Source organism: Vipera ursinii, assembly GCF_947247035.1.
Source record: "Vipera ursinii genome assembly, chromosome: 4".
Lineage (NCBI taxonomy): Eukaryota > Metazoa > Chordata > Lepidosauria > Squamata > Viperidae > Vipera > Vipera ursinii.
In genome coordinates this window covers 34,573,021-34,717,199 of record NC_139514.1, presented here as the reverse complement: position 1 = coordinate 34,717,199, position 144,179 = coordinate 34,573,021, and the positions used below count along the sequence as shown (strand labels likewise).

The window sequence follows — 144,179 nt, the reverse complement described above, 5'->3', positions numbered from 1 at the left end:
TAGATGGTTCAAGACAAAGCAGATAATAATAATAATAATAATAATAATAATAATAATAATAATAATAATAATAATAATAATAATAATAATAATAATAATAATAAGAAGAAGAAGAAGAAGAAGAAGAAGAAGTAGTTGGAAGGGATCTTGGAGGTCATCTAGTCCAACCCCCTGCTAAGGCAGGAAACCCTATACCATTTCAGGCAAATGGCTGTCCAGTCTCTTCTTAAAAACTTCCAGTGTTGCCTTCTCAATTCCTGCCAAATAGATGGGGAAGAAATGGAGGTAGTGACAGATTTTATTTTCCTGGGCTCCAAGATCACCACAGATGGGGACTGCAGCCAAGAAATTAAAAGATACTTGCTCCTGGGGAGGAAAGCTATGGCAAATCTAGACAGCATACTAAAAAGCAGAGACATCACCCTGCCAACAAAAATGCATATAGTCAAGGCTATGGTTTTCCCAGTTGCAATGTATGGCTGTGAAAGTTGGACCATAAGAAAGGCTGAGCGCCAAAGAATTGAGGCCTTTGAACTATGGTGGTGGAGAAGACTCCTACGAGTCCCTTGGACTGCAAGGCGATCAAACCGGTCAGTCCTAGAGGAGATCAACCCTGACTGCTCTTTAGAAGGCCAGATCCTGAAGTTGAAATTCAAATACTTTGGCCACCTAATGAGAAGGAAGGACTCAGTGGAGAAGAGCCTAATGCTGGGAAAGATTGAGGGCAATAGAAGAATGGGACGACAGAGAATGAGGTGGCTGGATGGAGTCACTGAAGCAGTAGGTGTGAGCTTAAATGGACTCCAGAAGATGGTAGAGGACAGGAAGGCCTCGAGGAACGTTGTCCATGGGGTCGTGATGGGTTGGGCATGACTTCGCAACTAACAACATCACATTAAAATCAGGTAGTGATCTTGATGGTGTCATTTAGGATTAAATTTGTTCCACAATCATTTTAAATCCCATTACTGGGGGAAAGAAATGACCATTTCCAAGTGAATGGAAGTGAGCAATTCAAATATTGCTGGTATGAATGATATTTGGTATCAATAAAATCTACATGTGTAAGATGAGCAATCGGGTCTTGTAAATAGTGACTATAAGAAAGAAACATGGTAGTGCTATATACTTAATCTATAAAATCTAATCAAATTATTATTATTATTATCATACATTATTATTTATTTATTTAGATCTTTCATTATCAGGTAGGGTTTTCCAGATGTTAACCATGTTACCTGTTTATAGTATGTTATTAAACTACTTGGCAACAAGTGGGTATATACCAGTCAGATATTTCAACCAAGAAAATTATCACCACTTGGTGCTGACTAATTCTTGATCTTCCTTGCCCCTTTCTCTACTATTTTGGCTGTAATACAAGTTATTTCATTTCAGCTTCTTTTTTATAGTTATCTACCTACTTTATCCAATCTCCATTCTTGCATTTCTTTGGGTTTTCCCAGAACTGCACTTTTTTTTCTTTGTCAGGTGTTGATTGGTTAATTGCAGTATCTGATTCAACTGAAATTGAAGATTCTGCTTCTTTGAGCTTCATATCTGCTGATCTTCTTGCCTATAGGTATAATTTGTTGCTTTATTATTTCTAGTGCTTCCTTGATCCTGCTTGTTTCTAGGTAATATTGTTGATCAGGTATTCTTTGGTCTTCTTGTTTTTCAGCTTCTTTCTTTCAACTGTTCTAGCTTTCTTGCATCTGATCTTAGCATGCTGATTGTATTTTTTTCAGCCTGATCTTCCATTTTGGTGGTGTACTGTTTGGCTTTTTTTTCCTTGTTTGTTGATTTTGCATGCAAGATATTCAATTATAACTGCAGCCATGCTTTATATTAGTTGGTTGTTTCTTGTAGTGAACTGCTGCTTATATTTGATTTTACAATATTGGCATCATTTAATAATGCTAGCTGTTTCTTTGGAACAAGCTTCAATGTGGGCAACTTTATTCTGTTGTTTCTATGCTGTTCTACATGTTCAATTATTCTTTGTTTCAATTCCAGTATGGGAGAAGTAGTGAGGCAGCAGCAATGTGTAGAAGGAAAAGTCGGGCACTGGAAGACCTCCTACACAAGGATCAGCCAGCTAGTGTTGCCTTCTTTGCATAGATGAGAACCTCAAGAAGCAGGAGAATGACAGTGCCTTTAATCTGAGCACAAACCTGGCATCATTATAAACTCTCCACAGTCTGGTCTGGAATTTTTAAAGTCACTTTCCAGAAAGCTAGAAGCAGCATGGGAGAGAATCAGCATAGCTAGTGGCATGGAATTGCCTCCAAACTGACAGCACTGTAAAAGCTTTTGAAGGGGCTGTGAGAGGAACAACCAATGCTTTTAGGGGAGGGAGGCAGCAATTGGTCATAAAGGCTCAGCTTACGCACTGCCCATAAATTACATAAATCATGTGGAGGTTCAATAGTCAGCAGGTTATTGTTGAGTTTAGAGAAACAGAAAATAAAAAAAATTAAACAAAAACAGCAAAATGATTCCACATAACCAAACTAAAGCAAAACAAAGCACAAATGACCCAAGACATAAAATCCATCATGCAATCTGATAGTATTTGCATGTAATGTTATAAAAGCTTATCTAATGAACTAAATTTGTTGGTTCGTCAGGCAAAAAGACTACGCAGTAAGAAAAAGTCATTTGTTAATTCTGTGCTTCTTTCCCTTTAAAAATATTGTTTAAAACATGACAATTGGCAAACATACTGAAATCATTTCCTGTTAAAATTCATTCTTGTGGAATGGGATGCTTTGTTGATTTGGAAGTTACTCAGCTACTAAAAAATATTTGATTCAGAAAAAGAACAATTTTTGATTATAAGTAAATAGAAAACAGCTTTATTAATTTTCTTATTTTTAGGAATAAATTCAGACTTTCAAAAATCTTGTTAAATGAACTCTTGCTAAGTAATTTAACAAGGAGTTAGAGAACAATTACATTTAAATTAATATTATTTATATCACATAATATGTATCCTGAGAAAACTATATTGGATTGGTAGGATATATAGTTTTCACACTGAAGGAAATCAGATTCAGTCCATAGAATCTTCATTTATTTAATGAATCAAGTAACATAGTTAATGGAATATAACTTTGTTTAAAAACAACAAAGTAGAAAAATCTGTAGTTTCATGCAATGTTTATTATCCATGACTTATATATATAGTCCACCTTAGGAAACTCAAGGCAGAATGCATGATTTATTTTATCTCCGCACCAAGCCTGATCTTGTTATGTAGATATGATTTCAAGATTGAGACGAGCTGACAGTCACCCAGTAAGGTGAAGGTAGAGTTCAATGAAGGTAGAGTTTTCCCATTCTTAATCAAATGCTATTACCATCACAACTGATTCTCTTGGTGATAAAGATATACTGTATGCACTTGAATTGGCTAAGCTAATTAAATGTATACAGTATATTTATTAATGTTATTTGACCTGCCTTCTTGTCATCAGTTATTTGCAATAGTGTGCAAAAGCCAAAGTGAACTTCTACAAGAGCAACATTCTTCTGAGCATTGACAATATATACTGATTTTTCATATGCAAGTTTTTAACATGGAATGATATGGATTTTTCTTGCATCAGAGCATGAATTTGCAGTTATAAAAAGAGGCCCTTTATTATGTGCATTTCACTTACATTTCAGTCCAGCTCTAGCAACTCTAGAAAGTTGTGCCAGAATGTTGATAAGATCAATTATTTAAACATAGAGTAGAAAGTGTATGTTTTTGAAACAAATGGACTATAGTTAGCTGACATCTGTGTTTGTATAACCATTAATTTATGGTGATGGTTTCTGATCCAGAAAATAATAGACATGTAGAAACTTGCCTGAAAAAGTGGTTTGCCTTAGTTGAATTGTGGCAGTAATGGATAAGATTATTGATGGAACAATGGCTTATGTTATTATTAACTCACTGATTCTACTCAGAATTTTAAAATCTAGATATTTCCTGCTTGGCATAGGCACCAATCATTTCTGTAAACTAACTTGGAGGAGGAGAAAATAGGAACACTCAGTTTTATTCCTCTATTTGGGTGAATCATGCCAAACATTCTCAAACATTATCATCAATTAAACATCATGCCAAAGGGAGCTGGAGGAGGGAGAGGAGAGAAAGAACACACCAAGTAACTAAGGCAACATTTTTTTAAAAAGTCAGAAACAAGCACTTTTAAATACAAAAAAAGAAGAGTTTGAGAGAATTGACTAGGCACAGGGAAAATTCATAATGAATCTGTGTTTGCCTAAATAAATATGACTAAGCATGCAAATGAGGCCAAGACAATATTTTATATTTATTTTAAAAATTACAACTAACTTAAACATGAAATGACAACAGAGCAGTTAATTTTAATCTATAGTAATTTATAATTTATTGCTGTTGTCATGTCAGGAGGAGTGAAGAAAAAAAATCCGGCGTGCTCATGGTGTGCTCATGGTGTGCTCATAGTGAAGAAGAAGAAACATCAGTGACAGCCGGAGCTACTTCACTGAATAGTACTGCTCCACCTGACTTTTAAATATTTCTAGATATTGTTTTTAATTAAAAGCATTACTTATTCTCAAGGATGCCCCTGGGCCTGATGTTTACAACTGGAGATAATTGCTTCTAAGTTTTTGTATGGAAGCCCATTTAATTAGGAAAAAAGGCCAAGATTAACTAGAGAGTTTCTCCATTTCTTTTCTTGTAAAATGATGATGAGTCACATCCAGCATGGCAGTCAACTTGTTAGAGTGCCCAAAAGATGCTTTTGAATTTTCTCATATACCCATTGACCATTAAATTGCAAAACTTCCAATTACCCACAGTATGTTCTAAAGACACCTAGCCGATCACACCAGAGAAGCAGAAGTTCACAGGAGAAAATATATGATGTATGTTTTAGTCATTGGGCAGTGAAAATGAAAAACTATCTAGCTAAGCAGACCAGGCTAGAACTAATAGTTTTGCAAAATGTCTAGGTACCAAATCTATCATTTTTCACAGTATGCCTCACAGGATTCAAAGGAATGCCGATTAATGTTCAAGAACTTAACGAAGCACTTCTTTTTGCCAAGTTAAAGGACCATGTTGTTTCCAAGGCTTGTAGAGCTGCCCTGAAGTTTGTTCCCAACTTTCTCTGTACGTATTTGCACCCCTGATCCTGTGATACCCTTTTCTCCTAGAACAGGGGTAGGCAACCTCGGCTCTTTTATGACTCATGGACTTCAACTCCCAGAATTCCTGAGTCTGACTCAGGAATTCTAGGAGTTGAAATCCATGAGTCATAAAAGAGCCGAGGTTGCCTACCCCTGTCCTAGAAAGTAAATTTGAGTATAGTTCAATTTAACAAGAAAGACTGATATGCCACACATATGATTTTTGGTAATATCGAGTAAACATAAAGGTTTCTAAATAACATTATCACTATAATCTGTACCGTTCAGAATACCTGCATATAATTCTGGACATGCTACTTCCTTTCTATTCACCTACTCCAAGTTTCTAACAAGAACATCAGTATGAGAAACTGGAGCTCTTGCAAAGAAAGGAAAATGAGAACTAAAAACTAAAACTTATGAGAGGACACTTAGAAAAGATTACTGAAAAGGGATATGATGGTGTTTTCAAATATTTGAAATATGTTTCACTGAAGACCGAGACCTGTTCTTTATTGGTGTCTCAATATTGGTGTCTCACTTTACTGGTGTCTCAAACACCAGTATTAATGGCCTCATGTTACAGAAAGGCAGATTATGTTGGGAAAAGTCTTCTAATAGTAAGAACAGTTCCATACTGCAGTCAGTTACTAAGGGGAATAGTGAGCTTCTCTTTTCTACATGTCTTCAGGCAGCTGCCTACCAGCAATGCCTTAATTTGGATTCCCTCACTGAGAAGGCTCAACAGTTTAAATGGCAAGTTCCTTGATGCTGCGATTCAGAACAGCTCAGGCATGCTAGATCTCTGTTCATGTTTTTTTTTAAAAAAAGTTTTATTGATTTTCTGATTTTACATTTGAATATTTAAAAAGCAACGTGGTGGCTGAGTTAATCGATAATTCAGTAACATACAAGTATCTTTGGTACAAGTCTCAAACTACTATATTAAATATTCCTTCTCTTTTCCCCTTAATATTTACTGTCTCATGTTAACTAATACAATTCTTATTATATCAATTAAACAAAAATAACATTTTTACATTTATCAATAATTTTTAGCTTATACATATCCTGGTTATTTTAACATTCAGTTTTTATAAACAATCAATGTCCTAATTAGTTTTTCCCAATTTTAGTTTCCCATTAATATTTATATTTAACATGTAATATGTATAATTTCCAAATTTTAAGTAACCAAAGTTCCCTTCATCACAAAATCTAATGTTCTTATCTGTTTGAATATATTCTATTTCTCACCATCTTACATCAACTAATTAATAATACAATATAACATTCTTATTTTCTATTTATTTCCAAATGTCTTAAGTTCAGTTACCAAAATTTCTCGTTTCAACATTAAATACTTGATCTCTTTTACATATTTATTATATTTATCAATACATTTTAGCTTATATATATATATATATATATATATATATATATATATATATATATATATATATATATATATATATATAATTACTTTTACATTCAACCTTTATAAACAAATCAATATTAAATTTAACTTTTAATATTTATACTTCCAAGTTTTAAATGACCAGTTTTCTTTTTCTCAGCTCATAACAAAATCTAATATTCAGAGTACACATCTTATCTATTTGAGTATGTTCTATTCTAATTCTCACTAATGTCAAAACCCCAATTTTCTTCAGCCTTATTCTAGCTTTCTTTCTTTGCCAACTCACCTTACATATCTGTGCTTTTAAATCATCAAATAGATCTCCCCCTGTTATTATATATATTATTTGAAGTAGAAAAGGCCATCTGGTCACCATTTTTTTGGAAGGGCTAACAAATCGCCTCTCTATTTTTCCATCTTGGCGTAGTTGTCCTGAAATGTTTATCTTCCTTTCAATCTGTTCTTCTTTTTGATCCTCAGTTTCTTCTGGTTTATATAGAAAGTCTTTTCCATTTTTGTTGTCAGTCCCTTTTCTGGGTTTTCCATTAATTGTGTTTGTAGATCAGTTGAATCTTCTATCATAGTATTTAATTGTTCCAATTCTTCTATTGTACTCTGTGTAGTTGATTCTTTAGTTGTAATCAAAGTTTTGGTTTGTATATCTAGGGCAGGTGTGTCAAACTGCCAGCCCGCAGGCCAGATGCATCACGATGAAACCGCGCCCTCCCCATTGCCAGCAATGGGGAAAAAGTCACGATACGTCGCGCGACATCATGTGACGTTGCGAGTTTGACATGCCTCATCTAGGGTGACATCTTGTTCTTTTCTGTAGCTTCTTATTTCATCAGTGGCTGTAAGAATAGTTTCATGGATTGCTTTCAACATAAAGAGAATCTGTTCCTGATCTTCATCCATGTTCTCTTAATAGTGTGTTAGATTAAAAGCTTTAAAAAGGTATAGGTACAAGTTCCCCCGCACATGCGTGCTAGTCGCTTCCGACTCTAGGGGCCGGTGCTCATTTTACAATCAGAGAATAAAAATAGTTTTGTCACTGAGTATACAACACAGCTGGGCTTCTCACAACTGATATCCGTCAAGGTTGCAAAAGACTTATCTATAGTCTAGGCTGCAAGCCAAGTCTCTTTTAGGCAATAACTGGTTGTAATATCAGGTTTAGCCACAAGATGTCACCCATACTATTTTAGGATTTTTTTTAAGTCCAAGATTTTTATAATCCTTTTTCTAATTTTACTTCTTTTTTGTAAGTAAAAACCCAAATCTTCAGTAAGTCCTCAAATTTTAGAAAGATAGAGATCCAGTTTAAATCAAGTTATTCTTTCAACATTTTAAACTCTCCTGGATAGTCAGTCACCGATAGTTTTAGAGGGTGGGATAGAATTTCCCTTTCCCCTCTCCACAGGGGGAAAAATACTTTGGGCAGCTTATACAGGTGGAAAAAATAGTTAGGATTAAAGAGAAGTTCAGATCTCACCCAGTCTCATCCGTGCTGCTTTTAGGTGCCTGGTAGTAAATTTGACTTTGGCTGTCTGCAGCCTTGTGATGAGCCATATTTCTATGGCCGGTCTTTCATCTGCCAGTAAGAAGGGCTGCTCCGGATCGCGAAGAATGGCTATTGCCCTCCCACAATCAAACGGGGATCCCCTCCTTGCTGGTTGCCCCTACAGGGTGACTTTCGACCCTTTCCAGGGTCCCTCAGCAGTGTGAAATCAGACGTGGAAGACGGAGCTGGTTTTTTAGCAGCTGCAGCAGCGGCAAACTGGAAGCCCCTCTGTTCATGTATTTTTATGCCATTTATATTCCCTGTACATTTTCCCAATGCCTTTGCTCAAAATATTTGTTTTGATTTGTCAAAGGTTAGGTAAGCTAACCTGAGGTAAGTAACAAGGGCCATACAGAATCGGGGCTGAAATTATTAATGTTGCTTCTCTTCTGATTAGGTTGGGAATGCTACCTAGATAATTCTGATTGGTTTTCAGGAACTGGTTGTTAAATGTCTTCTGCTCTTTTCTGCTAAGCTTCTGCTGGAGAGGGATCACATTGGGTCCTGGTACTGAGCCTTTGCATATTATCCAGCCAGTCCAAGGGCTGTCTTCTAGGCTTCTTCTGCTTATTGCAGGAGGAAGGCCCTTCATGATGGGAAGTCACATGTGATGTGCCTTAGAATAATTATCTTTTTACTAGGCTGTTGAAGAGTTTTCGATCTCTTTATACTTGTGTGGTTTAGACAGGGAAAAGAATAAGTACCGTATATACTTGAGTATAAGCCGAATTTTTCAGCCCACTTTTTGGGCTGAAAAAATTCACTTCGGCTTATACTCCAGTCAACAAAAAAAAAGAACTGTCCCTTCGTTCGGAACAGGCTGCTGAGAGAAGGGAGGGCTGGGCTCCGCACGGCTGCCTCAGCAGTTGGCGCGGCCGCGGGTCCGGCGTTCGCCCGCCGAACAGCTGATGGGCGTGGGCGTGGCCGGGCTGTCCCCAGAGCCGGGCGGGTTCTACCGGTGTTCAGCGTTCGCCCGCCGAACAGCTGATGGGCGCGGGCGTGGCCGGGCTGTCCCCAGAGCCGGGTGGGTTCCACTGGCGTTCGGCGTTTGCCCGCCGAACACCTGATGGGCACGGGCGTGGCCGGGCTGTCTCCGGAGCCGGGCGGGTTCCACCGGCTGGGCTCCCCACGGCTGCCTCAGCAGTTGGCGTGCCCGCGGGTCCGGCGTTCGCCCGCCGAACAGCTGATGGGCGCGGGCATGGCCGGGCTGTCCCCAGAGCCGGGCGGGTTCCACCGGAATTCAGCGTTCGCCCGCCGAACAGCTGATGGGCGCGGGCGTGGCCGGGCTGTCCCCAGAGCCGGGCGGATTCCACCAGCGTTCGGCGTTCGCCTGTTGAACAGCTGATAGGCGTGGGCGTGGCCAGGCTGTCCCCAGAGCCGGGCGGGTTCCACCGGCGTTCAGCGTTTGCCCGCCGAACAGCTGATGGGCGCAGGTGTGGCCGGGCTGTCCCCAGAGCCGGGCGGGTTCTACCGGCGTTCAGCGTTCGCCCGCCGAACAGCTGATGGGCGCGGGCGTGGCCGGGCTGTCCCCAGAGCCAGGCGGATTCCACCGGCGTTCGGCGTTCGCCCACCGAACAGCTGATGGGCGCGGGCGTGGCCAGGCTGTCCCCAGAGCCGGGCGGATTCCACCGGCGTTCGGCGTTCGCCCACCGAACAGCTGATGGGCGTGGGCGTGGCCAGGCTGTCCCCAGAGCCGGGCGGGTTCCACCGGCGTTCAGCGTTTGCCCGCCGAACAGCTGATGGGCGCAGGTGTGGCCGGGCTGTCCCCAGAGCCGGGCGGGTTCTACCGGCGTTCAGCGTTCGCCCGCCGAACAGCTGATGGGCGCGGGCGTGGCTGGGCTGTCTCCGGAGCCGGGCGGGTTCCACCGGCTGGGCTCCCCACGGCTGCCTCAGCAGTTGGCGCGCCCGCGGGTCCGGCGTTCGCCCGCCGAACAGCTGATGGGCGCGGGCATGGCCGGGCTGTCCCCAGAGCCGGGCGGGTTCCACCGGAATTCAGCGTTCGCCCGCCGAACAGCTGATGGGCGGGGGTGCAGCTGGGCCTTCTCTGATGCTGGGTAGTTGCCACCGGTCGTGCTCCCCCGATCCCCACTGTGTTGTCGAGCCCGTAGGGCTTGACACCTGGCAGCACATCCCGCAGGGAAGGTCTGCTAGGGAGGCGGCAGTCAAGCGTTGTTTCCCTCCTCGTGCGTGTGTGTGTGTGTGTGTGTGTGTGTGTGTGTGTCAGACCCGCGTGAATGGCTGGCAAGGAAGCGGCGTCCCCCCCACCTGTGTGCCGGGTCCACGGGGCTTGACACCAGAGAAACGCAAATGCCGGACTGCCGCCACCTTTACTAGCCATTCCTGTGGGTCTGACACACACACACGCACGAGGGGGAGAAACAACGCTGGACTGCCGCCACCTCTGCCAGCCCTGCAAGCCTCTGCCGCTTCTCCAACGTGGAGATTTCCAGAGGTATTGGACTTCCAAGGAGATGCAGACTGCAGGGCAAGTCGGCCGAGTGCCTTGGCGACATTCCGGCAAGGCAAAAGGCACAAAGGGGGCAGGGGTCCCTCAGGCCGGCTGAGGAGGGGGAAAGCGCGTGCTCTCGGCTGGCTTAACCCAGTTCCATTTTGCAAGGCAAAAAGGAGCCGGGAGAGGGAAGCAGGGAGGAGCTCTCCGCCCACCCTCTCTCCCGCCTTTCATTCCCCGCGTTGAACAGCGCGAGTACACACGCTACGTGACTGGAGACGCATCCCTCCCTCCGGCCAGCTTGTTCTGCTCTCGCTCCGTCCGTACAAAACAACTGTTATCCAGCTTTATTTACTCCTGCCCGAGCCAGCAGGGCTTACGTTCTCCTCTTCTCCCCCTCCCCCTCACTGGAGCGCTGCCTGCCGCCTTTATTCCCCCCCCTGCCCCCTCCGCAGAACAAAGGAATGCGAGGAGCCGAGGCAGCGCCCTCCAGCCAGCCCCTTCCAGCGCGCGCGCTTCTCGCCCAGTCATAACAACCAACGCCTTAAGGACTGCTGCGAGTCCTCCGGCTCCCTTCTCCGGTCGCCGTGGCCGCCGTCGCCCTCCGCCCCGGCAGAGGCTTGCAGGGCTGGCAGAGGTAGCGGCAGTCCAGCGTTGTTTCTCCCCCTCGTGTGTGTGTGTGTGTGTGTGTGTGTGTGTGTGTGTGTGTCAGACCCGCAGGAATGGCTAGTAAAGGTGGCGGCAGTCCGGCATTTGCGTTTCTCTGTGTGTCCAGCCCCGTGGGCCCAACACACAGGAGGGGGGGATGCCGCTTCCTTGCCAGCCATTCCCACGGGTCTGACACACACACACACACACACAGACACACGCACGAGGAGGGAAACAACGCTTGACTGCCGCCTCCCTAGCAGACCTTCCCTGCGGGATGTGCTGCCAGGTGTCCAGCCCTATGGGCTTGACAACACAGTGGGGATCGGGGGAGCACGACCGGTGGCAACTACCCAGCATCAGAGAAGGCCCAGCTGCGCCCGCGCCCATCAGCTGTTCGGTGGGCGAACGCCGGACCCGCGGCCGCGCCAACTGCTGAGGCAGCCGTGGGGAGCCCAGCCGGTGGAACCCGCCCGGCTCCGGAGACAGCCCGGCCACACCCGCGCCCATCAGCTGTTCGGCGGGCGAACGCCGAACGCCGGTGGAACCCGCCCGGCTCTGGGGACAGCCCGGCCACGCCCGCGCCCATCAGCTGTTCAGCGGGCGAACGCCGGACCCGCGGCCGCGCCAACTGCTGAGGCAGCCGTGGGGAGCCCAGCCGGTGGAACCCGCCCGGCTCCGGAGACAGCCCGGCCACACCCGCGCCCATCAGCTGTTCGGCGGGCGAACGCCGAACGCCGGTGGAACCCGCCCGGCTCTGGGGACAGCCCGGCCACACCCACGCCCATCAGCTGTTCAGCGGGCAAACGCCGGACCCGCGGCCGCGCCAACTGCTGAGGCAGCCGTGGGGAGCCCAGCCAGTGGAACCCACCCGGCTCCGGAGACAGCCCGGCCACGCCCGCGCCCATCAGCTGTTCGGCGGGTGAACGCCGAACGCCGGTGGAACCCGCCCGGCTCTGGGGACAGCCCGGCCACGCCCGCGCCCATCAGCTGTTCGGCGGGTGAACGCCGGACCCACGGCCGCGCCAACTGCTGAGGCAGCCGTGGGGAGCTCAGCCGGTGGAACCCGCTCGGCTCTGGGGACAGCCCAGCCACGCCCGCGCCCATCAGCTGTTCGGCGGGCGAACGCCGATGGAACCCGCCCGGCTCTGGGGACAGCCCGGCCACGCCCGCACCCATCAGCTGTTCGGCGGGCAAACGCCAAACGCCGGTGGAATCCGCCCGGCTCTGGGGACAGCCCGGCCACGCCCGCACCCATCAGCTGTTCGGCGGGCGAACGCTGAACGCCGGTGGAACCCACCCGGCTCTGGGGACAGCCCGGCCACGCCCGCGCCCATCAGCTGTTCGGCGGGCAAACGCCAAACGCCGGTGGAACCCGCCCGGCTCTGGGGACAGCCCGGTCACGCCCGCGCCCATCAGCTGGTCGGCGGGCAAACGCCAGACCTGCGGCCGCACCCACGGTCGGGGGGCGAACAGGGGCGGCCATGAACGGCCACAGAGCACACGTGCCGGCAGGGATGGCTGGGAGAAGGCTGGAGACGGCTGCCGGTGGTTGCGCAGCTCCATCAGCTGAGAGGCGGCAAGAAACAGCCGCCGGCGGAGTCAACGAGCAGCTCGTCGTGGCACAGAATATAGATATGTTGCTAAGAAGGGGCCAAGCTTATACTTATACTCGGCTTATACTCGAGTCAATAACTTTTTCCAGTTTTTGGGGTAAAATTAGGGGTCTCGGCTTATACTCGAGTCGGCTTATACTCAAGTACTAGAATCTTTTTTCTGTCTTGGGGGTGGGGCAAAAAAACAGAACAGGGATGAACTGGCTTTGTTTAATAACCATGTGCCTGGGTGCTAAGGCAAAATAATTACTTCAGTTGCAAACAAGAGCTGGAGAGAAATGGAAGAAAAGAACCTGGAACCGATTGTTGCCTAATTGAGATAAGACCCCTGACTAAGAAGCAATAACATATTTGATAGTTCATTGTAGGTGCATAGACGTATGATTCTAAGATTAGCTATCTTCTCATTTCTGTTTTCTAAATGTTATTTTCACTTCTTTGTTCAACTCCCAGATTCTTTTAGGATTGGATTGTTTTTAAAATAATTAACCAAAAAACCCCCAAATATGTTAATTAAATTAATAAATTAAATCCCAACAATTACCAAATATATCCTATTATTCCTAACCAATAAACCAACAAATCCATATTATACTTGAAGATAATGGCCTGTATCACACAGCGTACTGAATCACAATTAACCATATTTATTTTAATCTAATGTGTTAAGCAAACCCAACTATTAAGAATATTTAACTGATTCTAAAGCCTAGTTCTGTGTGTACCAGCTATCTTAGTACTTTTGCTCAGTGAGAACTATTTGAGTTGTAAGTTAATATCCAAAGGCTGTGGTGGTCAAAGAAGACATTCAGAGGACCTAGGACACTGCTGTCTAAGACTTTGAATGAAATGTAATCATTTAATTACATCTTAATTGAATGTGTAGCATTCTGTTTAGTAATTTGGTTTTTAAAAAAACTAAAGCAGTTGAAGCTTGAAATTATAGAATTTAAACATTAAAGTATGCTATTTGGCTCACAAAAAGTTGGACATTTTAGGTTTCACACTGTTCAGCAAGTGTTTACTGGACCATAGACATGGTTCTTGATGCCATTATTATGACTAAGCTTGCTCAACACAGAAGGCTAAAATGTGGTAATATAGTTTGTGACTCAGTATGTGGTAAAAACCTAGCAAGTATAATTAATTTATGGTTCAGTACACAAAGTTAGGCAATTGGGTTAATTTTTTGAAAAAAATGGTTCAATAAGCCACACATTAACATATCAGGACAAACAAAAATATCACTTTCAGTTCCTGACACAGTTTACATGTTGAACACCTTCTGGATTAAACTTTTGTCTGATGTGTGTGTGCGTATATGTATGTGTGAGGCAAGATAGAACAATGTGCTTGCAATAAGGGCCACACACAGCTATTGTTATTGTTGCTAATCCTAGCATTGTTCCCAGAGTTCTTGCACACAGCTGTCTTCTATCATTCCAAAGTATTGCATGAGCCAGGATAAGCAAGTCTCTTAATAACTTTAAGCCTTACAGCAGCAGCTTAATGTTTTATTTTCCTTTGCTTTTGATTACTGTACCAGCATTTCTTTTCTTCCTTTGCCTAGCACATTTCTGTTCAGAGCTTTCTCATGCTACACAAGAAGGAGCTTTTGTCATTGTTTAAGGCCCATTTGGCCTGTCAAGCTGATAAGGTTTCTCTCCTCTTTACAGATGGACAAGCTTCCCAGGGCAGGGACAGTACTATTGGAGTGCTGATATTTTTGAATGCAAATAAAGGGAAAGTTGTTTTGCTTTACAATGAGTTCTTTGGCAAGAGAAATGCTACTAGCATTTGAAATGCTTCTTCCAGCTGAGCATGTCTTTGCTCACTGTGAGAGCGAGTGAGCAGGGAAATAGTCCAAAATAGTTCTTCTTTAACATTATGCGTACCTTAGCATGACAAAAAGAGGTGGACTGTTTTAATTCTGTGGATCTATGCAGAATTTATGGTAAAACTCTCTCTCTCTCTCTCTCTCTCTCTCTCTCTCTCTCTCTCACACACACACACACACACACACACACACACACACACACACACACACAGAGAGAGACTCCTCTCACAAGCAGCTGCATGCCTCTTGTATATGGAATACTTAGGGCTGTGCATACTAAGAAATTCATCCATGCAGTCATTTACAATTGCATGCATGACTACAAAATGTTGGACAGAGAAGAAAACAGCTGGAGGACATTTTGTGGTTAGAGATGCCAACATTCATTAAGAGAAAAATAAAGAGTTTTGAATCAGCAAATCTTCCCTTAGCTGTACCTAGGCAAACATGAATTCGCATACACCCTTCACAGGCCTGATCCTTCTATCTGTTTCATGCAGGCTCTATATCTAGAATGTCAGAATGTCTCATAGTCTTCAGGGTGCCCACTGTGCAGCATCTTTCTGTAGAACCAGGATCTGAAGATGGACAATCACAAGCAACATAGATGTAAGAGGGTCGTCCTGTTGGCAAGATTGACTCTTCCAATACAGTAACTATAAGTGTCCTTTAGAATTTAAATTGTTGTAGAATGCCTACACATTGTGTGAATACAGTATTTATTACACTATTCACCTCTACTCTGGGATACACTTAGCTGACTGTTTCAAAAACAAGTGGTTCAGAAGTAGCATGAAAAAGTGAAAGATGTGCAATGTTTATAATTGCGAGATATTTATTTTCTTTTTGACAGAAGCTACATAGGGAAGTAATAACTGGAAAACGCTAAAATGCAGCTGTCTTTTGACTCACTTCTTCAGTGAGGCATTTGCAAAGCAGGCAAGCTGGCAGAAGACAAGAGCGGTAGAATGTTTATCTCCCTCATTTTCTTTCAGCAGACTATCACCCAATTAAAATAATCTCAGACTGTTATAATTTGATGGAGCCTGGCTGCTGATTTCTTAGATTTTTGAAACCACACTTTCATACAACAAACTACTTTAGTTTCTTTGAAATCTCAGCTTAGACACAGGAATGTGCCTTTAAATTATTGCAGAGAGTGGAAGACAGTAGAGAGAAATTGCTAAGGAACAAAACTGTATATAAAAGGACCCAATATATTGTGATAGGAATATAAATTTTAGGAAATAATGCTTACCTGGAAAAAAAAGTAATCATCAGGTTACAGTCATCCAGTGAAGCTGGCAATAAATTAAGAAATAAGAATATAAATCAATCCTGCATATAAAGCTTTCTGATTGATGCTATCTACTGCCAAAAAGTGTAGTGATTTCCCCCCCTTCATCCAGTTTAAGATTACCTTAAAAAGAGAAGTATATCAATAACTATTAATTAACTGATCTATGTACCGATGGTGTGGTAACCTGATCCAGCATGACTTTGCTGTAGCCTTAACAACTAGTCCTTTTCTTCTACCAAAAACAATATTTTAAAAATGTAATTTTTTCTTCAGCTACTAAAACTGCTAATCTAATATTCAATTCTACCTGAGTGACTGGGGGCATTTTCAGTATTATTATTTTTTTTAAAAAAATCAAGAACCTGTTTCACTATCTGTTGTTGTCTGTCAATTGCTAAGGCCCATTCTCAGGTGCTTTTATGTTGTGAAGTATATCTTGATTTCATGATTATATCGGTATCTTCTCATCAATTTATGTCCTCCTCAAGAGAAAATCTTGTATGACACAGATCTGTTCCATCACCTTTAACTTCTCTCTTCCTTTTTATGGTATTATCTTAGTTTCTGAGCATTCAGGGTTATTGTTTAAAACGTAGTCACCCACACTTCTTCACCTATAGCTGAATAAACTATCAATATCATTTACGTTCTTCCTTGGATAATGGCATTTAAGAAACCTTGTTGAGACACATCCTGAATCTTTCTAGCCCAGTATTGTTTTATCACAGGGGCCAAACCAGTGGGAAGTTCAAAAGTATGTTAAGATAGCATGCTCCCACTCATATTCCCTAATAAATAGTATTGGGAGCCAGTCTTCTATATCAGAAGCAGTATTTAGTCATCATAATTAGTAGGTATTAGTATTTTCCTCCTTGAATTTGGCTAATTTCTTTTTGGAGCCATCCAACCTGATGGCTAGTAGATACTTTGCAGTTGCAAAATTTAAATGTTAATTATGTGTTAGGTGAAAAGGTACTCTTCTAGAAATTAGTATCACTGGATGATTCTGGATTGTAATAATCTGTCTGTGTATGTGAGGGGGAGGGAGGGAGGGGGGAGAGACAGGGAGGGAGAGGGAGGGAGAGGGAGAGAGAGAGAGAGAGAGAGAGAGAGAGAGAGAGAAGGCTCTTTCACTAGGGTACTATGGTAGTGAACCTAATACAAAATAAAACAAAGAAAGAAAAAGAAAAAGAGTCAAGTACAGAAAAAAAGATAAAAATAGACAAGATTTCTGATTTACTTTGCAGCAAATATAACTGCAAAAAAGCTCACTATCTTCTTAGCCAATTTTTCCCCCAATCATCAAATGTGCAAATCTTATGTGCATTTTTTCTCTTTCATGCAAAAGTTAATGCAATATGGGATTTCTAATCAGCCATTATTGTTTTTTTTCTCTAACCAAGAAAGTCAATTTAGCCATCTCTGCAAGTTTCATCATCCTCACCAACCTTTTTTCTATTGTGGATAGTGTTGAATTTTTCTACTTCTGAGCATGCTACCAATACTCTCATGTTCTGACTGTGTTATGGCTTTTCAGGTAGAAAGTATATTTTGTGTAGGGTCAAGGTGCAGGAGGATTCAAAGCACATACCAGATGGGAACAGTGAATAGAATATTCCTTCAACAGATACATACATACACATACACACACACACACACACACACACACACACTCACACACTTTACACCATCAAACTGTATGCTTAGCCCTGTTATATTGAAAATGAGTTCTAACAGATCAGGCTGGGCTCAGCCCTGAAACTAGTCTTTATTTCTAGAACAAAGAAGTCCTTTTAAGTAGATGAAATATTCTATTCTCTCATTGAACATAGTCAATCTTGCTTCCTTAGAAATTAATTGTTGCTTTTAGAAAGTTTTTTTTACAAGCTAACAGCTATAGTTTTATCATATTTTAATATATTCTTTTATGCACATCTTTGCTGGAATATATTTACATTGATTTCACTTAGGTACACTTCTATACATCAGCAAGTTCCACTGGACTTAATTTTCAGTCACAAGACATAGACCACTTTTGTAAATGTGCCAGGCTGCCGGCAGAACTCAAACACTTATGTGAATATTCCCACTTAACCTTCTTCAAGCAGAAAAACAATGAAATGGTACTTATTTTATCATTTCCAAACGTAATGGTTTGTTTTGGCAATAATTAAAAATGGCAGCTTATAGACAAAATATTTTGTGGCATAAGCTTTTGTAAATACTGTTCACTTCAACAAATACATGATTATCCTTATCTAGAGAAAACTGCTTTTCGTAGACTATTCAGTAGACTATTGGTCACAAAAGTTTGGTGTATTAAAAAAAACATACAGAAGTAGTCACATATTTTTGTCTGAAGCTACAGATTTATTTACACAAAATTTACCCAGCCTAACTTATTGGGGAAGAAAATTAAGTCAACATTTTTGGTCAGGTGTTTTAACAAAGATTTTTTTAATTTTAATTAGAAATCAGCAAATTGCTAATGGATACGAACACACAGGTTCTTCAATTTGACAAACTCCTCCTAAGTTAAAATATTTGATGCTGTAGTTAGGATTTATTTAGCAAATTTACTATCCTTAATTATATTGTGTTCTGTCTTATCAATGTACACACCTTACTTCTGTCATCTTCAATTCACCTTGTTCTGCCTTATGTAACACAGCACATTTTTTTTAATTCAGAAGCATCCTGTGAAATAATAAAAGAAACCAAGGCTTTGAATGCAGTCATTCATGTCTTTTGTTATCTCCTGTTTAGATTATTGGAAATTGCTCTACATGGGGCTGCCCTTGAAGATCAATTAGAACCTTCAGCTGGCCAGAACACTCTAGTCCACATACTCACTAGCTAGTACTGTTATCTATATTGTCATATCACTGCTGCAGGAGCTGCACTAGTTGCCAGGATGTTTACAAGTCCAGTTGAAGGTGCTGGTTGCTACTTTTAAAGGCCTATATGCTCGGGACCAGGGTATCTAAGAGATATTAGATATTTCAAGAATATTTCCAAGCTAGAAAAGCTCTGGAAGGAAGAGTAGAGGAAATAATTCCTAAAACAAAAATAGGCTGTTATTTGCCTACAGGAATGCTCAGAAGATGTTATTTTCTGGCAAAGGCGTTAGTTTACTAAGTCATGACTGAAGGAATATCCAAAAACATGCACAACAGTCATTTTTTAAACAAAGACAGAATTTGTTACATCTCTTGTGATGCTGTCTATTAAATTTGAGCTTCTCCAACACCAAAAGAAGCTTCTATATATGATTTCCAATATATATACCTGGTGTTCTCTAAACAAAAAGATTTTTTTAAAAATCCAGGATATTTTGGGTTAAAAAAAAGATAAGATTGCCTCTAGATTCTGTTGAAACCAGATTATTTAATTTGCATTTATTTATATGCTAGGATTTCAACATGCAGTTGCTGAAAAATCCTTGGCTTATTAACAACATTGCCAGTAATAATCGGTCTTGATGAAGGAAACTTCTACTGTCTGAAAGATGGCCAATTCTCTCCACATGTCTGAGTGTAAGTCCTAAGATGTTGACAGCATGGTATTTATTATATAGCAGCATATTGAAAAGGCTGTAGAAAGGCCACATTTATCTCAGTTACTCTAAATTAATTTACTTGTGATACTATCTAGCGTGATTTATAGTTGAATTTAAAACGCCAGCTCTTAGAATGACTATATGTGTTTAACTTCAAATGTCCCTAAAACATGATGCATTTATACTTGATGAAAAATGGTAGGCACCAGCACAGCGAGGGTAAGGGAAACGAAAATACATAAACAAAAATCTCTAATCCAAATTCCCCGGTGTAGAAACCTCAGATCAGACCAGGGAAGGAATACATCTCTTATTTATACCTAATGCTTCTCCTGCAGCTGTGTGTGTGTTTAAAGGCTCAAGAACCCTTACTTCGCAACGCCCTCGTATTATTATAAGGCTGAGCGGAAACCCCTCATGGAAGAGCGCGCTAAAGATTTCACGAGGAGTTTTGGCTTCGCCGGAGCCTAACGGCCAGTCTGCTGCGCCATCTCAGACTGCACATGCTGTACAGTACATAAGATGGGCGAAGACTTCTCTTTGGCGGCGTCGGCGTCGGCTTTCCCTGACGATGGCAAGCTTCAGTGTGACGCAGAGTTCCTCCTTTGTCACGCCAAGAGCCCGGCGTTCATTTCCAAGTCTGCGCAATTCCTGCGTCGCTAGAAAACCCGCGAGCAGCCGAAAACGTTGCCTCGCCGGGCTCGAAACTTTCGGGGGACGATTTCAAGGTCTCTAAAAAGGGTGACGCGATTCTCGAGGATCGCCGAAGCTCCTCCCTGGGTTTGCCCCGTACGAAGCTGGAAAGCACCTGGAGGTCTTCTTCGGCTCTTCGTGACAGAAAGCCCACCTGCTTCCAAGTTGTAGCGTTCCGGATCTAGTATCGCCCCCCACGACCACCACTATCTTTCGCTTGGCCCGTGGGAGAATCTCGCTGCATAAAGTGGATTGCCCTCCCTTGCTCCAGCCTGGACACGTGGATGCTATGCGTGTGGTGGGTGCTGCTGGGCACGCTGGGTGCCGGTGAGTATTGGTTCTCTCTTCTTTTGTTGCGCTCGTCTTCGGTGGCGCTATTCCCACTCCGACTGCTGGATCTCTCTGTAATGTATTGGGCTTTGTCTTGCTTTTGAATCATCATGTGGGTTAATTGCTGGAAAATTGTTTAAGCAAGGAAGCTGGCTAACGGCTGCCAGCTCCTCAGACACCCCTTTCTCCAGCGCTGCCATTGGCTGCCTCTAGGGCGGCAATAGGTTGCTTTAAACCTATTGGCTGCCACCTAGAGGCCAGGGTATAAACTGCTGCAAGCGCAGCCCTGTTGTTCAGTTCAGTTCCTGCAAGCAATAAAGAATGATCTTTGCTGAACTCACTCGCCTCATCTCGTCATTGAAGCAACGAACTCAGTATCTAATACTGGCAATGAAGGTGGGATCCTGCTCCTCTAACTAAGCTGAAGTCACTTGGGGAAAGGCCAAACACGCCTGGTGGGAAAAGCAAATTTTTTCTTCCCCCCTTCTCCGGTTGGCCTAGCTTAGCCACGCTAGTGACCACATGCTCAGAGGACCAGTTAACTGCTAGAGCAGGAAAGAAGACAACAATCTCCAACCACGAAGACCTGCAGAATGGCCAAGGTCTGAAAGTTGGAAGAATTCAACATAGCTCACCCGGAAAGATGATCTTAATATCTATCCAGGGTTGAGAACTATCTTCAAACAAACCAAGTTGCTGAGGATGGCCTGAAATCTGCTACGTTCCTGTTTGTGTGGGGCCCAGCCATGTTCGACATTGTGGAGAACTTGTTTGCGCCAACGCCATTGGAATCCGTAACTTTCACGGACTTGAAGCTCAGAGATCACTTGCAGCCCAAGCTGTCGGTAATCGCTTGGCGCCATGCTTTTGAGCAGAGAGTTCAGCAATCCGGCGAGTCAGCGTCCGAATTCATCACGGCCTTGAGGCAGGCTGCACGCCTCTGCCAGTTCTCTGATGTGGAGGAGAGGCTATGAGACCGGCTTGTCTGCAGCCTCTGGAATCGAGAATTGCAGCAAAAACTTTTTGCCAAAGAGATGCTGTCGTTTGCAAACGCACTGAGATTATGGTGGACGAAGCCGCTGCCGGGGCTGTTTGAGCCATGCGGCCTGCCAAAACAGCACAGCATGAGGAAGCCGTTCACCACAAGGACACCAAGCACACTTCAAAATGGAGTTGGACACGGGCTCTGCAGTTTCTATCATTTCGCTTGAGACTTTTAATTTCGTTTGCAACCGCAGCAAGGGATGACCAAGCTGAGGCCATCTGACATTATATTAACTGATTTTCAGAATGCCAGAGTTGCAGTCAAGGGTGAAGCCACACTAGCAGTTAAATTTAAGGGGTTTTCTGGGCACCTGGACGTTGTCGTAGTAGGGGGTCAGCGAACGAGCCTGATTGGGCTCGACTGATTTGATGCACTAGGCATCCAAGTAACCGGAATCAACCAGATGCAAGGCGCGAGTCTAGCAACAGTATGCGAGGAATTCGTAGATGTTTTGACTCAGCTCTGGGAATGTACACGGGTCTACCAATATCATTTAAACTAGATCAGACATGTCAAACACAAGGCCCGGGGGCCGGATCCGGCCCGCAAAGTGGTTTCATGTGGCCCGCGAAGCCATCCTGGAAACAGTGAGGGAACGCCCCCCACTGCCTTGGCCCTGGCCCAGAGACCCTCCTCCTGCCAGAGACCCTCAGATCTGTCCCACTCCTGCCCAGGCCCCCATAGGCACTCTTGATGCGAACGATGTAGAGCTGGCCACGCCCACCCAGTAGGCCATATGCACTCTAGCCACGCCCACCCAGTAGGCCACGTCCACCCTGGCCACACCCACCTGGCCCCTTGAGGGCAACCGCAATGCTGATGCGGCCCTCAATGAAATTGAGTTTGACACCCCTGAACTAGATCCTACTGTAGTATCAATCAGGATTAAACCTCATAGAGTGCCATTTGCCCTTAAACACAAGATAGACGCTGAACTAGATAAACTTGTAGAACAGGGAGTACTGCAGCCAGTAGATGGGGGTGAATGGGAGACCCCAATCTTAACCCCACTTCAACAGGGAGGTTAGAATCTGTGCCGACTACAAATGTACAATCAATCGTGCACTCAAACAGCACACTTACCCAGTACCTGTAGTAAGCCACATACTGGCGTCCTTGCAAAGCAGTACAGTCTTTGCAAAATTAGATTTGGCTCAGGCCTATCAACAGCTTCCAGTTGACGAGGCAACAGCTGTGGCACAGACAATTGTAACCCATAGAGGGGCGTTTAAAAAACCTGCAATTCAGGGTCAGCGTAGCCCCCAGTTTATTTCAGGGCATTATGGAATGGACACTGAAGGGTATTCTGGGCGTCTGCCCCTATTTTGATGACATGCTAATTGCCAGCGGGTCCACTGAGGTACTAGCAAAGAGGCTTAGAGCCATCTTCCAAAGGCTGCGGGAAGCAGGCCTCAAGCTTAAAAAAAAGTGTAGTATTGGAGTCCCCTGGATAGAATTTTTGGGTTTTTGTATAGATGCGGAAGGCATATACCCTGCTGAGTCTAAGGTTAAGGTCATTCAAATGGCACCCAGCCCCATAAATAAAGGAGAGCTACAGGCATTCCTAGGCCTCCTAAACTTCTACACTTTCATTCCTAATAAAGCTGCAGTGGCAGAGCTGTTACACCGGCTCTTGGACAAAAATGCTGTGTGGAAGTGGACTACTGTTCATGAAAGAAGCTTTCAGGAATTGAAGGCTCTTCTGTTGGTCAGTTTGATGATCACTCATTTCAAGGAATTGATGCCCGTATGCCTAACGTGCGATGCATCCCCATACGGGGTGGGGGCTGTCCTAAGTCATTTAGAAAGCGATGGAACTCAAGTTCCGATTGCTTTGTATTCTAGAACACTGTCCTCTGCTGAGCATAACTACGTACAAATTGAAAAGGAGGCACTGGCCATTGTAGCTGGGGTAAAAAAATTTCACGACTACCTATACGGCAGGGACTTCATAGTCTTCACAGACCACAAACCGCTATTGGGGTTATACACTACAGACAGACAAACACCCCACATCTTATTGCCTAGAATGCTAAGGTGGTCCATTTTTTATCAGTTTGCAGCTTTAAGCTAATTCACAAACACGGCAAAGATATGGGTCATGCAGATGGCCTGAGCAGACTTCCACTGCCTCATATTGAACCAGATCTGGCCCCAGCGGCCCACGTTTTGTCCATTCAGGACTTGCCGGAGTTTCCCCTCCACGCAGGGGTCATAGCCGCAGAAACGGCAGGGGTGCTATCGTGGGTACACACGGGCTGGCAAGAGAAAAGCCCAGGTCCTGAGTTTCAGAGCTATTTCACAAGGAGACATGAGCTATCAGCTCATAAGGGTTGTATTCTTTGGGGAAACAGGGTCATTGTTCCCGCTTCATTAAGAGACAGCCTATCCACCTATGACCCTTCTTCTGATCCCCAGGGCCTCATATGCACGTATATTCTTTCACCTGATCCTTCAAATGATATCCAGGAACAGGAGATCACAGGGTGTTTTTTTTAATAGAAAACATGGGTCAGCACTGTTGATACATCAGATTGCAGCCAGCTGTCTTTAACTAAGAAAGCTATTCCCTTGTGTGGCAAGGGGTCTCATTGAGCATATTCCCTCTGCTCTTTGCTCTGCTTGCCAAGTCCAAGGGAGTGGAGGACATGCCTCATCATCACACTGTTCCAGCTTTTTTGATGGTGTTTGTGTTTAGACAGCCAAAGTTGATTCCTGGCTTGATGTCTCCTGGGGCTGACATTTCACTAGTTCAGCTGGAGCAGCTTTTTTATACTCTTGAGTCCTGGCCCATGAAAATGTGTAATGTAAATGCATAGATGAACCATGAAGGAAGCTTGGAACTTGAATTCTAAATGTGTACAGTGCCAGGACACAGTTACAGCCTTAGTAGCTTGAAAAACTAATTATTATATTGGTGAGTTTTTGTGTCTGAATTGAGAAGTTGTTAATTTGGTGATTCCTTGAAGTGAAGAACTGGAATAAAATCCCTAGAAAGTAAATTTATTTTTGGACACGAGTGTCTTGGTCTTATGCCTGGTGCTTTAACATTTGAACTTTAAAGTCACCTTCTACCTGACAGTGACTTCCTCTCTTTACTAGGATCCTTCATTGTTAGCCTGGCCTGTTATAGCTGTCACCAGACAGTTTCACCAGCATTCATTAAAACAAGGACCCACTGACCCAAATAGTTTAATGTATTGTTAAGTGCAATTTTAGAATTTCTGACCTATTCAAAGTACTCTTGACCTGCATTCCAAAATCATCATTGTTGTCATCCTCATCCTCATCTCCTCTCAGGAATGTTTTCGATGCAAGGAACATACCCCAAATTACTAATCAAACCACCCAAAACTTGACAATGTTGAACTGAATAATTTAATAATTTCTGCTCATATCATTTAAAATATGAGCGGGATTGATGCTTATGTCGCATGATTCTCACTCTTTCAGTTATTGCTTTAGATCTTGACAATATATCAGTACATGTGTAGGGAATTAACCTTTTTTTTAAACTGCATTGAATATCCTCTTATATGTTTGATAAAACCTGAGGGTTATTAAGGAATTAGCCCTAAAGAGCAAGTTAATCTAGCATTAAAAAAATTATAAAACCTTTAAAACTATCTGTAATTGTATAGTAATGTAACTAGAAAGACTACAATGTGATGTAAACATCATCTAAGTCTTATTAATGCATAAATATATTCTGATTAACACAAATGACATTCAAAGCAATGTACTGTGCCATCTTTGTATTAAAACTGAGCCAACTTTCACTATGTTATTATTAGAAGAGATATGTAGAGTAGGAGTGTCAAACTGGCGGCCTGCGGGCCGGATGCATCATGCACAGACCACACCCACACTGGTTCCACAAAGGCAACAAAGTTATGATACGTCATATGTCATGTGACGCAATCGAGTTTGACAGCCATGCCCTATAATAATCAACAGGAGATCATTTGAGATAGAGCTAGTCCTTGACTTGTGGCTGGTCATTTAGTGACCCTTTGCAATTATGATGGATCCAGAAAAAATTACTTATGACCCAGGTATGAAATTCCAACAGGTTAACTGCCCACCCCCACTTCCTGCGGTCACATACTGCATTTTGAGCATTTGTTAACTGACCCATATTTACAACTCTTTGCAGCATCCTGCAATCATGTTACAATGATTTCCAATGTTGGTTTCCACCATTGTAATCACAACACAGGTTTCTCAATGTATACTTCTATCCAGGGCTTTTTTTCTCATAGAACACTCAGAATGGCGTTCCGGCACCTTTTTTTTGCAAAAACAACAACAACCCAGCTCCCTTATTGGTTTTCCTAAGCCTATTGCAGGGCTAGCAATCTTGGCTCTTTTTTTATGACTCATGGGCTTCAACTCCCAGAAATCCCAAGCCAGCCATGATGAGGGGAAAGGGAGAGGTTTCCAAGCTGAGCCATGCTGGCTCAGGAATTCTGGGAATTGAAGTCCTTGAGTCATAAAAGAGCCAGCACTAGAGGAGGACATTAAAATTATTTACAGGATTACTTCTTTAGGAACTAAAGTTTTAGAATCTAAAACAGCTAATTCAGAAAAGCCAACAGGAAAGAACCTCACATTTTTCATCTGCTTCTGTCTTTTGGAAGGTAAAATTAGATAACAAAATAATCTATTTCTTATGTTAACATCTCTGCAATGAAATCAAAGGTAACAGGAAAGAAATGAGAAACATTTTTCTCAATGTAATATGTCTAGTTTAGCTGATTCTAGAAAAAATAGTATCTTTTGTACACTCTTGAAAACTATTTTGAATCTAAAAAATTCTTAAGAATAAAATATTCTTAATTTGGACTTTACTTTTACTGTTTGGACTGTTGTGTGTTTTGAAAAATAGATTATTTAGAATCTAGTTATGTTGCACTTCAGTCTTTAAATAATTAACCTAGTATATACATAACAATATATGATGTTTTCCCTGGTGAGCTAAACATCAATAACATTTATTAAAAAGGCTAAAATATTTTCTGGTGGTATTATCTGTATATTAAAATTTTAGACAAGCAGTGATCATGTATCCTAGGAAAAGATGTTACATATGTGCATAAGTGTAGTCAGTAGCATATGCCTTTTTAAAAATATCAAACATGCAAAGAAACAAAAATAAGTCCAAAATATCTATATTACATCCAGAAATGCCAACTTCGCAACCAATATTTCTCATCCATAACTATGGCACCCTAAGGATATGTATGCAGGATACATGCAAATGCTTCTCTGGGATCAGTAACGCAGCAGGGATTGCTTTTTCCTTCCAGTAACATATACCTAAAACCAGTTTATTGCATTTGGCAATTGTACTAAAAAAATCAACTCATTGTCAACCAATATAATACATTTAATTTGAAATCAAGTAAAAATTGATTTAAATTATTTTATTAAAACAAATTAATGGCAATTCTTTTATAAGAAGTTGCCTGAAACAAAATGAGTTTGACATGCCAGCTCTAGATAGTCGAATGCTCCAAAATAAATTCTAGACCAGGCCTGTACAAGCAGCCTACCAAGCACCCTTGGACAGAGCACAGACTTTAAAAAAAAGTAATAAAATCACCACTGCCCTGAAAGTCATGTTGCCTAGTGCCTCCATGGCTTACCATGACCACGAACTCCAACACTGTATATACTCCTCTAGTCACCAAATAATTGATTAGCCCACCAGCATTCCTTTGCAGACCACAAAGATTTTTAATTTATCAGTGTGGGCCTTTCCCTTCTACAAGTTGCACAGATCTCTTCTAGATTTTCCTTTTGCCTTTCCGAGTTAACTCCTTGGTCTGTCATTGAGCAATAATTGACTTTGTAGGGAAGCATGTTATCATTTGATGTATATTTAACATATGTTCTAACTTTATTTACCGATTATATAATATTTGTATGCAATCCAGATGGCGAGGTTTGGGGCAATTTACAATAGAAAAAATATATATTTAAAATCATAAGATTAAAACATAAAAGCAGGGCTTTTTTTCCTCATAGAACGCTCAGAATGGCGTTCTGGCACCTTTTTTGCACACACAAAAAAAGCTTTTGCACAAGCTATGCTACTCCTTGTATTGGCTTTCCAAAGCCTATTGGCTTTCCAAAGCCTATTGGCTTTCCAAAGCCAATAGGAATTGCTGCTAAGTGCACCAAAAGACCTGGCTAGCAAACGTTGCACTGGCTAGTTGTCTGCAGTGAAAGCGAGTAGGCAGGAACTTGGCATCCCTCCCTGCTGCCCAACTACACCATCTCAACTAGGTAAGTAAGATAGCTCTAATTGGGGTCCCAGTTTGTTTTTACTATTGTTTTTCACTATTGTTCAATCTGTATACCTACCTTACTCTGTACACCGCCCCGGGTCCCTCGGGAGAAGGGCGGTTTATAAAAACAAATAAATAAATAAATAAAATAAACAAATAAGTAAGAGAGCACAAGGAGTGGGAGATGGGTTCTGCGGAGTCCATGTGCACTCCATCCTTGTACTCACCCATGTCAGCCAGGCTGGTGGCCTACCTGGTGCTGGACCTGCAGCACTGTTGCCTCGCCCTGCGTGCCTAAGTGACCGCCCTGCATCGCCTGGCCTGCACCGCCTCTGCTGCCCACCCCACACAGCCCCACCATATAGAGCAGGCCCTGCTGCTCCCACAGCACCAGCCATGCCAGCTCTGGCCCCGGGGGGAGCCCACTGGCAACTGTCAAGGTAAAAATCACCTTTGTAGAGGGCGAAGGACCGTGCTTCAGAGAATGCATGATGTGCATGCAGGAAGGCAATAAAAACACGACGCATAATCTTACTAAATACCTTTTAATTACAAAAATATATAAAAACTAAATATATATTATAAAGAGAGCTAGCTCACTACATCCTAACGTAACAGACAGTAGCAGCAAAGTGAATAAAACAATAAAGATAAACACTGGGAACTTTTTCTAGACATGCGCACTAAACAGACTGAAACCATAACATAGCTAGTCATATGGGATTCACTATGGTTACCAGATAAGTTATCACAACAGGTGCAGAGAGCAGGGGAAAATGTACAGTTAGAAATGAACTTTCTGACGAACAAAAAAAACGTGCAGTGACACCAACACCCCTCACACCCGTGACCACAGCAGTGCTACCCCAACCCACCCACCCTGCCTCCTGCGCCCGCCAAGATGAGAGGTCCAGCACCTTTTTTTTTAGAAAAAAAGCACTGCTATCAAAAATAATTCATGCCCCAATCAAAAATATTTCTGTGGATCTCAGAAAAAAGAGTTGCTGATGTTCAGTTGGCTGAAAAAATCCACAAAATCATTGCCAAAGAAAATGCTCTATCAGCTAATAATCAGAAAGTGTACAAATGGAGAAACGTGGCAGCACTGTTACTCTTTCCAGGATTGTTTGTCTAAGAAACTTGCCTTAGGCATTCAATACAATGTTGAATTTTTCACGCCACAAACATTTACAAACTGTCTCTCATAACTGTAAGTATACAGAACAATATGGCAGAAGATTAACAAACAAGGAGGACAGTTGTTGGGCCTGAGAGTTTAGTTGTGTACTATATATTGCAGACAAAAAAAACTGAATTTCAATATTTCTGCCAAATTGATTTATTTTTTTTAATTTAAGATGTGTACATCCAGCTATTCAGTTTGGAACTAATGGTTTAAAACTTAATATTATGAGTGAACATAATCATTAGGACTCTTAGCCAACAAATGAACATCTAAAACTACTTTATCACAATATAAGAATCCCAGTGAAAGAAAGTACTAGGAAAGTGATGGACGAGGAAAGTGATCTGGAGATTTAAAGATGAATCTGCTTCCTACCTATTCATAAATACTAAGATAAAACCACAGACCTATCACCCTGACCTCAATATCTGGGAAGATTCTGGAAAAGATAATCAAACAACATATCAGCGAGCACCTTGATGCAAACAAAGTCATCACTAAAAGTCAACATGGGTTTGTCAAAAACAGATCATGCTAGACAAATCTTATTGCATTCTTTGACCAAGTGACACAACTAGTGGAGCAGAGGAATGCTGTAGATATAGTTTACTTGGACTTCAGTAAGGCATTTGATAAAGTAGATCACAACCTATTACTTGATAAGATAGAAAAATGTGGGTTAGATAGCATCACCACCAGATGGATTCGTAGCTAGCTGACAGGCCGTACTCAGCGTGTGGTCCTCAAAGGAACTGCATCTACATGGAAGGAAGTGTATAGTGGGGTGCCCCAGGGCTCTGTTCTGGGCCCAGTGCTCTTCAACATCTTCATCAATGATTTGAATGAGGGGATAGATGGGGAACTCATCAAATTTGCAGGCGACACCAAGCTGGCAGGAATAGCCAATACTCCAGAAGATAGGCTTAAAATACAGGAGGATCTGGACAGACTCAAACACTGGGCGCTATCTAACAAAATGAAATTCAATGGTGAAAAAAGTAAGTTTCTACATTTAGGCAGGAAAAATCAAATGCACAGGTATAGTATAGGTGGTACCTTGCTCAATAGTAGCAACTGTGAGGGTGGACCTCTGGGTGGCAAGGCTCCGTTGATGGCGGCTGTTTCGGCCATCAGCCCCGCTGCTTTCTGTAGAGTGAGTAAAAACAGTGACGATCAGCTGTTTGGCGGCTCGGAAACCCGCTCCTCAGGAGAAGAGGGGGGTGAGCGCTTAGGTAGGGGTAGAGCTCCCCTAGACCACCAGAGTTTAAACTCTGGTGGTTGAAGGGTGTGAGCCCCCCCAAAGCCTGAGTTTGCTCCAGACTCCGGGATGCCTCTGCTCCAAGGCTTTGGAGCAGAGCAGGACGCTGCAACCATCCCTGCTATCGATAATAAATTGTGGATTACTTGGATGCAGGCAGAGCTGTGCAGGAGAATGCTGTAATAGCAAGTATTTGAACTTTAACTCTGAATACTTTGAGAGAAAAAGTTGCAAGCGGTGCGGAAAGTGAAAGTGCGTAATAGAAATTAACTGGTGTTAAGATGGCTTCTAAATCAACCAAAGTTCCTAGAAGTGCTGGTGCTTCGCCAGTTCAGCATTCTTCATTACAGGCTTTGATGCCTCCTCCTGTAGCACCTGCACCCACACCAGCATTAACAATAAAAGATTTGCAAGATGCTTTACAAGATGCTTTGAAAACACAATCCCAACAAATAGCTGAACTTATTGAGGAGAAGAATACTTAAATAAGAGCAGACATTTTGGCTGCATTTCAAGGGCTTGCAGTTTGTATTGAGTGTCTGGATGAGCGTGTGGAAGAGCTCAGTCAAAACAATATGAGATTAGATGCTAAAATGCTGGATGCTGAAAATGTGATGAAAAAGATTGATGATGATGTAGTAATGTTACAATATAGGAACATGGAATTTGCTGTGAGGATCAGAGGTTTGAAAGAAGATCCTAAGGAAGATTTGAAAGAATTACTGGCACAGGCCCTTGAACCGGTTTTGGAGCGCCCAGCAGAACATATTATGGGGGATATAGATAAAATATTTCGTGTTAACTCTTGGATTGCAAGACAAAGAAAGTTACCTAGAGATGTGGTGGTTTATTTTACAAAGAGAGCAATTAGAAATGTGGTTATCCAAGCCTTCTATAACAATATACAGTTGCTGAGCAAGAAGTTTTAATTCTGAAAGAGATTCCTCCAAGAATTTTCAGGAGAAGAAAAGAATTTGCTTTTTTGGCAGATGAATAAAGGAAATGAAAGATTAAGTTTAGATGGGAGATTCCAGCAGGCATGGCGGTGATGTACGCAGGCACAAGATATCGTCTCAATACAGCTTTGCAGGCACGAGATTTTTATTCTAATATTTTGAAGGCAGAATTTAAAGGAAGGAATGGTGAAGGAGAGAGTCAGTCGCGAATGGAGAGTATACAAGGAGCTACTTTGCAGAAGGATAAAGAATCCCAGCAAACTACAGGAGTGGATCAGACCCAGGTGCCAACAGAAGAGGTTAGAGAACAAAGAATGACACAGGCTTCAATTAGACGAATGAGACAAGAACAAGAACAACAGAAAGCTGCAATTATATCTCAAAAACCTACTTACAGTGAAGCAGTGGGAGAAGCAAAACCGAAGAGAGTGCAGGTGGTTTTGGAAGAGGCGCTCCGAAAGCTTCAGGTCGCAAAAGATGGCGACAAAGTTTCTAACTTGGAATGTTAATGGATTAAACTCCCCGCAGAAGAGAAAGAAAGTATTTCAGTATTTAAAACAATTTAGAAATGATGTTATTTGTCTACAGGAAACGCATATTCGAGCAGCTGATCAAAAATATTTGATAAATTTTAGGCTGGGTACACAGTTTATTGCGTCTGCTCCTGACAAGAAAAATGGAGTAGTTATTTATGTTAAGAATAACTTAACAGCTAATTTAATTGAAACAGATACACAAGGAAGATATGTTATAATTGAACTATTAATAGAAGGCAAGAAAATAGTTTTGGTTGGATTATACACTCCTAATCAACAGCAAGGAGAATTTAAGAAAAAGATAAGGTTTTCTCCACAGTTGTTTTTGTTGGGTATTATTACAGATTTTACTGTTATAGATACTAAATTGATGTTGAATTTTATTACGGCAGCAAGACTTTTAGTAGTGCAATATTGGAAGAAGGAGGAACTGCCTACTATAGAAGAGTGGACTTTGAAAGTTTCTAACTTGGCGGAGATGGCAAAGATTTCAGCATATTTGAAAGAACAGTTGCAACAGAGATATATTGTGGAATGGAGAAGATGGATTGAATATATTCAGAATAAATATGGGACTAAAAAGTTTCATTTAGCATTTGAATAAGTATTGGTTTTATATGATGTATTATTAGTTATTAGTTATTTGTTAGTAATATAGTTATGTTTAAGGGGAGTTAAAGTGCGATAGAATTTAATGTTTTATTTTTGCTTGTTAGCATATTTTAGCTTAGGTTTGTAAAGTTTATACCCTTTATACCCTTCCCATTCAGCTCTGGGAAGTCGGGGGGGAGGGGAGGGTAAGGGAGGGTTAGGGGGAGGGGAGGGGGAGGGAGGGAGTTTTTCTTTTTAAAAATGTACTGTAAAACTTTTCAATAAAAAAAGTAGTAACTGTGAGAAGGATCTCAGAGTCCTAGTAGACAATCACTTAAATATGAGCCAGCAGTGTGCTGCAGTTGCCAAAAAAGCCAACACAGTGCTAGGCTGCATTAACAGGGATAGAATCAAGATCAAGTGAAGTACTAATACCACTTTACAATGCCTTGGTAAGGCCACACCTGGAATACTGCATCCAGTTTTGGTCACCACGATGTAAAAAAGATGTTGAGACTATAGAAAGGGTACAGAGAAGAGCAACAAAGATGATTGGGGGACTGGAGGATAAAACATATAGGGAATGGTTGCTTGAATTGGGTATGTGTAGTTTAACGAATAGAAGGGTGAGGGGTGACATGATAGTAGTGTTCCAATATCTCAGGGGCTGCCACAAAGAAGAGGGAGTCAAGCTATTCTCCAAAGCACCTGAAAGCAGGAAAAGAAGCAATGGATGGAAACTAGTCAAGGAGAGAAGCAACCTAGAACTAAGGAGAAACTTCCTGACAGTTAGAACAATTAACCAGTGGAACAACCTTTCTCCAGAAGTGGTGAATGCTCCAACACTGGAAGTTTTTAAGAAGAGACTGGACAGCCATTTCCCTGAAATGGTATAGAGCAGGGGTGTCAAACTGCCGGCTGTGGGCCAGACGTGTCACGACGAAACCGCGCCCACCGCATTGCCAGCAATGGGGAAAAAGCTCCAATATGTCGCGCAACGTCACATGACATTGCAAGTTTGACATGCCTGGTATAGGGTTTCCTTCCTGAGCAGGGGGTTGGACTAGATGACCTCCAAGGTCCCTTCCAACATCATCATCATCATCATCATCATCATCATTATTATTATTATTATTATTATTGAAAGGGAAGCTTCTTCAGTCAAATTGGAATCTCTTATGTTTTATAGTTGATCTGAAAGAGACAAAAACTCTCCCAGCATCTCCTCTTCCTTTTAAAACTCTTAAACTGCAAGTCATTTTCTATTTGACAATTTCCCTTTCTAATTGAGATATATTATGGAATGGAGGAGATGGATTGATTATATCCAGAACAAATATGGGACTAAAAAGTTTCATTTAGCATTTGAATAAGTAGTGGAGCTATATGATCTATAATTAGTTAGTAGTTATTTTGTTATTATTCTGACGATGGAGAGTTAAAGTGCGATAGACTTTAATGTTTTATTGTTGTTAGCATATTTTAGATTATGTTTGTTTGTATTTTTATACCCTGTATTCAGCTCTGGGAAGTCAGGGAGGGGGAGGGGAGGGGGGGAGGAGGGGTTTTTTTCTTCTTTTTTTTGTATTCAAAAATGTATTTTAAAACCTTTCAATAAAAAAAAGCTATGCTGGGATAAAGTAAAGATTCAAGCTTTGAGAATGGTCTCTTCTGGTAAAAGACTTTTTGGCTCATCTTGGGCTGAGATTAAATGCATGTACTCCTGCATTAGCCACATTTTCTTCTTAAAACACAAATATTAATATTTTTTATTTCTTTTTCTTTTAGGTTCAGCCCAGCTGTCCTTTGTAAGTACCCCATTTCTTGAAATAAAGCACCGTAATGGACCCAAAATCATCCTCCCTTGTGTGGTAACTAATCTGAAAGAGAATAACAGAATGTCAATGTTTGTGAAATGGCTATTTCAAGGAAATAATTTTTTCCTTTATGATGGATTTACTGATAAAGTTGTCAAAAACAATAGTTTCAATACTGCAACTTTTCTGAATCGCTCGCTGATACCTTATGGCATTGTTTCACTTGTTATATCAACAAAGCAGGCTCTTCTCGGAAAATATACTTGTGATGTAACAGAACGAAATAGAGAAGGAAGAACAACATTTGAACTGAGGAGGAGTTCAGGTAAGTTACTTGTTTAGATTTTCTGTGAAATCCATTGAAACTTTGATTTTAAAATCTATCCATACAGTAAACTATTCATATCTTGGAGAAGATAATGTGATCATCAGAAGAATACAGATGTCAGGTTTGGCTTAATATAAAAGGTAAAGGTTCCCCCGCACATGCGTGCTAGTCGTTTCCGACTCTAGGGGCCAGTGCTCATCTCCGTCTCAAAGCAGAAGAGCCAGCGTTTGTCCGAGGACGTCTCCATGGTCATGTGGCCGGCATGACTAGACGCCAAAGGCGCATGGAACGCTGTTACCTTCCCACCGTAGTGGTCCCTGTTTTTCTACTTGCATTTTTTTTACGTACTTTCAAACTGCTAGGTTGGCAAAAGCTGGGATGAGTAACAGGTGCTCACTCTGTTACGCGGCATTCGGGATTTGACCCACCAAACTGCCGACCTTCTGATCGACAAGCTCAGCGTCCTAACCCACTGAGCCACCGTGTCCCTTGGCTTAATATAGCTAGTTATAATTTGGGTTTATCAATCATAATATGCCTTTCCCTGAAGCCTGTTTGTATAAAATAATATGAGTATATAAACTAGGCAGAGTAAAGTGACTTACAATTTCCACCACTCCATATCCATGAGTAGGACAGGGAAGTAAAGTGTGAATAAGAGAATCTAAAATGTTCCATTTGGGCAAGTTTGGTAGTTTCACCGTGGAATGAAATTTAATTTTCAGGTGGTGATTGAGAAATAGTTTTCATAGTCCTCTAGTACAGACATGTCAAACACAAGGCCCGGGGGCCGGATCCGGCCCGCAAAGTGGTTTCATGTGGCCCGCGAAGCCATCCTGGAAACAGTGAGGGAACGGCCCCCACTGCCTTGGCCCTGGCCCAGAGACCCTCCTCCTGTCAGAGACCCTCAGATCTGTCCCACTCCTGCCCGGGGCCCCCATAGGCACCCTTGATGTGAACGATGTAGAGCTGGTCACGCCCACCCAGTAGGCCATACACACTCTAGCCATGCCCACGCAGTAGGCCACGCCCACCCAGTAGGCAACGCCCACCCTGGCCATACCCACCAGGCCCCTTGAGGGCAACCGCAATGCTGATGCGGCCCTCACTGAAATTGAGTTTGACACCCCTGCTCTAGTATGTGTTCCTAAGACTCTGAGAGAGGGCAAGGAGGTGGTAGTCAGAGAATCTGTTGAAATGTAAGATTTCTTGTTTTCCTTGTAGCACCAAATAATTTTGCCACAGGAAGGACTTTTAGCTTTTTTGCTGTAAAGCAGCCAGGAAGGATATGCAGCCAGGTTTGTTCATATGCACTGTCTTTATCCTGTCCTTTCAGAGGACACCACTACTGACTTTGCAGGCTTAATCTGCTACTTTCTCAGGCCTGAGTCATGATGTCTAATAATAGATGGATGGAATGAAGATTTGCATTCAGTATAAAGAGGTAAATTAACAGTGATGATTTTAAAGATATTGTAAGTTGCCCCAAACCTTGCCATGTGGATTTGCTGCAAATATAATGTAATCAGTAAATAAAGGTAGAACATATGTTAAATATACATCAAATGATATATGCTTCCCTACAAAGTCAATTCTTGCTTAATGACAGAGCAAGGAGTTAACTCAGAAAGACAAGAGGAAAATCTAGAAGAAATCTGTGCAACTTGTAGAAGGGAAAGGCCCACACTGGTAAATTAAAAATCTTTGTGGTCTGCAAAGGAATGCTGGTGGGCTAATCAATGATTTGGTGACTAGAGGATCATCTACAGTGTTGGAGTTCATGGTCATGGTAAGCCATGGAGGCACTAGGCAACATGACTTTCAGGGCAGTGGTGGTGATTTTATTACTTTTTTTTTAAAGTCTGTGCTCTGTCCAAGGGTGCTTGGTAAGCTGCTTGTACAGGCCTGGTCTAGAATTTTTTTTGAGCATTCAACTATCTAGAGCAGGCATGTCAAACTCATTTTGTTTGAGGCGACTTCTTATAAAAGAATTGCCATTAATTTGTTTTAATAAAATAATTTAAATCAATTTTTTTTACTTGATTTCAAATTAAATGAATTATATTGGTTGACAATGAGATATTTTTTAGTACAATTGCCAAATGTAATAAACTGGTTTTAGGTATATGTGTGCACTAATTATTTCAACACCAATACATTTTAACAACATATTCTATTTGTAAATGAATGCAAATGCAAATTGTACAATTTTTTGTGCAAAAATAAAACAAAATAACAGATTTAAGAGCTGTTATCATTAGTTATCCTTAGATAAAAAATAATTCCATCATCCAAAACTTTGTTATACTGTGGCAGAGATATTAACATAGGAAATAGATTATTTTGTTATCTAATTTTACCTTCCAAAAGACAGAAGCAGATGAAAAATGTGAGGTTCTTTCCTGTTGGCTTTTTTGAATTAGCTGTTTTAGATTCTAAAAGTTTAGTTCCTAAAGTAGTAATCCTGTAAATAATTTTAATGTTCTCTTCTAGTGCAGGCTCTTTTACGACTCAAGGACTTCAACTCCCAGAATTCCTGAGCCAGCATGGCTCAGCTTGGAAACCTCTCCATTTCCTCTCAGCATGGCTGGCTCAGGATTTCTGGGAGTTGAAGTCCACGAGTCATAAAAAAGGGGCAAGATTGCCTAGCAATAGGCTTTCAGAGGGAGCTTTATTTTTTTGCAAAAAAAAAGGTGCCAGAACGCCATTCTGAGCGTTCTATGAGAAAAAAAGCCCTGCCTATAGCTGAATAAACTATCAATATCATTTACGTTCTTCCTTGGATAATGGCATTTAAGAAACCTTGTTGAGACACATCCTGAATCTTTCTAGCCCAGTATTGTTTTATCACAGGGGCCAAACCAGTGGGAAGTTCAAAAGTATGTTAAGATAGCATGCTCCCACTCATATTCCCTAATAAATAGTATTGGGAGCCAGTCTTCTATATCAGAAGCAGTATTTAGTCATCATAATTAGTAGGTGTTAGTATTTTCCTCCTTGTATTTGGCTAATTTCTTTTTGGAGCCATCCAACCTGATGGCTAGTAGATACTTTGCAGTTGCAAAATTTAAATGTTAATTATGTGTTAGGTGAAAAGGTATTCTTCCAGAAATTAGTATCACTGGATGATTCTGGATTGTAATAATCTGTCTGTGTATGTGAGGGGGAGGGAGGGAGGGGGGAGAAACAGGGAGAGAGAGGGAGAGAGAGAGAGAGAGAGAGAGAGAGAGAGAGAGAGAGAGAGAGAGAGAGAGAGAGAGAAGGCTCTTTCACTACGGTACTATGGTAGTGAACCTAATACAAAATAAAACAAAGAAAGAAAAAGAAAAAAGTCAAAAGTCAAAAGTACAGGAAAAAAAAGATAAAAATAGACAAAATTTCTGATTTCCTTTGCAGCAAATATAACTGCAAAAAAGCTCACTGCCTTCTTAGCCAATTTTCCCCCAATCATCAAATGTGCAAATCTTATGTGCATTTTTTCTCTTTCATGCAAAGGTTTATGCAATATGGGATTTCTAATCAGCCATTATTGTAGATATTGTTTTTTTCTCTAACCAAGAAAGTCAATTTAGCCATCTCTGCAAGTTTCATCATCCTCACCTACCTTTCTTCTATTGTGGATAGTGTTGAATTTTTCTACTTCTGAGCATGCTACCAATACTCTCATGGATATGTGAATGTATGATCTGCAGTAATGCATACAGAGGAAATGACCAAAGATAGGTTTTTCATGCCATATTTGTTGATGCCTTATGTATGCAAAGTTCTATCGTGTTAAAAACTGATTCCTGAATATGTAGTATATTTAGCATGACCTATCACTCGCCATCGTGCACAGTGATTCCTTATTTTTTTCCAGCTATCTTTGCCAACATGATCTATCACACACTGATTGATATTGCCCTAGGTGTAAAGGGAGTTTTAGACATGTATGTGCACTTGTCCAAAGCTAGTGATGGGTGTAATTATCAGATGCTGTGATTATGCATTCCTTTTAATTTTAGATTTATATTCATTGTATTGACTGAGCTGTGTTCGTTTCACACACAAACAACCAGATGGAAATCAGTAACCAACTTCAGTATTAAACAGAACAAGTGCTGCTGCTAATACCATCTTTCCATAGTAGCTGTCACAATACAGCTTCACCCCTCCCTCCTTTTGCAGAGAACTCAGCATGTCTGTTACACATCTGCTTTCCTACGCAGCACCCCCCCCCCTTTGAGAGGCAGCATCAGTAACTGGTTGTGTGTACGTGCCATGGAGGCTTCTAGCAGAGTGTGGGTGTACTAGGCAGCCGGGAGTGGGTGTGCTTGGAGAGCTCCCTTGGCAGCCAAAAGATGAGTGGGTGTGCTGCAGCGATCTGGACTCAGCAGCGCAGAGGTAGCATTGCACAGTCACTGCACATTCAGACACTGTGCACCTGAATGCAAGGCCAGTATTGCCAGAAAAAGGCAGCCTGTGTTTCGGTCTATTCAATTAGTATCTAGAGAACTGAATCAAGAATTTCTCCCTTTGTATATTCCCTGAGCTTCAGTTAGTTTTTTGTTGGCTATAAATGAGTGCCTTCTGACTCCCTCTGCAGAGAGGAGACTAGCTGGGTATTGTATCTGCCTCCACCCCTCTGAAACCTTTATCCTTTCTATCTGATTTCTTTTCCACAGGCAGCTAGATTGAAATGCTATAGGAAATGTTGATTACTGGCAAATTTCTGACTGTGTTATGGCTTTTCAGGTAGAAAGTATATTTTGTCTAGGGTCAAGGTGCAGGAGGATTCAAAGCGCCTACCCAATGGGAACAGTGAATAGAATATTCCTTCAACAGATACATACACACACACACAAACACAAAGTTTACACCCATCAAATTGTATGCTTAGCCCTGTTATATTGAAAATGAGTTCTAACAGATCAGGCTGGGCTCAGCCCTGAAACTAGTCTTTATTTCTAGAACAAAGAAGTCCTTTTAAGTAGATGAAATATTCTATTCTCTCATTGAACATAGTCAATCTTGCTTCCTTAGGAATTAATTGTTGCTTTCAGAAAGTTTTTTTTTACAAACTAACAGCTATGGTTTTATCATATTTTAATACATTCTTTTATGCACATCTTTGCTGGAATATATTTACATTGCTGGAATATATTTACATTGATTTCACTTAGGTACACTTCTATACATCAGCAAGTTCCACTGGACTTAATTTTCAGTCACAACACAAATGTGCCAGGCTGCCAGCAGAACTCAAACACTTATGTGAATATTCCCACTTCTTCAAGCAGAAAAACAATGCAATGGTACTTATTTTATCATTTCCAAACGTAATGGTTTGTTTTGGCAATAATTAAAAATGGCAGCTTATAGACAAAATATTTTGTGGCATAAGCTTTTGTAAATACTGTTGACTTCAACAAATACATGATTATCCTTATCTAGAGAAAACTGCTTTTCGTAGACTATTCAGTAGACTATTGGTCACAAAAGTTTGGTGTATTAAAAAAACCATACAGAAGTAGTCACATATTTTTGTCTGAAGCTACAGATTTATTTACACAAAATTTACCCAGCCTAACCTATTGGGGAAGAAAATTAAGTCAACATTTTTGGTCAGGTGTTTTAACAAAGATTTTTTTATTTTAATTAGAAATCAGCAAATTGCTAATGGATACGAACACACAGGTTCTTCAATTTGACAAACTCCTCCTAAGTTAAAATATTTGATGCTGTAGTTAGGATTTATTTAGCAAATTTACTATCCTTAATTATATTGTGTTCTGTCTTATCAATGTACACACCTTACTTCTGTCATCTTCAACTCACCTTGCTCTGCCTTATGTAACACAGCACATTTTTTTTAATTCAGAAGCATCCTGTGAAATAATAAAAGAAACCAAGGCTTTGAATGCAGTCATTCATGTCTTTTGTTATCTCCTGTTTAGATTATTGGAAATTGCTCTACATGGGGCTGCCCTTGAAGATCAATTAGAACCTTCAGCTGGCCAGAACACTCTAGTGCACATACTCACTAGCTAGTACTGTTATCTATATTGTCATATCACTGCTGCAGTAGCTGCACTAGTTGCCAGGATGTTTACAAGTCCAGTTGAAAGTGCTTTTAAAGGCCTATATGGCTCGGGACCAGGGTATCTAAGAGATTGCCTTCATGAAATAGTTTCAGAACTATTGAACCCAGATGGCCCAATAGCCTCTACTACGAGTTTCCATCTATTAGAAGAGGTGGCGGGAGAAGATGACAGTATTGGGTGTTCTCAAGGGCAGATTTCTTCCAATGAAAAAGCTTGCCCCTTAGGTGACTGTCAACCTCCATCCTTATGGCATTCAGGCAGCTTGTAAAAACCAGCTTTTCTAGAATGCCTTTGGGAACTGACTATAAAGCTACAGTTCATTGTTTGTGTGCAAATGAGTGCATGCATACATGAATCTTTATTATTTCTTGTTATAAATTATTATTGAAAAATTTAAATGTATTTTATTATTATTTTAATATCTGCAAACTGCCTAAAGTCCATAAAGATTAAGGCAGTAGCTAAATTGCATGAATAAATAGATTGTGCCCAGGTGTAAAAAAAAAATCCATCTAGTATAAAGAAGTTATTTACAAGACAACATAGCATTATTTCAACATAAAAATAGATCGGATCTAGTTCATTTACAAATTCATACTCCATTTTGAGAATGTTAAGAGGAAGAAAAATACACGTTAATATGAGTTACTAGAAAAAAGTATAAGACATGAATGCCATTAATAAACTTTCTGTCATGTTAGGCATCAGTTTTCAATCAAATAGTTCAGTTTTCTACTATTTGCGCCGGACCCAAGATAAGACAATTAAATTCTAAAATTAGGGAAGAGTCTCACAGTCAGTGAAAGAAAAGTGAAGCTGAAAGGAGACTGGATATTTCAGCAAGACAATGATTTAAAACGGGTACCCAACCCCCGCTCCAGGGACTGGTACCAGGCTGCGGCATGCCAGCAACTGGGCTGCAAAACAAGGAAAGCCCCATCTGCGGGAAGCAGGCAGCACACAAAACCACACCCCCTCCGGTCCGCAGAAAAACCTCTCTCCACTTAACCGGTCCCTGATGCCCAAAAGGTTGGGGACCTCTGATCTAAAACTTATCTCCAATTTAACCGTGAAGTAATTTCATGAAGGAAATATGGGGTTCTGGAATGACATTCATAATCCCCAGACTTGGATAGTACTGAAAATCTGTGTGGAGTTGTGAAACATAAAGTGTATGCAAAGACACATAAGAATATTTCCAAGCTAGAAAGTTCTGGAAGGAAGAGTAGAGGAAATAAATCCTAAAACAAAAATAGGCTATTTGCCTACAGGAATGCTCAGATGTTATTTTCTGGCAAAGGAGTTAGTTTACTAAGTCATCCAAACACATGCACAACATTTTTTTAAACAAAGGCAGAATTTGGTACACCTCTGTGATGTTGCCTATTAAATTTGAGCTTCTCCAACACCACCAAAAGAATATTCCAGTCAGCAGCATTTAGAGAACAAATGATTTCCCATATATACAGTCAGTGCTTTTTTTGTAAAAGAAAAAGGTGCCGGAACTCACACATGTCATACAACACGCCTTGCCTACCCTACAAGGTTCTATCCAAAAAAGGTGCCGGAACTCCGTTCTGAGCGTTCTATGAGAAAAAAAGCCCTGTATACATTATACCTGGGGTACTCCAAACAAATCCTTGGCTTATTATAAACATTGCCAGTAATAATCGTCCTTGATTAAGGAAACATCTACTGTCTGAAAGATGGCCAATTCTCTCCACATGTCTGAGTGTAAGTCCTAAGATGTTGACAACATGGTATTTATTATATAGCAGCATATTGAAAAGGCTGTAGAAAGGCCACATTTATCTCAGTTATTCTAAATTAATTTACTTGTGATGCTCTCTAGCGTGATTTATAGTTGAATTTAAAACGCCAGCTCTTAGAATGACTATGTGTGTTTAACTTCAAATGTCCCTAAAACATGATGCATTTATACTTGATGTAAAATGGTAGGCACCAGCATAGCGAGGGTAAGGGAAACGAAAATACATAAACAAAAATCTCTAATCTAAATTCCCCGGTGTAGAAACCTCAGATGAGACCAGGGAACGAATACATCTCTTATTTATAGCTAATGCTTCTCCTGCAGCTGTGTGTGTGTTTAAAGGCTCAAGAACCCTTACTTCGCAACGCCCTCGTATTATTATAAGGCTGAGCGGAAACCCCTCATGGAAGAGCGCGCTAAAGATTTCACGAGGAGTTTTGGCTTCGCCGGAGCCTAACGGCCAGTCTGCTGCGCCATCTCAGACTGCACATGCTGTACAGTACATAAGATGGGCGAAGACTTCTCTTTGGCGGCGTCGGCGTCGGCTTTCCCTGACGATGGCAAGCTTCAGTGTGACGCAGAGTTCCTCCTTTGTCACGCCAAGAGCCCGGCGTTCATTTCCAAGTCTGCGCAATTCCTGCGTCGCTAGAAGACCCGCGAGCAGCCGAAAACGTCGCCTCGCCGGGCTCGAAACTTTCGGGGCACGATTTCAAGGTCTCTAAAAAGGGCGACGCGATTCTCGAGGATCGCCGAAGCTCCTCCCTGGGTTTGCCCCGTACGAAGCTGGAAAGCACCCGGAGGTCTTCTTCGGCTCTTCGTGACAGAAAGCCCACCTGCTTCCCAAGTTGTAGCGCGCAGCGTCAGTCCGACAGTAGGCTACGGAGGGGGCTGTTCTTCTGCCACCTACGCCTTCGTCTCCCCTCCTGCGGCGGAGAGCGAAAGCGAAAGCCGGGTGTGGCTCCGCCCCGCTTGCTGCGGCTGGAGGGAACCGTCGAAGCTTGGCAGGCTGCGGGCTTGGGCGGCTCCTGATCCGCGTTCCGGATCTAGCATCGCCCCCCCCCCCAGACACACACACACACACACACACACACACTATCTTTCGCTTGGCCTGTGGGAGAATCGTCGCGGCAGAAAGCGGATTGCCCTTCCTTGCGCCAGCCTGGACATGTGGATGCTCTGCGTGTGGTGGGTGCTGCTGGGCACGCTGGGGGCCGGTGAGTATTGGTTCTCTCTTCTTTTGCTGCGCTCGCCCTCGGCGGCGCTGTTCCCTCTCCGACTGCTGGATCTCCTCTCACTTTCCTCTCGTAGCCTTTCGCCTCCCTTTCGAGTCGAAAAGCTTAGCTGGTGAACCCTGCGTTCTTCGGTCCGCGGCGATTCTGGAGTAGTTGCGCAGTTACTATTCCCTTTTTTTCCTGCTTGCCCGTGTCCTGAAGCCCCCGGGGGAGCTGGGTTGTCTTTGGGGCTCCAAGGACGGTAGAGTAACGGCTCTTCAAAAATAGCGGAAGGGAGAGAAGCTGCCCACACCCTCCCCCCACCACCACCACCACCAGCTCCCCGGGCTGGTGAGACTTTTAGCTTTCCGTCCTATCCGTTGACTGCGCCATGGCAGATAAAGGCTTGGTTTGTTTGGCTGGAGTGTACCGCTGCCTTGCACCACACGTCCTCTCCCCTCCCTCCCCGTTCCCCCGAGCGAACCCAATTACTTCGACAGGCGTAGGGGTGCTGCGCTCTGGGATTGGCTATCTCTTTTAACGCCTGATGCTTCCCATACGCTTCGCTTCGGGAGTCCTGCTGCTCCGAATGTGCCGTGGCAGAAGTGACAGCAGGCAGGCAGGCAGGCAGGCAGGCAGGCAGGCAGGCGGGCGGGTGGGGGTTGTTGAATGTGACTCCGAGGTTCGCCGCCGCGCTTTGGAATATGCAGAAGACGACATTTCGGTGTGTCGCTTTCTGACACCTTCTGGTTGGTTTGCGAGACATTTCTGGTTTTTTTTTCCCTTTCTTCTGGTTAATGGTCACCGTTGATGGCTGCTGCCTTTGGAAGAACTCAGCTAAGCGGTTGTGACGGCGTATAAGCCACCTCTTCTTTTTGACGTTAAAACTTCGGAGCACGTGTGCACAGCAACTTCACACACACACACACACACACAGACACAGACACACACACACACACACGCTCCAAATTATATGTAGTAAAATGAAGGTGAAAGTAACCGTTTTCTTTTCCCTGGGCCACTTCCCTATCTCTCTGGGAAAGAGAGCAGATAGGACTGAGTAATCTAGTTCAGGCTTGCAGTATTGCATGTACAAAACGTATTTCCCAGCAACACAGGGTGCGACTAATAGAATCCCCAATCATGGACAGATTTCGAGATAAAATGAATCAACGTTACCCTGGTATACTTTTAATCAGACTCTTAATGAAGAATTTTGTGGCAAGCAAATTGTTGAATTATATGGGGATTATGAAAGCTCAAAATTATGCACTTCACACAGCTGTTCTGTAGAAATGGATGTAATAAATTATCTTTTGGCACCTTCCAGCTTTTTGAGAACAACTAAAATTGGTAAGAGTTCTGTGATGCTTTTAACATTTACCTTTAAAGATTTATTGACAAGTTGGTTTCATTTAGTGGACAATAGTTTTCAGATTCCCAATGCAAACTCTAAAAGTCTTATTTCGGTGATTTGGAAATGCCGTTTGGCTTTTTTTTTATTTCTAATGAAAGTCTACCACCAGTGTCAACTTAGGAATTGACCTCCTGAGCTAAGAATAGTTTGACCCCAGAACCAGTAAACCAGTATGGTGATGATCTCTACTGGATATATTCAGGCAGACTCTAGGAGTTATTTCTCTGGGTCGCTTTAATCTGAGTTTCTGGTCTGAACATAATAGAATAGAATAACAGAGTTGGAAGGCACATTGTAGGTCATCTAGTCCAACCCCCCCTTGCCCAAGCAGGAGTCACTACACCATTTCTGACAGATGGCAGATGCTTAGATCAGGGCTTTTCAACCAGTGGTATGGGTATCACCTGTGGTACATTGGCACCTGGCAGGTGGTATGCGAACATCCTAGAAAAGTGGTAGCGGGGGAGGGGAATGAGCTGAACCGGTGGCAGCACCGCACAAACCTGAGCAAGAGACAGCTGGAGCTGCAGGGCTATCTGGGCTCAGCAGAAGCACCAGGATTAGCACTTCTTCAGGGATGTCAGGGCTCAGCGGAAGCAGCAGGATCAGCGCCAGACTCCAGCTGGAGCTCGGCGCTGATCCTGGCACTTCTGAGCCCAGAAGAAGCGCTGATCAGCTGGAATGTTGCAGCATCTTGTGATTTACATTCACATACTTGGCAACTGATTCATATTTATGATGGTCACAGTGGCCCAGGGTCATGTGAAGTGACCAAAACCTGCTGCAACCACCCAGCAGATGGGGGGAATAAAAACCAAACACTCCCCACCTCACCCCCGCTGCCAATTCTCAACAGAAATGCTCACAACAATGAAAACCTCAGACAAGAGGAAGAGCACCACCGGGCGGGCAGGCAGGTGTCTTGCTCGGCTGTGGCTTGGGGGGCACTTTTCCAGTGCCATTGTAACTTTGAACAGTCACTAAGTGAACTGTTGTAAGTCGAGGATTACCTGTACTTCATCACTTTTTTCCTTTTTTTTTTTTGGTCATCAAGTGTTTGACACCTTGCTAGACGACTGGTGGTACTCGGATGTTGCCATATCCTAAAAGTGGTACAATGGGTGAAAAGGTTGAAAAGCCCTGGCTTAGATGGGTATATAGGTTGTATACACTTTGTTTCCACCAATGTATAACCACACTTGAGCCCAAAATTTCCATTGCTAAGCAAGACAGGTGTAAAGTGACTTTTGCCCCATTTTATTTATTTTATTTATTTATTATTTATTAATTTAATTTATATACCGCCCTTCTCCCGGAGGACTCAGGGCGGTGAACTGGGCAATACATAAAAACTAGATACAAAAATTAAAAATTATTAAAACGTGATTAAACAATGCCCATAATAAATTAATACAGATTAAAAATTGAAGTCCATTTATAAAAATCCCACCCCGTCCCATCAGGCCAGGCCAGCTTGTTTAAAGAGATGGGTTTTAAGATCGCGCCGGAAGGAGCGGAGATCGGGCGCCATCCGGAGCTTGACCGGAAGATGGTTCCATAAATCCGGTGCACCCACAGAGAATGCCCTCCCCCTGGGGGCCACCAGTCGGCATTCTTTGACCGGTGGCACCCTGAGGAGGCCCTCTCTGTGGGAGCGTACTGGGCGGAGGGAAGTTGACGCCAGCTGCAGACCTTTCTGGCCTCGGTTGTTAAGTGAATTGCTGCAGTTAAGATAGTAACACAGTTGTTAAGTGAATCTGGTGACTTATCTTGTCAGGAGGTAGCAAAAGGCAATCACTTGACTCCATGAATACATGCCAGTCACCAAGCATCTGAATTGTGATCATGAGGATGCAGCAACAATGGTCATAAGTGTGAAAGTGATCATAAGCCACTTTTTTTTACTGCCGAATGGTCACTAAACAAATGGTTGTAAGTCAAGGACTACACATACCAATTCTAGAACTTTACAGTTTCCAAAGTCTCCAGACAAAACTAATTGTCAAGATAAGTCACCAGATTCACTTAACAACTGTGTTACTAACTTAACTGCAGCAATTCACTTAACAACCAAGGCCAAAAGGTCATAAAATGGGGCAAAATTCACTTTACACCTGTCTTGCTTAGCAATGGAAATTTTGGGCTCAAGTGTGGTCATAAGTCAGTGGAAACAAACTGTATACTACCTATATACCCATCTAAGCATCTGCCATCTGTCAGAAATGGTGTAGTGACTCCTGCTTGGGCAGGCGGGGGTTGGACTAGATGACCTACAAGGTGCCTTCCAACTCTGTTATTCTATTATGTTCAGACCAGAAACTCAGATTAAGGCAACCCAGAGAAATAACTCACTAGACTCTGCTAGAATATATCCAGTAGAGATCATCACCATACTGGTTTACTGGTTCCAGGGTCAAACTATTGTTAGCTGTGTGTTCAACACAAAGCTCAGGAGTTAGCCAAATCAGTGGTTATTTGCCTCTTCCAAGAGCAGAGAAATTTCTTAGCTAGGATAAACAGAGCTAAAAAACATGTTTGTAGACTTATTTTAGTCAATAGTTTCTCATTCTGCCTTTACCGAGGCACAGTTTAACTGTAGTTGGAGAAATGTATTATTATTAATAACAACAACAACAACAATAATAATTTGGAAGGGACCTTGGAGGTCATCTAGTCCAACCCCCTGCTCAGGCAGGAAACCTTATATCATTTCAGGCAAATGGCTGTCCAGTCTCTTCTTAAAAACCTCCAGTGCTGGAGCATTCACCACCTCTGGAGGCAGGTTGTTCCACTGGTTAATTGTTCTAACTGTCAGGAAGTTTCTCCTTAGTTCTAGGTTGCTTCTCTCCTTGACTAGTTTCCATCCGTTGCTTCTTGTCCTGCTTTCAGGTGCTCTGGAGAATAGCTTGACTCCCTCTTCTTTGTGGTAGCCCCTGAGATATTGGAACACTGCTATCATGTCACCCCTCACTCTTCTCTTCGTTAAACTACACATACCCAATTCCAGCAACCGTTCCCTCTATGTTTTAGCCTCCAGCCCCCTAATCATCTTTGTTGCTCTTCTCTGTACCCTTTCTATAGTCTCGACATCTTTTTTACATCATGGTGACCAAAACTAATCATTATGGGGAAAGCATGAGACATGGTTCTCTTGTATTCCAGTCGAACAGATTCCAATGTGGATTGTGTGTGCTGTTTCAGGCACAGTTGTTAATGAAAATAGCAGTTTACTCAGGCTGAGTAGCTAAGCAATAAGGATTTTAAATAAAAACAGGGTCTTTTGGAAAGAAGGGCTGCCTGAGCATTTTAGTTTTGAACAGGAACTCACAGAAAAATCAAAATCCAAGCCAAAGTTCCAACAGCCAAGTCAGTTTATCAGCCAGTACAAAGGTCAGTATTTCAAGCACTTTTTACAAGAAAGCGTTGTTCCCAAAACTGGATCTTAGCTTGGTGTTGAAGCCAATCACACCAAAGCTGAGGTACGGAAAAACAGACTTTTATTTTGGTACCAAGGAATAAAAGTGATCTCGGCTTTGAAAGCTACCAAGGCGCCGTTTACAGTTTTACAGCAGTTTTTATAATCAAAGCTTCTAGTATCCTGTGCCAGCTATGTGCTTTTAGCATTTCTTATAAATGAAGCTCAGCATCCTGGCTAGGTGGTTGAACCTGTGAAAGTGTCTGCACACACACCCCGCACACACCCCACAGCCCCCCTCGCATTGCTCAACTGTTAGCAAGCTTGTCTGCAAAGCTCTCAGTGAACAGAAAAGAAAAGAAGCTATTAAAGAAAAAGTTGTTTAAGAGTAATTGTTTCCTCTCAGAATTCATCTTCCTCACTCCCATGCCCATCACAACCACACCTGGGTCCTATCTCCACCTATGACCATTCTTCTGATCCCCAGGGCCTCATCTGCACGTATATTCTTTCATCTGATCCTTCAAATGATATCCAGGAACAGGAGATCACAGGGTGTTTTTTTTAATAGAAAACATGGGTCAGCACTGTTGATACATGAGATTGCAGCCAGCTATCTTTAACTAAGAAAGCTATTCCCTTGTGTGGCAAGGGGTCTCATTGAGCATATTCCCTCTGCTCTTTACTCTGCTTGCCAAGTCCAAGGGAGTGGAGGACATGCCTCATCATCACACTGTTCCAGCTTTTTTGATGGTGTTTGTGTTTAGACAGCCAAAGATGATTCCTGGCTTGATGTCTCTTGGGACTGACATTTCACTAGTTCAGCTGGAGCAGCTTTTTTATACTCTTGAGTCTGGCCCATGACACTGTAAATGCATAGATGAACTATGAAAGAAGCTTGGAACTTGAATTCTAAATGTGTACAGTTCCAGGACACAGTTACAACCTTAGTAGCTTGAAAAACTAATTATTATATTGGTGAGTTTTTGTGTCTGAATTGAGAAGTTGTTAATTTGATGATTCCTTGAAGTGAAGAACTGGAATAAAATCCCTAGAAAGTAAATTTATTTTTGGACACGAGTGTCTTGGTCTTATGCCTGGTGGTTTAACATTTGAACTTTAAAGTCACCTTCCACCTGACAGTGACTTCCTCTCTTTACTAGGATCCTTCATTTTTAGCCTGGCCTGTTATAGCCGTCACCAGACAGTTTCACCAGCATTCATTAAAACAAGGACCCACTGACCCAAATAGTTTAATGAATCGTTAAGTGCAATTTTAGAATTTCTGACCTATTCAAAGTACTCTTGACCTGCATTCCAAAATCATCATTGTTGTCATCCTCATCCTCATCTCCTCTCAGGAATGTTTTCGATGCAAGGAACATACCCCAAATTACTGATCAAAAATTAACCTTTTTTTAAACTGCATTGAATTAAAAAGGTACTTTTCCTCTTATATTTTTGATAAAACCTGAGGGTTATTAAGGAATTAGCCCTAAAGAGCAAGTTAATATAGCATTAAAAATTATAAAACCTTTGAAACTATCTGTAATTGTGTTGTATTGTGACCTACAATGTGATGCAAACATCATCTAAGTCTTATTAATGCATAATAAGTATCAGCTTCCCATCGTCCTATGCGCGCCCACAGGGAGGGCCTCCTTAGGGTTCTGCCGGTTAGAGATTGCCGGCGGGTGATTCCCAGGGGGAGGACATTCTCTGTGGGCGCGCCCGCCCTTTGGAACAAACTGCTGATGGAACTTCGGACTGCCCCCGACCTTCGCTCGTTTTGCCGGGACTTAAAAACCTGGTTGTTTGAATTGTCTGGCCTGGACTGAGGGATTTTAAATTAAATTAATTTAAAATTTCAATTTTAACATTATCTTAATTTTGTGGGCTTGTATTAGTTTAATTCTATTTTATTCTCTCTTTTTGTATTGTTTTTACCTTGCCCTGTGAACCACCCTGAGTCCTTCGGGAATAGGGTGGTATATAAATTCAATAAATAAATAAATAAATATATTCTGATTAAAGCAAATGACATCCGAAGCAATGTACTGTGCCATCTTTGTATTGAAACTGAGCCAACTTTCACTATGTTATTATTAGAAGAGATATGTAGAGTAAGAGTGTCAAACTGGCGGCCTGTGGGTCGGATGCATCATGCACAGACCACACCCACCCTGGTTTCACAAAGGCAAAAAAGTTACCGTACGTCATGATGCATCACGTGACACGATCGAGTTTGACACCCGTGCCCTATGATAATCAACAGGAGATCATTTGAGATACAGGTAGTCCTTGACTTATGGCTGGTCACTTAGTGACTCTTTGCAATTATGATGGATCCATAAAAAATTACTTATGACCCAGGTATGAAATTCCGACAGATGACCTGCCCACCCCACCCCCTGCAGTCACATACCGCATTTTGAGCATTTGTTAACTGACCCATATTTACAACTCTTTGCAGCATCCTCCAATCATGTTACCATGATTTCCAATGTTTTTGCTGGAAACCGGAATTTACTTTTGGTTTCTGGCAAAAGATGCCCATAGCAAACTTTGGGTTTGCTTAACAGTATCCAACGTTTGCTGAATAACAGCTGCATTTTCTTAATGACTGCTGCAAAAAGGTAAAATCAGGCACAGTTATGTGGCGGTCCACTTAACCATCACCTCTTACAATTATAATTGTGCAAATGTTACTATGGTCATAAGTTCAGGACTCTTAATAGATGTCCTGATCAGCTTTATTTATTTATTAAATAAAATACAACATATTGGTTTCCACCATTGCAATCTACAATTCACAAAACAGTTTTCTGAATGTATACTTCTATCAAAAATAATTCATGCCCCAATCAAAAATATTTCTGTGGATCTCAGAAAAAAGAGTTGCTGATGTTCAATTGGCTGAAAAAATCCACAAAATCATTGCCAAAGAAAATGCTCTATCAGCTAATAATCAGAGAGTGTACAAATAGAGAAACGTGGCAGCACTGTTACTCTTTCCAGGATTGTTTGTCTAACAAACTTGCCTTAGGCATTCAATACAATGTTGAATTTTTCAGGCCACAAACATTTACAAACTGTCTCTCATCATTGTAAGTTTACAGAACAATATGGCAGAAGATTAACAAACAAGGAGGACGGTTGTTGGGCCTGAGAGTTTAGTTGTGTACTATATATTGCAGACAAAAAAAACTGAATTTCAATATTTCTGCCAAACTGATTTTTTTTAGTTTAAGATGTGTACATCCAGCTATTCAGTTTGGAACTAATGGTTTAAAACTTAATATTATGAGGGAGCATAATCATTATGACTCTTAGCCAACAAATGAACATCTAAAACTACTTTATGACGATATAAGAATCCCAGTGAAAGAAAGTACTAGGAAAAGGATGGACGAGGAAAGTGATCTGGAGATTTAAAGATGAATCTGCTTCCTACCTATTCATAAATATTAAGAAAAAAACCCAGGCAACAAAAAATATTCCAATTCAGCTCAAACAAACAAAAGATATAGTTGTATGCAAAAGTTTAGACATGCTTATTCCAGTCAATCCTTAAATGTATAGAAGCTGACATAACCTCTATATGGCATAAGGTTAAACATAACGTTTTTGTGCAAATATGAATATATACTTCCTATCTATGTGCAGTTGTTTGCAGATAAGAAAGCGTAAAATGGCAGGTGCAGAATATTGGACAGTTACTAAATTCCAACTCTTCATAGTACAATTAAAAGATTTCATACAATATCTGTAGTCAGAAAAGAATCTTTCTATTCTTGCTTTTAAGGTTTTTTCCCCCCATTCTTCCTAGGAGAACTTTCCAGTTCAGAAATATTCTTCTGTTTGATTATTCTATATGTTTGATATTTCTCTCCAGATTTTCAATAGTATTCAACTGTGAAGGGCATCCAAAAATCTTTTATCTCTCCTTCCTATTTCACAATTGATTTGGAGATGTGTTTCCCATTTTTATCTTGTTGAAATAGTTAACCTTTTTTCAGCTTCAATATCTTCCCTGCTTGCAGGACTTCTAGGATATACAGCTAATTAGACAAATATATTCTTCCTTTTACCAGCACATTTCCTAGATGTCACACAACCCCAAAGCATAACAGAACTTCTGTTGAGTCCCTGATGCTTTCTGAGCTGGGTTGTATGCTTGCAGATTACCTAACTAGGCAATACCATCAGTGCTATTGAGGGTAGGGTTTGCTTCCTATTTATATACAGTAGCTTGGCCTGCCAGTGTTGAGGAGGTTCTCCTTGGTAGTTCTTTCAATTGGCAAGATGGTCTTTTCTTCAGACTTATTTAATTGTGGCCAGACATTTCAGTTTGTATTTAATCAGATGAAAATCATTTCAGACTTACTGATATTTTATTTTGTGTATTTTAAACAACTTCTGCAATGAGGTCAGACAAAAGAGAGAGAGAGAGAGAAAAATTTTCGGACAATTCTCTTGTACAGATCATTGTATATAAGCAGTGTTGTACTGTGGATGCATAGAGATATACTACGATGCCACTATACCTTTGAGAGGTTGTTAAAGTGATCTGTGGATTCTGCTTCTACTAGATTTCAGGTAGCTTTAGAAAAGATTTTTCTTGATGTTTCAGGTCTTGTCTTGATTTCAACAGTTCAGTATAACCTCCATTTCTTAACTCTGTTTGTCACAGCTGAAATTGCTAGCCAGAAGTCTTTAGAAAATTGTTTATAGCCTCACTATGCTTTGTAAGAGTGAATTATCTTCATTTTGTATTATGTAGGGGTTGTGTCAGCTTCTATTCACTTAAGGATTCATTGAAGTGTACAGTTTGACCAGGGGTGCCTAAACCTTTGCATCTAACTGTAAGCCTGACAGTCATACTGTTGAACAGTCCCTGTTTTGACAAATCTGGCTGTCCCTGAGGGCGTTTTATTCAATCCATCTTTAGGCAGAATTATTCCTGTTCTGTTTTTTCTTGGCTCTTCCATCCAAGTGACACTTTCTTGTTTGAACTCCCAGTATTTTTCTTTTATGAAATATTCTCTCCCTTTTTCATGTAGAAGAATATGACATTAGCTTGTTAGCAACTGTACGCAACATGTATAATACATAATTTGATACCTATCCCTCTTATACTAATCAATTTGGAGCCTGAATAGGGCAATAGAATACTTAATCTTATGTAGCCCCAAAAGTTCAAATAAGCATACTGTAAGCCTTCTTTAGTTAAAGCCAAAATAACTTCTCAATATAAATACTCCTCACCTTACAACCACAATTGAGCCTAAAATTTCTGCTGCTAAGTGAGACATTTGTTAAGTGAGTTTTGCCCTATTTTACAATTTTTTTTGCCACAGTTGTTAAGTTAGAAACGTGGTTGTTAAGTGAATGTAGCTTCCCCATTGACCTTGCTTATCAGAAGGTCACAAAAGATGATCATATGACCCCGGGACACTGCAACCGTTATAAATACAAGTCAGTTGCCAAGTGTTTGAATTTTGATCAGGTGACCATGGGGATGCTGCAATGGTTGTAAGTGTGAAAAATGGTCATGTCACTTTTTTCACTGCTTCTGTAACTGAACAGTCACTAAACGAATTGTAAGTTGAGGACTACCTGTAACTTTATGAATTCACTCACTCCTGTTTTCTTGGCAACAGTACTGAAGTGGATTGTCACTGTCTTCTTTCAGGCTACTCTCCTGATAGTATAGATATAGGATAGGTTTTTTGGCAGTTCTCTGATAAAGTTGTTCTATAAATACTCTTGATCTCAAACAAAACTATTTTTCTGTAAGACAAGAGTAATCCATTATTTCATTTCTTGACTTTATGTCCTTTCTATCTCTGGTTATTTTTTTTTAAATGTGTTTATTTTATTTTCCAAAATTTCCACTTTGATTTGGCTCTGCACCCAATTGACCTGCAGATTTTTCAAAATTATTTTTCATCCCTTCTTTTATATCTTGATTTGTATCTCTTTTGAATTGTGTATTCACAGAAGATTTATGGATGCTGTTATTGTAACTTTCCCAACTCTTCAAAAATCTCTCTCTCTCTGTCTTTTTGCCTTTCTTTAAGTATTTGTTATCTTCTGGAAGTTTGTAATTCTGTGATAACATGGTCTACCTCAAGTATTCTTTATCTCTTTATTTTGCAAAATCCATTAATCATGTCTTCAGTAAAACTCTATAAACAATTTGTTTGCATTCCCATGAAGGCATTGTTTGATCTATTTAATTGTTTCAAAAACACCCTAACAAAAATGATAATGTTTCAGATTTAACTGTTCCCTTAGTCCATTTTAAGCTTTCTTAAGTTAAACTCTAATCCAAACTTTTTGCCTGGTAAAATTCTTTGACTTTTTATATTACTCTTTTCTTTAATCTATAGTGTCAGAATCCATTTATATCACATTCATAAATGTATGTTTAAAACATTATCCCCCCCATATGGATTCTGCCATCTCCTTAGGAAGGAGGAGCATATGTGGATTCAGCCTGCCTTAGGTTATTTCAAAGACCAAGGGAACCTTTTGAACTGGGGGGATCAAAAGGGAGAGTTAGAGAAGAAGGTATCTGGCTTGTGTTTTCTTTTAATTCTGGAGAGGAAGAAGGCAATAACCATAAAGATTCAGAGTTCCTTTTTCCCCCCCAGGAAAGGGATGACACGAAGTAGAAGGTTGGGGGCTGACCAAATGGGGTTGAGGGAAGGGGGGTTGAACCGGGTACCCTTTATAAAATTTCAATTTGTAAAGCAATACTAAGTCCTGTCTTGTATTCCCACAACCAAGCATGTCCTAGTAAAGATTCCTTTTGGACTAGAACTGACTGACTCCAAGAGTTTTTGTCTTCCTAAGACATGGTTTGGGGTAGGTCCTGACATATAGTCTTTTCTTTAATCTTTGATCTAGAATAAAGAGTGTCTTTCTTTTTCCACTGTTCCAGAAATTTCTGTTAGCTGTAAAATAGCTATAATCCAAACACATTTAAGAAAGTGAGGTTTTAGGGGACCTAGTTTTCTTACGGACTCCACTGTAGGTGTGAGGTTATTGACTTTTCTGTGACTCCCAACTCTCAGACTCTGGGTTCCAAGGAGAAGCTGTCTGAAACATAAGTGGGTGATCTCTTGTTCTTTCCTTGTGCGGAGAGGCAGTTTTTGCTTGGACCTCTCATCCAGCCATTGGTCTCTGCTGCAGTATCATCACCGTCTTTCATAAATGTCTTAGTCTGCCATTGCCTGACCCATAAATAATTTACTTAAGCATATTTTTGACTGAAGGCCAGATTAAACATATTATAAAATAAATAGCATAACATGTACTGATTTATTCTTAATCTTGTCTGTCTAATATACTTGTATAGAACACTCTTCTTTCTCTGTTACAGATACTTCATCAGAAATGGGTAAGAGGTAGAAGTACACTATTAAAATTTGATAGGCTGAGGTTTTTTTCTTTTGTTTAATAAAACAGATTAAGAACAGGCATATGTCAGGTGCCTTACATTTTGCTTTAAGATTTAAAGAAAAAAACCAAAAAAATTCACATTTGGTAACATTGCTGTGCCCAATATAACCCTCCAAAGCCTTAAATAGTGGAACCACTTTGGGGGGCTCAACTTAGGCTCAGGTTATATGTGGGCACTTTTTTCTTTCCCCAATCACTCCGCTTCTTAAGGTGCTAAGAAGTGGTGACTATCAACTTTGTGCTGTCAAGGAACTAATGATCTTCTGGACTCTGATTGAAAGCTATCATTTTCAAGCCCTCTGGATAAGTCTTTGCCACCAAGGGACTGGTAGTCTTCTACCCTCTAACTGGAGATTGTCAGTTTCTCCCTTTTGGGTATTACTGTCACAGTGAAGTACTGATTATCTTCTGCCTATTGTATGGGCATACAGTTTCTTTCCCTTGAAGACTATTACTTATTCAGATATTCACAAAACTATACCTATACACAATACATTTCATCACTCTGGCCATCCAATTTGTATACATCTAGCTTATATTCCCCTTTGTTCTTTTTCAAGAACCAAACCAGGATTCATCTTTTGTTTTTTTCTGAAGCTCAAAAATGTCTTACATATGTACAGTGAATCATTACTATCTCTGCCTGAAGGTCAGCTAATGGTTATTAATTCTTCTATACCAATCAATGGGAAAGGACAGGAAAGAGAAGACAGCATAGGAAAGGGAGAAGAAATGCAAAGAGGTGGGGGGAATCACAGACTCATAGGATCGGGAGAGAACTTGAAGGGAGAAGGCCTTATTCCATTCTGGGCAAATGGTTGTTCAATCTTTTTTTTGAAAACCTCTAGTAATGGAACACCACAACTCTGTGGGGCACGCTGTTTCATTGATTAATTGTTCTCACTGTTAAGAAATTCCTCCTTAAAAAAAAAGCTTAAGAAGGAAGCTTAAGGAAAGCTTCCCTTAAGAGAAAGGGAAGCTTCTTCAGTCAAACTGGAATCTCTTATGGTTTATAGTTGATCTGAAAGAGACAAAAACTCTCCCTTTCCAGCATCTTCTCTTTCTTTTAAAACTCTTAAACTGCAAAAAAAATTCTATTTGACAATTTCCCTTTCTAATTGATTCCTTCACCAAAGTGGGGGGAGGGGGGTGAGCAAATCTTTGAGCTCTCAAAAGCTATGCTGGGGTAAAGTAAAGATTCAAGCTTTGAGAATGGTCTCTTCTGGTAAAAGACTTTTTGGCTCATCTTGGGCTGAGATTAAATGCATGTACTCCTGCATTAGCCACATTTTCTTCTTAAAACACAAATATTAATATTTTTTCTTTTTTTTCTTTTAGGTTCAGCCCAGCTGTCCTTTGAAAGTATCCCATTTCTTGAAAAAAAGCACTGTAATGGAGCCGAAATCATCCTCCCTTGTGTGGTAACTAATCTGAAAGAGAATAACAGTATATCAATGTTTGTGAAATGGCAATTTCAAGGAAATCAATTTTTCCTTTATGATGGATATACTGATAACATTACCAAAAACAATAGTTTCAATACTGCAACTTTTCTGAACCGCTCGCTGCTACCTTACGGCATTGTTTCACTTGTTATATCAACAAAGCAGGCTGTTATTGGAAATTATACTTGTGATGTAACAGAATCAAATAGAGAAGGAAGAACAACATTTGAACTGAGGAAGAGTTCAGGTAAGTTACTTGTTTAGATTTTCTGTGAAATCCATTGAAACTTTGATTTCAAAATCTATCCATACAGTAAACTATTCATATCTTGGAGAAAATAATGTGATCATCAGAAGAATATAGATGTCAGGTTTGGCTTAATACAGCTAGTTAAAATTTGGGTTTATCAATCATAATATCCCTTTCCCTGAAGTCTGTTTGTATAAAATAATATGAGTATATAAACTAGGCAGAATAAAGTGACTTACAATTTCCACCACTCCATATCCATGAGTAGGACAGGGAAGTAAAGTGTGAATAAGAGAATCTAAAACGTTCCATTTTGGGCAAGTTTGGTAGTTTCACCATGGAATGAAATTTAATTTTCAGGTGGTGACTGAAAAATAGTTTTCGTAGTCCTCTAGTATGTGTTCCTAAGACTTTGAGAGAGGGCAAGGAGGAGGTATCCAGAGAATCTGTTGAAATGTAAAACTTATTGTTTTCCTTGTAGCACCAAATAATTTTGCCACAGGAAGGACTTTTAGCTTTTTTGCTGTAAAGCAGCCAGGAAGAATATGCACACAGTTTTGTGCATATGCACTGTCTTTGTCCTGTCCTTTCAGAGGACACCACTACTGACTTTGCAGGCTTAATCTGTTACTTTCTCAGGCCTGAGTCATGATGTCTAATAATAGATGGATGGAATGAAGATTTGCATTCAGTATAAAGAGGTAAATTAACAGTGATGAAATTTGGACAAAAACTCTAATCCAAAAATACGCACTGGTTGATTCTGAAATGATTTTCTCTTCTTGAAGGTTTGATCACTATGGAAAGTTGACTGGAAATATATCATTAGCAAATCATTTGGAAATAATTGATATCAAAGTGTTCTCATATAAGGTTTTTCCACTTCTGCCTCTTCAAATATTTGGATTGCCAAACTTTAGTTGTCCTAGGTCCCATTGCAACTGTAAAGAACCATGAATTTTTTTATTGAAAAGTTTTAAAATACATTTTTTAATAACATAAACTCCGTCCCTCCCCCTCCCCCTTGCCCTCCCTAACCCTCCCCCCCCGACTTCCCAGAGCTGAATACAGGGTACAAACTTTACAAACTTAAGCTAAAATATGCTACCTAACTAAAAAAACATATTAAATTCTATCGTGCTTTAACTCCCCTTAAACATAATTAAATTACTAACCAATAATGAATAACTGATAATACACCATGTAAAACTAATACTTATTCAAATACTAAATGAAACTTTTTAGTCCCATATTTATTCTGAATATATTCAATCCATCTTCTCCATTCCACAATATATCTCTGTTGCGATTGTTCTTTCAGATATGCTGAAATCTTTGCCATCTCCGCCAAGTTAGAAACTTTCAAAGTCCACTCTTCTATAGTAGGCAGTTCCTCCTTCTTCCAATATTGCGCTACTAAAAGTCTTGCTGCCGTAATTAAATTCAACATCAATTTAATATCTATGACAGTACAATCCCAGATTGTTGGGGGCAATAAGCTGACTTTGTAATAATGCCACTTGGGGTGTGTGTGAAAGCCCTAATAAGCAGGCATATACATAGAATGAAGGCTACTGCTAAGCTTGTAAGCCGCCCTGAGTCTTCGGAGAAGGGCGGGATATAAATGGAATTAAAATAATAAATAATAAATAATAATAATACCAACAGAAATAACTGTGGAGAAAACCTTATCCTTTTGTTAAATATCTTTTGCATATTCCACCAAACTTTAATCCAAAAAGCTTTAACTTTTTTACAAGTCCACCATATATGATAATACGTTGCATCCTCACTACCACACCTCCAACATTTGGGCTGGCAGTTCGGATACATACTTGCTAATTTTTTAGGATCTAAATGCCATCTATAAAACATTTTATAAAAATTCTCTCTTAAGTTTTGAGCCTGTGTAAATTTTACATTTCTGACCCAAATCTTTTCCCAAGTATCCGTTGTTATAACCTCCTGAAAGTTCTGGGCCCACTTTTATCATACAATCTTTAACAAGTTCTGTTTCTGAGTCAATTACTATCAGTGCATTATATATCCTTGTTATATGTGCTTGACCTTGATCTCAAATTTGTTTTACCAAATTTCCATCAGTTATCAAAATACCAACTTTCTGTTCTTCTTTCCATCTTGCTTGTAACTGCCCATACTGGAACCAAGTTTGTACTATCTTTCCTTCTTTTAAAATATTATATGGCTTTAATTGCCATACATTCCTTTCTATCCTTAGAATTTCTTTGTATGTAATCATATCATGTTTAAATCCCACATTTATATTTTCTATTGCATGTTTAGGTATTGCCCAAATTGGTGTTTTATAATTTAACTTATGTCGATATTTTTTCCAAACTCGCAACAGAGCATACCTTAATATATGTGTCTTAAAAATATTATCCACCTTCTTATCTTACAATAAATATGCATGCCAACCAAATAACAAATCATAACCCTCAATATTCAATAATCTCCCTTGTGTTAAATTAAACCAATCACTAATTGATGATAAAGCAGCAGCCTCATAATATAATTTAAAATTGGGTATTTTAAGACCACCTCTTTCACGTACATCTTGCATTATCTTAAATTTAACTCTTGGTCTTTTCCCTGCCCAAACAAATTTATTAATACCTTTCTGCCATTCCTCCAAATTTGAATCTTTTTTAAGTATAGGTATCATTTGAAACAAAAATAAAAATTTTGGCAAAACATTCATTTTTACTGCTGCAATTCTTCCCAATAAGGATAATTGTAATATTTTCCAACTATCTAACTCTTTTTGTATTTTTAACCATAACAATTCATAATTATTTTTGTATAATTTTACATTTGAAGCTGAAAGATATACCCCCAAATATTTAATCTTTTCAACTATTTCAAATCCCCTTAGCTCTTCTAAAACAACCTTTTGTTCTATGGTCATATTTTTAGACAATATTTTAGTTTTTTGCGTATTTATTTTAAATCCAGAAACTTTTCCATATGACATTATTATCTCCATCAATTCTACAACTGAGTAAGTCGGTTGACTTAATGTAATAACCAAGTCATCTGCAAACGCTCTCAATCTATAATCTTGATCTCTTATTTTAATTCCCTTAATTTTATTTGAGTCTCGTATCTTAATAATATTTCCAATGTTAAAACAAACAACAAAGGTGACAAAGGACACCCCTGTCTTGTACCCTTTTCAATATTACATATTTCTGTCAAACTACCATTGACTATTATTTGAGCTGTTTGCTTCTGATATATTGCCCTAATAGGTTGTAAAAAATTATCCCCAAACTCCATTTTCTCCAGTACCTTAAATAAAAATTGCCAGTCCAATTGATCAAAAGCTTTTTCAGCATCCAAAAAAATCAGCGCTGCGGAGACCTGGTTATTTCTTTCCAAAAATTCCAATAAATCTACAATATGTCTCACATTATTGTTCATTTGTCTACCACTTATAAATCCTGTTTGGTCACTATGAATCATTTGCTGCATTACCTTCATTAATCTATTTGCTAAATTTTTTGTAAATATCTTATAATCAGTATTTAAAAGCGACATTGGCTTATAATTTTTGGTTTGGGAAAGATCTTGATCTTCCTTCGGAATCAGCAATATAAAGGCTGTTTTCCACGATTGAATTGTTCTAAATAATTCTTTTAAAGGTTCCACCATTTCTAACTGTAAATCTTTATAGTAAACAGCAGTCAAGCCATCTGTTCCTGGTGCTTTCCCCACCTTTGTTTAATTGCTAAAATAATTTCTTCATCATTTATCAGTTGATTCATCCCTTCCCTTTGCTTTTGTGTAAGAACAGGGATATTAACTTCTTGTAAATATCTATCTATATCTACATCTTGAATCTTATCCTTAATGTATAACTTAGATTAAAATTCAACAAAAGCCTTTTTAATAAGATTCTGCTGAAACACCTCTTTACCCTTGTAATCTATTCTATCTATATTACGTGACCTTTGTTTCTTCCTTAACAAGTAAGATAACCACCTACCCGGCTTATTAGCATTACAAAAGGTATTATGTTTAACATACTGTAAATTGGTTGCCACTTGATCTGCTATCAACATATTAAACTGACCTCTTAACAAAGTAATTACCTCTTTAATCTTCTTATCAGATGGATTCAAAATTAGAGCCTTCTCTTTCCTCTTAATTTCCTCCTCTAATTCTTTTCGCTTATATTCCAGTTTACACCTATGTTAATTATTCAAATATATTAACACTCTCATATAAGCTTTACTTGCATCCCAAACCATTTCAATAGAAGTACCCTTATGCATATTTATATTAAAAAAATTCTTTCATCTGTTTTTTACATTCTTCCACATTTTCTTGATATCTAAACAAATTTTCATTCATTCTCCAAGACCGCCTGTCTCCACTCTCTTTTTCCAGTTCCAACCATACTGGACTATGATCTGATAGAGTTCTTGGACATATCTTAATCTTCTTAATCCTAGAAAAAAAATCATTAGTAGTTAATACAAAATCAATCCTAGAAAAGGATTGGTGTCTATCGGGAAAAAAGGTAAAATCTTTTTCCTGCAAATTTCTTTCTCTCCAAATATCTCTCAATTCCAGGTCATCTTTCATCTCAAAAAAAAAAAAAAGATTTAGGCAATCAAGCATGATTTGGTATACTTCTGAAAAGACCTTTTTTGTCCTTTTGTGCATCCAGGACACCATTCCAATCTCCCATCAAAATACACGATTTATAATCCCATTGAATTATCTTACTGTGTAAAAGTTTATAAAATTCTCCTTGCTGTTGATTAGGAGCATATAATCCAATGAAAAGTATTTTCTTGCCTTCTATTAACAATTCAATTATAACATATCTTCCTTGTTTGTCTGTTTCAATTAAATTAGCTGTTAAATTCTTCTTGATGTAAATGACTACTCCATTTTTCTTATCTGGAGCAGATGCACTAAACTGTGTACCCAATCTAAAGTTTATCAAATATTTTTGATCAGCTGCTCGAATGTGCGTTTCCTGTAAACAAATAACATCATTTCTAAATTGTTTCAAATACTGAAATACTTTCCTTCTCTTGTGCGGGGAATTTAATCCATTAACATTCCAGGTTAGAAACTTTGTCGCCATCTTTTGCAACCTGAAGCTTACGGAGCGCCTCTTGCAAAACCACCTGCACTCTCTTCGGTTTCGCTCCTCCCACTGCTTCACTGTAAGTAGGTTCTTGAGATATTATTGTAGCTTTCTGTTGTTCTTGTTCTTGTCTCATTCGTCTAATTGCAGCCCATGTCATTCTTTGTTCTCTAACCTCTTCTAATGGCATCTGGGACTGCTCCACTTCTGAAATTTGCTGAGATTCTTTATCCTTCTGCAAAGTAGCTCCTTGTATACTCTCCATTCGCGACTGACTCTCTCCTTCACCATACCTTCCTTTAAATTCTGCCTTCAAAATATTAGAATAAAAATTTCGTGCCTGCAAAGCTGTATTGAGATGATATCTCGTGCCTGCGTATATCACCGCCATGCCTGCTGGAATCTCCCATCTAAACTGAATCTGCCATTTCCTTAATTCATCTGCCAAAAAAGCAAATTCTTTTCTTCTCAACACCCAATGTCCCAACTCACCCGGGAACATGCAGTGTCTTTAGGGAAACACCAAAAAGGAACATTTTTAGCTATTTCTGACCTTAGATGGGTCATTGATACTTATGAAAGCAGAGACTATGACTATTTAAAAGGTTTTCAAGATGTTACTGTTTTCTGACTCCAATGTGTGGCATTCAGGGGTCCCCAGCTGGTCTATTAATGCAGTTCCAGTAGAAGTAGTCTTGCATCCTGATGCGCTGCCCGTCTCCATTTGTCAGTATCCGATTAGCCTGGAAACTTCACAGGGTTTAGATTTTCTTGCTTATGGGCTTCTCAGAGAGACAGTCCTTATAATACAATGATCCAGCCCGTCAAAAAAGCCAGACAGCTCTATCCGTTTGTGCCAGGACTTAAAAGCCATTAATCAGATCACTGTGACACTGCATCAAACCCTATACTCTGATTTCTCAACTAGGTCTTCATCTTACCTGGTACACAAAAGATGTTTTCTTTTGTGTCCACTCTTTGCTTTTCAGTGGCAGCATAGGCAACTTTGCTGGACTATTTTACCCCAAGGATTCAAAAATAGCCCTACTATCTTTGGCAACTTCCTGGACACTGATCTAGCCACATGGCAACCTGTGGAGAACACCACTGGTGTGGTATTACAATATGTCGATGACTTGCTGGTAGCTGCCTCCACTGAAGGCAATTTTATCTTGAATTCTGTTTCCTTGTTAAATTCCCTTTGTTACGGGGGCTATAACGTTTCTTGTACTATAGCCCAGCTCGTCCGACAAGAGGTTCGGTATTTAGGTTACATTCTGTCACAAGGAACTAGAAAATTATCCCAGGAGAGGATCCAGGCTATATGCCTACTTAAACCACCTGGCATTCGGTGCCAGCTCAGGGGTTTCTTGGGAATGGATTCTGCCATATCTGGATTCCAAACTTTGCTCTCATGTTTCAGGCCACCACAGGCTCAGACAAAAAAAAAATCCTTTGAATGGACCAAGGATTGTCAGGTGGCATTTGATAACATTAAAACTGCTTTATTATATGCTGAGGCCCTTGGCATTCCTGATGTCACTAAACTGTTCACCTTGTTTGTGGCAGAAAGCAAAGCGGTAGCTGCTGGAGTTCTTACTTAGACTCTTGGTACTTGGTGTCACCCAGTAGCCCATTTTTCCAAACAACTTGATCCTGTTGCTCAAGGATGGCTGGCATGCTTTTGGGCTGCAGCAGCTGCTGTTCTCCTATTGGAGGCTGCTGAACAGTTAACTTTTGGGGCTCCTATCACAGTGGAAACACATCATTCCATTCAAGACTTGTTAGCATCCAACGGGGGCCATTGGCTTACAGCCTCCCATCTGGAGTGGTATCAAATAGCACTCCTTGACAACCCCCAAGTTCAAATCAAGCACAGGGGCAGGTTCAATCCAGCAACCTTTCTTCCCTAACTGGAACAGGATGATGATCATGTTTATGTGCAAACTATTACAGAAGTGTTTTCTGGCTGGCCAGATTTAACTGACCAACCGCTAGAGAATGTGGACAGGGACCTGGGTACAGACAGCAGCAGTTTTGTGAGACAGGGAAAAAGGCTAGCTGGCTATGGTCTGGTCACATTGGATCAGGTACTAGAAGCAGCAGCTCTCCCTGCAGGTACCTCTGCTCAAAAAGCTGACCTCACTGCCTTGACAAGAGCCTTGGAATTGTCAGATGGTGCTGTTGTTAATATATTTACAGACAGTAAATTCGCTTTTAGTGTTATACCTATACATGGGGCCTTGTGGAATGAGCGTGGTTTGCTCACCATTGAAGGGACCCTCATTAGGACATTTTAAGGCTGCTGGATGCTGTTTTGCTCTCATGCAAGGTGGCTGTCATACATGTGAGAGCCCATGGCAAGGATGATACTAAACATGGAAAGGGAAATGCCTTGGCTGACTGTACAGAAAAGTCTGCCACTTCAGGTCCCCTGTCCCCTTGGTATGTTGGTGCACTTGTACTTTCACATTTGCCTGTGCCGGCTCTGACATACACGTCGCAGGATAGGCATAGAGCTTATAAAATGGATGCTGTTTATCACAGACATTGGCTGGAGAAGGACGGGAAATGCCTTCTCCCAGAACAATTCTCCCAGAACAATTCTCCCTCTTAAGAGAATTGCATGCCAGCTCTCATTGGGATTACAAGGCCATAGCTGAATTTGTTATAACAAACTACATTTGTCCTGGAATCTGTGACAAGGCCCTCGTAACGATCAAGGAATGTGTGATTTGTCAATGCAATAATCCTATGAAAGCTATTAAGTTCTCCTTGGGGAGACTTAGGTCTGGCCGTACTCCTGCTAGTTTTTGGGAAGTTGATTTTACTGAGTTGCCAAGCAAGCAGGGTTTTTGTGGATGCTTTTTCTGGATGGATTGAGGCCTTTCCCTGCCATACTAACAAGGCATGTGAGGTGGTCAAGGCCCTCCTGAAGGAAATTATTCCTTCCCATACCAAGTCATTGGCTCTGATAATGGATCCCACTTATTCTGTAGTGGGTTCTGGACCGCATGGCAGACAGCAGGCAGATGAGTACAGCATCAGCTCTTTATTGTGGGTAGGACTGTACTGAACAAAGGGGGTTACCTGTACCCCTTATATACCTTGCCAGGTACACTCTCGGCCAATCCGTTCGTCTGAATCTCCAGCCGAAAGCTAACCAGCCAATACGGTAACGGTACAGGGCTACCTGGTGGTATTTGCCAAGCTGTTGCTTAAACCCCATACTTAACACCCTTTATCTCTAACATTACCCAGCAGGTGGCTCAGGCCCTAGGTATTGATTGGCAGCTTCATTCAGCCTATCGGCCCCAATTTTTGGCACGCATGGAGAAGGCCAATGGCTGATGACTCTTACATTTTTGATGTGAGGGATTGTTTATTCTAGGGATCTTTCTTCCTAATCCCAGTTTCCTGACTCCAGTCTTTCTGACAAGATTATCATATCTGCGATTCTACAGACTTGTTTTCTGTTTGGGACAGAGAGACTTGGGTTGGTTTCTGCTTTTAAAATCCTTTAGAGAAATTTATTCTGCCTTTTAAATATTTCCAAGAATATTTCTTTCTCTGGCGGGGGGGGGCTGACTTCCCACACTGGGATTTGTACATGGATTCATCACACCTGCCTTCGCTGTTTTTCCCTACCACCTGACACTAAGACCCCCGAGTTTCTTGGATTGTAGACCCTGGTGCTGAGGATCACCTTGGGCTGAAGCTTTTGTTTCAAGAACGACGTTGACCTGTATGCCAAGATGTTTTAGTCACTCTGATACCTGTGCTCACCGGGCTTCCTCTTGAGCAGTTTTCTCTCACTGGCTCCCTGCCTACTTACACCATAGACGTCACTCTTTTCTGCCTTGATTGCCATCTTGTTCTTTATTTGGATTGTTCATTTCTTCTTTTCTGTTACTCTGTTGTTTTTCTTTTCATACTCCATTGACAGAGTTTAACCATCCCATACAGGCATTTACACAACTCAATAAGAAACAAGGAGAAATAAGTGAAATAGTGTTACAGATTTGCCAAGCATTAGATATGGTACTGGCAGCAAAAGGTGGGGTGTGTGCTTTAGTCCACTCACATTGCTGCACTTTTATCACTGATTATCAAGTTAATATTAGTAAAATCATCCATCTCATGGCAGAAGAAATCAGGAATTGCTCTAAGGATCTGGAGATTTCCACTGATGCTGTATGAAGAGTCTTCAGTGATATATTCTCATTCCTTATCAGTTGGCTCTTGGGATGGGGATGGTTTAAGGAACTATTCATTGGTCTCCTCATTGTGGTGTTCCTTGTTATCTTTCTCTGTTGTATCATTCATTGCTTGCCCCTAATCACTTCTGCCTGTCCTCAATATTGTGGTCCATATACTGCAGAAGCTTGTTCTGTATCTATCCAGTTTGCACACTGCTCAAAGTATGAAATGGGGGATTATGTTGACCCAGAATAACGGGAAAGCATAGAAAGCATAAATTGTGAATATGTGCAGATGGCCTCACTATCTTTGGGTACTTGCAGAGTCTTGGATGCAGGGTCATGGAAGGTCAGCAAGGAAAATACCCAATGTCCCAACTCACCCGAGAACATGCAGTGTCTTTAGTGAAACACCCAAAAAGAAGATTTTTAGCTATTTCTGCTTTCACCCTTCTTATCTATGGTGGGCCAGCCTTTCTGGATGAAGTCTTTATCTTATTTGTGTCAGCTTTGCTTGGTGGATTGCTTATGTAATGAAAAAGTATAAATATAGGGATTTCCTATCATTCAGGGCTTCTCTGTTTTAGAGGGACCCGTCTTTGTTCAGCTGAATAAAAACGTAAAGTTTAAAGGCAACTTCTGGTTTCCTGTATTTCTTTATCAATCATCATCTCAGATCCTGCACAACAGAGCTGAAGATCAAATCCTTTTGAGGCACAACATTCTTCAGATATTGTTTTGTTACTCTGAACCTAAAGGTGAAATGATTATAGAAGGAGGGATGCACATAATGGAAGGGATGTTCAGTTCTTTCTTGGTAAAAGTAAGATGAAATGATACTAGGAAGTATAGTGAGTTGGAGATACAGGATGAATGTATATCTTAAAATTGAAAGGAGAAGAACTGAATTGAATGAAAAATTTAGGTTTGAAAACACCATTTTGAATGAATTTTCCCAAGCAAATCAATATTTTTGAGAGTAACAAAGTCAGATGTTTTAAAAATAGGTATTACTATGAAGAAAATATGTAGAAATGTGTATTTTTCTTAAACCATTAGAATATGTGGTCAATACAATGAATGGATAGAGAAGGATCAGAATGAAGGAAATGACAACTAATGATAATTATGTGATTAAATGCAGTTCTGCACAATAGTATTATCATTGGAAGTGAAAATGGATAGGCTAACTTTTGAGAGAACCAGTCTGCTGATTATTATTAATAATCATAAGAAATAAAAGCTCTTCATAAATTTGCTTTTTATATAATTATCCATTTATTCCCTTTAGTCTTTCCATCTTTTAGCTAACTTTTGACTCTTTGTCATTATATGATTTTAGCATAATGTTGGAATATTATCTAATTTACATGCAGTACAATCTGTTAAGGAACTCCTTAAATGATTCTTAATGTTAGAATCTAATCCTAACTCTATATAAGACCAGAAATAAATGATATACAGTTGGACGCTTCTTAAAAACATTTCTAATATTTTAAGAGTGCACTTGTGATGTATTGGTGTGCATGTCTGAGTAAAGAAAACCTGTAAAAAATCAAACAGTTTTTGTAATAGTATGCCAGAAAGGTGTATCCTAATGCACTTGGATCAAAAGCTACTGGTGCAAAGGTTTTCTGTCTGTGTGAACCCTTATACTGCTACTGTTCCTCTGGCTGTTCTTCGACTAGATGATAGACCAACAAGCTTGCTTGGTACAAATTAATTTTATATTATAGAAATATTAGTAAAAAACATAAAAGCCAGTTTTTCAGATTATAATTGTGCAGTATTGAATGATCTTTCCCTAATTTAGTCTTTTGAGTCTTTCAGTGGTGCGCCTAGTATAAGGGTAGGCAACCTTAGCTCTTTTATGACTCATGGACTTCAACTCCCAGAATTTCTGAGCCAGCATAGGCTCAGGAATTCTGGAAGTTGAGGTCCACGAGTCATAAAAGAGCCAAGGTTGCCTACCATGGCCTAGTAGTACTGCAACAGAGTCTATCCAACTTGCGTCTGGTCAGCCTCTTCTTGTCTTTCTTCCATCTTTCTCAGCATTCGTAGAGAATTAGGTCCTTCATAATGTGTCCAAAGTAGGATAATTTGAGTCTTGTCCTTTGTGTCTCAAGTGAGAACTCTGGGTTGATTTATATGATGATTATTTGTGTTTTTCCTTAGCTGTCTATGTAATTCTTAGGGGTTTTTTCCCCAACATCAAAGTTCCGAACATCACTATTCTTCCTATACTGGTTTTTTAAAGTCCAATTTTATCTTCCATAGAGTGTCACAAGGAATACTATTGTTCCAGGTAGTCCTCAACTTACAACAGTTCATTTAGTGACTGTTCAAAGTTACAATGTCACTGAAAAAAGTGAGTTATGAATTTTTCACATGACCATTGCAGCATCCCCTTGGTCACATAATCAAAATTCAGACAGTTGGCAACTGACTCATATTTATGATGGCTGCAGTGTCCTGGGATCATGTGATCATCTTTTGCAACCTTCTGACAAGAAATGTCAATGGGGAAGCCAGACTCTCTTAACAACCTTGTTACTAAGTTAACAACTGCAATGATTCACTTAAGAACTGCAGCAAGAAAGGTTGTAAAATTGGGCAAAATTCACTTAACAAATGTCTTGCTTAGCAATTTTGGGCTCACTTGTGATCGTATATCGAGGACTACCTGTATTTTGATTTTTGCAGATAGATACATTATGGCACTGAAATATCTTTTCAAAAAACTGTAATGCCATTAAGCAAATGTCCTGTTGCAATTAATTTGGATACTGCAAAGAACTGTAGTTAGTAAGCACAACTTTAGTAAAGTAAGTTGTTCTTACTAGGCAACTGATAAGGATGCCTTTTGAGGTTAATAAACTGCATACAGTATATTCTTTAGAAGGTTCAGGCATAAGGTTTCCTTTGTCTGCTCTTGGATAATAGCATTCACAGGCTGAAGGTTACCAACAAAAATACAAATGGTATTATGTAGAAGTGATAGTATATTCCTCCAGCCCTGAGAAATGATTCTCTTAAGGATGGTGACTGCAGATTACAATATAAGGGGTACAAGAAAGCAAAACTTCCTGTTCTCTCAATTCCCATTCTGGTTCTTTTTCAGATAACAGCCAACAAGATTGTTTCCATCTCCTTTCATTGTATTAAGTTTTAATTAACCAACTCTAGTTGAAATTTGAGGCTTAGAGCAGGTGTCAGCACCTAGTGTAGATGACTTTGACTAGTTTCGGAATTTTAAGAGGGGTCAAACCTGCTTATTGTTTTGGTGAAGGATTACCATTAATTCTTGGGCTATAGGAATAGAATCTAAAGAGTACAAAACATCCTATTGAAAGGAGCCAAAACACAGTACTTCAGAATATTTGCCCCCCCCAAAAAAATTACACGAATGGTTTCATGTTGTCACTAAGAGTCTACTTTAAATCAAGCCAGGCTCTACCCTTACCTTCATTGGAAAGAAGCAGGTAATTATCTTGCAGCCAGGAGCAACTTAAAGTATGTTTCATCTTTGGTTTTTAGGGATATTTAAGTGAATTTGAAATAAAATGCTCAATTCTCTCTCTCTTTCCTTGCACATTTTCTAAAACTGAAAAATGTGATTTTGTGGAGTTTGAAGCAATAAAGCAAGTCTCTCAGCAGCTGCTGGCTGTTTATTCCAGTTTATTTTAAAAGTCCTTTTATATTTCTGTGAAGCTTGAACTTCCCCAAGTCTTTTGAGATTTTAATGCATGCTGTGTTGCATCCTTTTGCCTATCTGAAAATCAGGACACACACAGACACAAAATAAGTTTTCAGGATGAGTTAATTGATAAGAGCAAAACTTAGATTCTTGACTTTCTTTCACTTATTCAAACTATTGTATCTGGATTATTAGATTAAAATGTGAAGTCTTATAAAATTACATGACTGTAAACATCTTTATGATAATATACTGCATATTATTTATTTTTGTTTGATTTTGCACCAAATGTAGCATTTTAGAAATATGAATGCCTAATTACAAAAATGATATCTAGTACCATTTTAATAATTCTGGACATTAGATAATGTAGGTTTTGTAGGTAAAAAAATATTTTCTGTGGTGCGAACTTGCAGATGGGAAGAAATCTGAATTTTATAAAATATAGTAATAGTAATTTGCAAAACTAGTTCATATTATGAGAATATGGAGTTCATGTTTATGAATATAGCACTCAAAACCAGTACTAAAAATATACTTAAATAATATGCTAACTTTTTCAGTCATAGGATATCTGGAATCTGCTAGCTAAAACATGCATAGAATAGGTACAAAAATGTAGGGTGATGTGAAAATAACTTTAACTTGGATTCCAGAATCAGGTGGTAGGACAAAATATTATTTTATTTAGCATATGGCATACACTGTCACGGAAATCTACAAATACTGGACACAATGGAGTCCTGACAGCCTTAATTGCTAGTTCATCCCCAATAGTATAACTCTGGCAGCTCAAGGTAGAGATGTATAAAGATGTATAACTGAGTATCTTCAATGTATTGATGATAATTAACATTATTACGGTGAATGTCAAGAAATACCTTCTGACATGGCTTCCAGAGAAGCAGTGGCTGACTGAAGACAACTATGTTTTTAGTGGACCCAATGATGGTAGAAGAAAGTGGAGTCAATGAAAGTGTTGGCTCCCTGAATCTTTTAAGGATAAAGGGGAGGACTTGAGAGTTCCCAACAGACATTCCCTGTGATGAAACAGTGGTCTCCAGCTGGTTTTAGAGCTCTGGGAGTTGAGTCACCTTTGCCCAAGTCTTTAAAAGAATATTGGGTTCACTTGCTTCCTTTCTTAACCATCCTTACTGGAAATGGCTTGCCTATTGTTTTTTAGATATTAGGAACCTTCAGAAGGACAAGTTTCATTATGGAAGGTATTTTTCCTTCAACCTCCAGCAAAAAAACCTTTACGCAAGCTTTAAAGAGTAAAGAAAAACTTTTTTAAATTTAGAAATGTATAGCAAAAAGATAATTAGAATGTTGATTTTGGAAACCTTTTAAATGGACTAAGAAGCCAGATTTATTGGAAATTAGATTCTAAACTATTTACAAGACTATTTCCTGTAATGTGTTTAAATCTTATTAAAAATATATAAAGATTTTGAACTTAAATGTTAAAAAAATTCCTCTGGGAAAAAATGCTGGATGATTTAAAAAAATGTGATAAGAGGAGGCCTTAAAAGCTGGTTACTAGAGGTTACCAGAAAGAATTAAAGATTATAATCAAAGGAGAAGACCCCCTAATATAGCACAGATAAAACTATTTTAACTCTGGAAGAATTCAAGGATGTTTGGCAACAATGTACCCAGAACTTTCTATTTAGACTGTTTTACATCATAAAAATGGGCTTAAAAGAAGAGATAGAAAAACATATCATTGAAAATCAGACTATTTAGGATATGGTTTTAAAATTGATAGGATACAACAATGATATTGACAAATGAAACAGGCTGAGGTTTTAATAATTAAAAGGGACACACAAATAATAAGCCAGAAGAGTGACTTGGACAATTTTCTTACTTTGGATTTACAAAACAGACATATTTATGAAAAAATTCTTGAGAAAAGTTAAAGAGAGAAAGAAAAGAAACCAGTTTTTGGGACATTCCTTAAAAGAACTAAACATAAAGATCTTTAAAAGAAAAAAAATGTAGGTTTGCAAAGTTGACTTATTCAATCAAAGTTAAAATGTATATAATTTTTTCCCCTAACAATTTTAATTAAGTTTTCTTGACTAGGAGTGAATGATGAAGCTTTAAAGATTACCGTAGTTTATCGATAACAAATGGGAAGAAAAGAGTTTTCATTACCTTTTTAGTAAAAGTGATAAGTTATGGTATTAAAATTGAGAGAAGATAAAGACAAAATGATAAGAAATTAATTTGAGACATCCTTTGAAGGGATTAAAGATTATAATTTTAAATATGCTGTTGTTTCTGATAGCTCCTAATGGAATTTTTATTAAGTTTGAATTATGAGTTTTAAAATATTTGTTTATAGATATAAGACATGGGAAGAATAGTTTTTCTCCCTTGGCATCTTTAATGAAAATGACAGAGTATTACCTAAAAGAAAGAAATATGTTTGTTTTACTTGTTTAAAGTTCTGGTAGTTCTTAATGTACCTCTGCTAAATTTATATGACAAGTCTCTATTATTTGCTAAAAGACAAAAGATAAAATATGGGATAAAGAGATTTTGGGTTGAAATATTAGACAAGGTGGATTGACTTAATGAAAAGAGAAGTAATTTTTCTATAGTTTCCTTTTTCCTTTTTATGTATTATTTTCCCTTTTCCCCTTTCCCTTCCCTTTTTCCTTTCTGCACTTTGTAATTTTTCTTTTTTATAGTTCTTTTAATTCGTTAGTCTTTTATCTTTATATTTTTAAACTTCAATAAAAACATTGTTTAAAATAACTTATGACACTTAATTTAAGTTTCATAATTTCAAACTTAAATTCTTACCACTCCATAGTCAGAAAGGACACAATATATCCAAATAGTAGCAAATGATAACTTTTTGACTTAAAAGTTATTTCAGCAGGTATTTTCATTAATGAATGTAATTTATTTTATTTTTTATTTTAATTCCATTTATATCCCGCCCTTCTCCGAAGACTCAGGGTGGCTTACAAGCTTAGCAGTAGCCTTCATTCTATATATATGCCTGCTTATTAGGGCTTTCACACACACACACCCCAAGCGGCATTATTACAAAGTCAGCTTAATTGCCCCCAACAATCTGGGTCCTCATTTTACCTACCTCGGAAGGATGGAAGGCTGAGTCAACCTTGAGCCTGGTGGGATGCGAACCTGCACTAATTGCAGGCAGCTGGTGTTACTTAAGGAGGCATTAGCCCACTGCTCCACCAAGGCTCTAATGAATATTGATCATAGATGATTCAATTAGAATTAAATATTGGGAATCCAGATAATTAGAAAGGAGTGATGTGCATATTTTAACATGTTTGTAGTGGTAATAGAAACAATCATATCTCTATAATATATAAAGAAAATTAATTTAAATGTTTAATATCTACCATTTTTCCTGAAATGATTTAGCTTTATAAAATGTGCTCACAAAGGAAACACAGCACATTTTGTGGTAAAAGAGAAGTGATAATGTTATTCTTTATGCCATAATTTGTTCCATTTGAAGAATAATCAAATAATGATAACTTGGAATTAATTCAGAAAAACTCTAATTTCTGGGAAGAAAGCAATTTATAAATGTAGCAAATGTAGTGATGTATTTAATTTTGTATCTAAAAACAGTCCCTACCAGTTTGTGTTGGTATCATCTTTAGAAAAAAAATAGGTACTTATTCTTTCTATATATGATAAATACCATTTATAAACCTTATTCCATTTATACGTCAATGCATGCCTACATATCAGTTGTATGACTGATAGATACATTTATTTATCTAAAATAGGTGTGAACAATATTTTTGTGTTGAAGGTTTTATTACCTTGAAAATTGTTCTTAAAAGCAACATACTGATATTTAATTCTTTAATAATTTTGTTAAAATATTTTGCAAAGATTCAAAAACTATTGAAACATAGTAGAAAAAACAGAAAAAGCAAAAAATTAAAGGTAACAGGAAAAGTGATGAATAACAAAAAAGGAAGAAAAAGAAAGACATATAAAGAAGCAATTCCCATTTTTCTTTGTAGCAATTACAGATATAACTTACCATTTTTACCCTGCCATATTGCATATCATAGTTCTTTTTCCCATTAAACAAACCTTTTTAATCAATAAATAATAAATCCCAAAATCAACAGTTCATTGTTATCCATTTCCAGCACAATTTACCAGGTAGGATTTAAGTAAAACAATCATTAGAGATCCGAATGTTAGAAAGAAGTTATTTAAAGAGTTTGGATCTTTAAATCTTGTCAGCAAGATTACTGTCTGAAAACAGAGGGGATATGGCAGGAGAACCCAACTAAATATTAACTTTGGGAATGATCAGCAATCTATATATTTTATGGGAAAAGCAATTGGCTGCAGTTGACTCTCCATTCTAAAGGTAGTTGACCACAACTGACTGTCTCCATTGTAACCCTTTTTTTCTCCCTCTCTGGTCCTTTGACTCAGAAGTAAACCATATGCAGTCCACCTCATGCTTCCCTGTGCATAGGCACACATACTATAGAGCAGACATGTCAAACACAAGGCCTGGGGGCCGGATGCGGCCCACGAAGTGGTTTCATGTGGCCCGTGAAGCCATCCTGAAAACAGTGAGGGAACGGCCCCACTGCCTTGGCCCTGGCCCAGAGACCCTCCTTCTGCCAGAGATCCTCAGATCTATCCCACTCCTGCCCAGGCCCCCATAGGCACCCTTGATGCGAACGATGTAGAGCTGGCCATGCCCACCCAGCAGGCCATACGCACTCTAGCCATGCCCACCCAGTAGGCCATGCCCACCCTGACCATACCCACCTGGCCCCATGAGGGCAACCGCAGTGCTGATGCGGCCCTCAATGAAATTGAGTTTGACACCCCTGCTGTAGAAGAAACAAAAGGAAAGGACAGCAGAAACACATTCATATAGAACAGACATATTGTTCCAGGGGAAAAAAGTAGGTTTTAAAGTTTTTAGTAATTATATTTGGGATAAATCTCCTTAATAAAATAAAGTACAGTTTTGAATAGAGCAAGAATCCCATCCTAGCTGGTAGAGAGAGATTAAATACTACCGTGTTTCCCCAAAAGTTAGACCTAGCCCGATAGTAAGCCCTACCTTGATTTTTGGGGGTGTGCCTAATATAAGCCCTACTCCAAAACTAAGCCCTAGTTTTGGGATGAGGTGCAGCCCTAAAAATCAAGCTAGGGTGGGAGTAGGGGAGGGTGAAGCTGCCCCACGCACCCTGCACATGCTTTACCTTACCGATAGGACCACCGCAGCCAAGCCTCCTATGCCCCGACACCTGTCACGCCACTGCTTGACTTCTTCTGTGGCCGCTTGCCGCCACTTGTGGCTGGATGCCATGTGGCGCATTGCACAGTTGCCGCTCCTCCCAGCAGGACGCCGCATGGCACTTCGGGCCATTTCCGCAGCTTGCATGTTTCAGGCTGCTTCTGCATCGCTTTGGGATGCTTCTGTTGCTCACACACTTTGGGCCACTTCTGTTGCTCGCAGCAGAAGGCCATGTGGCACTTTGGGCTGTTTCCACTTTAAAATTATCTTACCCTATGACCAACTACAAACCTCATTTCCACCCATCTAGGTTGGGGATGGAAGAAAGGAGTGTATTACAAGGTAAAACAGTACATATTAAGATTTCTGTGTGCCAGAAGTGTAAAACTCCTTGTATGGAGAAAGAGCACATTGAAAAACGTTTCCTGAGGTAAAATCTTTTCTTGTATTCTCTTCCTCCTTGTTGGAATCTCATGACTACATATGCAAAAAAGAGGATCTCCACTAATGTGGGGTCAGATAGAAATCTCCCTCTGGCCACTAGAGAATTCATTGCTTTTTCTTAGTGAGAGCATGAATTTTTAAAAAATCAAATTTCCCACAAGAATAAAATAAGATTAAATCCAATTGTATGAAACAAATCCCTCTTAGGATGTTTCACAGGTTTAAAAGGTTTAATCATCCATGGGTTTGGGAAAAAACAGTTGGAAAATCCCCATTATAATAGCTAAGCATGTCCAAATTTCCAGTTATCAAGGCTAAGGTTTAAAGCTTTATTGTCACACCAACTTTATTAATCATTAAACTTTGTTTTATGATGCAACATAAACAACTGTCATAAACTTAAAATAATCAAGTGATAAGAGACATTGAAACATGAATCTGTACAACATATAGCTGCAAGGAACCTATACTGATTCTTAATTTATTAAACGAAAGGTGCACCAAGGAGACAAATGGTTCAAAAATTTATTTATCTAAAAAAATCCTCACCCTGGCAAGCAAAAAGGCCATTGCCTATTGGAAAATAATAGGCAAACATACTAATTTAAAGCTACAATACACTGAGAAAGAAGAGATGGTTAACTCAAACCTCCAAAATCAGTTCAGCTTCTTTTATATACAACCACTCTTCTGCCCTTCTTCCTCCCCCCTTTTTACCCATTCTCTTTTACCATTCAAGGCAGGCAGTGTATAAAAACACACACACTCGCTTTGAATGTTTACCCAACAGTTTGATTTATCGGGAAGGGGAATGAAAGAGGAAAAAGCAAATTTCTGGAAAGGTTTCTCTCAGTAAGGTGAGAGTTTTGCTGAGGACCTATTGTCTTTGTATTTCCTGAGTTAAAGTGTGCAGCTAATCATTTTCCAGTATTTTTTAAAGTGTGAGGAGAAATTTCATGTAGCCAGCCCGGCTGTTATGTGTAATTTGCAGACATTTTTTTGCTTTAATAGGGCTTGAGACATTGCTAAAGGTTGCAGGGCCAATATATGTACTGATGCTAGATCTGCGTTTGAAGTTGTACATGATTTTGAACAATTATAGAAACTGTGCAGATTCCTAGCTTCAGCTGGCACTCCTATTAAACATGGGGCTGTTATTGCCGACTAATGGAATCTGTCATCTTGCCCTCTCGTTTGGCAGTTGTCAAAATATCTGCACTTTCTGGCCTTCCTGGTAATGAATGGCCTAATGCCGCAGAGGCTAAACAACAGTGCTGTCTCTGGGCCCGGTGCAAATAGGTTTCCATTTACAGAATTTCATCCATGTCACTGTGTCTCTGCTTCAGTCTTTGGCCTTTCCTTCCAACATCTGGAATGATAAGAAGCAGATTGGCCACAGGATGCTTCAGATATTTAGAGACATCTAGGCATTTCAAAGCTAGCTCTTCTCAAAGTCCTTAAGTATACACATCCCTTTCTTGCTTCATATAGTCTGTGTTCAGGAAAGCAAAAGACATGAAATATTAAGAACATGGTGGGGACCTAGAGTTCACTCTATTATTACAAAGATATTCAGGTATATCCTACTTGAGACGTAATACCACAGAAATAAAGTTGGCAAGTTAAAGAACCTGGACTTGCAAATAGACCTTATATCTATCAGTAAAATATATCGGTATAAATATATATTTACTAATAGTTGTTTAATGGACAATGAAAGCTCTGCTCTCCCATCTTGTTTTTCCCCCCTCTTTCTCTTTTGCCAATACATTCTCCCCACTCTGTGCAGCAGGCCAGAAATTTTGAAATTAGATTAAGAGCACAGATTGCACTTACCCCTGGTTTAAAGTATTTATATCCTCTTCAGCTGAAAAGGCTCCAAGAGAGCTTACATAAAATCAGTAAAAAAAAAAAAGAAAAAGAGAGAGAGAGACATTCTCTGCCTGAAGGCTTGCAATGTAAAGATGAGGCAGAAAAGAGGAAAAAGGCTTAAAAGGGAAAGGAAAGCAAGAAAGCAAACTCAGATGGCTGTCGTTAAACCCCTTTTTTGCAGTCATGTAGTAGTGTAATATAGTATTATCCCAGGAATGTTTCACATGGATAAGATTTTTTTTAATTCCTCTGTGGTTTTCTTGATTCATTCAAATCAGAGACCGCCTGTCTATATCTGATAGTTGCTAATCTTGGGAGAAGCAAGAAATTGGGTCCTTGTTTGAGTCTTCTAATTATTTTCATTAGTTTTTGTTTTAGTAATATGAAAACAGGTACTATGCAGGGAAATTTTTTTTAATCAGTTTTGATGTAAATTGAAACAAATTGTTTCTGAACAGAAATGGCTGGATTGGAATTGAGTAGCGTGGATATTTTAGGATTAAATAAATAAATAAATTTCAACATTAAGAATTTAATGGGGAGCAATAGGGAGCAAGGACCTTTTTTTAAAAACAAACAAACAAACCACCCTGTATATGAACAAAAAGAAGAAAATCGATGCATTCAAATTGAACACAATAGGGAACAAACGGCTTCCGAAAAAGAATGACCCTATATACGAACCTAAAGAGGAGGACCGATGGAAACATGTCATTTTTGGAAGAAAAGAGCAACCAAGAGCAAAACCCCTATTATCTACCAAAGCCCACTCTATTGAAGCCCCTCTGGAACTTAATCGCTTTCATAGCCTCCAGCAGGAAGAAAATATGCAGACACCTATAAACGAGCAGTCACCAATAGTTCTAAAAAGGAGACACAACCTAGCATTCCTGTAGCAGGAAGAATAATATCCCAGAGTTCCCTAGGGGAAAAAATGGTGAATATCGGTAATAGGTGATTCAATTCTTTGGGGAACATAAACTATAGTCTGCAGACCAAACAGTCCATTTAGGGAGGTATGTTATCTCTCTGGAGCAAAAATCAAAGATGTAACTGAGAACCTTACTAAAATAATCAACCCCATGGATTACTATCCCTTTCTTCTCCTGCATGTTGCGACCAATGACACAACAATGAATCTAAAAACAATAAGAGTTTATGAACAGCTAGGGAGGAAAGTTAGGGACACGGTGGCTCAGTGGGTTAGGACGCTGAGCTTGTCGATCAGAAGGTCGGCAGTTTGGCGGGTCGAATCCTGAGTGCCGCATAACACAGTGAGCGCCTGTTACTTGTCCCAGCTTCTGCCAACCTAGCAGTTCGAAAGCACATAAAAATGCAAGTAGAAAAATAGGGACCACTCCGGTGGGAAAGTAACAGCGTTCCGTGCGCCTTTGGCATCTAGTCATGCCAGCCACATGACCACGGAGACATCCTCAGACAAACACTGGCTCTTTGGCTTTGAAATGAAGATGAGCACCGGCCCCTAGAGTTGGAAACAACTAGCATGCATGTGCGGGGGAACCTTTACCTTTTTTTAGGGAGGAAAGTTAAAGAATTAGGAGCTCAAGTGGTGATTTCAACTATACTTCCAACAAAAGGCCAACATTCAATGAGACAGCAAGGGATTTTAGGAACGAACCATTGGTTTCAAAACTGGTATCGACAAGAGAACTTCGGTTTCCTACACCATGGTCTACATTACCTACATGAAATACTACCGGCAAGCAATCGAGAGAACTACACAAGAACTGGAAAGAATATATTCGGAAAATGGCTGGCTCATCTTATCAGAAGGGCTTTAAACTAAAATTGAGGGGGGAGGCAGGCAGTCTTCAAGATCTTTAAAACCTAATTACAAGCAAAAACCACTAGATAACCAATCATATAAGGAGGTAGGGAATAAAGAGAAAGAAGAAGGAAAAGGAGAAGAAGAAATAAAGGAAAAACACAATGAAGTAAAGAGTGATGGAAAGAATGGAAAACCCAGATAGAAAGTAGGAGACATAAGAAACATACCCCAAACCATAAAGGACTCAAATGCCTATACTCAAACATTCAAAGTTTAGGGAACAAACGAGGCAAACTTGAAGTACAAGTACATGAAAGTAAATATGATATAGTTGCCATTATTGAAACATGGTGGGATGAAAGTCATGACGGAATGTACTGATGGAAGGATACAAACTATTCAAAAGAAACGGACCTAACAAAAGAGGAGGTAGAGTTGCATTATATATAAAAGATCACTACAACTCTACAGAAATCCACAAAACCAAGGATGAAAGCTCCTAGAATCCTCTTCATGGGTCGATATAAAAGGAAAAAAAGAATAACATTGCTACCCAACCAAGCAGAAGAAATAGATGAATCTATCTGACAATGACATTGTCACTCAACCAAGCAGAAGAAATAGATGAACCTATTTGACAATTTGTCATCCTAAAGGTAGAGGAGGGAACTAGAGGAAAAGCTATACTGGACCTAGCTCTTACTAATAGAGAAGAAGTGATAGACAGTGTTGAAGTTGCCAGAATGTTAGGCAAGAGTGACCACATCATATTGTAATTCAATATAATGCAAACACAAACAATAGAACATAATCCAGCCAGTGTCTTAAACTTCAAAAGACCTGATTTTAACAAATTCAGAAGAAAAATTCCATGGATGAAAATACTAAAGGGGAAAACAATACAAGAAGTGTGAGAAACTGAAAAAATATGATCATAAAAGCCCAGTCCAGCACAATACCACTGAAAAAGAAAAATAAATCCAAGGAGAAACCAGCATGGTTGCACAAAGATCTCTGATAAACTGAAAGAAAAAAGGACAAGTACAAAAAAATGAAAAGAGGGACACATAACTAAGGCAGAGTATCAGCAGATAGCTCAAATCTGCAAAGATGATGTCAGGAAATTAAAGGCTCAGAATGAACAAAGACTTGCAACAAAAGTTGAAGATAATAAAAGCTTCTTTCAACATATAAATAACAAGAGAAAAGTCAAGGAAACAGTAGGTCCACTTAAGAGACAAGATGGCAAGGAAGTAACAGGCAACAGAAAGAAAGCAGAACTGCTTTGCATCAGTCTTGACGCAAAAAGAAACTATAGCCCAACCTACCAAAAATATAACTCTAAAAGACAGACTAGAAATAAAAATTACAATAAGCAAGAAAATGCTTAGAGAACAGCTAAATCACTGGGACTTGATGGATTATATCTTTTGAAGGAATTGGCAGATGTTATCTCAGATCCTGGAATACCAGGGAATTACCTGAGGATTGGGAAAGAGTTGATATGGTTCCCATCTTCAAAAAAGGAAAAAAAACAGACCCAGGAATCTTAACAGACCCACCAGCCCAATATCAATACCTTTAGAAGATACTGGAAAAGGTAGTAAAAATCAGATCTGTGAACATCTAGAAACAAATAAAGTTGTAGCTAAAAGCCAGCTTGGGTTTGTTAAAAACAGATCATGCCAAACCAATCTTATTTCATTCTCTAACAAAGTGACTAAATTACTGGGCCAGCGAAATACTATGGACATAGTATACTTAGCCTTCAGCAAAGCATTCAACAAAGAAGACCACAACCTACTTCTTGGTAAGCTAAAAAAATGTGGGATAGACAACATCACCACCAGATAGATTTGTAACTGGCTGACAAACCATACTCAATGAGTCATCCTTAATTGTACATCTACATGGAGGGAAGTAAGCAGTATGTTATCACAAGGTTCCATGTTCGGCCCTGTTGTGATTCAGCATCAGCCTGTGATACTGGCAGCTGAGTCTGATGATTCTGAAGAGGAGGAGGAGAAGGGATTTGGAGAGCCTTTGGTATCAGAGGGAGGCTCGGATGCACTGCAGGACTCTCAGCCTGGCCCCTCCCATCATGTTCCTCATCAGACTCGGCCGTGTGAGCACGAGGTATTGGACATAGATGATTCACTGCTGGATCTAGTCAGGGACGCTAGGAGCAGGAGGCAATCCAGCAGAGTAGAACAGAGAAAGGCAATGAGGCAACTCGGTGAGAGGAGGAGAAGGCAATGAGAAGCCACGCCTTGGGAGTGCTGATAAAAGGGGAAGGTGTGGGAGGTGCTGCTTGCTGAAGGCAACCGTTTGAAGATGATCTGCTAGAGTCCTGGTCTGTTATTCCTGTTTAACTCTTGTTTGAACTTTTGATTTCTTTGTAAATAAATTTGGTTGGGTTTTTCCAGCCTGTTGACTATAAAAAGGGGTTGTCCCTGACATTCAAACAGAGCCAGTCATAGGCTGGAACAGAATAGTCCCAGTACTTTTCAATATCTTCATAAATAACTTAGATGAGGCAATAGAAGGGGAACTCATCAGATTTGCAGGTGACACTAAACTGGCAGGAATACCTAACACCCCAGAAGACAAGCTCAGGATCCAAAAAGATCTTGACAGGCTTGAACAATGGGCCCTATCCACCAAAGTGACATTTAATGTGGAGAAAAGCAAGATTTTACACCTAGACAGGAAAAAAAACAAAGGTATGAGTACAGATTAGGTGAAACCTGGCTCAAAAACAGTATCTATGAGAGAGACCTTGGAATCTGAGTTGACAATCACTTAAACATGAACCAGCAGTGCGCGGCAGCAGCCAAAAAAGCTAATACAATCCTTGGTTGTATAAACAGAGAAACAGAATCAAAATCATGTGAAATATTAGTATCACTTTATAAAGCCTTAGTAAGGCCACACCTGGAATACTGCATTGAGTTTTGGTCACCACATCACAAAAAAGTTGTTGAAACTTTGGAAAAAGTGTAAGGAACAGCTAAGATAATTAAAGGCCTGGAGACAAAAACATATGAAGAATGGTTGCAGGATTTGGGTTTGGCTAGTCTAGAAGGACTAGGGGGGATACAGCAGTATTCCAGTATCTTGAGAGGTGCCACAAAGAGGAGGGGATCAACTTATTTTCCAAAGCACCAGAGGGTAGGACAAGAAATAATGAATGGAAACTAATTAAGGAGAGATGCAGCCTGGAATTAAAAAATTCCTAACAGTGAGAACAATTAACCACTGGAACAGCTTGCTGTCAGAAGTTGTGGGTGCTTCACCACTGGAGGTTTTTAAGAAGAGACTGGATGGTTACTTCTCTGAAATAGTATAGGGTCTCCTGCTTGAACAGGGGGTTGGACTAGAAGACCTCGAAGATCCCTTCCAGCTCTATTCTGATTCTGTGTGTCGTATTTTTATTTAACATGTAGGAGTTGGCAGGGGAGAGGTGAAAATGGCCTGCTCCATTGTCCAAGGTGTACAACCTCTCTGTCTTCCCACACTTTATTTAAATGCCATCGTGAAGGAGCATCTGCCATTGAGCTACTTTCATACTGAGAAGTGTGGGCAGCCAGCTGTGCTTGGAGTGATGAAAAGATATATCTTAGAAAACAGTACCTCCAACAATTATCCTCTACATATTTACAAAAGTATAGTGCTGTGCCATGATTAAAAGGGTAAAGCTATCAGTTAGGCATATGTACACCGACTAGGGGATGCTGGATAGTATATTGTCAAGAGTTTTCACCAAGGAATGAGTCTAATTAGCAGATTTCTTGTCAGTCTCATCCCAACACTTGAATATTTGAAGGACTTGGACATTTTCTGCTTTGCAGAGATTTCGTTATGATTGTGATACAATAAGCTCAAAACACCACTTAAAGTAATCTTTAAAAAACTCAGAATAGAATTTTTAAAAAAGGAAAGAAAACTTGAAAAGTTCAAGAAACATTTTAGCTAAAACTAACTTCCTAACAGATATAGCAAGGATGGGATTTCAAGCTTCAGCTGAACTTGTTTCTTCCAGTTTTATGCAAAAGTCAACCCTTTCACATTGCATTTTAATTAATCTCTGTGTCAGGGATTTTCAAACTAGGGACCTGTAAAAACCTAATGAAGTTCCCTGAAAAACTGTGTGTGGTGGGTACTCAAATTCAGTGTTCTATCACTATGTGTTTGTATCTTGATTAGGGGGTTCCAGGCTAAAACTCTATGAGGGAAACATAGAAGGAAACTGACACCAGGTGAACACAAGTATTGTGTTGTATATATCTTTTGTAATTGCCTGCTGTAAATAACCCCACTGTATACTGGTAGTCCTTGTTTAGCTACCACAGCTGGGACTGGCAACTTGTTCATTAAGCAGTGGCACCACTAAGTGACATATCACGTGACTCCCAACTGTGCTTATTATCTTTTTCATCTTTCCTCTGCTTTACAGACCTGTGAAGTTCATAAATGCAGGCATTGGTGGTGAAGTTACTTTTTCATCACCATCATAACTATGAAGGGTCATTGTCTGAAACAGTTGTTAAGTGAGAACTCCTATATAGTGAAAAGCTTAAGAGCCTCCATTGTCCTGTTTTTTTTATGGGTCAGTTGTGCCCCTAAAAAACATAAATTTTCAGTTCAAGAAAAGAACACTGTGACACTGTAATAGGAGGACACAATAACTGTTCAGTTGAAGTCTTGTCTGAAGGTATCCACATTCCATCCTTTTATTTGCCTGCTAGAGTTATTTGCTGGCATTTTATTTTATTTAATAACATTTATATGGCCACCCCCTAGAGATGGAGCTCTTGCCTCACAATCCGGAGGCTGTGAGTTTGATCCTAGGTAGCGGCAGATATTTCTCTCTTTGGGCACAATGAGAATATAACAGCTGTGAGCTCCGTGTAGACATCAGGAAGGGCATCCGGTCATTTAAACACTCAGTTCCATTCAGCTGCCCTGAGTCCACCCTGATACAAGGGTATTTAGGATTGTTAAAAGAAAAAAAAATATGGCCATTCAACTTATTCTTGGTAACTCCAGGCGGCTTATAAGGACAAGAACCCAATACAAAAAGCTACACACAGAGATACAACATGTAGAAGTAATATCATATGGAATTTTCAGAATTGTCATTAGGTTCTATGCAATATTTTCTTCTTAAATCATAATGAATAGACAGAAGCTGATCCCCTCTCCCACTTCCCTTGTCCTTAAATATTTCATACCTTTCATCCATTATTATAGTTTATTTAAGGGTCTTACTTTTTTCATGGGATAAGTGATATTATAGAAAAAGAGTCAGATGATAAGAAAACTGTGGTAACATCAATTCTGTAAGTATTTGAGATGAATTTAAAATGTTGCAGTAAATTGGGCCTGAATCTATATATTGATGCAGACTAATGTGGTGGTAGGTTTAGTTCAAGAAACAAGCTAAGTAAATTGAAAAAGTGACTTTTTAAAAGGATTTATATGGAGATAGTTTCAGTTAATGTAATAGTATCTCACAGTCCTGAACTTCAAGAAATCATTTTCCTTTTTTAAAAAAATAGTAGATTTGAAATCGAAGCAAGCTATAGTTTGTCAAGTTGCAGATCACACATTTATCTGAGCCTAAACTGGCCATGTTTTTCTAGTAACAAAGTGTGGTGGGAAGCTCAGTGGGCTAATGAATTGTAACTTGTGTTAACCATGGCATAATATATCCAAACATAAAAGTTAGAGTTGTCCCTGTTTTGTTTTTTTCCCCCTTACAGCCTGCCCATCAGAATGCGGTAAGAAGAATATCTGGAAAATGAAGCTGCATAAAAAAAGGCTTGTTCACTCATTCTGACAGTTTTCCTGAATTAGTCCTCCCACTTCAGTCAGCCTGGCATCTGCATCAGCCTTTCATCTTAAGAATTTCACAGCTGCTACTAAAAAAGAAATTAAGAATGGGATCATAATGTACTCAATATTGTTAATAGCAGAATTGGGTGATCAACATATTACTCTTTAATTCAAAAAGCATATTTGACCCAATCATAGTTTGTGGTATGAATAGCATACTACCACACTACTGTAATTAGGTCAAAATCTGCAACTGAAGAAATGCAGAAGCCCTACTTGGTTCCTGCAGGAAATGTTTGGTATCCCTTGATCCCTGTGCCAGCAGAGAATTGGTAAGGCTTACTGTGCTAGCACATGGGCAGCACAGTAGATTTAGCTTGGGCACTGCTATGTTCTGTGGAAGGACATAACATTATGTTTGGAAAAGATGTCCAAAGATTCTGTTCTTTTTTTTCTTCCCTTGTTAAAATTGCAGAATGGAATGGAATGGAATTGGAATCTTTATTGATTAAGTCATTTGACCATATCAAATATATAAAACTAATATAAGGTAAAGGTAAAGGTTTCCCCGCACATGCATGTTAGTCATTTCCGACTCTAGGGGCTGGTGCTCATCTCTGTTTCAAAGCCGAAGAGCCAGCACTTGTCCGAGGACGTCTCCGTGGTCATGTGGCTGGCATGACTAGACGCCAAAGGCACACGGAACGCTGTTATCTTCCCACCGTAGTGGTCCTTATTTTTCTACTTGCATTTTTACATGCTTTCAAACTGCTAGGTTGGCAGAAGCTGGGACAAGTAACAGGTGCTCACTCTGTTAAGCAGCACTCGGGATTTGACCCGCCAAACTGCCGACCTTCTGATCAACAAGCTCAGCGACCTAACTCACTGAGCCACCACATCCCTAAAACTAATATACAAATAGATAAAAAATAGGACATGTTCAGAGTAAGTTTCACCTCTACAGTCTTTGAAATAAAGAGTGCAGTCTTACTAGTGCTATGCAAGTTTTCTCTCTGAAAAAAGTAATACTCTTTGCTACCGCAATAATTTTTAGATTTTAAATAAAAATCTAAGAAGGCAGCCCTTTCTGCAGACCACAGTTTGCAGTCAAAAAGAATGTTTCCAATGTCTTCAATGGCTGGTGTTTTTACATTTACATCCTATTGTATTTATTGAAAGTGCTCTTTAGTGCCATGGCGAAAGACTACAGTTACAGTTTAAGGTCACAAGTGAAAAATAACAAAGGTTCTGTGATGTAAAAGTTGCAGTTAATAGAATATAGAATGCTAGTTCTCAGAAGAAAAGTCTGCAACTGTGCAGGAAGATGAAGGAAATAAAAATGTGCAGGAATGTTGGGGACAGACTTCCAGAAACCTCAGGATGATAGTTCAGTTGAAACACAACTGAAAGACTGAGTTTTGTTCCAGGGTTTGAACTAAAGCCAATAGAAATGACAACTTGAGTTGTTTCCTTAAGATTTGCTTTTGTCTGCAATAGATTGCATGGTAGGACAAAGGTTCACTTTGCTTTGTGTATTGTTCATCTTTGTTTTGTTGTGACCTATTTTGAGAATGTTTTTAAAATGCCACTTGCAGATGCCATAGGTATCGTTAAGTGCTGCCAGTCCTTCAATATTGCTTCAGTTTTTAGTAACTGCTCTTACTTGCATTATGCTAAAAATCAGTAAAAGTTGTACCTGGACATAATAAACACAAGTTTCTTCGATTAAGTGTGTTTATTAGATTATGTGCCGTGGATGGGCAGACACTAGTAGAGGAGTGGCACATCTCAGGATGGACGATCTGAAGAAACCTTTGCCCCCCTGAATATAAGACATTGTTAGTTAGATGGAGAAACTGCTAACAGAAGCTATTGAAATATGAAGAAACATGCAATCCTGCTATGCTTTTAAATATGGAAATCTAGAACAACTTGTACTGTAAATAATTTGACTTTCTCTGCTGAAATGTCCAAAATGTTAGCACAAAAATATGTGAAATATATTATAAATGTGCACTCATTTCTGAAATTGTACTGTATTTCTTTTGTTTATAGTACCTTGGTTTCAGCCTGTGGAGCGGTTCTCTATCATTTCCATCATAATATTGATTATTATTTTATACTGGTGCCAGTTCATTACTGTAGGTAAGTACTAGATTTCTTATATGTTTGTCTCTGTGTCTGGGTGGAATAATGTAAAAGAAGTTTCTGCTTTACATGATTAAAAATTGTTTAAGCTTCATTTTGAGCAGTTTATGTAACTGCTTACTGTTTTCCTGATTGCCGAAATAATAGAATAAAAGGTGACACTGTAATTAATTAAAATCTGATATCCTTACATTTGTAACATCTATGAGTATTTATTAATAACTTCTATATCAGTCTGCACTGGAAAAAAATTGTGCTTGCCTGTGGATATTCAGCATTTGGCCATAGGGTGACACAAATTGAATACAGACAACTATCATTCTGTAGAAAATGTCCTTCCTTTTAATGTCATTATTCCTGTAATTAAGTTTTATATTAAAAATATAAAAGCAATATGTTTGTGAACATTGATGGTACATGGTACAATGAGCAGAAACCAGTACAGTATGTGTCTGCTGCAAACAAATCATGCCAGGGCAAATCCATTTTCTTTATAGAATTACTAGTTTAGAAGATTAGGGTAATGCCATAGAGAGTACTTGGACCTCGGCAAAGTCTTCAACAAAGCCTTGAATGAAATTTTCCTTAATGAAATGGTAAAATATGGACAAGATGGTCCTATTGCTAAAAGTACTTACAATTGGTTGAGTGATCATGCCAAAATAATGCTAATCAATGGTTCTATTTCTATTTGAAGAACTGAAAAGTTGTCATACTGAAAAAAGAGTAGACATTTTCTGCACAAGGCAGAATCAGAACCAATGAAAAATGCTTCAGGCTAGGTCAGTAGGAACTGCCTAACTGTATGAGAAGTGGTGGGATTCTCAATATGTGAGCAACTGGTTCTCTGTGTGGATGCTGCTTCCAGAAGTCCATACTGGGCCTGGGCAACAAAAAATTAGCTACCAGTTCTGCCAAAGTGGTGCGAACTGGCTGAATCCCATCACTATGTATGAGTTAAATGAACAGTCTGCCACATGAAGTGAAGAACTTAGTAGAATTCTTTAAAGATCTTCTTTAAAGATCATTTGTCATAGACAGTTTATTGCACTCTAGGAATCTTGTTAGTTTCTTAATATAATTCTCTGCTATGCTCCTTGCCTGAAGTAACTGGGGATTCACCTCAGGTACTGTATAGATCTATTGTTTCTACCTGCCTTATATGCTTGCCCCCTACTGCCCCTTCTCTCCAGGTCCCTTCTATTAAATATTGCCATCTTGTGGGACCCAGAAAACATGGTGGTTTCTCTGTCACAGCCTCCACCTTATGGAATAGATATCACCTCAAGAGATATGGATGGCATCCATTTTCCAGAGGTTCTAAAATCCCCATGAAACATATAATATTTTGGAATATAATTCAAAATAGGCTTTGTATTTTTAATATGAAAATATTTACCTATACGTCTGGGCAAATGTTATATTTTATAATTATTTATTTTTATATTTATGCAATATTTTATACAATATTATTTCAAATTTGCAATCCATCCTTTTTGATGCATCTATTGTTGTACAATTCTGAATTTCCTGGCTTCCAATAACACACAAAAGGGTGTGATCAAGAAGACCTAATAAGTAGCTAATGTTTCTGTGAAAATAGCGGTACTATTACCTGGTGCAAATATAACTTACTTAGATGCTTAAAAGTGTCTTAAGTGATATACATTTCCAGGCATTCATTGATGAAACTAAGCTGTAGGCTAGGATTTTGGTCAGGTACTACTTCAGTAAGCAGGCAGGTAGGTAGGCAAGAAGAAAGGACCACCTATAATTCCTTTGCTTTGGCTTTATATTTTAGTGGCTTTGATGTTATGGCTTGTTTCCTTAGATTGGGAACTGGAGAAATTGTTTCGTATTGATTCCTTTCCTATATGGTAGCTTCCTAAATATAGAGTGAGGAGACTATTGTTAGTTTATTTTTAAAACAATTCTGATATTGGATAAAGTCTATTCCACAAGGTTTTTAACTATGCCATTTAGTTTTTATATTTTCATGATAAGCTTATAAAAAGATATCATCCAAACATGGATTTAGCTTTATTTACTATATATTTCCCTCCAGTTTAAGTAGAGTAATTACTATATTAATATCTGTCTGTGGGAAAGAAATAGAGTTTGGCCAGTCAATAATGGCCATAAAACCATCATAGTTATTTTCAATTGGTAGGGGTTTTGCCTGAAGGAGAGCTGTTCATTTAGAGTTCAATGGTCTGAGGATTTTCCTGTGGATTTTCATTGAGAATTCAGATTTTTTTGATGAATATAAGATCAGATTAATGTGTTTCAGTATTTTTGTATCATAAGATATATATATATATATATATATATATTTGATGGTGAAAACAAGCTATATGTTTGATTATTTATTTATTAAGCTGCCTGTCTTAATACAAGCTAATTCTAGGTGGTTCATAAGAAAACCCATTAAAACAGAATAAATATAACCAACAATCACCTCATCACATCATATCAGGGAATGATCTCTCAATCACTGATGAAATGCTTTCTTTAAGAGAATTGGTAGCATATATGAGAAACAAGGTTTTTTTTACTTATTAAGTAATATTCTCCAATTTACATAGAAATATTTGTAAACTTTGTGGTGAGATGGGCAGCACACAAATTAAATAATAAATAAATTTCCCTATGCTATTTTACTTATTTTATTTGTACTACATTAGATATACTGTACTGTGCTAGGAACACAAAGTGGTATAATTTAGTATGTTAAGAATATTATAAAACATAAAACTAAAAGGCAGAAAATAAGAAGATACTCTGCTTCTGGTTCATAAGTGTAGCTCTTGAAGAAGCTACCAGTTTATAATATATTTATCATTTAAAATATCTTAATACACTAATACAGTCAAATAGTATTTGTAGACATTAAAGGAATTTATAATATGAGTCACAGATTTTCATATCCAAGGCAGTAGCAAATTATTTTGCTATAATATTTATTGTTAAATTTATTAATTAAGATGTTAACTATATAATATCTTAATTGCTTTATATTTGACTTACATCTGTGTGGTATACTCTTTCTTGAATATGCTAACTCAATATCTACCGACCTTACTTCATGGCACACTAATTATCTAAACAGAATCAAAACAAAATTGAACATTTTTGAAGATTTCTTTCAATAAAAGCCAGATCCAGTGGTTAAGACACCAGGCTAGAAACCAGGAGGTGAGTTCCAATTTGCCATAGACATAAAACATGACTCTGAGTCAGTCACTCTCTCTCAGTTCAACTCATCTCACTGGGCAGTTGTAGGGAAAATAGGAAAAGGAAAGAGTATGTTTGCCACCTTGAGTTATTTATAAGAATTTATAAAGGCAAGAAAAACATCTAAAGAATAGGTTGTAGAAAGAAATTATTAGTAGCTTTTCATTTGTTAAAAATTGTTCTTTAGAACTGATTGCTTTCTATATATCAAAAGCCATGCTGTTTTTTATGTCTTGTGCAACAGCTACAACGATAATATTGATTTATAAGGTGTATTTTCTCCTACATATCAAAAATCATGCTGAGTCTCCTAGTTCATGCAATATCTGTAGTGTCTAGAATAGAAATGTATCTGCCAGTTTGTTAAAAGAGCCTCTGGCAAAAATGAGGATGGTTGGTAATAGTGTTCAGTAATTCCAAATGCCTCTCTTTAGAAAGCTACATGACCTTACCAACCACTAGTTGGAATAGTCCATTCAAAAAGCCTAGCTTTTGCTGGTGAAAGGCAGAGTTGCATGTCTATTGGGAAAATCTTAATGGGTCAAGGGAATTATTTAAGTTTGGATGGGTTAGCAATAATTTGGTAGTATAAAATATAGAAAAAAATATTGTTTAATAATTTGAAAAACATTGGGGAAAAAACATTAATGTCATATAGTGGCATATTGATCTGCCTATGTCTTTCTTTCAAATTAAAATCTTTGTTTAAATCAGTGTTACAAATCTTATATTTTACAAAGGAAATATTTTAAATTAATCTGTGCTATGTATGCCTTATGCAACATTTCATTCAAACTAGTGTAACTTAGTCTGAGGTGTTTAATAACATAACAATTCCAACTAAATTTACTTGAAAATAAATTTTACAATATTGGCATCTTGTAACTTGAGCTACGTTTATTTGAGGGAAGCTTTGTTCCTGTAATCATAACCATGACAACATAAAAAGTCCAGACTTGCCTAAGAAGATCAAGTGACTCATGTACCAGGAAACGAAGTAAATACCAGTGTTGAAGCAAGCTCCACTGTGGATCCATCTAGAGGAACTTTATTATATATTATAACATATTTAGACCTAGAAATCTTCAACCAATAAACAAATCAGGCAGTTAAACAGAAAGACAGATAAAGGAAGCAAAGATGAAGCTACCCAACTGAGCAAAACAATTAAAAATGTTTAAAAAAAAGTTAAAAAAGAATTAAACAACCAATGCCTTTGTATCTTTGGCAGTTTTATTGTAGTGATTGTTTTCCCAAGGCTTTTAGGTAGAAAATCCAAATCCCAGTTCAAACCAATGGACTTGTTTCTATAAACTCCCAGGATCTGAAACTTGGACTGGATGAAGGTGGGAGGAGAGACCCCGTTTCTCCCAATCTGGATCTCAGCTCCAGCCTTTAATGGAATAGGCCAATGGCTTGTAAACTACTTAAAGTACTAGAATTATAAACTACTTGAAGAGTTACAATTTTTCCAGCTGTTTGTTTCAGTCATAGTCTAGATATGTCAAACTCGCGACGTCATGTGACTTTGCACAATGTATCGGGACAATTTTGCCATTGCCGGCAATAGGGTGGGCACGGCTTCCGCATGACACATCTGGCCTGTGGGCCGGCAGTTAGACACCCCTGGTGTAGATCAAGGATGGGTTTGCAGATATATTATTATTCATAACAATTACAAACTGATCAAACACAGCCAAACTAGAGTCTTGGACTTTAAAAGAGCTAATTTCAATAAACAGAGAGACCATGGGAAGAATTCCATGGATGAGAATCCTAAAGGGGAAAACAACTCAAGAAGCTTGGGAAATTTTGAAAAGTGAGATCATAAAGGCCCAGTCTAGTACAATACCAACAAAGAAGAAAAATAACAGCTCTCAAAAGAAACCAGCATGGCTGCATAAAGAACTCTCTGATAAATTGAAAGATAAAAAGGACAAGTATAAGAATTGGAAAGAGGGGCACATAACTAAGTCAGAATATCAGCAAATAGCCCGTGCCTGCAAAGATGAAGTGAGGAAAGCTAAGGCTCAAAATGAACTAAGGCTTGCGACCAAAGTCAAAAATAACAAAAAATGCTTCTTTCAACATATAAAAAACAAGAAAAAAGTTAAGGAAATGATTGGTCCATTAGTGGGGGAAAGTGGCAAGAAGGTGACGCAATAGGGAGAAAGCAGAACTATTTAATTCGTTTTTTGCATCTGTCTTTACACAAAGGGAAAAAACAGTCCAACCTACCCAAACCAGTGCCATAAAAAAACAGAATAGAAACGCAAGTTAAGATAGGCAAGAAAATGGTAAGTGAGCACCTGTCCAGCCTAGACAAGTTCAAATCACCAGGCCCAGATGGATTACACCCCAAGGTTCTGAAGGAACTGGCAGATGTGATCTCAGAACCACTGAACTATATTTTTCAAAGATCCCGGAGCACTGGGGAACTACCAGAGGACTGGAAGAGAGCTGATGTAGTTCCCATCTTCAAAAAAGGGAAAAAAATAGACCCAGGAAACTACAGACCTATCAGCCTGACCTCAATACCTGGGAAGATTCTGGAAAAGATAATCAAACAACAAATCAGTGAACACGATGCAAACAAAGTCATCACTAAAAGTCAACATGGGTTTGTCAAAAACAGATCATGCCAGACAAATCTTATTACATTCTTTGACCAAGTGACAAAACTAGTGGACCAGAGGAATGCTGTAGATATAATTTACTTGGACTTCAGTAAGGCATTTGATAAAGTAGATCACAACCTACTACTTGATAAGATAGAAAAATGTGGGTTAGATAGTATCACCACCAGATGGATTCGTAGCTGGCTGACAGGCCGTACTCAGCGTGTGGTCCTCAATGGAACCGCATCTACATGGAAGGAAGTGTGTAGTGGGGTGCCCCAGGGCTCTGTTCTGGGCCCAGTGCTCTTCAATATCTTCATTAACGATTTGGATGAGGGGATAGATGGGGAACTCATCAAATTTGCAGACAACACCAAGCTGGCAGAAGATAGGCTTAAGATACAGAAGGATCTGGACAGACTCGAACACTGGGCACTATCTAACAAAATGAAATTCAATGGTGAAAAAAGTAAGGTTCTACATTTAGGCAGGAAAAATCAAATGCATAGGTATAGTATAGGTGGTACCTTGCTCAATAGTAGTAACTGTGAGAGGGATCTCAGAGTCTTAGTAGACAATCAATTCAATATGAGCCAGCAGTGTGCTGCAGCTGCCAAAAAAGTCAACACAGTGCTAGGCTGCATTAACAGAGGGATAGAATCAAGATCAAGTGAAGTACTAATACCACTTTACAATGCTTTGGTAAGGCCACACCTGGAATACTGCATCCAGTTTTGGTCACCACGATGTAAAAAAGATGTCGAGACTCTAGAAAGGGTACAGAGAAGAGCAACAAAGATGATTAGGGGGCTGGAGACTAAAACATATAGGGAACGGTTGTTGGAATTGGGTATGTGTAGTTTAATGAAGAGAAGGGTGAGGGGTGACATGATAGCAGTGTTCCAATATCTCAGGGGCTACCACAAAGAAGAGGGAGTCAAGCTATTCTCCAAAGCACCTGAAAGCAGGACAAGAAGCAACGGATGGAAACTAGTCAAGGAGAGAAGCAACCTAGAACTAAGGAGAAACTTCCTGACAGTTAGAACAATTAACCAGTGGAACAACTTGCCTCCAGAGGTGGTGAATGCTCCAACACTGGAGACTGGACAGCCATTTGCCTGAAATGGTATAAGGTTTCCTGCCTGAGCAGGGGGTTGGACTAGATGAGCTCCAAGGTCCCTTCCAACTTTATTATTATTATTATTATTGTATTATATATTTTATAGGGACGCGGTGGCTCAGTGGGTTAAGACGCTGAGCTTGTCGATCAGAAGATCGGCAGTTTGGCGGGTCGAATCCCGAGTGCCGCGTAGCAGAGTGAGCACCTGCTACTAGTCCCAGCTTCTGCCAACCTAGCAGTTCGAAAGCATGTAAAAAAAATGCAAGTAGAAAAATAGGGACCACTACGGTGGGAAGGTAACAGCGTTCCGTGCGCCTTTGGCGTCTAGTCATGCCGGCCACATGACCACGGAGATGTCCTCGGACAAGCGCTGGCTCTTCGGCTTTGAAACGGAGATGAGCACCGGCCCCTAGAGTCGGAAACGACTAGCACGCATGTGCGGGGGAACCTTTACCTTTACCTTTACTATTATATATTTTTATGTTTTCATTATATCATTAGGCTCCTTATGATTACTGCAATTGCTATCATTCCATACAAACAATAAACAAAATCTTTATTTTTCCTGACAGATTTTCATTAATTTCTCAACCAATTGTTAATTCCTATTGTTTGTTTAATTTTTTTTAGTTTAACTTACTTAGCAGCTTGATACCTACCTTGAGACTGGCTCCTCGTGTTTTTTTTTCAGGGTTTGAAACACTGCAGCTTGCTGGATTATAAGAAGCAAGTGTTACTTAGCAAATAGACTTTACCTAGTTACTGCTGCCATCACTGATGGAAGAGAATGAAAAAAGGGAAGAGGGTATTAGTGTCTGCATTTATTTAGGCAAGAGGGGTACAATTTAATGACAAGTACAGTGATATTGGAATCTTATGTAATTCTAACAGCTATAGAACATAGGATTTTTTGGAGACCACATTGGTGGAATTCCCACTCCAGAGAGGTTCCATTAGCATGAGCATTAGCATTATTCAGTGCTAGGTCAAGAGCTTTCTATTTTCCATGATTTTTCTGTCTTCTTAAAATAATCAGCTTTTAATTGTATTTTGTTAGTTTTACATTTTTCCATGACTGCCTAGCCACTACCTAGTTTATATGATGATTTCAGTTGGAAATGCTAAGCCTTGGATAATAAGTGGGGAAGCTAGATATGTTTATTTTTTTATTGTTTAAACAGTATCTAGGGCTACCCACTTGCCAAGACGTCTGTCAGAGGAATAAAAAAGATCTATGGAAAGAATACTAAAAAAGTTAACCCCACCAGGGAAAAAAAGATAAAATATGCAATAATTAAATAGTTACATAGCAATTGCTCAGTGATTGATGTCACAGCTTTTATGGGTATTATGTTTGTGCAAAAGGTCATCAGGTGTTGGCATTAGGTAGTGTGACCATTTCAGGGCCATATTCAGAGACTTGGGATCTTTTCAGGCTTCCTAATAACAACCATGTTGCTTATCCAATCGGTAGGCTCAGATACTGAATTAATATGTCTTCAGCTTCATACTTGTCCAGTTGTACTTTGACCAGCAGCTTAATGGCTATTTGCACATTGTGTGGGGCACATTGTACTGGTGAAATGGCAGGATCAAGTTCAAAGTGAACCTCTCCTGGAACAGATACTATGGGGCCCTCAAACACTTCATTGTAGTCTTGGAGGATTTGCTGTTTTGTCACTGGCCTCACCAAGGATTTTGAGGGGTGAATCTCAACATTGTGTAACTCAGCCAGAATGGTGAACTGCATCAAACCCAGATGCTCACATGTTGATCCAGACAATAGTGGTTTCTGATCGTCTTCCACAATCTCAAATTCAATTTTGTGGATACCCCCACATATGCTGCATTCTGTTTGGAAAAGTCCCAAAGATTCTATTACTTCTCCTGAATATAAGTTCAGTTTGGTGCTACTAGGCTGAAGAGGTATTTCAGGTGCCAGTTTCATTTTGTTTTTTAAATTTATGATATCACATGTTACACCCGAATCCAGCTAGCAGGTTTGGATTATGTTATTTGATCTGAGATTTACGAACCGTTTTTTACTCTTAAGAGTTTACAGTACCAATGCAGTCTTTTGTGTAAACCACATTGGCAGTAGACATCCAGTAACAACACTTCCTATGGGTTGAGTCTGTTGGGTGGTTGCAAACGTCTGCCACTAGGGGTGAAGATTGGCCCATAGATTGCTGTCACGCTCCTATCTAGTGGACATTGATGGAACTCTCTATCATCACAATCGTGTGGATCCACCTGTGGCTGAGCAGCCTGACTTGCAACCTGATTCTCCATATCCTGTGGACAGCCCGACTCACCTGGTATTACTGGGCCACACTTACCCAGTGGCTATTGGGAATGCACAGTACTGATGCCACAGACCAATGCTAATAACAGCCATGAGCAAGCCAGTATACCTGACAGCAGTCAAAGGGAGACTGTCCCAGTAAGAGGTGAGAAGATCCCAGCAACCTCAGCAAGGTCGGAGAAACTCTTAGTGTAGAGGGCCAGTCTTCACCTGTAGTGGCAGACGTTCGCAACCACCCAACAGATTCAACCTATAGGAAGTGTTGTTACTAGTTCTCATCCAAAATTTCAATGTTTGATTAACATGATAAGGAGAAGATCTTATGGGTGTTATGTTTACCTTATATGCAGCTCTATCATCCATCTCTGTTGTATTTGTTTCCTGTGTCATATAGCTACTCTATGATTCATGTCTATTGTTCCTGTGATGCATTTCTTGTTCCTGTAGTTGTATTCCCTCTCTCTGAAAAAGATTTTTGCACAGTGAGGCCTTGTATTTACTGACTCCACATGAAACAACAACAGAACCTGTGAGAGCTTTACTTAGGAAGGTTTAAGTACTCTCCTAAAAGTCAGCAAGATTGGGATCATACAGAACTTTCTTTCTTTCTTTCTTTCTTTCTTTCTTTCTTTCTTTCTTTCTTTCTTTCTTTCTTTCTTTCTTTCTTTCTTTCTTTCTTTCTTTTTGGGGGGATATTCTTCCAAAGGCAGACATGCTTAAGCATTGCACAAGTTTGTTGTCTGGGTCTCACACCTTTGTTTATCTTTCCTTTGAGGTGATTGCCTTAATTGTTTTCTTGTTAATCCTTCTTAAGTGTGATCTTTGAAGATTAGATCTCACATAGTGAAAGTGAATGTTGCCTTACAAAATTCATTCTGAATTTTGTTAAAACTAGAGATATACAATTTGCACCTCCCAAACCTATGTGTGACTTGGATTACATTTGCATCCATGCTTTTCAGAATTCTGCAACGCAGATGAAAAATAAAGTTGTAAGAGGCCATGTACGCCATTGAGCCCGAAGCACAGCAATCCCATCAGATGGCTGTCTAGCTTTTAGAGCATCTCCAGGAAAATGCCCCTCCTCCCCCATGCTGTGGGCCTAAATAAATAAATAATATGGGAGTGCAATCTTAACAAAGCCAATGTATTGGTTTATTTCTAAAACATTCTTGTGTTTTATAATTAATGCTACCCCAAATCTCTGTCTCTGTCTCTCTCTGTCTCACACACACACACATACAGCAATAATATTCAGTTGATGCTCTTCAAAGGCATAATTCGAAAGCCATGTATTTAAGCATTTAGTCTAATTGTTGTTTTCATCCTTTATTTTTCTTTTAGCTATAAAGTTTGACATGGAATTTGAAAGGAAAATTGGCTTAAGTTTTACAGGACTATTAATAACAATTTTTGCTGTGACTGGTACCATTCTTTTTGCCCAAGGTAAGAATTTTAATAAATAAATGTACTCCATCAAGCTAAACTGGGCCTTAAGCTATGTACAAAATTTGATAATAGCCAGTATGTGACTGATAATAGTTTTTACATAAAAACAGGCAAATTATATAAGGTATGAAAGATTCAAAATGTCACTGAGTGAATTAAAGATATTATTCCTAACCCTGATTAAATTACTACTTTTATTTCTACTACTATAACTGTCCTAATTTTATAGGTCCAACAGATCTTTTGAATACAGAACCTTGGTATATATTATTCCTGCTACATATTAAATATTTATTTATTAGAAATATTATAAAAATACAATAATTGGTCATGGTTCCCTCTCACTCTCCTTGCTGATTTTTATTATACAAAATATATATTTTTAGTTTTCTTGTTTTTAATAAATCACCACAAATATCAAATAAAAGGAATCTTAAATGCACTGTTGTTTGTTCAGCTGATTTGCAATCATAAACAGCCAAAATTGAGACCAGAAAGAGTAGAAATCCTTCATTAAAATATAAAATAGTTTATATAGATGAAGCATTTCCACTATTAATTGTTGTCATTTAAAAATATTTGTATTAGTATTTTCATTCTGTGTTGTTAGGATAATTTCCCCTTACTATTGGATAAACATTTAACAGGAAAATGGTATTTCTCTTGAGCTATTCTTTCCCTCAGGAGGCACTTAAATAGGTCAGCTTTATAATTTTCTGCTAATTTTAGAATACAATCATTACAATTATTTCCAAGGGTGAAATTCTTATAAGAAACTATTTACATGTTCCAATGTTAATATTACTTTCTAGCTAAGAACTAGTAGTTAGTGACATATCAAAAAATTATATGGATTAAATATGGATTGGTGAATATATATATATATATATATATATATATATATATATATATATATATATATGTATGTATGTATGTATGTATGTATGTATGTATGTATTCATGTTTGTGTGTGTGTGTGTGTGTGTTAAGTATTTATCAAGTCTTTTGAATACCTTGCTAGTTAAATCTTCTTGCCTGTTTCAGCCTATCCCAAGGCTATCCGCAGGCTATAGTCACAACTTACGACAGTTCATTATTTGTGTAAATTATTCAAATTGCTAATAAAGAATTAGGGAGGCTGATATGGCCATTTCAAACTTATTTTGTTCTCATCAGTCAGTCATACCCTTTATCGAGTCAAATGTGTTCCCTTTCTTGCTTTCCTACTGCATTTTTATTAGTTGCAAATTTTAGAGCTAAGGGCTAACCTTTTTCTTTGCATGTAGCAATTTTATTCCTATCCAATATGGTTAGTGCTGGGGAATGTTGGTGATTCTACAATATCTGGAAATCCACAGGTCCTCCAGCCCATTTGTATTGGAATAAAATAAAAAAGTCAACTTGAAAAAAATAGAAATAACCTTTGGCTTAAACTTGATGGTCTATTCGTTGTGATTCCCATTGTAGTTATTCTTAATATCAATAGTATTATTATATAATAGCTTGACAGTAAAGACTGGATTGATTTTTTAAAAAAATTGACTTCATCCAGGTGGATATCCAACATCGGTTAAAGCTGGTATCGGCATCATTGTCATCCCTGTAATCATTGTAGTGCCTCTTTTATACTTCCTGTTCACATCAGGTGAGAATCTTCTCATTTACTTGATCACTATATTTCTTTTTAGAGACTAAGTTAAATGTAATTCTGAAGGTGTAGGGGGAATGCAGAAGGGGGAAAATCATAAAATTAGTAAAAATTCTAGATTGGCACTGAATAACAGTATACTCATTGAACTTTAGACAACATTTGGGGAGAAGAAGGAAAAGATTCAGAATTTTGAATTGGCACCAGAGTACCAAATTGTGACATTGCCAAGGGGATTTTTTTTGTTTGCGTTGATATATCAAAATATCACTTAGAGATTCCTTTGATGTATCAAAGTATCACTTTTCTTGAAGTGAAAACAAGAATTTGAGCTAAAAATACCCACTAGGGATATATGTACGAAACTTTATTTTCTTTATAAGTAGGTGCACACTAACTGATGGGCTGATTTAAGGGCTGTACTTGTTGTCAGGGTGGGCATTAGGCTAAGGCCAAGTAGGCATTAGCTTAGAGCACCAAAGCTTAGAAGGCACCACAATATGAATTGTTCTAAATATGGAAATTTTCATCAGTAAAAGATGGAGCCATAAATCAGTGTGGCCTAGGGGTTCCATATACTCTTGTGCCAGTCAGCACTGTTTGTTGGCCTTTATTATCTAAATTCTATTCTACTACATTATACTGAGAGTTGTGTAAGCCTCTTTGGTGTAGCGATTGTATCAGGATAGAAACTAGGAGACCTGGAGTTGTAGTCCTGCCTTAGGCATCTTGGACAAGTCACTTTCTTTCAGTTGTTAGAAGGAGGCAATAGGAAGCTATTTCTGAAAAACCTTGCCAAGAAAACTCAGGGACTTGTCCAGGCAGTCTTTGACAATCTGGCACAATTGAACACAAGAAAAAATAATTGAGAATTTCACATAAAACAAGTTACTCTGGGATTATACCATTTATCCTTCCTGATATTGTTATCTGCTTCACACCCCATGCCAGATACATATTTGTACAAGTTTAAATTATTTTGGGGAAGATCCTGACTTGTTCTGTTTCTCATTTGTTTCTGAATATGCTCTTTTCTCAGTAACATTATTGTTCTTTCCCTAGTTTTTGAGAAGCAACCACTTTTTGCAGTTATTTTGCTAGCTCTGAAAGCACTTGGATATGTAATTTCTGTGGCTGGATTTGCTTTGTGCGTGACAGGTAAACTATGTACTTTATCAAAGTAATATGTGTTACAGCTTGGTTCTAAAGAAGCTACTTAACTTTTATACTGTGGCTGTCACAAACTAAAACAAAATTACCACAAAGCACAGCTATATGTCTATATCAAATTCAATACTTTTCAGATATTATCAACCCATATCAAATGCTTCTGGACTTCCAGGGTACTAGTTAGCATGGGAAAGAATGCTGGCCCTTGCAGCTCAGCATCATCTTACATGGTCTTGAAAAGAAGGTAATAAACCAAAAGTCCAAAGTATTGCAAGCATCACTGCTGAAAAGAATGAATACCTTTGAAGATTAGCTTATCTGTAGCTTAATTTGGGCTTGCCTTTGTAATGCTGTCTGGTTTTTTTCCTTTCTTGCCCTTGCTTTCCCCCCCCCTTACCTTCTGTTTATTCATTTTATTCCCTCCTTTTGCTTTCCTTCCTGTCTTCTTAACCCATTTCTCTGTGGTCCTTCCCTCACTGCCATGCTCCCTTCCTTCTAGTTGCTATGTGCTATGGTTGCGCATGGCTTCAGTTTCAAGAGGGAAAAGGCACTTGGCACAGGGGCCTGCATGTAAGCATCTGTAGGCATCTCCTAAAGCAGGGGTGTCAAACTCAATTTCATTGAGGGCCGCATCAGAATTGCGGTTGCCCTCAGGGGGCCGGGTGGGCGTGGCCAGGGTAGGCGTGGCCTGCTGGGTGGGCGTGGCTAGAGTGCATATGGCCTACTGGGTGGGCGTACATCGTTGGCATCAAGGGTGCCTATGGGGGCCTGGGCAGGAGTGGGACAGATCTGAGAGTCTCTGGCAGGAGGAGGGTCTCTGGGCCAGGGCCAAGGCAGTGGGGGCCGTTCCCTCACTCTTTCCAGGATGGCTTCGTGGGCCACATGAAACCACTTCGTGGGCCGGATCTGGCCCCCGGGCCTTGTGTTTGACATGTCTGTCCTAAAGCCAAGCATGGATTTTCCCAGACTGCTGCTGCTGCTGTAGCTGTTTATAGCAGATACTCAACTCTGGGAAAAGACATGGCTGCTTTAAGGAGCTGCCAAAGAGGAAAAAAAAGATTACCTTTCGTGTTTTGTTTCTTTTGAACAAATATGGTATTTTATATCTTTTGCATTGCTTTCATGTTTCCCATCCTGAGCGTTTGTATGACAGGTGGGATACAAATATAACAAATAAAGCTATAAATAAAGGTACTGCATTAATATGGGGCTACCATATCAGAACTGTAAAATTCCAAATAAATAAAACTCTCTTTGCTGCCATCTAGTGATTATTGCACTTTTTTGAAGCCTAGATATGGAAGTCCTATATAATATGAACTGTGAAGCATTTTGATATAATTTAAATAGTATCATTTTTTGAGCTTATGGTTTTGTTCAGTATTGTGGACTACTGTATCCTGCTCTCTGATGAATTGGTGGTTGTGAGAACAGATATATTACCATGACAGACATTTTGTCATGCATGTCAAGCTTCCTTCATGGCATATTTTTTGTAAGAGTTTGAGTTAAAATTCCAGATATGCCTGTCAAGTCTGTGGGTTGTGGGTTTGAAATGTTTAATTATTATGTAACTGTTTTAACTGATACAACCTTCCCTATATAGATTAAGCAGACTCATGCACGCGCATACTATTCTGTCATAAAAAAATAAATAAAATTCTGTTAGTCTGAACTTTTATATAGTAAAGCCATGAAAAAATCAAATCTAATTTATGTATACAATTTGAAGATGTCCTTGCATTATCTCCTATCATGTCTGAAAAATGTAAGGTATATGACCACTCAAATATCTTTACAACATTGTTCAGAGCCCCCTTTTTCATAATCTTTCACTGCTAACCTAAATGCCCACCTCTTTTTCTCAACAGCATGTCAACCAAAACATGGATCTGTTCTGATTGCAGGCTTAGCAATTATGGGCGCTGTAGGAGCAATTGGCTTAATTTACATTATTATTATTGGTAAGTAATTTCTGAAGAAAATGTTTACTCATTTATTTCATACAAAGACTGTTTAACCCCAGATGATTCTAGGTATGTTATTTTTAAAAATAAATAAATTAAGAATTATGAAAGAAAAAAGAAAAAGAAACAGATGATAAGCATTCAGAAGGTAAACTGTGTAATGGCACATTATCCAACTCAGTTACTATGTGAAGTAGGTGAGGGCCATACGCTGGCCACTTCCAGGAAATGGTGCATTTCTTCATACCTCATGAAGGATGACACTTCCCCAGCTGTGTTTCTTGCCTGTTTTCTCCCTCCCTCATCTTAAATATTTTCCCACCACTGGAAGGAAGGAAGGAAGGAAGGAAGGAAGGAGAGGGACGGTCTGAGGGAAGTCCTGCCTTAGTCCTTCTCTGCTGCCCTTTCACCATCCGCTTGCTCCCTCCTCCTGGCCTATTCTGGGGGCTCTCCATCCTATTGCTAAGGAAGCTTTGGATACAAAGCCAGGTCTCCTCACATGGAGAGGGAGTGGGCCCCCCTCTTGACTTTGCCCTCGTACCCATCATGAGCAATCTGGGTAAGTAAAGCAAGCACAGCAGCAGCAGACTTGAGGAGGAGGTAGGTGCAGCTGGGCACCCCCTTGGGGAAGAGGGGCTGGGCTTAGTGCCGCGGGTGCTTGAGTGCTGGGCTGGGCATTTGACCTCTGTGCCACCGTCCAGCCCCCCCCCCCTGCATGGCCTGAGAGGAACAGTGAGGCTCTTCCAGTGGACCATGCCTTGGCACTTGCCCCAGTCCCATCTCCTTCTGCCAGAGACCCTCAGATCTGTTCCACTCCTGCCCAGGCCCCCATAGGTACCCTTGACGCGAATAATGTAGAGCTGGCCCTGCCCACCCAATAGGCCACACACACTCCAGCCACGCCCACCCAGTACGCTCTGCCCCCCCAAGGGCAACTGCAATGCTGATACGGCCCTCAATGAAATTGAGTTTGACACCCCTGCCATAAACTCTTTCTTTACTTTGCACAGAATTACTCTTTTTAATTTATTCAGATACAGTGCTAAGCATAATGTGCTATTACTGTAGCTTATGTTTTGTCATGAGATGACATCATTTCATAGTATTTTGTGAAGACCTGGGCACTATGGCTTGTTGAGCAAACCATATTTAAATTATTGGATTAGTGTATGAATTCAACCATTCTGTTTACATTAAATTTTCCCCTATAGAAAATGTTCAAAATATGTATGCTGCAACGGGAGCTTTCACTCTCAATAGTTACTTCAGACTATGATTATTTTCTTTATGGATAAATCCTCACTGCTGCATGGATAGAGAACTAATCATGCTAGGTAGAAATATAAGCAAAGGCACGACTGTGACTATTTAAACAAGTAAAGTCAAACAAGCACTGTTCAATAGTGGTTGTTTAATCCTGAGTTATATCAAATACAGAGAAGTACTTGAGTCCAGAATTATCTACTCAAGCGTCACATTTAGAGTTACTTTTTAGTATATGTTTTCCATTAATTTATTAGTGCATTGCGTTGTTACGCATGTTTTTCAGTGAGGGGCATGTCTCATCATATATGATTGGTTTGTTTGCTACAATCTTCCAAAGATGTATCAGGTACCTAATTTTATTTCTATTATAGTACAAAGAGAAAGAGTTGCACTATCATGGATTAATGGTATCTCTACAATGTGTTCCCATTAGGAACTTTATTATAATGCATTTGTGCATTCAGTCAGCAGACAGAACTACTACAACTTGCTTTATTTTTATTCAAACCACTTGATTTGTCTAGCTTAGTATTTATTCTCTATTGCAGTGATGATCAGTTTCCCCCATTTTGGCCTCCTCAGGCTAGAGGGAATAGGATAGTGACCATACCAGAAGGGCAGTGTTGTATTCAAAATACTAGTATTAAACCAGAAGAACAATCAAAATAAAACCAAATGTTTCTTTCTGGAAAAAGACCATATTCAGTGTGCAAGGTTGGATAGCTTAAGATACAAAACCTGTTTTGTAGTTTTTCTGGGGCAAAATGAAAAAAATTATGTCAAAGAATGTTGGCAGAGTTATCAGGAAATTTCTAGAGTGCAATCCATAGGTCCTCTGGAACCTTAAAACGAGATGTAGGGTAAGGTTGCTCACCCATGAAATAACTCTAGCCGTGATATCACGCATGATATAACTGGCCTCTGAAATATTCCCCTGTCAAAGATGAGATTCCCCTCCCCCTACTCCTGGCCTTCCAGAAGAGCCTAAAAACCTGGCTCTGCTGCTTGGCTTGTGGCCCTATAGGGGCCCTCTACATTGGGAGTGCCTGATAGGATAGAGAAGATTCTTTAACCAAGGCTATGTATAATTTTGGGTTTAATTTTTATTTTTATTATTTTTAAATTGCTTTTTGCACTTTTTACTTTTTTATTATATTGTAATAAATATAATAGAGTCACTATAGTATTGAGATGAGCAGCATAGAAGTCCCATAAATGAATAAATTCTATTTTAGTTTAAAACAGTTTAAACTAAATGCAGTTAGTTAAAAATCCAATAAAATTGACATTTTGCTATTGAATTTCAGTAGCACAGTTTAAAGGGGCTTCAGACAACTCAAATTGATGGCTTGCAAACAAATTCTTTGCAAATTTCCAGGGTTTCACTTTATGTGGCCCTTTGTTCTACAGTAGAATTAATGTTGATGTCCCATTATTATATCTTGATTTAAACAGCACGAATTTAGTGTAGGATGGTGATGATAAAAGGCTGCTTTGAAATAACAAAATAAAGCAATCTCAAACTGCATTAAATAATAATTTCCGCCAGCTTTGATGTAGAGAGTTATTGCCCTTATATGTAGTGCCAGCTGGAATGTAGTCATGGTTTAAAAATATTTATATCCTGTTGCTTTGTTACAAATAGCTGAACCTAATGGAAATTATAAATCAAATGATTAAATTATAGTATGAGAAAACAATCTTCAATCAACAGAGAAAAAAAAATCAAAAATGACAATCTACAATAAGTATTGTTTGGTGTATTCCTGGAAGCCAGTTCACATATGCAGTTCTATCATTCAATCTCTGTGACTAGTATATACTGTGTGAATAGATTTCACACCTAAAGAAGAATTTTATCTTTTCTTCTTCTTTTCCCCATCATGCATCCGCCACCAAAGGGAGACAAAAAATGTGGGGTCATCATAGAACGTTGAGACTATTTTAACACAACATTAATTTTTCTTCCTGCATGCTTAGAGTTCTAGGAGATAGGAGATGAAGGATAATGAAGATTTACTATAATCTGTACCAGAAATAATTGTTTCATGTGGTCAGATTAGAGAGTAATTCCAGGATCATCTTCGATTCCGGTATCCCAGTATCACTGCTTCCATTATAAGGATCCATTGTTTCAGTTGCCCAGTTTTCTTCCTATGGTCTTCTGTAAGTTTATGCTCCAGGTACAAGGAAATGAACCCATAGCAAATCATATCTGAGAAATATACGTTAACATTTAAAGCAGGGGTCTTCAAACCTGGCCCTTTTTATGACTTGTGGACTTCAACTCCCAGAATTCCTCAGCCAGCAAAGCTGGCTGAGGAATTCTGGGAGTTGAAGTCCACAAGTGATAAAAGGGCCAAGTTTGAAGACCCCTGATTTAAAGGCTAAGAGTTTAAGACCCTTTTTGGAATAATCAGATTTCTGATAGATTAATCCTGTTTTAGAAAAATGATTGTAGAAGGAGAGTTTGATAGTTTTCAGTTAATTCTTCATTCCTCTCTTAGGCAGTTAAACTATTTAGAGTTTCCCTAACATTGCAGGGGTTTGCTTCTTATCTGTTTCCCTTAATTTAGCTCATGAGCAATGTCGTATTGCAGTAACTGAAAGATAGAAATAAACCCTCATTTAAAAATAATGAATGGAATAGTAGGTTTAAATTCTGATGAAATCACCCATGCAAAGTGATTAGATATTTGTGCTTTAGTTATCTAATCAGAAAATGTGTATTATATTTTTAACCTAGGTTCCAACTTGAAAGATCATCAACCTCCAAGGGTAAGCTTACCATTAATGTATTTGGGGTGTCTACATGGCTCAGGGAATTTGTAATGAGATGCTGAGCTTTCATAATTGCAGGTTGGTAGCAAGTAAAAACCACAGAAAACATGGCAAGAATGTGTGTTGTCACCAACAGGCTATCTACAGTATACTTTCTTCAAAGATCTTTATTGATTATGCGCCATCAAGTCAGTATCAGTTCTCTTGGAACTCATTAAACCTGGGTTTCCACATTTTTCATTCTACTCTGTAAGAAGTCTTTCTGGCAATATCTTTTCTTACCGTGTTTCATATTGAAACTGCAAAATGCAAACATGACTTGCAGCTTGATCAGTTATCCACTGGAATCAGGATGCTCTGTCAATGGATGATTGGTATTATTATATTATTCCATATGGTGAAGATGTGACGAGGTATTTAAAATTATTGTCTGAATGTAATATATTAATTACATTTTCATGCATTAGTTCATTCAATTTTATTCGAATCTATAAGCTATACAACTCCAGTAGACTCATTTGTGTTGGTTTCTTTCACCTTTTTTCCTCTGTGTGTCATTATACATTCTCTTATCATTTTTCCCTTCTCTCTTTATATTAAAGCTATAAAAAAAACTAAAATACCATTTATGGAGGAAATACCGTTTAAAAAACAAAATCCAAAAATGTTGGAAAAATACAGTCATGCTAATTAATTTAGAGTTTGAACCCTGAAATGGCAGTTGACTTGTTCATGCTTAGTTATTAAAGAATAGCTTTAGTTATTAAAGAATAGTTATTAAAGAATTAGTTATTAAAGAATAGAATGTATATTGTCTAAGAGTGTTGCATACTGTAATCCCTCACTCCTTCCCAGCCTAACTGGAGGCCAGTTTTGAGTGGCATGTCAGTGGCCACAATCAAAAAAGTAGCTAAACTAATATAAAGAAGTGGGATAAAATAAAAGCTTAGTTACATGTGCACCTGACTAAAATAAAATTTAACAAATTAAATCAATTACTGTGTTAACTCCCTGTGCTTTTTTCTTTTGCTGTGTGTCTCTGCTTTATAATTTAATTCTTGATCAGATTTCAAAGTTTCACTGCTATGTTGATATGGATGAATACAGTATTTGCATTTTTAAGATAGCTATTTTGCTAAGTTTTGGATAACTGGTACAGGAAATGCAAATATGTTATATGTGAATTATTGTCTTATGTGTCCCCCTATAAATTCTTGGATGATTGAAGAAAGCCAGTATCATACTATGAAGTGTTTAGAAAATAATTGTGTGCATGTGCATAGTTTTCCCAAGCTTTGCTTCTTGCTTCTCTGTACTATAAGATCTTTAGGAACTACAACTTCAAATGCGTATATTCTGCTTTATTGAAAAATTGTTCCTAGAAAGATGATTTATAGGAGAAGCATGACTGTACAATAGTGATGGGTGATGCAAATCCATGGACAGCCAGGAGCTCTCAGAGGGTTTGCTAAACTGGCCATCCAGAAACAAACAAATACATCTGAAATATTACAACATTTTTGGTTCTTAATGAGACATCAAGAAATCGCAAGATTTGGAATCCGGAGACATTGAGATGGGTGGCTATAGAAATTAATTCATTAATTAATTACGATGCAAAATTTCACGAGAGTACCTGCTGCCTGAGACGATTACTGATGCCATCTCTACTGTCTTTCATCTATGCTGCCTTTATTGTGCTCCTTTTCCTTTGATATGCATGGAAGTTGGTTGAACTTGTGAACGTTGTAAGTCTGTGTCTAATAAAATACAGATAGGGTGTTAGTGTTTGACATCTAGGCCTTTTCTGTAACTCGGTGTGCTACTTGAATTTATTGTTACTAGTTTCCCAACAGTACCTGAAAAAATAAGCTGTAATACAAATCCTTTTAATACAGGTAGTCCTCGACTTATGATCGGTCATTTAATAATCATTTGAAGTTACAGTGGACTTCCTTGGATATTTATGACTCCAAAGTTCTGATGGCCGCCACCCTCCCCCATGAACATGTGACCACGTCAGGCACTGTACACAGTGGTGGGATTCAAATACCTGAACAATCGGTTCGCTTATTTTATGCAGGCCTGGGCCTCTAATGCCTAGAACGGACTTCCAGAAGTGGCATCATGCACTTCCAGTGGGCCGTTCTAGCCTTGGGAGGCCTCCTCTAGGCCTCTGAAGCCTAGACTGGACTTCTGGAAGCTAGCCAGTTCTCCAAATTCAGGTAAATTTGGCTACCAGTTCTCCTGAACTGGTGCGAACCGGGTAAATCCCACCACTGACTGTACAACCAGCCTGTATTTATAGCCAGTTGCAGCATCTGCAGTCATATAAACTGTGTTTTGCATGACAAACAGCATTTACTTCTGGTTTCCACCAAAACCAACCTGTAACAAATCGTTGGTTTGCTTAACAACTGTGATGTTTGCTTAACAACCATGGCAGTTGATTTGCGACAACAGAATCCTCTTTAAGAGCACCACAAAAAAAATTGCAAAGTTGGGTTGGTCACATGGGTTTACAGCTTCACAACTTACAAATGTAATGGACAGATTCCATTACGGTTGTAAGTCCAGGACTACTTGCAATTCAGTTATCATACTTCAACCACTCTTTGGCTTGCTTTCTTTATTAGTCTGGCAGGAAATGAATTTTCTAGCCCTTTTCCTTAAAGCAGGTTCGTAATGTACAGTGCACAGGTTTTGTACTTGGACATAGTGGAGCAGTTAACTTTAAAATAGCAGAGGAAAAATTGGGTGACACATTTCTTACACCTGTCCATGTCCTATTTGTGAGTCCGTCTTTTCTGGCTTGCTTTAACCATACCATGGTATTAGGTCTGCAATGGCATTAGCCAAATCTTTATGCTTAGATTCATTAAGTTTGAAATAATTCCTAAACTAGATTTCTAGTCTATTGTTACTAGTTTTCTAACAGTGCATGAAAAAAAAATCTGTCATACAAATCCTTTTAATACAGGTTTTGTTGGCATCCTGACTAGGCTAACCAGTTGTATTATTTTCTTAAATGATTTATAGCTTATTCTGTTGTGTGCCCTTTTTCTGGAAAGTTCTTAAATTATCTGTATAATTCAATAATTAAAAAAAGAGAAACAGTTAAATACAATATTTAACTGGTAAAGACTCTGTTTTTCTCTCTCTGTGTAAAGCATGTGTGTCTATGCATGTCTCATCTGTCAATATACTAATATAACCTACTATCTGTCTGAGAGCCAGGGTGGTGCAGTGGTGAATGTGTTAGACTGGGGAGACCCAGGTTCTAGCCTTCCCTTAGCCCAGGGGTAGGCAACCTTGGCTCTTTTATGGCTGGCTCAGGAATTCTGGGAGTTGAAGTCCACGAGTCATAAAAAAGCCAAGGTTGCCTACCCCTGCCTTAGGCAGACAAACCAACGGAGTTATTTTGGGCCAGTCATTCTCTCTCAGCCTTAGACTACTTTTACTGGACTAGATGAACAAACAGTCCAGTGGACTGATTCAGGCTGAAAAAAAAATACACAAATAGAAATTAGGCACTGAGATTTATGCTTTGTGCCTAAGCCAAAATCACACACAATATACACAGACAAAGTTTAGTCCAGTTTAAATAGTGCCTGGCCAAAACGAATGTGGTTAAATAAAGCATTCACAAGATTTTTACCGTACAGGTTTTTTTTGGCCATTTTAGTGATATCTTTTTTTTAAAAAAAATTAATTAACTTATTGAAATTAATTGAAATAGAAAGAAAAGGGGTGCATATTGGTATTTTACAATTACATACGTTGTATATTCCTGATGAGGTTATCACATCCCTTTCCTTAACTATACTTTAGGAAAAAGAGCTGCCACCATTAAAGCAGCAATGCTGTTGTACTTCAATATTTTGACAAAAATATAGCCAATACTATCTTTGTTAAAGTTTTGATGATATGTTTGAAAGGAGCATTGGTTTGGTTCTTCAGTTTGTTTTTGTGATTTGTAGTTTGCTGCCAGTTAAATGAAATGTATTCCACAGATGTCATTGCAGACGCAATCTTGCTGAATACAGTTACTTGTTCTTTCTAGTGTTTTCTGCATTACTGCTAAATTGTAAAGAGAAGCTATTGCCACTGAAGAACTTCTGAAACAGACATGTCATCATTGTTTATAGCCTGGAAATAACCAAACCTGTCACTAATTTTTATAATGTTTTGCTGCCTCTTTTATTTCTTTTATAGAATCACTATTTATTGTATGTATCAATTAGAGTTGTTTAATGTTGGACCTCCAAACTAGGCTTGAAAGCTTTATATATTTTAAATATTTTGCAGAAAGCTGTTGAAGAATCACTTAATGGTAGGTGGTAATTTTGTCTAGTTTGGAAGATTTGATATCAGTGTTTTGATTGACATCAGAGAATAACCATTGGTGCCACTTAGAAATAGATATGTATGCAAGATAATGTAACATGAATCATGGTATCAAATCACTGGTGATCTTCTGGTCATTTCAAGTGCTACTAAATGCTTTGCAGTGCAGTAGTTTTTGGTATGTCTGCTGGATGGTATTTTTTTAGGATAAATGGGATAGTGATCATATAAGTTGCTTGGTCAAAAGAATCCGTCTCTTAATGTGAAGGGAGATTTCTTCTTAAATCTTGCCTTTTGCATGCAGTGCATGAATTTCTGGGATTATGCTTTTTTATGATTATACTTTTTTTTTTGTCTTGCTATTGGATCTCCAATTTCTTATTTGATCCAGTTGATTTGGAAGCACTTGTGCTGATATAAAATCAAGAGGAATGTTAATTGTTTTTGGATTATCGAGAGGTATTTTTTTTAATGGTGCTTTCATTTCTTTCATGTTACATGGAACTATGGCATGCTTGAACTATTCTGTTCTTGCTTGACTAACTACTAACTCTGCTTGCTTTTTCAAAAGATGCAAAAGGAGTGATGTTAGAATGATGATGGTGAGTAGCCATTGTCTGTGTTTTGGATGCATTTTTGTCAATGTGACATAGATATTCTTTTGTTCTACATATTTCTAAAATAGAAGTTGGAATACATGATTTTAGTATTATAGGCGTATCCCAATAAGACATGAACTTTACATTATAACTTATGCTCCTATATTTCACAACCATAGGCCTTGTTTCTTTTCTAATGTGCAACAGCAATATACAGCAAACCATTACTTTTCTTATTTTTCAGAATACTGGCACATATTACACTGGACAATTTTTTCAAAGGGTTTGCTTCCTGAAAATCTTTTGATAATTATGATAGACCCCTTCAGACTGAACACAAATATGATTTCAAAATCATGTAGGAATCCTGAGAAATATTAAACTAACTTTTATTGACTATAATTTATTTAATTGCATAATGTTTCCAACAAACTCCCTGAGTTCAACAGCCTAAAAGTGTATTGTTGCTGATTTTCACTTGTATGCAGTGTCTGATGCATTTCACTGCAGTGTCCAACAATAGTCAGCCAGCATGGATGAATTCCTTGTATGCTGTAAGAAACTCGTCAACCTGCTAAATATAGTTTGGTGCTTTGCAGTTGCCAAGAAAATTCTCAACAACATCCTTGAATGCTTCCCAGGTGATTTCATCTCTCCCACTAGCAGATCTTCAAACTTCAAGGTCTAAGATGAGCAGCACATTTTGACCAACAAAAAGGCTTTTCTTAGCCATCAATTATTCTTGGAAACATCTGTTTCATATAATGAAAACCTTCACCTTCCTTCTTCATTGCTGTCACTTTTTTTCTTTATTCCAAGTTTTATGTGAAGGGGAGGCAAAAATATCTTTATTGAGTTAACAAGTGGTTCATGTATCACATTTTTCTGGCCTGGAACCAAATTCTTTTGGAGTGGCCATTTCTTTTTCATGTAATGTGATTCTTTTGCACAGCTGTCCTATTTGCATATGTAACAACAGTACTTAGTATATCCAAGCTGCATTGCAAGCAGCAGAGAGAATACTTTTAGATATCCACAGATATTCCAGTTGCACTTGGTGTACTGGATATGCTTCAACAACAGTTCCTTGTTTTCATATGTTTCTTTCATGTGTGCAGCATAGCCAGTAGGAATTGAATGATGTACATTGTCATTGTGTAACAAGACAACTTTGAGGCTTAACACTGATGAATCAATAAAGAGATGCCATTCTAGTGGGTCATGCTCACAACCCAAACTGAACAAGTCATCATGTCAGTACAAAAAACAAAGATGTCAGCCAGTGCAAATAAACTTGTTAAATAATCCTGGCAGCTTTGAAAGACAGAAAGCTTTGTACTGGTGATAACAAACACCATTCTAGTGGTTTTGAACCCACTAGTCCTGCTTTTAATCATTTAATTTTGATTGTGTATGAGATGAGGCTCACCAGACAAACACACTTCAAAATCCAGATCGTTGTCATTGTTCCTTCCTGGCTGGTGCATTGCAGCATCTTTGTCTATTTCGTCTAAGCTTCATTTCTGTGATGGCTTCAGTACTCAGAGATTGTTATCATGTAGCACTGGTCTTATGGCTAAAGGCAGATTGGGGTATTTAATTTATTTCTTATTTTTAGCAGAGGAGCCAGTGACGTTAATCAGACAGAAGAAACAGTCTTTCATGTGATCATTCTGTTCTCACTAAATCAATGGGATAGCAAATGACATTGATTTCCAGGTTTGTCTGAGTCAAGGTCTAAGATGAACAGCAGATCTTGCACAACAAATGTGAGGAACCCTCTTGTCTCGCTCACCAATCTCATAACCAGAGCACAGTTCATATGCTTCCTTAACAAGTCCAGTTGTGGTGTTTCTTTGAGGCTTCAGCTGTACTTGCCACAAATGTAAAACATACCACAATTATTCCAACATGAGTGAGACATTTCTGCTATCACCAGTTGTCCTATAGCAAGCCTATAACTGGCTTACTTGTTATGTAAATTACACTGCATAGTTTCTCCATTTCCTTAAAACAATCACATAAAATACATGGAAACAGGACTTACAGTTTTGCACGATAGTGACCAGTTGCAGGCTTGTGGATTCTTTGCACCCCTGCAGCTAATTTCACTTTGCCAGGGGACCCTAAAAGGGTCTAAGTCGTCCTGGAGAGGCAATGAAGAAAAAAGGGTGCTTCAGTGATTCTGGAATGATGGTGGCCATTCCATTTGACTTGGGGAAAGCCTTCTAACCTGACAGGAGCAAGGATGGCCATTGTTGCATTGACCAGCCCAGGCTAATTGCAACCGAAGTCCAAAAGTACTAACCAGCACAACTGTGAACAGCATGCTTGAAACTGGGTGAGGAATTTGATCGTCTCTTTTCTATTTTACATTTAAGTTCCTGGAAAAGGTCCCCAAGAAGCAAAATACCTCCAAAAGGGAAGGAGGGGAATTTCTGCCCCACCCTTATACTAACGGAAGCGACGAATTAATCTTTTTATGGAGGATCAAAATATATGGATTTGAAATAAATATAAACTTAAAACTTAAATCTGGATAAATCTAAAATTGTTTTAATGGTTAAGACTCTCATTTCAGAGATAATTGTTCATTTTGGAAATTGAAAAATAAATAGTTGCTGACACCTAGTGGCAGATGAAGACTATGACAGCTATGACTTTAATATAAGACTTGGCAAAATCTGGGAAAAGCTAATCTATGTCTGTGACCTTCAAAGCTTTAACAACAAAGAACAGCTGTGACAAAAAAGGCAATAATCTGGGCTGTAGACAAAGAGAGAATTATAAATTTCAGGGGAAAAAATCTTTTTTGAACTATTTGGATTACAAATATCTACCTAATTGGGACTCTAAAGCTATTTACAGAGAAAAGAAAGGAAGAGGAAAACTCAAATTCTTGGCTATCATGGATTAGAGACATGTAGAAAGAACATATCAAGAAAACAAAAATACGTCACAGGAGGAGATATACTGCAACTAATTCAAACAACAATGACTTTAAACCACAAAGAAATCCAAAACAACTTTGAAAATATAAATCAATCTATTTTCAAGTTAACTCTACAACAGAAAAATTCCCAGTAAACAACAGAGAAGGAGCAGATAAAACAAATAAATGAATAGAGAATAGAGAATAGAGACTTAAAGATGGAACTTAACAAAACAAGGAAACATGATTTAATCCTAGTGGGGAAAAATTCACAATTGGAAAAAACAACTTATCCCTTAAGACTACAAAATAAATCTGAAGACAAGAAAACAGATTGGATAAAATGGACTGTAGAGATGTCAGGAACATCGGAGAGAAAGGAAATGATAAGAGAAGCGGAGAGAAAGAAAAAGAAAAAGATTTTCAACAAACGTGGAAAGGCAGAAGCCCCGTACAAAGACACTTCACCTGATTTACTTTTTATATCTACAGCAACATTTACAAACATATGGAAAAACTTTTTGATTCAGCAAAATACATGGATTAAGAAAGATACTGGGCAAAGGAATAAGACCAAAGTAGAAATCAAGAAAATAGATGATGGGACTTACCAGAGAAAATACTTAAAAAGAAACATTTGTTTGAATATGATTAAAGAAATAGAAAAGTTTTGGAATATATATATCACTGTAAGAGGGATGAATTCTCTAAATATAATATAGTATGCTTTTTTCCCTTTTTTGTTCTCGATATGAGTAATATAAAAAAGTTGAAATGACTTAGGTAAAGGAAATGTTTTAGATATTTAAATGTGATTGAATTTAAGAAAATTATAATGGATAAAAAATGTTTTGAATAAGAGTTAAAGGACTAGATAGCTAGATGTATTAAATGGAATGTTTAAAGATTAGACGTATTTTTAATTATGGTTAAAAAGAATAAGAAATTTAGGAAGTAAATGCATATTAGCTTAGGAGGGATATGTATTTTAAGTAATATATTATTTTCATGCTTCTTTACTCTTGCTTTTCTTTCTTTTTTTCTGCTTTAATCTATTTCTATTTTGAGAAAATCTTAAAAATCTTAAACCAGTAAGAATATCTAGAATTTGGTGGGACTGTAACAAGATCTATGTTAAGGCAACCAGAATGATTGGATAGAAAAGAAATACTATATTGATGTGATTATTATTTTTAGGAATATTGGGAAAAATATATATTTAATTGTTATGTGTCAAAACAATAAGAATTGTATTAACTCAGTGTTTGCAAAAGAGGATATTTTGGGAAAAGAGGAAATCAACTAAAACTATCATGTGGATTATGGATTATAGAAATCAATTGTTATTGTTTTACAAATGTAACCCAGACAACACACTGTTCACCAGTTATTAAGTGATTTATGTTTAAAAAAAATCAATAAAATATATTACAAAAAAAATAAAATACATGGAAACAGATATCAATAAAATGAGTAGTATCTATGCATGCAAGCTGCTTTCCAGCCTAAGTATGCCTAGGTATGCCCAAACTGTACCTGCTCCAGAAATGTTGTGCAATGTGCCCTGAGCGCATGCCTGGACATGCATGAATTACACAAACATTACACAAATGCAAACAACATTCGTAAACTTAATATATATATGTGGAAATTGCAAAAAGATAAGATTTCTATAAACAATACTTGATAGGTTAAAGTAAGGCTACTTTCAATTAGCAGCCAAAAATCTTAGATATGCCCAAAAGTGTTTAGGAAGCAAAATCTTTGTTGTTCAGTGTTACTTTTGTCACAATTGCTCCAGAAAGCTGCTTATTATTATTATATCCCTGTCCCTCTGGCATATCAAGCAAAACATAATTATCTCCCAAAATGTCTGTAAACTGTTGAACTTCACAACTCCACATAAAAATAATGCTGTAGGGCTTCTGTCTGTTTCTAAGCTAGTGTAAAGAGAATTTTTTCCAAGTTCGTGGAATATATAGGGAATTTGAGGGGAATGGTTCAATATGATGGGGTTTTTATTGCCATTGGGAGCAGAGAAAATTTATGTTCTTATGTTTAATATAAATTCTTAGATACATGTTGAAGTATCCCAGGTCATATCACATTAGATATAATGTTTGATTCACAATGCTACTCCTATCCATGGTCAAGCAACCACTGATGGTCCATGTGGGTACCATAAGTGGCCTCAGAGAGGTGCCAAAATAAAATAATTTTAAAATAGCTAAGATCTCAGTATAGTGCCAAATTGTGCAATTGTGCAAAATTTTGGGTTTTCCCCTCAAAAGGATTTGAAAAGATTTTAGATTTTGCAATTTCCTAAGTTTTAGTATATTTTAATCAATAGAATAACTGTGAAGCTGCTATCTGGGGAAATTCTGCATTTGGCAAAAAATTTGTCCAAAGCTTAAACTATATAATTATTTGTGTGAAATGCACTCTAGTGCTAGCAGATGTTGCAGTGCTGACTGTTACTTCTTGTCATAGTCCTCAAAGTTATTGATAATAATACAGTTGTATGTATAAATGAAAACACTAATAATCCCTCCTCTGCAATATTTTCATTATATTTTTAAAACCTGAAATTATCTCTGACGTGTTATAGCAGGGGTGTCAAACAGCCGGCCTGCGGGCCAAATGCGTCACGCAGAAGCCACATCCACCTCACTGCCGGCAATGGCAAAACTGTCCCGATACGTTGCGCAACGTCACATGAAGTTGCGAGTTTGACATGTTGTCTTATAGCAATGTTTCTCAACTTTAACAACTTTAAGGTGTCTGGTCTTATTAAAGTTGCAAAGGTTGAGAAACACTGTGTACAGCAAATAACGTTATTTATTGTTAGAACAAGGTAACTCTGAATATTATTCCTTTCAAGGCCTATATTTAAAGGGGGAAATGTCAGTAGACTTACTCAACTTTTGAGGAAGTCTGATAACTTATAGGGTTTGGGAGAACAGGTATTTCCAACACATAATCATGAGTGTTGAATGTATATAATGACTGGTAAAGAGGTGAAAGACATATCATAGGGTAAAGAGCCTGGCTGAGTGGTTGTATATGGAATAGGAGCCTTTTACATTTTAACATGTGAGTTGTGGGTTCTACTTGGTATACTCTGCCATTTTGATTATTACATCCAATAACATAAACAGTCGTGTTTGTGAGACAAACCAGTGTACTATGAAAATATGCAGACAAAAAACAAAGATATATAAATTAAAAGGACTTTTTTTTATGTATGTAAGATCTGTGTAACATAGATCCATTTCACTAATTTATAGCTATGAAACTGCAGTGACTCAGGCATGCAGTCTGTAAAATGTATTTTTCTTTAGTGGCTTAGTAATAGCAGAGAATGCCATATTTGCCATCAATCATCTGAAAGGAAAAATAATTGAACAAATGTTCATATTGTGTGTGCAGCATTCCATTCTGACTTGCTACTTACTTCAGATTTCATTGATTTTTATTTTATACTAAAGCCATTACATGGGGATTGAGATTAATTAATCTTTCACTACGGCCTAACTAGTAAGTAATTAGGTCTTATGCAGTCAAGTAGTTAATCAGTGGGATAATGACGACAGTTTCATCAGTTTGTTCCATATGCAAATTTTTATTTTAGATTCAGTCAAAAAATAAATGTATTTACTCAAACTTGGTAACACAATCCTTATTGAATTTTATAGTTAATTTAAATACATTTGGTGAGTCTAAAGAGTCATGCAATAGCGTATATACACATTGTGTTTTAAATTCGTATAATAATCTATTGAGGTTGCTGAATGCTGTCCCTGGAAAATGACAGACATTTAATCTGATAGAAAAAGGAATCTCATGACTAATCATCAGATGCAAAACCCTTCCCTAAATGTAAACAAAGATTCTTTCTTTCTTTTATCATTCAAGATGATCCAGTAGGTTTTTATCTGTCACACATGAAAAATGTATTTAAATAAATGCTGGGGAAACTGAAAATAATTGTGAAACTTTTGTGCAATTTTTACATTCCTATGAAATGATGATGTTATAGTTGTCTTTTCACCTTTCCTTTCATTCTGGAAATATAAAAGTAATTCATGAGCAAGATGTTCAGTGTAGTTGTAAAACGAAAGAAAAGAAGAAAGCTCATATTTTAAATAAGGATTTGTTTTTTATTTTCCAGCACTGGATATGAGGTAATTGAATCCAATTATGGACATGGAAACAAGTGGAGAGAGACTTTTGTTGATACACCGTGGCCTTGAAGATGCACTACTCAAAGAGAAATAAAATCAGGAAATTAGTTGTTTTGCATGTTTGGAAAAGTGCTGTAATGACTCACCTGATGTAACTTTATAGTTGCAGCAGCTGTAGTAATTTTAAAAGAGAAGTAAGTGTATGCACGTGAGGTTCTCCCCCCCCCTTCCCTTCTTTACAGATGGATGAGAGCAAAAACCATGATGCTCTTGGTCCACTTTCTCTTTAGTGCTGCACTTCTCAGAGGATCTTGAAAATGCTGTTTTTCATAGAGACCAAACATCACGAGGGACTACTTTTGGACATCACAATCTTGATACATTGGCTGTCATCACCTCTGGGCCAGAGTTTTTGTTTGTTAGTTTGTTTTTGTTTTGCTTTCAGTTCTGGTATCACAACTGCTTATATGGAATAGCAATCCTCGGCACATCCTTATATTTTAGAAAAAGTGCAGTGCTGAAAGTCTGAACTGGGAGATTGCTCAAAGGTTCTCATTTCCTTCCAGCACAATGTAGTTATTTATTTATTTGCTTATGCTCTTGCCCACACCTTAAAAATTGGTGAACTCCAGCCCCACTTTAGGGGGAAAAAAGTTTAGCTAAGACAGCACTGGGATGTTTGAAGTATCTCAAGGTCACAGAACAGATTTCTAGGGGACCACTTATACCAATATTTGTACTGCATGATAGATTGTATGATTTTCTTTCTTGAATTTTTATTCACTGTTCTCTAAAAACAACTGCATTCCCAATCTATACTGTCATGTGAAAAAAGTAAGTACACCCCATGTAAAGTTTTCTCTAAGATATATATGGATATATATATATATATATATATATATATATATATATATATATATATATAATTTCTTAATTTAAATAATATATAACGGTGACTTAAATGAACTTAAAGAAAAAAAATGACTTGCAATCATTTATTTCACCAAAAAATTAATAGATACACCGTTTTCTTCTATGAAAAAGGTAAAGTACATCTGTGGTAGTGACCCTTTGACAGAAACAACCTCAAGCTGGCATTTTTTTCAATCATTTACTAGTGTCTGACATTGCCTGGGAGGAATTTCCTCCCCTTTTTTAGCAGATTTTTTTCATTTGTGCAATGTTGCATGCACAACCCATTTCAAATCATTCTATAATCTATATCATCTCAATGGGATTTAGATCTGGACTTTGACTTGGCCATTCCAGGATTCATTCTTTCCTTTTTTTCCTTTTTCTTCTTTTTTTCTTTCTTCTTCCTGAGTTTCAGTCTTCTGCAAGATTATTTTCACATTATTTTCAAACACCTTCTCTTACAATGAAGAATTCATAGTGGATTCTGTGATGATGAGCTGCCCAGGTCCTGGGGCTTCAATGGGAGAAAGTCATACTGGAGGTGGTTGATAGATTAACAAAAGATTCCACCCCATCCTACTACCTTCCTCAGTTTCTTTTAAATATAATTGATAATTTGTATTTTTATACTATTTTATTCTTTGTTATATACATGTTTTGTATAGTTTTATTCTTTTAACCTTGTAAGCCACCCAGAATAATCTCATGGTAAGATGAGCAGCAAACAAATTAATTAATTAAATAAATAAATAATAGTACACTGTTGTACTTCGACATCAATAGTGCCAAGAGGTGCCTGTATGTCATACTATTCTGGATCGTAGACTGAGATGCGTTATAGCCCCAATCCAGATACGATAAACTCCATGGAATGGTTTTAAAAAAATATTTATTGATCAGGAATTCTAAGCAGAGACTTACATTTGTTGTAGACACATCTGTTCATGCTCATATTTGTCCATTCACGGAGGTAAAAAGGAATAACTACCCCATCGCAAGGGACGCGGTGGGTTAGGATGCTGAGCTTGTCGATCAGAAGATCGGCAGTTTGGCGGGTCGAATCCCGAGTGTCACGTAGCAGAGTGAGTGCCTGTTACTCGTCCCAGCTTCTGCCAACCTAGCAGTTCGAAAGCACGTAAAAATGCAAGTAGAAAAATAGGGGCCACTACGGTGGGAAGGTAACAGTGTTCTGTGCGCCTTTAGTCATGCCGGCCACATGACCACGGAGATGTCCTCGGACAAGCGCTGGCTCTTTGGCTTTGAAACGGAGATGAGCACCGGCCCCTAGAATTGGAAACGACTAGCACGCATGTGCAGGGGAACCTTTACCCATCGCAATTAGGCATGGTTGCGGCTCTCAGTCGTAGCATGTATGAGGCTTGATTAAACAAAGGCTTTTACAACCTTGGCACGTAGCCAGAACATCCTGTAATAAACTTTGAAGCCCCTCCGAATGACTAGATAAGACATAAAACTGACCAACAACTAGACTACATTTTCCAGAGGCCATCTCTTAAGGAGACAACATTTAACCCCTTAAATGCTAAATGCTCTAACACAGTTCTTAATTCTCAAGCTAGCTATATAATGGACCAGATGACTATATACTGGTCCAGCACACATACAATGAAATTCTGGGGTTCTTAGAAACTTCTTTCAGCATCTTGAATTATGCTGTCAGGCTGAATTTGTGGGAACAGCCTGGTCTAGGTACGTTGGCAGTTATTTAAAGCTGTTCCACTTATATACTAAACAGTAAAATCATTGATGTCTAATTGTTTGGTGATCTTCTAAAAATCCCTTTCCAGACACATTAGCATCTATAACCTTCTTGAGTTGTCTCAGACAATGACCAGAGAGACGGCAGGCTGGGTTCCAAATGTTTTATTTGTTTCAGCTCCGAACGGCTGACAAGCGGAGAAACGCGTCCTTTTATAGCGAACTGTCAACAGTAACAATGAATCGGGAAACCATATTCTCCTGCCTCGAGGGCGGCGACCAATAGCCTGCAGGTAGCTTTGACAGCTCCCGGGCGATTGCGCTTGCACGGCTTCACCGGGGAATCCGCAGCTGGCTGGCTTATCGGCTGAGGGGAGGCGCGTTCCAGGAACCTGCATTCTGATAGCTCGGCTGTCAGCTGGCCGGCTCTGCGCCTGCACAGCCTTTTGACAGCTGTCACTGTCAGAGGCTGCTGCCGGCCTGTGCACGTGCGCGGTTTCTTCCGGCAGCCTTTTGACAGCTGTCATCTGTCATCGGCTGCGCGCATAGGGATTCCCTGGTTGTTCTCGGGACCGGGAGTTTGTCCATATAATGTCAGTATGTAACACTTCTTTATGAATGCCTTATAAGTGTGATGATACCATATACTTCAGCAACAAAGAGCAAATCAAACTGAATCTCTGGGATTTAAATACGAGAGGTTCTTCTCAGTCCTCCAATTATTTTCTAATCATTTGCCATTTTTAGCTTTAAATATTTGAGGTAGTATTAAAAGTAAGGGTGCTCTTACTTTCTCCACTTGTAAAATTTGAATTTATATTTATTTAACTTATGCATTGAACCATAAAATGTAAATGAGGTCTGATATTTGTTGTAAGATATCCCCTTTATCAATATTGTTGAAGTGAAAATGAAATATACTGTATGCATATGGAAATATGTTGAAAAAGTAAAAATAATAAATAGGGTGTACTTACTTTTTGCATGACTGTATTTTGACATTTTTATGATAAAATACACAAAGAAATATATTAAAAGGAACAATTTGTATAAGCTTTATTTATGCCTATATAGTATAAATATAAGTGGATGTGGTCTTAAGTGAGCAAATATTCTTAGTATAACATTCTTTTTTAAAAAAAATAGAAATTAGTTTTTATTCCTAAATAGAAAGTTGATTTTCAACAAATTCAGATGGTCACAAAAGTCCCATTGACCCACTTGCTGTTAGTAAATCTGCTGTATATATTGTAATTCTTTGTGTTTTTTGCTGATCAGTATTGTAGTCCACGTATCTTTTTCTCTTTTCCTCTTCTTTAAAATACTTTTAAATGCAAGGGCCAAGCTGAATATTAGTTGCATAAGTCCCAACTTCTATACTGTTAAATGTACAGTAGTCCTTTAATATTCATAAAGCTAGGAATCAACCTACAGCAGTTTTGATAAATCATCCTTTTCCCCCCTCCCCCATTTTTTTATAGCCTGTGGTCATGCAAACGTATGGTTTGAAATATGTAGTGTTCTCATTTTTACTGCAGGTTGCCAAGCATTCCAGATGAGACTGCAAATTCATTAACTCATATTATGATTTATGTGATTTTGTAAACACTATGCAAGAGGATTCGGGGAGCTGTGTCTCTCTAGTCTTCATGCACTTTAAAGTATTCTGTGATACATTCATTCTACGACAGTGCATAAAAAGGCTTTTTCTGGCCCTCTGTCTCCCTCTCACTGAGAATTCACCTACCATAAATTCATTGCAAAAGCAACTGCTTTATTTAAATAAACATTCTATTTTACCAAGTACAGTAATCCTTGACTTACAACAGTTTGTTTAGTGACCATTCAAAGTTACCATGGCACTGCAAAGAGTGACTTAAGACCATTTGTCACACTTATGACCATGGCAGCATCCCCATGGTCACGTGATTTATGTCCGGCTGCTTTGACAACTGGTTCACATTTATGACAGATGCAATTTCCCAGGGTCACTATGATCACCTCTTGTAACCTTTTGACAAGCAGTCAGTGGGGAAGCCAGATTCACTTAACAACCGTGTTATTAACAACTGCAGTGATTCACTTAATAACAGGCAAGAAAAGTCATAAGATGGGGCAAAGCTCATTTAATAAATTTCTCAGTTCAATTATGGTTGTAAGTCAAATACTACCTGTATTTAATTTTCAGTTACCTCCCTTATGTAAACTCAGATCACTATGCTGAATCTACTCCTATTTGTTTTAATGTTTAGTGGAAATTTGCTCTATTTCCTTATAAGTTTTCAGAACAGACTATTGCTACTTTCCCCCCTTATCAATAAATTGTGTTTCATACCAAAAGGGTATAGTGTTTGTTTTATTTTAATTTAGTTGGATATTTTTCCTAATATATATTCAACATTCCTCCTTTCATCATTGTAGTACAAATGGAAGAAGAAAAAGATGGCAGGGTATAAAAAACCTAGATAGCTAAAACTATTGTATCTCCTACTATTCCATGTATCTCCTACCTTATCTGGATTAACTATTCAGTCTAGCAATTAAAACAAAAACTTCGTGAAAGTTGGCATAAATAAAAGTCCATATTTTTTTATCCAAAGTCATTAAAATACATAGAAGTGTGATGATTAATTCCTTGTTTACGACTAAAATAATTCAGTACTATTGTAAAAAAATTGTATAACATTACCTGTCTGAATTTATTTCAAATCATGCATAAAAAGTAATTTCCTTGTCGTTATGGGCATCAAGACAGAGTTCATGAAAATGAATTATTCCAAATGTAAACTATGATATCCTGTTTGCCACGTCATGAGGAGAATGCTGTTGTGTGTTTTAAGTCATTGAAAGCTTTCTAATGCCATGTATATTAATTTTTCAACTCATGTTATAAAACTTCCTTATTTTTTAAAATTGGTTTTAATTATATGTCCAATGTGGAGTTATGAAAGGAATAAATTTATTTAATTTGATGCTTGTCAGATCGAGCATTTTAATGCAGATCTTTATAATACAATATTTTCTCATGCATTAATTATTTTAAAAACACCCTAAAACAGTAAATAGAAATCTTTTACAACAGCTTTTAATGCAGAGTTACAAAAGCAAATGGACATAAAAATAAACCATCAATCGCTAAGGATGCGGTAACTTATTTGTGTAATAGCCTATATAACTTTGCTATGCTGTGTCCAGGACCTTCATGTTACTGTTCCCCTTTTCTGTTTGGCTGATTCCGTTTTTAATTCATCTATTAACAATATTAAATTGGAAAATTTAGGAGTTCCTTCTCATCAAATGTCTGTGTGGTGTTTTGTTTTGTTTTTTAAAAAAAACATTCATTTTGGGAATAGACAAATCTTTTTGTAAGAGCAGCAATGAAACCACCTACTCTGAGGAGGTGCTTGAGGCTACAAAAGGAACTATGTCAGGATTTACTTCAAAAACAGTATTGTACCAAACTTAATTATTGACTGGTCTCAGCTTTCAAGGAATCAAAAAGTATTATTTTAGTATTCTTCAAGTTTAGAGAATGTTCATGCGATTATTTTGTATTGCAATTTGTCTTTGTGTCCTTCAAGTTATCCCATAGCAGTGCAGATGAAAACTACAAAACTAGCTATAAAATGAAATACGGACATAATCACCGTTAAAAGTTTATATTCCAAAGCATCTAAAATCAATAATGATTGATTATACATTTATTTTCATTTTCAAATTCTTAAAATGTGATTGCAAATGGAAACATTTTAACATGGCATTGAAAATAATGCACCAATCTTGGCATTCCAAAATTTGGGTGCCACTATAGAAAAAGGCCTCCCTTTTATGTATAAATTCAGCACTTTTCTCATCATAGTATCCTTCACATTAAACAATATAAGAACATCCAATGATCTTCATCACTATTAGATTTTGAAATGGGAAGTAATACTTTACAGGAGCTTCTTCTCCCCATGGTTTGCATTACTGTATTTCTATAAACAGAACCAAATTAAGGCAATCAGGTTTACTCTCATTCATCAGCATCCTTCTATATTCCACACCACGTACTTAGGGAAACATTTTGATATTGTATGGCAGAAGAACTGATGGGATCTCCATTTATGTCAGGGACAGGTGATATTTTTAGCCAGGGACATATTTGAAATTTTGAAATTTTCTGTGGAGAGCACATCCACAAAATGACTGCCATGGTGGGGATGGTCCATCACAAAACAACTGACAGAAAGATGAACTAGCTCCATCCTTTTGCTGTTTACCACCCCAGATGACAATTTTTATTCAAAAGACAGTCTGCTATAGCATAGTATCATGTGCCATATCTGGGACATTTTGATACTCCTGCACATCTAATTGTCTCTTATTGAATGTGTCAGTGTAGTAAGATTTTTGTTTCACCCAAACTAGGGAAAATAATGCTATGCCAAATATTTTTTTATTTTCCCCCCCAACCATTTTGTTTTATAATGAACAAATTATTGGTGTATTTTTCCCCAAAGGAAGAAAAATTCTGTAAAATTATCACAGACGGATTGCCAGGGTCTAGCACTTCCCTTAGTTACGACGTTGCAAGTGAGTTTCTTCTCTTTATTGTAGAATCATCATTTCTGGAGTCAGCAAACTCTAGAATTATATCTAAATGGAAGAAGAGTCATGGGATGCTTCAGATCCAGAAGAAGGATGCACCAAGGAGGCAATCTGTAGTTTAATGGAGAATTGTGCAAGTGAAAATAACAGTAACAGCACAGATTTGATCAATTATATAAGCTAAAAAAACACTACCAGAACAAATGCTAAGAAATCTGAGAAGATAGGAAAACAAAAGTCTCCTCAAACTTCAGAAAAACAAGGAAGTAAAAAAGCAAACTTCAGAAAGTGGGAAGAAAGATTTCTACATAATATTAAGGAAAATCTATAGTATCATAGGCTTTACTGTAGGCTATTATATCTTTACATAATTCTAACACATTAACAAAGATGTGACAGATTAAGTAAACTCTTGGCTTAATATCATACACAAATGGGGCATTTTTCCTTTACAGTTAAGTCTCAGGGTATTCCTGGATTTGGCCAGCTCAGTTATATCTTCTTGGACCACTACTTTAAGAGGGGCTTCCTTCAGAGGGCCTGCATTGCTTGCTATGTGAATCCTTTTGTACTAAAATGACAGAGTAGAAACACTATTCATGAAAGATCATTCAGATGATTCTGAAATCACAGCAATATCTACAAAGTAAGAAAATTTAGTCACTGTACTATTGTCTTTTTATTTTTTAAAAAAACCACACTGGTTCATTGTTGCCCAAATAACACTGTACTCTTAATTAGGAAACTAGGGATGGGGAGGGGGAATGATGAGTTTCATTTACCATCAGTCTTATCCAATGAGAAAAGTGATCAAAAAGCCTTTTTTACATGAACAAGAAAACAAGAAGACTTAACCAGGCACAACCTTAAAGCAACTGCAAAGGAATGTGAAGTGATGGGCAGAAGGGTGAAGAAGCTGGATCACAGGTGATTTTTCTTCTCTCCTTTCTTGTTAAAATAAAAAAAAAATACTGGAAATGAACAATTGGTTACATGGGTCATACCAAAGGAAGCAGTTGGATTTTTGGATAATGGTGTGTATTTCCAAGCTGAGAGGTGCTGCACAAAATGTGAGGTGCTGGGATGATTGTATTTGAAAGATATACTTGGTGAAGTCAGCCAGAGTCACGAGTGATGTACTATAGCCATCCTGCTTCTTACAAACATTATCCAAAAGCATGACCAGTGCTATTTCTGTCCCATGTCCAGGCGTGAATACCAACTGAAAGTCATCCATATAATCCAGAGTCCATTGAGATAGCTTGTGCAATTACTTTCGCCACAACCATCCTTAAAAAATGTGGCTGGTACTGGATGAAAATTGTTCAGTATGGTGAGATCCAGTGATGGCTTCTTGAGGAGCAGTGAACCAATGCCTCCTTAGGAGGAGAACTAGAGCTCAAATATATGTTACACAGACACACATGCAGAGAGGCAGCCTAAGCCAACCAAAGTAGGCCTGGATCTAATAGGCAGGTGGTCAAGCTCACAGTCATAAAAACCTGTCCACTTCCTCAGGCCTAACAGATTTAAACCATTCCTCCATAACAGAGTAAGACTGTGCCTCAGGCAAGTACACAGAACCTGAATCAAGCCTGTCATCTAACTCAAAATGAATTTGAATATTCATTCATTGCACAGCTATGTGGATGAATCTAGAAGGTCCTCCTGCCTAGAAGGGCTTGGATTATTTAAAACACAGCCATTGAACGGCTGTCTGGATGCAATAAGGGTGGAGAGGTATTGTCACTTTGCCACCCTTATCACCACAAAGTAGGTCCTAATAGTTTGTACTTATGTTTAGCAGGGTTCATCCTTCACCAACCTAAGCAACTCTCTAGACATCTTCCATTTCATTTCCCTCAATTCAAATTAAATTTTGATCAAATTAAAAATGCAGGGAGGAGAAACATAGTGATAATGGGGGACATCAACTCCCCAGACCAATTCAACCAACTTTCCAGAAATTCTTTTTATTGAAAAGTTTTAAAATACATTTTATCTTTAACAATCCCTCCCTCCCCCACCCCTACCTATCCCTCCCTACCCCTACCCCCTCTCCCCCCCGACTTCCCAGAGCTAAGTACAAGGTATAAAAACAGAAAACAATCATAAACATCCATATGCTAACAACAATAAACTCTTAAATCTATCGCCCTCTAACTCATATAAAATAACTACAAACAATATTAATATTACATATAAAAAGAAAGAAAAAGAAAAAAAAGAAAGGAAGATTCATTCAAATGCTAAGTGAAACTTTTTAGTCCCATATTTCTTCTGGATATATTCAATCCATTTTTTCCACTCCATAATATAGCGTTCTTGCGAGTGATCTTTCAAATAAGCCGAAATCTTTGCCATTTCTGCCAGGTCAGAAACCTTTAAAGTCCATTCCTCTATAGTCGGCAATTCCTCCTTCTTCCAATACTGACCTATTAGAAGTCTTGCTGCTGTAATTAAATTCAACATCAACTTAGTGTCCACAACAGTAGCTTCTGTAATTATACCCAACAAAAAGAATTGCGGACAAAATTTTATCTTTTGCTTAAAGATCTTCTGCATGTTCCACCAAATTTTTATCCAAAAAGCCTTAACCTTTTTACAAGTCCACCATATATGAAAATATGTTGCATCTTCATCACTGCACCTCCAACATTTAGGCTGATAATTCGGGTACATACTTGCCAGCTTTTTAGGATCTAAATGCCATCTATAAAACATTTTATAAAAGTTCTCTCTTAAGTTTTGAGCTTGTGTAAATTTTACATTCCTCACCCAAATCTTTTCCCACGTGTCCATTGTAATAACTTCTTGAATATTTTGGGCCCATTTTATCATACAATCTTTAACAAGCTCTGTTTCTGAGTCAATTTCTATCAATGCAAGATATATCCGTTTGATATGTGCCGGACCCTGATTTCTAATTTGCTTTATCAGATTTTCATCAGTCATTGTGAAGCCAGTTTTCTGATCTTCTTTCCACCTGGCCCGTAGCTGAATATATTGAAACAAAGTTTGAATAATCTTCTCATCTCGCAAGAGGCTGTACGGTTTCAGACACCAAACATTTCTTTCCAAACTTAAAATCTCTTTATACGTAGTCACATCATGTTTAAAACCAACATTTATATTTTCTATTGCGTGTTTTGGGATTGCCCACAATGGTATCTTACAGTCTAACTTATGTCTATACTTCTTCCAGACTCTCAACAATGCCTGTCTTAAAATATGCACTTTAAACACATTATCTACCTTCTTATCATACAACAAATATGCATGCCAACCAAACAACAAGTCATGGCCCTCAAGATTTAATAATCTCTCTTGTGTCAAATTAATCCAATCACTTATTCCTGCTAACGCAGCAGCTTCATAATATAATTTAAGATTGGGCATTTTAAGACCACCTCTTTCACGAGTATCCTGCATAATCTTAAGTTTAACTCGTGGCCTTTTCCCTGCCCAGACAAATTTGTTGATACCTCGTTGCCATTCCTCCAGATTAGAGTCTTTCTTAAGAACCGGTATCATTTGGAATAAGAATAAAAATTTAGGCAGGACATTAATTTTCACTGCTGCGATTCGCCCCAACAAAGACAATTGCAATTTTTCCCAGCTCTCCATTTCTTTTTGAATTTTTCCCCATAATCTTTCATAGTTATTTTTATACAGCTTTGTATTAGAGGGTGACAAAAACACCCCCAAATATTTGACCCTTTTAACAGTCTCAAATCCAGTTAATTCTTCTAAAAGGGCCTTTTGCGATGCTGTCATATTTTTGGCTAGAATTTTAGTTTTTTGTGCATTAACTTTAAATCCAGAAACCTTCCCATATTGCATTATTATCTCCATCAGGTCCACAACAGAGTTCTCCGGCTGGGTCACCGTAACAACCAGATCATCTGCGAACGCTCTCAATCTATAATCCTGATCTCTAATTTGTATACCCTTAATTCTTTCCGAATTCCGTATTTTTATCAATAATATCTCCAATGTTAACACAAATAACAAAGGCGATAACGGACACCCTTGCCTTGTGCCCTTCTCAATATTACAAGCTTCAGTCAAACTATTGTTAACTATTATTCGGGCAGTTTGTTTTTGATATAATGCCCTAATTGGTTGCACAAAGTTATCCCCAAAGTTCATTTTATCTAAAACTTTCATCAAAAATTGCCAATTCAATTGAAAGGCTTTTTCAGCATCTAAAAAGATTAGCGCCGCAGAGATCTGGTTGTTCCTTTCCAAAAACTCTAACACATCAACTATATGCCTCACATTATTCTTCATTTGCCTGCCACTAATAAACCCAGTTTGATCCCCATGAATCACCTGTTGCAGAACCCTCATCAGTCTATTAGCCAACACCTTAGCAAATATCTTGTAATCTGTATTTAAAAGCGATATCGGTCTATAATTTTTAACTTGAGTAGCATCTTGGTCTTCCTTTGGAATCAAAGAGATAAAAGCAGTTCTCCAAGATGGAGGCACCTTTCCCCCTCTCTGAATTATCTGAAACAGTTCCTTTAACGGCTTTATCAACTCCATTTGTAAATTTTTGTAGTAGACCGCAGTCAAACCATCTGTACCTGGCGCTTTATCCAACTTCAATTCCTTAATTGCTGTAAGAATTTCTTCTTCTGTTATCAATTGGTTAAACTTTCCAGAAATTCTGTATTGGCATTACTGTTTCAATTTCAGAAAGGTGAAAGAGAGGAAGGTTTGGTTTTCCTACGTTTGATTCTAAATAATAGAGAAGATTCAAGAGGAAAAAGTAGAAGAAACTTTGGAAGGAGTAACAATGTCATTTTGGAATTCAAAATACTACCAAAAGAGAAATTAGAGAATTGATGTGTGTGTACACCTGATTTCAGAAAAGGTCATTCCAACAAGCATAGAGAAACACCAGACAGAATCCCATTGACAGAAATTCTCAGGAAAAAGACATGCAGTACTGTTGGGCAGTATTTTTAAGTAGGGTACCAAAGATACATCTGCATATACTCAGAAATGGGGCCATGCATTATTTACAACTAACTTTAAATTATATAAATGCCAGATTGGGATTTTCAAGCAGTGAACAACATATACTAATATTGCTTTTGAAAATGATACAAAAGTGAGGTTTGCCTTCTTTTAATTGCTAGTTGAGTTTAACCTGTCATGTTTTTAAAATCTTGGCTTAAGAAATAGATTGAACAATGTTTTGGGAAGGAGTATTCTACAGATAATAGAATGTTACAGAGTCTGTGGGTTCATTTTACAGCGTAGTATGAAATACTTTTTATTATAGTTCTTGTCTGATAGTAGTTAGCAAAGGTAATGTAATGTATAAGCAATAAGCAACATGACTTACTGATCATGCATGTCAATTTTATACATGACTTCTCCATACCTATCTAGCACACTACTAATAGATGCATGTGTCTTCATCCATGCATTAGAAAGGGCTGGTAGGCCATGCAGGATAATTCTGTTCATTAGCCATACCTATTTTCACCAGTCATGTTTGTCAGTTATGTGTTTCAAGAGCCTATGTGTTAGTTTTCATACCGTGATAAGTTATACTATTTACCAATCCTGCAAGGACTTCATGTAAAATAGAACTTAAAAAGGATATGAAATGAAAAATGGATTATAATAACTAAAGCTCAAAAGAACATAAGCTGACAAGGGACACTGAAAACTACCAAAACTGGGGAAAAAGTGTGTGTGTGTGTGTGTGTGTAAATAGTAAAAAAAAAGTGTTGTCTAATTCAGTCTGGTTCATGAGAACTGGATGTTAAATGTTTGCATATATTATAGCTAAGCCAAACATTTATATTTTTCCCTGCTCTGCCTACCAGGGAAGGAAAGCCTGAAGTATGTCTAACAGGAATTGGGTTTACACACACAGGTAAAAGCGCAGCGAAGATTTCGGCCTATTTGAAAGATCATTCGCAAGAACGCTATATTATGGAATGGAGAAAATGGATTGAGTTTATCCAGAATAAGTATAGGGTTAAGAAGTTTTATGTAGCATTTGAATAAGTCTTCTTTCGTCTTTTTTTCTTTTCTTATCTTAGTTTCTTTTTTTACATATTCAATATTATTAAGGCTTGTTTTATCCTATATAAGTTAGAGAGTGATGGATTTTAGAGTTTATAGTTGTTAGTATATGATTGTTTATGATTGCTTTTCATATATATACCTTGTATTTAGCTCTGGGAAGTCCGGGGGGGGAGGGGGGAGGTAGGGAGGGGGGAGGAGGGAGGGGGAAGGGGGGATTCTTAAAGGAAAATTGTATTTTAAAACTTTTCAATAAAAAAAAAAGCGCAGCCCTAACAGGAACACATACTTGGCTTTAGTTTGTCCAGGCAGAGCAGAAAAAAACATATGTTTATAATTTAGTTCTAAACTGTATTGAAAATAAAAGAACTTAAGCATATAATTAATAATTTAACTTCCATTGATTTCTTCTTAATAAGACCAGATGTGTGCAATTGTAGTTTATGGTTGAATAAACAATAACTAAAGTGTAGACATACAATATGTACCTACTGTATGTCTATCAAATTCAATGGCAGTCTGGGGACAAAACTATCATACATTAATTCAGTTCTAACCAAAAGCTCCACCCAATAATTTAAAATTTCACCATTTACAGTCAAGCTATTTCCCTGCATGTCTTCATTTCTTGACTTAATCAAATTTTCTAGCCTTTCGTTATCAAGAAATGTCACCTGGTTAAAAGGAAATCTATATATGTAAGAATGTTTTTCTTTTAGTCTTACATTCTAAAACTACTATATTATTCAAGGGTTCTAAATTAACTTTAGTCAAATTGTGTTATTTAGAGCAAACTTGTGAATTTATATAAAATGTAATTTATTTATTATGTTCTTTAACCAACATTACAAATAAAGAAAAATGGCTACAGCAAACTCATTATTAAAAATATATATATCATAAAACAGTTGAAGAACATATCTTGTGCAGTTGTATGACTCAACAAAAGTATTTGGCAACCAAGATTGAATGAAGACTTAACATTCTTTTAAAAAATAATGAGTGTAATATTTAACTGTACAGTTTTCAACTTTGGAAGTAATTGCACAGAGCAGAGTGGACACCACATAAGGGATACTGAAGGGAAGAGTTTTGACCTCTCTGGAACCACTAGGACCCTGAGGGTTAGAATGTATAAATATGGAGTAGAGGACTAATAATAAATTATCCTAATTCATTTGTTGGACATTGATTTCCTCTCCACAAGGATTAATTGTCTTAAAAGAAAGGCCAAGAAGACTATCTAATTCATTTGTGCAAGTTTGATGCCAATGAGACTTATAGGCCCTGATTCTGAGTTCTGACACCTAGTCAAGCCTGAGATATAATGCTTGGAACATTAGCTTCAAGTCTTAAAACTGCGTTGGGGAACTGAATCCTAAGGAAGTTCTATTGAAGGCTTTTGAATTTAATATCAAGGTGGTAAGAAGTTCCTATATGTAAACATAAAATGTTTACAAGCGTATATCTTAAGTTTGGTTTGGATGATTGATTTTAGTAGGACAAATCCAAACTGACTGTTGGACTTCAGCAGTTCTCTAAATGAAAAAAAAATATGTTTGAAACAAATGTCAAATGTAGTAAGGCCTTTAAGATGTTATATTCGAGAGCTGCATATTTTTAATTTGTTTTGGTTTTGGATATAATCCCTATTAATTCTTCCGAATATTACTATGAGACAACATTGATATCAATCTCTAGATATTCAACTAAGAATAAATATAGAAAATAGTTCTGCAGAATAGAGAATAGAGAGGACTCAGCCAGCCTGCTGAGTTTTCATTCTTTTTCCTTGAGTTAGGGGGGCATAGCTTTCCTAGGGTAAAGAATGAAGACGTTATTAGTTATAATCACACAACAGGAGTCTGGCATATTTCGGTGTCACATGCTGCATCAGTAACAATAAACCAGTTCTTTAGAGAAACTCAGCTGCCAATGTACCCTGCTTTCTTTGTCTTTTCCATTAGGACAACAATGTTGCACTGAGGATAATGGAATGACCTGAGATTCAAGTCAAATCCAGAGTGTATATTGATGTTTTGCTAGTCTGTGCTGTTCACTAGGACATAAAATAGAGAATCCATTAACAATAACAGAACCGTGAACTTCCAGGCTGGCTGGCATAAATATTCCATTTTTAAAGAAGGTAACGCAGAATCTGATATTGATGCTCTATTCTGTCTTCCAAAGGTTCACTCTAGTAGCAGTAACTAGGGACCTTTTTATTTAGTTATGAGGAAACTGAGTTTGTGAAAACATAATGTTTTGGCTGAAGCTGGATGAAGGTGAGAAAATTCATGTATCTCATGTACACTCAAGCAAAAGATATTTATTATTACTACTGAAATTGGTGCAGGATGACCTAATTACTGGAATACCTAAAAAGAGAGATGACTATATTAAATTATATTAATACAAACTAAAGGAAAAGGAAAAGGAAAAAAAGGAAAAGGAAAAATAAAAGAGAAAGCTAGAAGAAAAAGAAAAAATAGGAAAAAATAGAAAAGAAAGAAGATATAAAGACATGGCTTTTAATCTTCTTTATAGCAATTTTACATTATGTACACTTGTAAATTTACCTTCTTATCTAAAATTACTATATCTCTTCTTTTTTATGTACACTTATTAAAATTTTAAGATGAAAGATTAAAAATTAACCAGAATTATTTATAATAAAAAAGAAGAGAAAGGAAAGAAGGAAAGAGAAAAACAAAAGCAAAGGTGCAGAAAACAAATAATGAAAATATAAAGAATAGCTTCCAATTTTCTTTTCCAACACTAAAGTAAAAAGTTAATTTACATTTATATTTATTGTGCAAAATAATCTCTTATAGTTATAGCATTGTTTACATTTTTTCTATTATCTATTTTTTTCTAATCAACACCATATGTATCATATAATTTTTTTTTCAAATTCGTGCAAAAAGTAAAGAGTTTCCAATCAGCATTATTTATTTATTTATTTATTTAATTTATTTAATTAAATTTTTATACCACCCTGTTCCCGAAGGACTCAGGGCGGTTTACAGGGCAACATAAAATACAATATAAAAATAGTATAAAATTAAAATAGATTAAATTAATTAAGCCCAACAATTAAAACAATATTAAAAGCTAAAACCCCTTCAGTCCAGGCCTGATAGATAAAAAAACTAGGTTTTCAGGTCCCGGTGAAATGAACGCAGATCGGGGGCGGTCCGAAGTTCCACCGGTAAATCATTCCATGAAATTGACCGGTTCTATGAAGCCCTACAGCACCTTATAGAACTAACACCCAAAAATGATGTCCTTATCATCATGGGAGATTGGAATGCTAAAGTAGGAAGCCAAAAGATAACTGGAATAACAGGCAAGTTTGGCCTTGGAGTACAAAATGAAGCAGGGCACAGGCTGATAGAATTTTGTCAAGAGAATACGATGGTCATAGCAAACACTCTTTTCCAACAACCCAAGAGATGGCTTTACACATGGACATCACCAGACGGTCAACACAGAAATCAGATTGACTATATGCTCTGCAGCCAAAGATGGAGAAGCTCTATACAGTCAGTAAAAACAAGACCAGGAGCTGACTGTGGCTCAGACCATGAGCTTCTTGTTGCAAAGTTTAGGCTTAAATTAAAGAAAGTAAAGAAAAGTGCTAGGCCAGTCAGGTATGAATTAAATCATATCCCTGTTCAATATACAGTAGAGGTGACAAATAGATTTAAGGAATTAGATCTGATAGACAGAGTGCCTGAAGAACTATGGACAGAGGTTCGCAACATTGTACAACAGGTAGCAACCAAAACCATCCCAAAGAAAAAGAAATGCAAGAAAGCAAAATGGCTGTCTGAGGAAGCTTTGCAAATAGCGGAGGAAAGGAGGGAAGCGAAAGGTAAGGGAGAAAAAGAAAGATATGCCCAATTAAATGCAGAGTTCCAAAGAATAGCTAGAAGAGATAAGAATGCCTTCTTAAATGAACAATGCAAAGAAATAGAAAAAAAACAATAGAATAGGGAGGACCAGAGATCTTTTCAAGAAAATTGGAGAGATGAAGGGAACGTTTCATGCAAAAATGGGCATGATAAAGGACCAAAATGGCAGGGACCTAACAGAGGCAGAAGAGATTAAGAAGAGGTGGCAAAATTACACAGAAGAACTATACAAGAATGAGCTTAATGTCCCTGATAATCACAATGAGGTGGTCACTGAGCTCGAGCCAGACATCCTAGAATGTGAAGTGAAGTGGGCCTTAGAAAAGCTGAGCAACAACAAAGCTAGTGGAGGTGACAGTATTCCAGCTGAGCTATTCAAAATCTTAAAAGACGATGCAGTAAAAGGGCTACACTCAATTTGCCAGCAAATTTGGAAAACTCAACAGTGGCCACAGGATTGGAAAAGATCAGTTTACATTCCAATTCCAAAGAAAGGCAGTGCCAAAGAATGTTCAAACTATCGCACCATTGCACTCATTTCTCATGCTAGTAAAGTTATGCTTAAAATTCTACAAGCTAGACTCCAGCAGTATGTGGATCGAGAACTACCAGAAGTACAGGCAGGATTTCGAAGAGGCAGAGGAACTAAAGATCAAATTGCTAACATATGCTGGATCATGGAGAAAGCTAGAGAGTTCCAGAAAAACATCTACTTCTGCTTCATTGACTATGCTAAAGCCTTTGATTGTGTGGATCATAACAAACTCTGGCAAGTCCTTAAAGAGATGGGCATACCAGACCATCTTATTTGTCTCTTGAGAAACCTATATGCAGGCCAAGAAGCAACAGTGAGAACTGGACACGGAACCACTGATTGGTTCAAAATTGGGAAAGGAGTCCGGCAAGGCTGTATACTGTCGCCTTGCCTATTTAACTTATATGCAGAGCACATCATGAGAAAGGCAGGGCTAGATGAATCAAAAGTTGGAATTAAGATTGCCGGAAGAAACATCAACAACCTAAGATATGCAGATGATACCACTCTAATGGCAGAAAGTGAAGAGGAACTAAAGAGCCTCTTGTTGCGAGTAAAGAAGGAGAGTGCAAAACTTGGGTTGAAACTAAACATTAAGAAAACCAAGATCATGGCATCTGGCCCTCTCAATTCCTGGCAAATAGATGGGGAAGAAATGGAGGTAGTGACAGATTTTATTTTCCTGGGCTCCAAGATCACTGCAGATGGGGACTGTAGCCAAAAAATTAAAAGACGCTTGCTCCTGGGGAGGAAAGCCATGGCAAATCTAGACAGCACACTAAAAAGCAGAGACATCACCCTGTCAACAAAAGTGCATATAGTCAAGGCTATGGTCTTCCCAGTTGCAATGTATGGCAGTGAAAGCTGGACCATAAGAAAGGCTGAGCACCAAAGAATTGAGGCCTTTGAACTATGGTGCCGGAGAAGACTCCTGCGAGTCCCTTGGACTGCAAGGCAATCAAACCGGTCAGTCCTAGAGGAGATCAACCCTGACTGCTCTTTAGAAGGCCAGATCCTGAAGCTAAAACTCAAATACTTTGGCCATCTAATGAGAAGGAAAGACACTGGAGAAGAGCCTAATGCTGGGAAAGATTGAGGGCAATAGAAGAAGGGACGACAGAGAATGAGGTGGCTGGATGGAGTCACTGAAGCAGTAGGCGTGAGCTTAAATGGACTCCAGAAGATGGTAGAGGACAGGAAGGCCTGGAGGAACATTGTCCATAGGGTCGCGATGGGTCGGACACGACTTCGCAACTAACAACAACAATAGTTATTTCAATCATCTTCCCACCCATTCCTCCACTGGATAAATGGATAAATGCTTACAAGCAAAGATCAGTCCCAAAAAAAAAGTCTCTCCACAAGCCTAATATGTCAGTTAAAGAAAAATGACATTTGGTCGCTTACCTTGAGTGGTTTAAATATTTTTTTCAAATGGTTCATACAACAAATCTACCATTTCACCACTTAATAAAAGTTTTGCCTTTAGTTGAGAATTAATATTCAAAACAAAACATTCATTTTTTTTAGATCCTGCTAGATGCCAACCTAGCAGTTCGAAAGCACGTAAAAATACAAGTAGAAAAATAGGGACCACTCCGGTGGGAAGGTAACAGCGTTCCGTGCGCCTTTAGCGTGTAGTCATGCCGGCCACATGACCATGGAGACATCTTTGGACAAGCACTGGCTCTTCGGCTTTGAAACGGAGATGAGCACCGGAAACAACTAGCACGCATGTGCGGGGGAACCTTTACCTTTACCTTTATAGATGAAAAATTTTTTTTTGATGAAATGCTAAATTAAAATTTTATTCATCTAAATTTTATGAATCAAATATGTTATATCTTTCTTCCTAATATGAGTCTCCTGTGAGCAAATTATAAATTGTTTCATTTTTTTAAGTGATAAGATTTTTTTCTCTTTAGCTCCATTTATATTCTATATAAGATATTTGTAATCTATTCTATAGTCAAGCCAAGAGTTTAGAAAATCAGTATTAATTGTTTCATTCAATGCCATCTTTTTGACTGTCCTTTCACATTTGCTGTAATTATCCTGAAATCTCCACTGAAACCTCTGTTCGCTCTTTTCCCAATTCCCCTTTATATTTTTTTGAAATTTTCTTGCCTTTTGAAAGGTCAAAATTCTGCTGTTTAAAAGTAAAATAAAAAGTAAAAACCATCACTTCTAATTTATCCCAGTAAAACACATTTTTTCTGGTTTAATTTTTCAGTAAAAATGGTAGTATTTAGCAAGTGTTCAAAGTTAAAATGGTGCTGAAAAAAAGTGACTTTCAATTGGTTCTTGCACTTAAAAAAATCAGTCTTCCCCCCCTCCCCCACAGTCATAAGATCAAAATTCAGGCACTTGGCAATTGACATTATTCACAATGGTTGCGGAATCCCAGGGTCATCTGATCCCCCATTTGCAACCTCCCTGGCTGGCAAAATCAACAGGAGAAGCCAGATTTGCTTCATGACCATATGATTCACTTGAGCCCTTCAGTAATTCACTTAACAGCTGTGGCAAAAAGGTCATAAAATTGGGGCATGGATTACTTAACAGGCACCTTACTTAACAATGGAAGTTCTGATCCCAATTGTGTTTACAAGTCAAGAACTACCTGTATTTTCTTTTAAGCTGAGGTCTGATAAGAATGTCTTTTAGAATAACTATATCTGTACTTTCAATCTTTTTATTAAAGTGGCATTGTAGAACCTGATCTCTTGGTTTCTTCACGAAATGCATCAAAATATCTCTGGGAATGTTCTTTGTTCTTGCATATTGTGAATTAATTGTATAGACTTTATCAATCTCTGCCTCAGTGTCATTTTCCTTCAAATCTAAAACACCAATCAAAACAGTAATCAAAGCTTGTATAATTAATTCTCGAATACTTAACATTTCATCACAGCTTTCTGAAATAAATCTAAATTTGAAATAATTTTTTCTTTCTCAATTCCAGTAGATCCAAATTATCCAATTCTCTCTCCAATTTTGTACCAATGACCTCCCAAGTTTTCCTTCTTGTGATTACATGTCCAGATATTTGCCTTATAGAGCTTTCAATTTTTTCCCCAAATCTGCCAACTATTTTTGTTATGTTTCGGGATCGGTGAGGCATTGACGAGGCAGTACAGTGAAACAGCAACATGTTTATTCATTTAACACAGAAGCAGCACTAACTGCTGCTTAACCTCTATTTATACAGACCACCACTAGTCAGCAGCCAATGAAATTAAAGTGGTAGTTTCCACCTAAAATGCAAACTAACAATTCTGGAGACAAGCAGTCTGGAGTTTAAACAGACACGTCCATTACAAATACTCAATAGTTTACAAGTAATTTATATCAATACATAACAATTTTCTTTTCAAAAACTATAAATTTAGCCTCAAGTGATTGAATTATGTTACTCAATTGATCAAATATCCTCTGAAGTAAGTCTAATGGAACTGACTACTTTCTCTGACTGGTCAAAAGAATCCAAATATAGAGGGAGACAAGAAAGCAGGAAGCAATGGTCCAATTTTCTTAACTTTTCCTTTTATTTCTTTCAAGAGGGTAAAAGGACAATATAGCCTGCACCTCAGCAGCAATTGATCACTGACTGGCTGGCAGTACTTTGTGCTCAGATGTAGGGTTGAAAGAGTTAGCAATTACTGGCTGCAGGTTTTCTGAATATAACCATGCATTCTTGAATATAGTGACTTCTAAAAAACCCCTGAAATAGTAGAGTACCCTGGAAAAAATATTGCATGGATCTTGAATTGGCACCAGAAGGAACTGGTGATAGGAAAACTAACTAAAAGTTAAATCATTTGAACAAGCAATAGAAATATTTTGACTGTACTCAGTGCTTTTTTTGTAAAAAAAAAAGTGCTGGAACTCTCATCTTGGGTGCAGGAGGCGGGAGGGGGGTGGCGCTGCTGTGATCACCGGTGCGAGGGGTGTTGGTGGTGGGCTGCCCCCTGGGGCCGGAGCTGGCACGGCTGGTGATGTGGGAGCAGTGGGGCCCGCTCTATATGGTGGGGCTGCACAGGGTGGAGACGGGGCAGGCCAGGCAATGCAGGCCACTTAGGCATGCAGGCCACTTAGGCACGCAGGGCAAGGCGACGGTGGCGCAGGTCCAGCACCAGGTAGGCCACCAGGTAGGCCACCACAGAACCCACCTCCCACTCCTTGTCCTCACTTACCTAGTTGAGATGGTGTAATTGGGCAGCAGGGAGGGATGCAAAGTTCCTGCCAACTTACCCTTGCTGCAGACAACTTGCCGGTGCAACATTTGCCTGCCAGGTCTTTTGGCATGCTCAGGAGCAATTCCTACTGGCTTTCGAAAGCCAAGAGACTTTTGAAAGCCAATAGAGGCAGTAGCATAGCTTGAGGAAAAGCTTTTTGTGTGTGCAAAAAAGGGTGCCGGAATGCCATTCTGAGCATTCTATGAGAAAAAAAGCCCTGCGTTTATGTTTTAATCTTATGATTTTAAAAATATTGTAAGTTGCCCCAAACCTCGCAATGTGGACTGCATACAAATATTATATAATCGGTAAATAAAGGTAGAACATATGTTAAATATACATCAAATGATAATATGCTTCCCTACAAAGTCAATTCTTGCTCAATGAATTGGCACCAGAAGGAACAGACCAATGACAGACCAAGGAATTAACTCAGAAAGGCAAGAGGAAAATCTAGAAGAGGTCTGTGCAACTTGTAGAAGGGAAAGGCCCACACTGGTCTGCAAAGGAATGCTGGTGGGCTAATCAATGATTTGGTGACTAGAAGAGCATCAACAGTGTTGGAGTTCGTGGTCATGGTAAGCCATGGAGGCACTAGGCAACATGACTTTCAGGGCAGTGGTGGTGCTTTTATTACTTTTTTTTTTAAAGTCTGTGCTCTATCCAAGGGTGCTTGTTAGGCCCGCATGTACAGGCCTGGTCTAGAATTTATTTTGGAGCATTCAACTATCTAGAGCAGGCATGTCAAACTCATTTTGTTTGAGGCAACTTCTTATAAAAGAATTGCCATTAATTTGTTTTAATAAAATAGTTTTAATCAAATTTTCACTTGATTTCAAATTAAATGAATTATATTGGTTAACAATGAGGGTTTTTTTTAGTACAATTGCCAAATGCAATAAACTGGTTTTAGGTATAAAAGGTAAAGGTTCCCCCGCACATGCGTGCTAGTCGTTTCCAACTCTAGGGGCCGGTGCTCATCTCCGTTTCAAAGCCGAAGAACCAGCACTTGTCCGAGGACGCCTCCGTGGTCATGTGGCCGGCATGACTACATGCCAAAGGCACACGGAACACCTAATTATTTCAACACCAATACATTTTAACAACATATTCTATTTGCAAATGAATGCAAATGCAAATTATACAATTTTTTGTGCAAAAATAAAACAAAATAACAGATTTAAGAGCTGTTATCATTAGTTACCCTTAGATAAAAAATAATTCCATCATCCAAAACTTTGTTATACTATATTTAATGAACAGATGCTTTGGGATTAAAAAAAAAGACTGACTACATTTGATTGTGTATCACCATGGCATTAAAACAAATTTTGAACAGTGTATGAAAAATAAACGTTCCCTAAACATCTGCTGGCTTTATCTATACATTTTCCTTGATAGCACTCTATTGCCTTCTTTTTAGCCTTTTTTTCAACTTCCCAGCTTAAAAAAGGCAAGGCACCGGGAGGTGAAAGTTACAGAGACTATTTAAGCAGGTTGCTAAGCAACCTGTTCACACTCGGCCCTTCTTACCCTCCCACTTTTAAATTAGCCTGTATGGATCGCATTTCCTTCAATTTGAACCATCTGAAGGCCTGTCGCTGCGATGCATTCTGCTGCTCTGCAACCTGGCTGCCTGAGGAGAATTTGGCTCTCTGGAACAGTTTCCTTCAGCTGTTTTTTCTTGTGTGTGCAAAAAAAGGTGCCGGAACACCGTTCTGAGCATTCTATGGGGGAAAAAGCCCTGGATATATCACATATAATTGAAGATTGTAATTAGTTTCGTGTGCACGTTCAGCAAGTGTGATGTATTTGTGCTGGCATTTATAGGCCTCTTTCCAACCACATCCAGAAAAATTTGTAACAAACATTAGAATTCTCAAGGCCATGTTTGGTATTTCCCAGCAATCTGTTACTGGAAGGAAAAAGCAGTCCCTGCTGCGTTACTGATCCCAGAGAAGCATTTGTATGTATGCAGGTATCCTTAGAGTGCCATAGTTATGGATGAGAAATATTAGTTGCAAAGTTGGCATTTCTGGATGTAATACAGATATTTTGGACTTGTTTTTGTTTCTTTGCATGTTTGATATTTTTAAAAAGGCATATGCTATTGACTACGCTTATGTACATATGTAACATCTTTTGCTAGGATACATGACCACTGCTTTTCCAGAATGTGAAAAGTGAAAGATTGTGACTAAACAAAATTTTAATGTACAGATAATACCACCAGAAATTATTTTAGCCTTTTTAATAAATGTTGTTATTGATGTTAAGCTCACCATGGAAAACATCATGTATTGTTATGTATATATTATACATAACAGATTAAGAATATTTCATTCTTAAGAATTGTTTAATTTAAAGTGGTTTAGTTGTAATAGATGGTTAGATTCAAAATAGTTTTCAAGAGTATGTACAAAAGATACTATTTCTTTTTCTAGCATCAGCTAAATTAGACATATTACATTGAGAAAAATGTTTCTCATTTCTTTCCTGTTACCTTTATTGATTTCATTGCAGAGATGTTAACATAGGACACGGGTCGGC

At 38.5% G+C, this 144,179-nt stretch overlaps 1 protein-coding gene across 9 annotated transcripts; it reads left to right on the top strand.

The window, feature by feature from the left end:
• Positions 1 to 42,384: 42,384 nt before the first annotated feature.
• On the top strand, positions 42,385 to 125,270 carry CD47 (CD47 molecule). Of its 9 annotated transcripts, XM_083361383.1 has the most exons (12): positions 42,385 to 43,660; positions 57,298 to 57,651; positions 85,824 to 85,841; positions 87,952 to 88,041; positions 98,666 to 98,767; positions 100,323 to 100,415; positions 101,481 to 101,576; positions 103,460 to 103,552; positions 107,568 to 107,599; positions 111,911 to 111,935; positions 112,521 to 112,551; positions 119,652 to 125,270. In XM_083361383.1, exons 1-11 carry the CDS (start codon positions 43,612 to 43,614, stop codon positions 112,544 to 112,546), a joined length of 978 nt encoding a protein of 325 aa, XP_083217509.1. In that variant the 5' UTR covers positions 42,385 to 43,611; the 3' UTR covers positions 112,547 to 112,551; positions 119,652 to 125,270. The 9 variants fall into 9 exon arrangements, 6 of the variants coding, with proteins under 6 accessions (XP_083217509.1, XP_083217511.1, XP_083217512.1 ...); XR_014492359.1 differs by lacking the exons at positions 111,911 to 111,935; positions 112,521 to 112,551 and adding an exon at positions 105,105 to 105,167; XR_014492360.1 differs by lacking the exons at positions 111,911 to 111,935; positions 112,521 to 112,551 and adding an exon at positions 105,105 to 106,987.
• Positions 125,271 to 144,179: the final 18,909 nt, after the last annotated feature.

Excerpts from the sequence above, each read along its gene's own strand:
- CD47 (XM_083361382.1), top strand. The coding sequence starts at position 43,612 with ATGTGGATGCTCTGCGTGTGGTGGGTGCTGCTGGGCACGCTGGGGGCC. Across the intron at positions 43,661-57,297 it reads GCTGGGCACGCTGGGGGCCG|GTTCAGCCCAGCTGTCCTTT; the intron begins GTGAGTATTGGT and ends TTTTTCTTTTAG. Across the intron at positions 88,042-98,665 it reads GTGCCAGTTCATTACTGTAG|CTATAAAGTTTGACATGGAA; the intron begins GTAAGTACTAGA and ends TTTTTCTTTTAG.